General features: G+C 38.2%; 5 protein-coding genes across 7 annotated transcripts; 2 read left to right on the forward strand and 3 right to left on the reverse strand.

The window, feature by feature from the left end:
- Window positions 1-16,552: 16,552 nt before the first annotated feature.
- Window positions 16,553-68,154, reverse strand: LOC129722552 (uncharacterized). 2 transcript variants are annotated; one of them, XM_055676078.1, is made up of 6 exons: window positions 67,339-68,154; window positions 20,757-21,989; window positions 20,483-20,688; window positions 19,929-20,339; window positions 18,356-19,868; window positions 16,553-18,001 (listed from the first exon to the last, which is right to left on the reverse strand). In XM_055676078.1, exons 2-6 carry the CDS (start codon window positions 21,969-21,971, stop codon window positions 17,168-17,170), a joined length of 4,179 nt encoding a protein of 1,392 aa, XP_055532053.1. In that variant the 5' UTR covers window positions 21,972-21,989; window positions 67,339-68,154; the 3' UTR covers window positions 16,553-17,167. The 2 variants fall into 2 exon arrangements, with proteins under 2 accessions (XP_055532053.1, XP_055532052.1); XM_055676077.1 differs by lacking the exon at window positions 67,339-68,154 and adding an exon at window positions 32,242-32,391.
- Window positions 54,421-55,247, forward strand: LOC129722553 (uncharacterized). Its single transcript, XM_055676079.1, has one exon. It carries the CDS (start codon window positions 54,690-54,692, stop codon window positions 55,224-55,226), a length of 537 nt encoding a protein of 178 aa, XP_055532054.1. The 5' UTR covers window positions 54,421-54,689; the 3' UTR covers window positions 55,227-55,247.
- A 20,132-nt stretch (window positions 68,155-88,286) lies between the features above and the next one.
- On the reverse strand, window positions 88,287-89,565 carry LOC129722264 (larval/pupal cuticle protein H1C-like). 2 transcript variants are annotated; one of them, XM_055675586.1, is made up of 3 exons: window positions 89,462-89,565; window positions 88,748-89,343; window positions 88,287-88,717 (listed from the first exon to the last, which is right to left on the reverse strand). In XM_055675586.1, the coding sequence occupies exons 1-3, from the start codon at window positions 89,471-89,473 to the stop codon at window positions 88,510-88,512; spliced, it is 816 nt and encodes a 271-aa protein (XP_055531561.1). In that variant the 5' UTR covers window positions 89,474-89,565; the 3' UTR covers window positions 88,287-88,509. The 2 variants fall into 2 exon arrangements, with proteins under 2 accessions (XP_055531561.1, XP_055531560.1); XM_055675585.1 differs by having other exon boundaries at window positions 88,287-89,343.
- Window positions 89,566-127,521: 37,956 nt separating this feature from the next.
- Window positions 127,522-128,444, forward strand: LOC129724801 (larval/pupal cuticle protein H1C-like). Its single transcript, XM_055679971.1, has 2 exons — window positions 127,522-127,655; window positions 127,719-128,444. Exons 1-2 carry the CDS (start codon window positions 127,644-127,646, stop codon window positions 128,295-128,297), a joined length of 591 nt encoding a protein of 196 aa, XP_055535946.1. The 5' UTR covers window positions 127,522-127,643; the 3' UTR covers window positions 128,298-128,444.
- A 10,649-nt stretch (window positions 128,445-139,093) lies between these two features.
- Window positions 139,094-140,237, reverse strand: LOC129724800 (cuticle protein-like). Its single transcript, XM_055679970.1, has 2 exons — window positions 140,146-140,237; window positions 139,094-139,953 (listed from the first exon to the last, which is right to left on the reverse strand). The coding sequence occupies exons 1-2, from the start codon at window positions 140,155-140,157 to the stop codon at window positions 139,228-139,230; spliced, it is 738 nt and encodes a 245-aa protein (XP_055535945.1). The 5' UTR covers window positions 140,158-140,237; the 3' UTR covers window positions 139,094-139,227.
- Window positions 140,238-144,179: the final 3,942 nt, after the last annotated feature.

Here is a 144,179-nt window from a genome sequence, read left to right on the forward strand (position 1 = left end):
GTCTGATCCTTTTAAGTTTTAAGATTTAGAATGGCCATTCTGTTTCGGACGAAATTTCAACACGGTATAAATCAGCCTTAAAGATCGATTTTGGGAAATTTTCTTTATTTCCCAATTTAAGCTTTTTGAATAGATGCGGTTTATGCAAAAAATTCATTTTTGAAAAAAATGGTCTTTAGTTCACTCTGTTCCGCATCGGGTCATATGATAGTCGTAACTTAAATCAGTTCAAAATAAACTTGAATAGTCACCCTGAGTTTTTTTTATTCCTGCATGGACCACTCACTGTGACCAGAAACATTGATCTTTTGTGGTATCGCCCGGGTGTCTGCTGTTTTCCGTACTTCTTATTTACGTTTGCTTACTTTTGCGATGACAGATCGATTATCGATCGCATGAAAATAGAAATCCCCATCCACATCAGCATCCGTAATCACATAACCGCATCCGCATCTCATCCGTAACATCTCTGATAAACCATCGTTCTCATTACTGGTTATTCCAGATATCTCCTTCCTCTATGAATTGGGTTGTTTGGTTATTCACGGATTTCTGATTTTCATATGTTAGCTAAAAGAGTGTAATTTCCTGAGTGAAACGTGATTTTTTAAAATTTTATATCATTTAAAAATTTTTTAAATTTTACATCATTGCACAGTGGGGAATCGCTGGCCATCAGCCAAATTTTTTTTTTCGTTAGCTGTTTCATAATATTTTTCGTTTATTGCTATAACATTCAAGTGTCTTAATTCAAAATTTGTGTGCAATATCATAAAATCTGAATTTTTTATGACTTTTCAAAGCTTGTCGAACTGACGTTTTGCCTTTCTCCTAGAAAGGTATAGCAATCACTTGCAAAACCGAAATGAGGATGGCATATATCACTCGACTCAGCTCGACGAGCTGAGCATTTTCTGTATGTGTGTGTGTGTGTATGTGTGTGTGTGTGTGTGTGTGTGTGTGTATGTGCAGATTTTTATTCTCACTCACTTTTCTCAGAGATGGCTGGACCGATTTTCATGAAATTAATTGCAAATGAAAGGTCTCGTTGTCCCATAAGACACTATTAAAATTCTTTGTCATCGGATTTTTAGTTTAGAGGTTATGTATCGAAATGTAAAAATCATAAAACATCATTATCTCGAAAACTACACAACCGATTTGAGCAAAATTAGATTCAAATGAACGGGCTACCTGAAATACCCTAACTTTTGAATTTCATAAAGATTGGACTTGTGGTTCAAAAGTTATGACAAGAAACGTGTTTTGAAGACTACTTAATCTCACTCATGTTTCTCAGAGATGGCTGAACCGATTTTAATAAAATCAGTGTCAAATGGAAGGTCTAGTTGCCCTATAAGACCCTATTGATTTGTTTTGCGATCAGACTATTACTTTGCCTGTTATGTTTAAAAGTGTGAAACCCAGCTATAAAAAGGAACATATTCCGAAGACTACTTGAACTCACTCACTTTTCTCAGAGATGGCTGACCCGATTTCCACAAAATTAGTGTCAACTAATAAGTCTAGCTGCCTCGTAATACCCTATTGAATTTTAGTGTAATCGATATGTAACTTCGTCTGTAAAGTACCGAAATGTGAAAATCACGAAACTTCATTATCTCAGTAGCTACACAACCGATTTGATCAATATTATTATGAGATGAGTGGGCTAGTTAAGGGTTAACTAATGAATTATGATTGAACACGTGGTTTCAAAGTTTGGCTGCCCTATACGTTCCCATTTCATTTGATTGTAATCAAACTTAAGCAACCGTTATGTATTACATTGTTAATAAAACAACGAAAGTCTATTATCACAAAGATAACATGGCTTATTTATACATAACTAGTGTCATACAAACGAGTCATCTCTCGAACTTACAAATAACAAACTTCATAACAATTTGATATGTGGCTCAAAAGTTATGGAAAGAAAAGAAATTCAAAGACTATTTAAAACTATACCTGCTTTGATCGATATATGTGGCCTCAACATAAATTAAATGTGGTATCGTACTATTTGAATGTTCCAAATTCATTGATTCCTTGCGATGTGTTTAAAGTCTGAAAATGCACGACGAATCGGCCATAGGATATGATCAAAGACTAATAACAAAGCGTTTGAAATGATTGGTTTTATCGAAATGACAACATTCTCGACTTTTGAATTCTGTACATCACCTTAATTCTGAATATATTCATATTGGGTGGTATTCGGTCATTTTCAGCAGATTTTCTGGCATCAATCTGACACCGGAAATACTCATTTTGGGAGGTATTTAGTTATTTTGGGTGTTTTCCAGAAACTAAAAGTGGTCGTCTTTAAATTCAAAATGGTGTCAAGGGTCAATGTTTGGCTTCTATGCATCATCTCGATTACGGAAATATCCATATTGAGTATTATTTGGTCATTTTCGACTGTTTCCTATAAGTTGCCATTCAGCGATTCAAAATGGTGCCTGAGGTCAATTGTTAGCTCATTGCATCATTCTGGTTCCAGAGATACTCATATTGGATGGTATTTGGTTATTTTAGACTGTTTTTCACAAACCGGAAGTCGCCATCTTGGATTCAAACTGGTATTTAAGATAATTTCTGGCCTCTGAGCGTCATTCTGACTGAAGAAACACCCATATTGGGTGTAATTCGATTATTTTCGGCTATTTCCCAGGAACCGGAAGTCGCCAACCTAGAATCTAAAATGAGGTCTGCGGTCGATTTCAGCTGCTATGTATCATTCTAGATCCGGAGATACTTATGTTAGACGGAAATCGGCCATTTTTGGCTGTTTTCCAGAAACCATAAGTTGCCATCCTACAATTCATAATGGTATTCATAATCATTACGATTCCAGAAATACCCATATTGGATGGTATTTGGTCGTTTGCCGCTGTTTTTCCGAAATCGAAAGTAGCCATCTTAGAATTCAAAATGGTATCTGTGGTCCATTTTAGCTCCTGTGTATCATTCTTTATCCGAATATTATTACATTGGGTGGAAATCGTTCATTTTTGGCTTTTTCCAGAAACCGGAAGTTGCCATCTTACAATGCAAAGTGTTGGCTGAGGTCGATTATGGAACATATTTGTTAACACTAAAATCATTCACCTGCCAAATATGGTCTCATTTAGTTGACTAGTTCGCGAGATGTGCAAAAATTTGTGCAGAAACATGTGCTTACAGAAGAGGAAGGGGCATCGAACCAGTGTGGACATATTTGTTACCCTTTAAAACATCCACATGCCAAATTCGGTTTCATTTGTTTGGTTTGTCCTTGAGTTGTGCAGAAATTTATGTTTCATTTGTATTGGACCCCTCCTTTCCCGAAGAGGGAGGGGCCTCAAACTGTTTACCTTTATCGGGATCAAAAACCCCTACATACAAATTTTCACGTCGATCGGTTCGGTAGTTTTCGAGCCTATATGGATCAAACAGACAGACCGAACTACATTTTTTTATATGTATAGATTACAACATCAATATTTTAGAACCTAAAGAGTGAATATACATTTATTGGATTTAAGCGTTCAGGTAAATCTATTTTTACAAATAAAAGTTTGAATGAGAAAGGCTGGGTCTGACCGCTAGGTGGATAAATTTAGGTTTTTTGTCTTTTTTTTGAAAAAAGTACATTACTTTGAAACGCTCTGTAGCTTCAATGATAGCTTGGATTTTTTTGACGTCAGAGGAAAAGTTGTTGTGAATATTGTGCAAAACAAACCCTTTTCATTAGATATTGTAAAATTTGGTCATAGTAGGCCTGACACTAGAAAAAAATTGAAAAAACGTGATTTTTTGTAGAAAAGTAGCTTAAAAGTTTAGTTTCCGCAGTTTGCCACGGTTGTGACTACATTCAAAATTTAGGTAAAACCTAAATAAATCCACCTAGCGGTCAGACCCAGCCTTTCTCATTCAAACTTATTATTTGTAAAAGTAGATTTACATGGACGCTTCAATCCAATAAAAGTATATTCACTCTTTGGGTTCTAAAATATTGATGTTGTAATTGAAGCATAAAATATGAAATTTGACGTAATGTTAGTGCTAGTGTATAGCGAAAGAAAAGAAATGACTTTTAATTTCGAACAATTTAATCACGAGCGATACCGGTAACGTTCAAATAGTACAAAACCGCATTTAAATTATGTTGAGTCCACGTATATTGATCAAAGCTGGTATAGTTTTAAATAGTCTTTGAATTTCTTTTCGTTCCATAAATTTTGAACCACATATCAAGTTGTTATGAAGTTAGTAGTTTGTAAGTTTAAGAGATAACTCGTTCGAATGACGCTAGTTATGTTGAATAAGTCGTGTATTCTTTGAGATAATAGACTCGTTGTTTTAACAATTTAATATATAACGGTTGCTTAAGTTCGATTATAATCGAATGAAATGGGAACGTATAGAGTAGCCGGATTATGAAACCACTTGTTCAATCATAGTTCATAAGTTAACCTTTAACTAGCCCGTTCATCTGATATCTATATTGTTCAAATCGGTTGTGTAGTTTCTGAGATAATGAAGTTTCGTGATTTTCACATGACAGACGAAGTTACAGTCCGATTACAGTTAAATTCAATAGGGTGTTATGAGGCAGCTGGACCTCTCATTTGACACTAATTTAGTGAAAATCAGTCCAGCCATCTCTGAGATGTTTCTTTCCATAACGTTTCTTTCCATAACTTCTGAACCACATGTTCAATCTTAAGGAAATTCAAAAGTTAAGGGGTTTTTAGGTAGCCCGTTCATTTGAAATTAATTTTGTTCAAATGGGTTGCGTAGTTTCTGAGATAATGATGTTTCGTGACTTTTACATTTTGATACATAACCTCTACACTAGAAATCCGATTACAATAAAAATCAATAGGGTCTTATGGGGCAAATTGACCTTTCATTTGCAATTAATTTCATTGAAATCGGCCCAGCCATCTCTGAGAAAATCGAGTGAGATTGGGAGAGCATTACACACACACATACACACACATACACACACATACACACACATACACACACACATACACACACATACACACACACATACAGAAAATGCTCAGCTCGTCGAAGTCGAGTGATATACGACATTCGGCCCTTTGGAGCACTTTTATACCTATAGTTTTTTCAGTGATTGCTATACCTTTCTAGGAGAAAGGCAAAAAGGTGCACGTATACCCGTACACACCCACACACAAACATATACACCTATACATGCATACATGCAGAAAATGCTCGATTCGTCGAACTGAGTCGAGTAGTATATGACATTCGGCCATTTGGATCACTTTTCTACCTTTTAATTAGCCAGTGATCGTTGGGAGAAAGTCAATATATTTACTTTCAATATATTATATTCATTATAAACAACGGACAAAGTTACAATCCATATGTATTTTTAAATTGTATTTATAAAAGAGAAAAGAAGAGAGGGTTTTTATGCCTGTTTGAGGAGGAGCAGTCGGGATACAGGCTCTACTCAAGCTGGCTTTTCCCTACTCCAAATGATATTCGGCCCCGTTATGCTTTGCGGTTGGGCCTAAATAAATATTAGAGTTTAAAAAAAAAAAGTTACAATCCGATTAATTTTTTTTTTTTTTTAAGGGGGGATTTGTTAGTAGCTTAAGTATTTATGATAAATATTAGTAAATAATGAGTATGTGTGCCCAATCACAAATGGTGACTTCTCAACACTGTTAGAAATTTGTAATATTAATTGTTAGGATTTGTTTGCTTTCGCAATTAGGACTTATCATTCGTAGGGATTTGAACCTACTTGTCAGAAAAGGGGAAGTAAACTTACAACTAACTTAATTGCTAACTTATTGGCTATAAAGAGAGCTTATCGTAGCAATTGAGGATTGCAACGATTTTTGTCGAAAATTGTTAATAATTTTATTTGACATAGCTTCTAATGGTTCAACACCAGTAAGTCTATGTAATTCGAGTGTACCAAACCAAGGAGGACGCTTCAAAATCATTTTCAGAATTTTATTCTGAATCCTTTGGAGCGTTTTCTTCCTTGTTGAACAGCAACTTGACCAGATCGGTACAGCATAAAGCATTGCTGGTCTAAAAATTTGTTTGTAAATCAAAAGTTTGTTCTTTAAACAAAGTTTAGAATTCCTGTTAATGAGAGGATATAAACATCTCGTATATTTGATGCACTTGGCTTGTATACTCTCAATGTGCTCTTTGAAAATAAGTTTTTTATCATAAATTAGTCCCAAGTACTTAACCTTGTCGGACCAACTTAAAATAACCCCATTCATCTTGACAACGTGATTATTGTTTGGCTTGAGGAAAGAAGCCCTAGGCTTATGCGGAAAAATTATCATTTGAGTTTTAGAAGCATTGGGAGAGATTTTCCACTTTTGCAAGTAGGAAGAAAAAATATCTAAACTTTTCTGCAATCGACTGCATATGACACGAAGACTTTTTCCTTTTACGGAAATGCTTGTGTCATCGCAGAACAATGACTTTGTGCATCCTGGAGGCAAATCAGGAAGATCTGAAGTGAATATGTTCTACAGGACTGGACCCAAGACTGAACCTTGAGGTACACCTGCTCTGACAGGAAATCTATCAGATTTTGAATTCTGATAGACAACCTGCAGAGTTCGATCAGTAAGATAATTTTTTAAAATTTTGATTAGGAAAATTGGAAAATTAAAAGTTTGCAATTTCGCAATCAAACCTTTATGCCAAACACTGTCGAATGCTTTTTCTATATCTAAAAGAGCAGCTCAGGTGGAATAACCTTCAGATTTGTTAGCTCGTATCATATTAGTAACTCTGAGCAATTGATGAGTTGTGGAATGCCCATGGCGAAATCCAAACTGTTCATTTGCAAAAACTGAATTTTCGTTGATGTGTGACATCATTCTGTTAAGAATAATTCTCTCAAACAGTTTACTTAATGAAGAAAGCAAACTGATTGGTCGATAACTTGAAACTTCAACTGGGTTCTTATCCGGTTTTAAAATGGGAGTAATTTTTGCATTTTTCCATAATTTGGGAAAATATGCAATTTTGAAGCAGCAATTGAAAATTTTCACTAAAAATTCCATTGTGCTCTCAGGGAGATGTTTGATTAGTATATTAAAGATTCCATCGTCACCAGGTGCTTTAATATTTTTGAAATTTTTAATAATTGATTTAATCTCATTCAAGTTAGTTTCAATTATTTCTGCAGGTAAAAAATTCTGGGAAGAAATTAAATCAAATTGACGTGTGACTTCATTTTCAATTGGACTCACAAAATTCAAATTTGAGTTATGAACACTCTCAAACTGCTGAGCAAGTCTTTGAGCCTTTTGTTCATTGGATACAAGAAAACGTTCACCATCTTTTAAAACTGGAATAGGCTTTGAAGGTTTCTTAAGAATCTTCGACAGCTTCCAAAATGGTTTTGAATATGGTTTCAATTTTTCCACTTAAGTCTCAAAATTTTGATTTCTCAGAAGAGTGAATTTATGTTTAATCTCTTTCTGTAAATATTTATAAATAGTTTTAAAAACAGGGTCACGAGAACGTTGATATTGACGTCTGCGGGCATTTTTCAAACGAATTAGAAGTTGAAGATTTTCGTCAATTATTGGTGAATCAAATTTCACTTGAGCCTTTGGAACAGAATAATACCTGGCATCAACAATTGCACATTTTAATGCTTCCAAAGCGGAATCAATATTCACTTCGTTTTGCAAATCAAGCTCATTATTGAAATTTCTCTCAATATGAGTTTTGTATCTTTCCCAATTAGCCTTGTTATAATTAAAAACAGAGCTCATAGGGTTTAAAACTGATTCATGTGATAAAGAAAAAGTTATTGGAAGATGGTCAGAATCAAAGTCAGCATGTGTGATCAATTCACTACATACATGACTTTGATCTGTTAGCACCAAATCAATTGTTGAAGGGTTTCTTACAGAAGAAAAGCATGTAGGACCATTCGGAGACAAAATAGAATAGTATCCTGAAGAACAATCATTGAATAAAATTTTGCCATTAGAATTACTTTGAGAATTATTCCATGAACGATGTTTAGCGTTAAAATCGCCGATTATGAAAAATTTCGAACGATTTCTAGTGACATGTGTCCTTTTTGTGAGAAGAGTCTCCACAATTAAGACATTTTTGGTCCATGTTACAGAATTTGGAACCATGGCCATAACGTTGGCAAGTACGGCATTGGGTGATATGCTTTTCACCTCCGCCATACTTCCTATAAATTTCCCACTTTACACGCACATTATACAAAGAATGTGCTTTTTCAAAAAAATTTAAGTTGTTAACCTCATTGCGGTTAAAATGAATTAAATAATTAACAAGGGAAATCCCAGTTCTCTGACTGTTTTCGCCTCGTGATTTTTGTTTCATTAGAATTACTTGGGTAGGGGCTATGCCAAGTAATTCTGTTAAAATAAGTTTGATCTCATCAACGGTTTGATCGTTGGTGAGACCTTTCAAGACAACCTTGAACGGCTTGGCGTTCTTGGTGTCATATGTAAAAAATTTGTACATCTTGTCAGTTAAATACTGAACAAGACGATCACGACCCTTTACTGAATCGGCTAATAAGCGGCATTCACCTCTACGGCCAATCTGATAGGTAACTTTAACGTCAGAAACAAACGTTGAAAGTTCCTTTTTGAATATATTAAATTCAGAAGAAATAGTTACCACAATAGGTGGAACTTTCTCCTTTTTTAAAGATTTTATATTTTGTATAGTTTCATTAATAATAACTTCCATTTCACCAGCTTCTTGCTCAGGCAAAATATCAAAAGGATTGTCACTACAGACACTCGATGTGTCAGAAAGAGATGCCTCTCTTTTCCTCCCCGCAGCGATGCGAGGTTTCTTTTTCCGTCCAGCCATTTCAGGTGATACGAAAAAAGTTAAAACAAATGTTAAATTCAAAAGTAGGTAGTCTTGAGAAAGACTGATGGGAAATAACTTTCAGGTAATCTTTAAAAGACACACTGACAAAACACAAACTTTGAAGCTATAGGCAGTCAAAGACCAGTCCACAAGCAACCGAAAACACGTCTGATCTGTAGGACAGTTCAAGACGCACTGATCCGATTACCTATGAAATTCAATAGCAACCTATGGGGCAACTAGACCTTTCATTTGACACTAATTTTGTGAAAATCGGTTCAGCCATCTCTGAGAAAAATGAGTGAGTTTAAACAACCTCAGGATAACTTTTCTTTACATAACTTTTGAACCATATGTTCAATCATAACGAAATTTAAAAGTTAAGGGTTTTGGAGACAGCCCGATCATTTGCAACCAGTTTTATTGAAATCGGTTATGAGGTTTCTGAGAATAATGTTTCGTGATTTTTACATTTTGATACATAACCTCTAAACTAAAAATCCGATTACAATGAAATTCAATAGCAACCTATGGCGCAACTAGACCTTTCATTTGCAATTAATTTTATGAAAATTGGTCCAGCCATCTCTAAGAAAAGTGAGTGAGAAAAAAAAGTTGCACATACATACATACACACACACACACACACACACACACACACATACACACATACATACAGAAAATGCTCAGTTCGTCGAAAGGAGTCCAGTGGTATATGACATTCGGCCATTGGGACCACTTTTATACCTTCGGTTTTTCCAGTGATTGCTATACCTTTCTAGGAGAAAGCAAAACGTTAGCTTTCAAATGCATATTGTCCGCTGTAGCGCAAAACTGCGCAAACTGTCATTTTAGTGAAGGAAGCGATAGCAGATTTTTTTAGTTTTTATTTTTGAAGTTGAAATTTCATCCAGGATTAATTTTAATCATAATCATGATACCCCATTAATGAAGATTTTTGATATCGTACTCAATCCGTAAGGATAAAATATAAATTTGGGCAAAAATCACAAAATGTATCAATGAAAAATTTATAAAATAAGTGTTAAGCGAGAAAACAGTAAATCTTTATGCAATTTTCATTAAGTCAAACTTTTTCACTTTCTGCAAATTTAAAACAATATTAAAAACATTCAGCCCTTTTCAATTTATGATCATGAAATTCGCTAAACTGATTGAAGTGTCAAATACTAGCAGCAAATTCATACCATCAAACTCCGGCTAACAATAGCCCGTTTGCTTTTGCTTCGCACTCGTTTGCATACAAAAGTAAAGCACATATTTTGCTTTATGAGAAAACAAACAAAGAACAGTCGTCGCCCTCCGCATCTTTTCGTATTCATTAACAACGTTTTGTGATTTCAGTATCTTGGTCTCAAATTCATAAATTCGTCGAATTTTATTATTGAGCCTTCAACCTCAGCGGCACCACCTAATTCAATGTCTAGTAAGTCGCCAATTCATGGTGTTATACATGTATTTAAATGTCCTCTTTCAATCATAGAAACCGGATTAGGAAGATAACATATATATGAAACAATGAAACATCGAAAATTACTAGAAGAAATGAAAATTGCAGCGAAAGACATTTTTCCTGCTAATAAGTGTAATGAACTTTAAATTTTCTGGAAACAATTTCACACGAGATTTTAGCGATCACAGCGAAAGATGATGATGTTGATGATGATTTTTTTCAATTAAAAAAAAAAAAAAAAAAAATATATATATATATATATATATATATATATATATATATATATATATATATATATATATATATATATATATATATATATATATATATATATATATATATATATATATATATATATATATATATATATATATATATATATTTTTTTTTTTTTTGTTTCAGGTGGAGGGGAAATTTGCATCCAAACCCCTGGGGTGACCAACCTCAGGGAGTGTGGGGTTGGTTTGAATCAGTGACCGGACCCACTAAAACCCCTCCAGTCTCCAGCCCATAATACTCCCCGGGACCACCGCTAGGTATTGCTTCGGGGAGCGGCTTTTGTGCTCTGTGCACCCTCTTGGTTCTATAGATCTCTTTGCTAACTTAGCTAACTAACCTGGAGACTGGCCGTTAGCTAACACTGGCGTGTCGGTGGTCAACCTGTCGCCTGTTTTGCAATTCTAAAACTATTTGAGAGGCGGCTGTACAAACCGCCCTCCAAATGTTTGGGTCTTTACACATCCTCCGAACTAGGTTGTCCGGAGTGGTGTCTGGCCCGCTCACTACCATCATGTCGCTCCGCGCATGCACAAAACGAGGGCACACGAAGAAGACATGCTCAGCAGTTTCTTCCGCATCCGCGCACTCGGGACACATGGGGGACCCCGCATGCCCGAATCTGTGTAGATACTGCCTGAAGCAACCATGACCTGACAGAATCTGTGTCAAGTGGAAGTTAACTTCTCCATGGCGCCTCCCGACCCATCCGGATACGTCCGGAATAAGTCGATGCGTCCATCTACCCTTTGCGGAATTGGACCATTCCTGCTGCCATCCGATCATCGAGAATGACCTTCTGGTGCCTCGTATACCCCTTGTGTCACGTTGATCGAAGCATTCTACGTCCTCCTTAATGGCTATGCTGATAGGCATCATGCCGGACAGGACGCAGATTGCGTCGTATGACACTGTACGGTACGCGCTCACAACCCTCAGGCACATGAGCCTGTAGGTACTTTCCAGTTTTCGACGATGACTGTTGGTACCTAACGCTTTGGACCACGCTGGCCCACCATACCTAAGTATGGACGAAACCACGCTGACAAGAAGTTTACGCTTGCTGCCATATACCGCTGAGCTATTGGACATCATTCGAGATAGTCCTGCAGCGGCCGTTGAAGCCCTCTTACAGGCATAGTCGACGTGACTCTTAAATGTGAGCTTATCGTCAACCATAACCCCCAAGAGCTTCAAGGAACGCCTTGAGGTAATGGTGCAGTCACCGACTCTGACCACCGCCTGTTGCTCTAATTTGCGGTTGTTCACAACCGTAACCTCCGTTTTATGGTGCGCTAACTCCAGTTTCCTAGAGTGCATCCAGTCTTCGACCTTGCGTATGCAGTGCGCGGCCGTCAACTCGACCTCTTCGATCGACTCGCCGTAGACCTCTAGCGTGATGTCGTCTGCGAAACCGACGATCACAACCCCTACAGGGAACTTTAGTTTCAACACCCCGTCATACATGACATTCCACAACACCGGGCCCAGGATGGAACCTTGCGGTACCCCTGCGGTGATTGGGACGCACTTCTGACCCTCCTCCGTGTTGTAAACTAGTACCCGATTCTGGAAATAATTTTCCAAAATCTTGTACAACGACACCGGTACGTGGATGCTCCTAAGCGCGAGCGCTATGGAGTCCCAACTGGCGCTATTGAATGCATTCTTCACGTCAAGCGTGACGATTGCGCAATAGCGAATGCCCCAACTCTTACGCTGGAGTGCTACCTCTGCCGTCTTGGTGACAGAGAGAATAGCATCCAGCGTGGATCTACCTTTCCGGAAGCCGAACTGGTTACTTGCCAGACCGTTTACACCCTCTGTGTACTTCACCAGTCTGTTGAGGATAATCCTCTCAAGCACCTTGCCCGTAGTGTCCAGCAGACAGATAGGTCTGTATGCCGATGGGTCCCCTGGCGGTTTCCCAGCCTTCGGCAACAGCACCAATCTCTGTCGCTTCCACCTGTCCGGAAAGAGGCAGTCATCCAGGCACTTCTGCATGACTGCTCGAAATAGATCGGGGGCCACTTTCATGGCCGTCCTGATGGCCAAGTTCGGGATTCCATCCGGTCCCGGTGCCTTGCTCACCTTTAGGGAGTTGGCGATCACGATGAGTTCCTCATTCGTATCCCTTACCTCCTCCACAACCTCTGCACGGCTGCCGTCTCTCACGGATTGGATGCCCGGCAGGTTGGCCGACCATCCCTGGTCTGTGTCTGAGATACTGGAACGTCGGACGTGAGACTCAGCAACCGGAGGCCAAGGATTTGGCTCGTGTCGTGGAAAGAGTCCCTCGATGATACGCTCCAGCATCGCTGGTGATCGCTCTGCAGGCGCCAACACGCCTTTGGTCTTCGCCATTACGACTCTGTAGGCGTTGCCCCACGGATTCGTATTGGCACTCGCGCATAGCCTATCGAAGCAGGCCCTTTTGCTCGCCTTTATCGCACTTTTAAGCGCCGATCTTGCAGATCCGAATACTACACGGCGCTCTACCCTCTGTGCATCGGTACGTGCACGTTGCAAAATCCGTCTTGCACGGAGGCACGCGCTACGGAGGTCCGCTATCGCGTCGGTCCACCAGTATACCGGTGACTTACCATTCCTAGGTTGGCGGGTCCTAGGCATGGTGGCGTCGCACGCCCGCGATAATGTGGCAACTAATTGGTCAGCACTCGGGCGGAGCCAACTGCCCCCCTCGCGCTCTCTTCTCATTGCTTCTGCAAATACCTCGGCATCGAAATGCGATGTCTTCCACCCGCGGACGGTCGGAGTATTGGCTCTACCCGTCGCCTGCCGCCTCACGTTCTGGACTACGCTATAGCAGACCGACTGGTGGTCACTATAGGTGTAGCCATCGTTTACCCTCCAGTTCACGATCAGTCCTGGGCTGGAGAACGTCACGTCGATGATCGACTCTGCACCATTTCTGCTGAATACTGAATACACTTGGTTCCAACGTTGGCCAGATCTAGGTTGAGCTTTGTCAAAGCTTCCAACAAGATCTGACCCCTCCGGTTCGTGCGGCGGCTTCCCCACTCAACAGCCCAAGCGTTGAAGTCGCCCGCCACTACTAAGGGTGTTAGTCCCGTCAGCTCCATAGATAACAAATCGACCATCTGGGTGAACCTTTCGATAGACCAACGCGGCGGAGCATAACAACTGCAGTAGAACACTCCGTCCACCTTGGCAACCGCGTATCCTTCATTTGAGGTTGACACAACCTCCTGAACCGGGAACTTGCTGGTCGTGCATATGGCCGCCGTACTGGACTTATCTGCAACCCAATTACCGTTTCCGGGAGGAATGCAGTAGGGGTCCGATACGATTGCGATGTCCGACCGCGACTCAGACGCTGCTTGGTATAGCAGCTGCTGTGCCGCATAGCAATGGTTCAGGTTCAATTGTGTCACCCTCACGCCCGTGGTTTCGTGGCCGCCTTACCGGCTGGGCACCGTGGGCCTCCCATAAAGTGCTTGGCGTCCCGTTTTCCAGTACATACCAAGCACTTGGGAGGCTCCCCGCAGTCTTTAGCTTTATGGCCAGCACCACCACAACGCCTACATAACTGGCTCCTATCGGGCCCCTTGCAGGTCCAGGACTTGTGTCCTCCCTCGAAACACCTGAAGCAAACGTCCGGCTGCTGGATATGCTCAGGGGACATACTGACCAGCAAACCTTAAGTTTGGCTGTCTTCAGGGCCAGAGTTGCATCGGCCGATGCAAGCCGGAAAGTGGCCACCTGGGTCCCCGCTGGACCCTTACGGAGGCGAATTACCTCAGTGGCTACTTCCACTCCGCACTTCTCCTTGAGGGCCTGTGCAATATCGCATCTCTCGGTGATTTCATCCAGGTTTTTGAGCTGGAGAGTCACCTCTGAGGTGAGTGCCCGAATTTGCACATCTTTCCCGAGGACCTGCTCGGCTACCGTCTTGTAGGCAGCGCCCTTGCTTTTAGCATCCTTACGGAGCTCAAGGATCATCTCGCCGGTGCGAGAACGACGGATGGTCCGCACATCCGCTCCCAGATCCTTGAGCTGGGTTTCGCCTCTCATTTTCTTCAAGACTTCGGAGTACTTGGACCCATCCGTCTTGAGTATGAGGGCGTCGCCCCTGCTTCGCGCCTTCTTTCCCATTTTTGGACGATTTGTCGCCTTCTCGTCGTTGCGCTTGCTGTCTTTTTGGCGCTTCCTTCCTCCCACGGTAACCCAAGGGTTTCCCGTAGCTGCCACTTCGGCAGACTTTTTGGCGGACTTGGAGGCCGTTGGTGTGCTGTCTCGCGGGCTTAGCACAACCAACCGTTTCTTGCTGTTCTCGGGGGCTTCCCCCGGAGACTGCCTTGCTCTTTTTGCGGCTGACCCGGAGGCGCAAACCGCTGCAAACGTGCAGGTGTCCGTTTGGACCGACTTCGTCGCCCTTCCGGTCGCCTCCGTTGCATTCTTCTCTGCAGCCACCGCTCTTGCCTTGAGCTCGGCGTGCTCCTTCTTCGCAGCATCGACGGAGGACCGAAGCATGTAGAGAGCCTGCTTCAGGTACTTCGTCGTGTTGGTGCGTCTTTTCGCAAACTCGATTACGGCATCGAGCTGTTCCGACAGCGCTACTATCTTCGGTAGCGTGTCTCGCTGTCTTCCGACCACCTTTATCAACAGTGGACCAGCCACTGCGATGTCTTGCGTCGATCCGGTAGGCGTACTGCCTTTGCCGTCTTCGTAGGCGTCCTTTACTGCATCCATCTCCGCCTTTCTCGGTGGAGACCTCTGGATGCCTCCTCGTGCAAACGGGTTTTTCAACCCATCTGCGCCCATTTGTTGATTATTTTCAGTTGAATCCATTTTTGTTTAGTGGGTCCCCCTTCCAGCCGCTATCCTTATCCATACTGGAGTGGTCGCCTATCTGGTTCCATGGTAGTCTATGCCGAAGCAGTGAGGCCATGGCTAGAGGCGGCTGCCACAGCGCCTTATGAGCAACTATAACATCCCCGACCGGCGCAAGTCAGGAAAAGACATCTGATCCTACTCCTGCCTGGTTCCCACCAGGCAATGGACTCGGAACGTACTGGAAGGCCTGCCAGGTTTTACGGGACGGAGACCCCTGCACCGGTTGTTGTCTCGCCGTTTCAAGCCGTTGTCACACGACCTTACTAAGGGAGCTCGGCGCAGGTGCCAGCCCAGAATCGTGGTACGAAAACAAAATCCGACTCTTATCATATGAAGTTGCGACCAGTTGCCGTAATTGGGAACTTACTGGCATCAATCCCAATGGGTGAATTAGTGCATTTGGGTGGTGGGAGCGGCACTATTCGCTCCGTCAGAGCTGCTTCCGGATAATGTGGCTTTTGCGAGAATTCGGCGGCCCAATGCCTGAGTCTCACCACAACCTAGGCTAGCTCTCGCTGATGGTCCGGGACTGCGTTCTTGCAGTGAGCACTTCCGTGGCCTACGGTAATCGCCAAATACCGACCCGTGGTGGCATGCAGCTCTGCTATATATATTTGTTTAGTTCGAGGGTCGTTCATAAATTACGTTTTTTTGTTTTTTCAATGAGGCGGACGCCCGGTGGCACTACTTGTGGTCAAAGATCATATAATTCTATAAAAAAGGAAAAAAAACTGTCAAAAAATAATAAGAATTGGATTTCGTGCTTTATGGACGGCCCCAAACAAAAAATGGATGCCAATTTCGTGTTCAGCGCCCCAAAATCATGTAAATACCAAGTTTTTGTCGCAATTTTCGCACTTTTTTTGCTTGGCCAGCCTTTGTATGGAGTCGCCCCACTGTGCATTGTCTTTCGGTTTTTAAATAAAGAATAAAAATCGTTCTAAATCGCTTGAATGACAGTTGGTACAGGTCGGACCCGATTATATATAGTCTTCGATTTTTTTTAGCAGGCTGTGATGAATTCACCTTCACAAGCTACACACCAAATTACTTGATCAAATAAGTTTATTCTAAATCAATTCTATTAACCTGTAACAATCAATAAACATAAGAGATAATTTTCGGTTGTATAGAAATAGAGTAAGTAAAGTAAAGTAAAAAAAAATAACTGCAGCTGTTGCACTAATTTGAGCAAAACTAAATGCATTTCAATGTGATTGAACGTTAACGATACTGAAAAGTTCTAATTTTAGTCTTATAATCGAATTGCTTTTTTTCTGTCCCGAATGATTAAAATTTTGAGTTAAAAATTTTGTTCACTATTTATCTTTTTTCTAATGCGTTCGCCTAAAATTTGATTAAAAATTGTTCCGCCTAATAGACTAACGATTTTGACAATTTATCCCTTTAAATTTTCTCACTTTCAAAAAAAAGTTTATCACACTTTGTTGTTGCGTGTCTTTTTACATGCTACATACTCTCACTTAAGTCATGCCAACTCTCGAGCGAACTAAAATGCCGTTTTGATTTGTTTTCTACATCGAATGAAGTCTATAAAAATTGGCACGTTCGGATTTATCTTAACATGGCAGTGTAGAAAATATACACTAGAATATAGTAAACTGAGGTTAGCACTATTCGAGCAGCCCATCGGGTCGGTAGTCAGATGTGGAACAAACCGTTCGGTGGAGCTAGGTTGGAACGTTCGCGTCCTGGTTCGTATAGTCGTAGATAATAGAGGTAACCTTCGTCGTCGATGGTGAAAAATTTGCTGAAATCTTTATCGTAGGTCAGTTTTTGTGCCGAACCAATCAGTTTGATGGAGCTCAGCAGGTGAGGTTTGTCGGATGGTCCGATTTTGCTTATCCATTGGCGGCCGGCTTCATTGAAATCGAAGATTAGAGACCCGTTTCGGGCGGGGCTCGCTGCCAGTGGGGATGCAATTCCGGAACTGCCATGCGATGACCGGTGAATTTCGATTGCGGGTGAGGTAAGCGAGCTTCGACTCCTGTAGCGATTGGAGCGTCGCTTGAAGTCAGTTGGATCCAGTCGAGGGTTATTGATTACGTAATCCAAATTCCAAAAGACAATCTGCTCGCCTACACTGACCAAAATATGCGGACAATTGGGATCCTGCCAAGGGCTAAAATAAAGCGAAGCGACGGCGAACTTATGAGACTCCAACGTCGTGATGAGTTTACGTTCTTCTGTGTTATAAATCTCGATGGCTCCTCGCTTGTAGCCAACGGCTAGTAGCTCGCCATGGGCAGACAGGGAACAGCTAGAAATTCTTCTTGGTCGACCATCTTCCGGTTGCCCGTAGACATGTTGCTTCTGGGGGTTTAGCTTATGGTTTCCATCTATGTGGCATCCTAGTTGATAAATAGCACCATTGGTCGTACAGATGATCAAGTATTGCTCGTTGCAAACTGATGCTCCGTATGTAAGGCTTTGAGCGAGTTGGAACTCAATCTCCTTGGTTTGTACATTGAGGATCTGAAATAAGATTCCGGCATTAGCATGTTTCCAGTGCGCTTTCCACATCCAGTGTGTGACGATCGTGAACGGATGTTATGTCACAAGAAATGTTTTTTTTTCATGCAAGTTTGAAGTTTGCCAAGAAGTTTGCATTTCAAGTAACAGCACCCGAAATTGGTTGGAAATGATAATGCAATACGTAATGTATGTACATCAATCTGTAAACTCGTCATAATACGACTACCTCTAGCTTACAGTACCTGATTTTTGGCGCTGGATCAGCTGCATTAAGGCTTAAGTCGTTAGTTTTTACAAACAAAGTTTACCCCAGAATGTGAGAGCGCTTACCAACCGCTCCACCCCACTACATACCTCTATAGAACAATTTTCGTACACCAGCACCAAATAGTGATCATTCGACAGATAACACTCGCAGACCTCTCCTTTGATCTCCAGATCAGACTCCTCTTCGTAATGAATGATACAGTTGTCCTCCGAAGCTGCCACCAAGACTTGCAGTTTTTCGTAGTACTTAAGTACGTTGATGGTTTTACCTAGATTTAGAACAAGTTCCGGTTGTGGTCCTTCGACAGGATTGGCCCACTCGTTGAGCCGTAATACTTCACCATTTTTAAGACCGAGGTAATAGCACGATCGGCTTCGTACAGAGTGCTTCACCTCGCTGTTTAGAGGTGTATTTTCCACAAGTTGCGTCGTGTAGAAGTCGTCCTTATCCCTGTACTGTAACTCTTGGATGATACGTTTACGATCTACAGTCTTTATCGTGACTGGAGAATGATCGAGATCCGCTAAAAAACTGGTACTTCCCTGCAGTTGAAACTGGTTGCTAATCAGCTGGTTGGAAGGAGTTACCATCAACGAATACATGTTGATGACACTTCCGCTGTCTTCGGACGACGAGATCAGTATGTAGCGATACTGATCATCATCCAGTGAGTAGATATCAACGTCGAGAATACTGTGGCTAATGCTAGTTCGCAGTACCTCATATTGACCTTGAATACTGAATATCGAGATACCCTGGGTGGTACCTAGGACGAGATACTGGTAATCATCGGAGATGGCACTACAGGTTATACGATATTGGGATGGCGTCTCGGTGATGACCTCTGGGTTGTCGGCTTCAAGACGATAGCGATTATTGCGCTTGAGCTCACGCAGTCGGATTTGGTTGGACGAAACAAAAACCAGTGCATTTTTTGTATAGTGAACATCGATCACCCGAGGTTCTTCGAAGCTGTGCTCGATGCTGGTCGAGTTAAGGTTGAAAATGATACCGACGTTAGTTTCCGTGAGCAGTAGAATTTTTGGTATTCGGGACGGATCGTCTATCAATGGTTTGACGATGTACGTATTACTTATTTTGGTCTCGAATTTCGTGTTTTCTCTGAACATATTCAGGCCGCTGTAGATGTACAGAAAACCGCTTTCGGTTATCGCAAACATTTCGCATACGTTGCCAGCGGCGGCGGTAGATGATGGATTCTTCATCGACACTAGACAGAAACTCGAAAATCGATCACTTGCATTTTGTGGTCGCAGGCTCTGATTATTGGTTCGAATGATTCCGCTGCCCAAATCATGTTGTCTAGCGTTTCGATCCGACGGAACATTTTTCATGGACCACACGTTCAACGATCCAGCTTCATCTAAAGCAATCAGCATCTGATTTGCGATATGCATTTCTTTCACGCTGCCCTGATTTCCTCGGAAATTGATTGCCGGTGCTGAGTACCACGGTGATAAATCAACCAGCGAGATTTGGTTGTCATCCAGGCTCACCAATGCGGAACTCGAATCTTGGAATCGAACCTTGATCGGTGGTTTGCGGATTAGTACCAACTGGTGCTGATGAGTGTGATCGCTGAAAAAATAGTTGATCGTTAGTAAAAGTGAGCTCCATACGATCGGATCAGATACTTACATATCACGAAACCAAACACGATTGTTAAACTGAAGTGCTTGTAGTTCCGCCTTCTCAGCGATCAAACCGGGTGTGTTGAGCGCCAACTGCAGCAAACACGTGTCTGCAGATTTCGAGAGAAGAACTTCGGCACCCATAAGAAACTCGTTCAACACCTCAGCGTACGCTTCTGGATCACGCTCGTCGTTGAAAATGTACTGCTGATACAGCCGCAGGTCACCGACTGTGTTGGGCAGACCAGTGTAGCGAACCTTCTGCTCCAGGAAGCCGAAATCCAAAAATAAGTTCGAAAAGAATGTAAACATTTCTGATTTTTCTAGATGATTTGCGATATAAAAGTGAAAGTAGTTGTCGTTTGGGAAAAACTGTAGTAAATCAAGCTCTTTGCGATTGTTGAGTGCATCGTCAATCCTGTAATGGTGAGAAACAGTAAAACATGGTATGATGCATTGGTTAGTTTTTAGTCAAGTTAAAAGATTATGGCGTGTGCTGGTGTGCTCGAGAAGTGATTCGATGGTTTGATGAATGGTGTAAATTTTGCTGAGGTGCATTACCTATAACTTTCGACCAATCGGCGATGGAGGTTAGCATGTTTCTCACCGGAGTTTTCTTTTAGTAGAAAGTTATAACACACATAGTGCAAGACGTAAACAATCTGCTGATCTTTCCAGTACCGCTTGTCCAGAAGTCCTTTATTGATCAACTTAGTGGTTAGGGCTTCTGTCTTCTCTGCCGTCAGTTTCCAGTAGCGTTGTAGGACCTGGCAAATGGAACGAAATAGTATGATGATCGATGGTTTCTAGCAGTTCTCATCTGATTGATACTTACAATCTGAGGAATCTTAACGTTATCCCTGAAGATGACTAAACTTTTAAAGGCCTCCTGTTCTTCGGGGCTTAGGTTTTCCAGTATGGATTTGATTGTCATGTTTTCGATAGTTAGCGACCCCTGCTTTAAATCAAGCGCCAGCTTACGCCAAATATTCACCACCGGAACATTATTGGAGACGTTATTGTAGGCGCTACCATACTCTGACATCTTGCGAGCGATCAATTTTATGACGAATGGATTCCCCTTACACGTGTGATGAATATCATGGGCTTCCGCTGGCAAGTGGTCAGATTTCAAACGGAGGGCTTTTCCGAATAGTTCCATGCTCTCGTTTTCTGTAAAACCGTCACGCAATTGGTACACGAATCGTTCATTTTCGTTGACGCTTTTGATCACTTCCTGGTTGCTGGTGATGACCAAGGTTTTGCATTTCAGATCGAACGAGTTTATCAGTCTGGGATCGCGTACATGCGATAGAATCAACAGACTGTTGCGGAAGCGATCCTCGAACAGCTGAAGCAAGCGACGTTTCCGCAACTGAATCTCGTTGGTGGGATATTTACCGTTGTAGGTTATATCATCCGACTTGTAATCCGTTTCCATTTGGATGCTCAGATTTTCGAGCAACTCAAGAATCTGTTCTGGCGCCTTGCAGTTTGCAAGGTTTAGATAGAAAATGTTGAAATCCATTCGCTCGACGATCGAATAGTTTTCGCATGCCTGTTTGACTAGAGTCCATTTTCCAGTGCCAAAGCCTCCGCATACAAACAGATACCGCTGGCCATTAACACCGTGTTTCAACTGTTTGAGATGTTTCTGAATTTGCCATAGATCCTGCCGTCGGTAAACATTCAACTCATCTATATTCGGCAGTGTGGCGCTATTTCGGTAGGAGAGATAGCGACTGATCGGTCCGGTTACTCCATTCTTTACGTCTTCCTCGTGCTGGTCGACGATCCACTTGTAGAAGGGTTCCAGTGTCGCTAGAAAGTCCTTCACAATCATGATTTTACCGCTGTGCAACTTATGCTCCAAGATGGTGAACATCAAGTCCAGCCGATGGTCTTCATTCTTTTCCGCCAGGAGTTCGGCGCAATCTGCACCGGTGAAGATGGCCCGATTGATCAGATCGTCCTGGATGTCTTCGATGTCAAGATCGGCGAGCTCATCCCGCAAAAGGCGCAGGTGCAGCAGCTCGTTCGAATCAGTCATTGTGGAAGTGGGAGTATTCTGGAATTGTAGAAGGAAAGGACAAAAATTTATATTATATTCATGAAACATATTTTTTTGTATTTAGTATACCATTAATGGTTTGTTAATATTTGAATAAATCTTGAACCTCAAAGTTCCAGTCAAACTCCCGAAAGACTATGGAATCTGATGGACTTGGAATTGATTTATAAAAATCTTTTTGAGTAATGCCAATTGCAATCGATATCTTTCCATTTTCATGCATGGATTGCAGAGAACTTTCAGATATTTTAAAAGAGTTTCCAAAATATTCTTGCTTTGTCCTAACTTGTAGCTGCACCACTTGTGATACAGATTTTTGAGAAAGTGTGAAAACAACATTTTTTGAGTTTAAAGTGTAGTCATTATGAACTATTCTCTGCGAATTAACTTAACTGGTTTTCAGTTTTTTGCATTAACTAATTTTGTTCAACAATTCTCATTCATCAGGCGCAATGAATATTTGTTTCTAAACGAAAACTGAGTTAGTTCTTTAAGTAGTGAACATTTCAGCAGGTTCTAAAAAACATTTTTGCAATTATTGTATGTACTGAAAACTGAATTGATGCAGTTTGTAATTTTTTTTTCGACAAATAATTTCTGGAATTTTACTCCGGGTCAAATGGCCCTCTTCGAATTTTTACCTGTGAAAAGACTACCTCTTGTTTGCTGTGGGTTTTGAAAATTCGAAGTCGGTCATTTGTGGCTCCCTCACAGTTTCTCCTCAAACAGCAGTATGATCGGTACAGCAGAAAGTACTACTGGTTAAAAATTTTGTTTGTTTATAGTTTAAACGTGTTGATGAGAGGATATAGACATCGCATATATTAAATGCACTTTGCTTGTATACTTTCAATGTGCTTTTTATTAATAAGTTTTGTTTTATCGTAGATTAGCCATTAGGTAAAGGGATCGATTTTTCAGAACCAAGTTATTTTGGTTCTTTTTAGGGCCCCAAATAATCCAATTTACCGGAAGTCGGTTGATTTTGTCATTGCATTTCAAATTTGCATAAAAAATTCATAAGAAAATATACTTTTTTGCATTTCCCTATCTAGAGAACTCAGTAATGCTTTATTCATGCGCTAAATTACGTTGAAGTGTAGTATTTTGGATGCTTAACAACTTTGCCGAAGACACTAAAGAGCTAGGCTGTCCCAAAAAAAATGTAGCTGTTCAAAGTTGAATATGTGTTTCCTGCCAACACTACCAATGTTCCGCTGTCAGTCAGATTTCTATCAGGAGTAACCTGTGCAACATGTTGTAGATCCTACATATGCCTAGAATATTGACCTAAATTTGTTTGCTTAGTCCAGCTGAGTGTATAAACTCGATACGATAGGTTACTTCTGAAAGAAATCCTTATGACTCACGTACACTGGTAGTGTTGGCAGAAAAACAGATTTTGAGCATTTAATTCGACATACTCAACTTTGAACAACAATAGCATTTTTTGAAACATTCTAGCACATTAGTATCTTCGGCTTAGTTATTAAGCATTAAAAACCTATCGTTTGAGGTCATAACACGTTTGATTTTAGCTATTTTGAGCTCTCTAGAGTGTAAAATGCCAAAAAATAGGTTTTCTCTTCAAATTTTATTTTTTCTACATAGCGCGAGCCACTTTAATGTGTATGTGTATGCTGAAGTGCATCGAGAGTTAAAAAAAGTTTACGGAAATGTTGCTTTATGTAAAACAATGTTCTGTTTCGTCGCTTAAACGTTGATAATTGCGATGATGACTATTATCCGCGTGAAGGAAGGCCGTAAACCTTGGAAGGCGCTGAATTGAAGGAATTGGTATATGATGATGATGATGATGCTAAACACAGGAACAGCTTGCATTGGTATTAGAAGACTAGGTAGCCATTTCCCAGCAGGCTTCGTTTTACTTATCTCGATCTTAAAGTTCTCCCCTCTCAACAACTGTGGGCATACATTCTAGGGGCATCATACCATCTGCTGTTGAGAGAGTGAATGAAATAAACGCTCCTAATTTGACAGAGCATAGGCCCAGTGAAACTTTTGTGATTAGCTCATCCGCACACGCAAGATAAGTGAAAAACTAAAAATTGCGTTACCGTTCTCATCACCCATGGTGAATTCTGACTCTTCCAATAATATTGAATTCAAAATCTGCTAGGATGTGGCTTCAATGTAAACCTACGTGTTTTGTTCTTCGGTCAACTTTTTCACTTAGTATCTGAGAAGCTTTATTACTAACTGGGAAAATATTTGTTTAGCCCTCGTACATTGTGATTGGGAGTGGAAATGAACTCTGCAAATGCTCTACGACTGTGTAAGAAAAAGTCTAGTTCTCCTAGGAGTTGACAGGTAGAGAAAGAAATGTGCGCAAAAATCAAGAGAATGGATAAAGCCTGTTTCCTAGCGATCACATCCTTTTTGCAATTTTATTAAAAAAAGCGAGAACTTAGTTGCACGCCTTAAATTTTACCTTGTCAGCCTAATATGAAATCATCTTAATAACGTGATTATTTTCTGGCATGAAAAGAAAAATGATTCAAAAAAATGATCATTCAAGTTTTAGAAACATTGGGAGAAATTTTCCATTTTTGTATATAGGAACAGAAAACTATTCGAGTTTTTTTTGCAATCGACTGCATGTAACCTGAAGCTTTTTTCCTTCTACGAAAATGCTTGTGTTATCGCAGAACAATGACCTTTTGTATCCTGGAGATGAATCGGGAAGATCTGTAATGAAAAGCAAGTCCAGATACCGTCTAGGCGTTGGTTGAAAAATGATGTTCACAGGGCAAAATTTTAATAAAATCAATCATCTGTGTGTAGCAGATTAATTAAAAACATGTGGAAGCGTAAAGAAAATAGCTTAAATTTGTTCGAAATATTTTCACAAAATGTGCTGGTGGTTTTATTTCATCATTTAAACGTGTCAGAATTTAAAATAATTCCACGCTTTACACGGATGCAAACTGATGCTTTGACTTCACCAGTGAATAAAAATATCTTTGGAGACGGTTGTACTCGGTCGGTCCATTGTTTCGATTATTCTTTTCTCAATATGGCGGGTGAGGTAAGTTTCAACCATTTTAATAGTATGAGGCCAAGCGTTGTCGTGCTATAGAAACACTTTTTGGGGCCTATGCTCGTATTGTGGTTGTTTCAATAGCTCGTATTTAGAGATGGTCGGGTTTGATATTTTATAAACCCTTACCCGACTCGAATCCTTTTGTTCGGTTAAAACTCGAACCCGACCGGAAGCCGAAACTTTTTTTTATCAAACCCCGAGCCCGAAAATTTTATTTTTATGAAAACCGAACCCGAAAATTTTGTGGAGGTCGATTTGTATACCAATTTGAGCCTGCTCTAAAGCTTTGAACCTCGAAAACTAAGGCCGCTTTTTTACGCGGGTTCCGGAATTTAAGCGTTTTTTTTTACACGGATTCCGGAATTTACGCGGTTTCCCGCGTAAAAAGCGACTTTAGTGTATTTTTTTCCTGTATAGACTTTCTCACTGTGTCCAGAATCGTTGATCTATTGTGAGATATGCTCGGGTGTATGCTGTATCCTGCATTTCTATTAATAGCAATACCGCTATTGAGAAGGGGCATGCTTATTGTTATTATATCCGTGTTTATGTGTGATGTGATTTAACCCTTCTTTCTACATGCTTGTCGCTATATTATATCGAGCTTCGTTTCTGCTGCCAAATATCGCCAATTATAATTCCGTGGAGAAGGTCCGTTTTGCGTTCCTCTTGCCAGTTTAATGATAAGAGGAATTTATTTGTTGAGAGGAAGTCACGCAAAGGTATTATAGATTTCAGCGTAGAGGAAGGGGGTGTGCACAGTGTTTTATTTTGCCGTTTTCGTGCGATTAATTGAATAGCATTTCAAATGTTGATTATACCCATAATGTATGTTCGGAGAAGTTTCAAGATATTCAAAAATACATCTTTATATGTAGGAATATGAGTGATCAATCCACCTAAAAGTGAGATAGAAAATTTATTTTTTTAACAGATTGAGATAGACGCATGGTGTCTTCGGCAAAATTTTAGGTGATCTCAAAACAATAAACTTTGTCGAAGACACCATGCGTCTATCTCTTATATGTTACAAGCAACATAAAGTTTTCTATGAAGAGGTCCTGAAAATCACAATTTTCTTTATAACTTTTTTCTCAGATTTTTCCGAATTTTCAAACCTTCTACGAAGTTTTCAGTCATCCCAATATGCATGTTAATGCTAAACATTGTTATTTTTTATCTCCCAAAATAAAAAAGTTATTTGACATATTTCGATATTTTTGGGGATACTTTCACCTCAAACATCTCAAAATTACGCAATTTTTCGCACGTGGCAGTTTCATACGATGAAATAACTATCCTTAGACTTTCAATTAAAGGTACACACTTTGGTATGTAAGAGTATGTAAGCAGCCTTTCGCCTGTTTTTTCAAAGCTATTCGGTTCCGATTTTTGTATACAAAAAGTTAAAAATAAAGCAGTTTTGACTTTCGAAAGTGGCCCCAAACGATCCTGAGCTAAACATGCATGCATGCTTTAATAGGGTTACAAAAAATGGAGAAAATGTTAGAAATAGATTAACTAAAAATTGAGTTTTCTCTTATATCCAGTTATATATTCAGTATTGTAAGCGTGGATGCAAATAGTAGCTTTTTTCAAATTCAATTCATTCTTCTTCCCCGATTTCAAAAGGAGCGAGCAGAGATTTCGCGTCTTCTGAAAATGTTTTAATGTAGATGATGAACGTGGATTTTGGAATAGAACGTGATGATTGTGGTTTCAGGACCTCTTTATAGAAAACTTTATGTTGCTCGTAATATATAAGAGATAGAAACATGATGTCTTCGGCAAAGTTTATTGTTTTGAGATCACCTAAAATCTTGCCGAAGACACCATGCGTCTATCTCAATCTGATAAAAAAATAAATTTTCTATCCCACTTTTAGGTGGATTGATCACTCATCTTCTTACATCTAAAGATGTATTTTTCAATATCTTGAAACTTCTCCGAACATTTATTATGGGTATAATCAACATTTGAAACGCTATTTAATTAATCGCACGAAAACGGCAAAATAAAACACTGTGGAGTGGTGGGAAAGCCTGAGAATTAACCCGTGCTTAAGTCATTTTTGGCATCGAATGGCCTGATTCTACAAAGGTTCTAACGCTTGATAAAGCAGATTCTGTAGCCTTTCAGCTACGCAGCTTGATGATATTAGACATTATTATATTATAATTATGCTTATTTGTTATAGTCGGGTATCGGGTTTTCAAAAGCAAACTCGACTTGAACCCGACATTTTCAAACCCGATCCCGACTCGAAACCGATTTTTTTTCTCCAAACCTAACTGATACTGATTTCTCCCATCTGGTCTCGAGGTACGATGCTGGCCTTACAAGCCAGTCGTCATAGGTTCGAGTCCCGGCTCGGGAGAGACTGTTAGTGTCAACAGGATCATAGCACTAGCCCCGCAATTGTCCTGTACACTTAACAGTCGTCTGCGAAGTCTGTGTACAGTAAACAGAAGGTCGAGTTCCGAATGTAGCACCAAGGCTTTGTTTTTTTTTTTCAACTAACGCTGTCCTTGTCCTACCCAATACACTGCATAACCCTCGCAGCGTACATGCTCGGCCGAGCCGACGACGTAGAAGCATGACCGGGCAATCCCCTTGACTTTTTTTTCTTTGGATTACTGTAATGAATCTGTTTTGTACTACTCGCCACGATACGATGGAGAAAATCCTTCCTTTTTTCCCGCTGAAGCAATTGTTCATAAGCGAAAAAACGACGCTCAACGTCCCTTGGCTTTAAATTACAAGGAACCCGTTTCTTTGTTTTTGCATCATTCCCAAAGCTAGCAATCGCTTGAAGATGGTTTAGGGGTAGTCCCTAATACCGAAGCAAGCTGTTCCTGGGTTTGGCTTAGATTCCCATTGAACAATTCCTTTACGCAGACAGTCGTCATCATCAAAATTGACGGCTTTACAGTGATCGACCCATTCACGGCATGTTATTGCACTTAGAGTAGCATTTGTATAAACTTTTTTCAGCTCTCGATGCGTTTTAACCGTTGTGTGAAATTGAAAGAGTAACACTTCATGTGAATGACGAATTTTCGGCACAAAATAGGAAATTCGGCCAGTAGTTACCAATAAAGGGTCCATATGGCCGAATACACTTGACGTGATCATTAATGGTCTTGTTTTAGAGTGTGGTTTGTCGCCAGCCTGTATTCTGATCCATTGTAAGTACGGTAAGATACACCAGCGCATCCTATTCGGTCAGGAATGACCATTAGACGTCCAAGTAATCAAATACCGATCGCCAATAGTGTTGCTTAACAAAAACTTAAAGCTTAAAGCGGTACCGTTCGAAATCTAGCCTGTGTTATTCTCAATAAATCCGGAACAACGGAAAATTTCGAGATTTCTCGTTCTGTCCCAAAAACTATGATAAATTTGTGATCTTTCAAAAAAGGTTGAATCAAATTCGGTCAAGCTATTGGTCAAGGTGAAAGAATTTTGAATTTTTTGATTCTGTAGGGGTACGCAAGTGTTAAAACGGATTTATTTCAGACATTTTTAAATTGCCCAATATCTGCAAAAAAAAAAAACATGAAAAATATGAATATGCAGTATAAATTCGGTAATGATTCTTTTTTTTTCAATAAGTGCATAAACTTTGCGGTGTGTCTGCAACTTTTTCTGATTTTATTGTATGAATAGGGACGAGAGAGATAAGACGGAGTGATAAAAAAACAGAAGATAGAAATACAGGTATTCCTCGTTATAACGTATGAACTTTTTATTGAGTGTTTTTTTTTCTAGCTACACATAACAATGTTGAAAGTTTATCACTAAGAGAATTATACCAATCCAACGCGCTGTTTTTGTACCATAATCGAACATTTTTATACAGGCCCTGTTGAAATTGAAACTGTGGTCGGCCATGAATCTTCTTAATATTTAACTAACTCTCCTTATACTGAATTCGAATCTTCAGGTTTAATACAGGGCTAGTAGTGAGTCAACTACAAATCTTTGTCACGAGAACGTCATCATTTTACGACAAAATGGTTACTAAAGCCACTATTTTAGCTTCAAATGAGTAAAAATAACTATTGCTGTATTAAAATATATTTTGAAAAAGTGTTAAACCTTTCCGTTGACTTTTCCTTCACGGAATATCCATGCTGCGCAATGTTCTCGTAAACATCTCTCCGTGAAGTGTACAATGCAGAAAGGCCACGAACGAACTGTCTAAGAGCCGCAAGATAATTTAAAAGCTTATTCTATAGGCTGTTCGCGTCGTTGATCAGTGTTGTGCGTCTTAAATTGACTGTACTCTCCTGGTTCGAGGTTATGTTATGCATCAACGTGTTTGGGCCTCAATTTGTTGGTTACTGCACTAGTACAACTTCAAAATCTACTCAATGTGAAACCACGAAATATAACACTGGTCGACAAAAGCGAAAAAAAGATGCCCTAGAAGAGTTATAGCTTAATACCAATTCCTGTGAATTTGAGAGCAGAAGTGCGTCAAAAGGCCGCCCAGTAAGTGCTCGCTTGGTTCGTCGCTTCTAGGTTGGCTTACGGGAAAACTCGTTTGAGTCTTTTAAAAAGTTAGCTTTCCTAGCAGTGCCAAAATTCTAAGCTATAATCTTTCATTTTTTCCAGTAAGGGGTCTAGCGCTAAACTTGTATTTACAAGTGTAATCCATTTAAGGTTATAGCTGGAGTTTTAAAGCCCTTTAGTATTAACATTTTAGCCCTTTATTATTAATATTTTAGTTAGAATGAAAAAAGTTACTATTGTTTTACTCCGAGTCCGCTTCTAGACCTGCGTATATTATCAAATCATCTGAAGTTTGATAACTGACGTTCGGTGATTGTGAGATTAGCGTAATCACAATATCAGCTGGTCTGAGCTCAATCCCAGCCCTGTGAAAATTAATTCTAGTGGAAGTTTCAAGCAGCTTCAAATGCAGAATAAATAATAATCTCTCGTGAAGTTGTATTCAAATCTTCCCATTTCAATAGAGAGATATCGGATAGGCTAAACCTCTTCCCCATTAGGCGCGATCATTAGCTTCCAAAGCAGCAGAGGAAGAATGATCGGAATTAAGAGGGATAATTGTATTGTAGGCATGAAATGATTACGAACATTTTTGATCGATAGTTTTTACTTAAAATAATGACTCATACAGAGATTATTATAGGGCTTTGAGAGTCTGTAATAACGTACAAATTTTCAAGCCTATTTAATCTGCACTACGAAGGTAAAGACGATCAGTTTTATGTTGTGCCGGTTCTACTAGCTGACTGGCTAACGGCAAGTGGTTGATGATTCATAAAGTCATACGCCGAGCACTAAATAACTGTGCAGCAGTCCACGCGGAACGTAGAGGCACGTAGTTCAGCTGCAAGTTTGAGATGGTTAATCCGTTTTCAATGCAAACTGATACCTACATACTTTATGTCCGTTTCTCGACGGGAATCAAAACAACAGTGTTGCAGTGGTGCGACTGTCCGACAATTCGACCGATAAATTGCTGTATACAGTCTCATGTACCTATGCACGAAGTCACTGTGCTCACTAAACGCGTTCGGATATTCTCACTCGGAACCTGGATCGGGTGTCTCATAGTGCAACTATTTCTTTGTTTGGTGTTTACCGCTCGTAACTACCATATAGTTATGGGCTTTGTTGTCACGCAGGGGCCCTACCTGCATGCCTGCCTCACTGCAATCGACATGCTTAAATGTTTGGGCTTACTAATATGTATTAATAATTGTATAGGTATTAAAGTGTGTTTTCCACAAAAAAGTGGACTTTTTTTGCTGATTTGTCAGCGAAGCGGTGGAGTGCGAAAAAAACCGAAAGTGATAATCATGTGAGAACAACTAAATTACAAGTAGCGTTGGTCGCGGCTAGGAGTGTGGGAAATCAGATATCGCACGATAATTTAAATCGTTGTAATTATTGTAACATGATATTATTCAACAGGCGGGCAGCGGCAGGTTGCGGTTAACGTACAGTGATTTGGTTTTGTTTTTGCGGTTTGTAATTGCAACTAAACGGTTAATCCGAGTTGTTGCGATTAAAGCTTGAGGTGGTTAACGTTCGGTTATTGTTAAGAGCATGTTGCTAGGACAAGAGTTATTATGACTTTTTCGTTTATCAGTTCGATCACTAAATCAATCAATCAAAATTCGAAACCTTCATCACAAAACTACTAAATTCATCTCGTCCTTGAATTCAAAAATAAAATGCATTTCTTTTGAAGAGTCCATGAAACGTAAGATCAGCTGCGTATCAAAATTGAATTGGAACCTTTATGTTCTCAAGTCTAGATTAATTTCGCAACAAACTTAAGTGCCTTGCACTTGCATCTGATCGACTATCGGTATAGAATCTACCAGAAATTGACATCTGATTTCATCATCCCTCGAGGCTGCCCCAAAGCCCGTTGCTTATCAGCTGCATTCGGTTTTGGGTAGTAAGCGGTAACCGGTTTAGCGGTAGTGAAGAAATAGGACGTGTCTTAGGCATTGACCTACATATTTACTACAACAAGCGTTGATTTTTTAATCACTGAAGTGGAGAATCTGACAATCTACAAAAGCCCGCATGACTCATTCAGGTGTGAAATTCAAAGTTTGTTGGCTTCCTTTCATATTAGCATAAAAGCACTATTCATTTTTTGTCAGATAAAAAACGAACGCGATCCGGTTTAGTATTCACTTTTTGCTGGCCGGGAAGGCGCATCAGCTGGCTAAACCTAACACAGACATACGATCAGCGCTTTTTTTAAAAACCATTTAAGAAGCTTGAAATTATTTATTTTTTCGATCCCAAATTACCAAACTAACAACCACCACTAACTCACAGCACACCACTTGAGCTTGTTATGTGAATGTTACAACACACCCACTTCTGAAACACTGAAACCGTCGTTGTTCGTCATTGACATCAGCTGTACGTTTTGGGAATTCGTAAGTTACCATCGACAGAAAAATCACGGCCCTGTCTTGCTTATTTGCAAAAGATGTTCGCGGCTGTATTCGAAAGTCATTAAACTTTTCGAAGGCCACCAGCAGCATTTTTGTTTTTTTTTCTCGGTCAGCTATTTTTCGTCATATCGACAGACGGCGGCCGGTAACGTCTTGGCAGATTTGTTTATCCATCTAAATTCGCAACCTATAGGTACTTTTTGAATTGATTTCATAAGTTCAAACTTACTTGTAAGTTCGAGGCCAATTTATCCAGTATATTCATCTGTTTTTTTTACATCAACACACTTCAAAGTATTTCTCAGAGACTCAGCCTATTTGGTAATCATTCACTTCGCACGGCTATCTACTCTGTATAGATGCGCAAATTTCAAAGAACTTTGTAAAGTCGCTTTTCTTTCTTCTGTTTAAATTCGCTTGACCACATAAATTAAAATTTAATTTGCAGTAATTAATATAATTCATTCCCGAATTCTTGACTGTTTGATCTTCGGTAAGAGACACAAATTTCTTGTTTTTTCTTTCAATCACAATTTTATGTTAAAGTCACTATGTTCTTCTCCTCGTGGCTTGGAGATCGCTCCGTGAAATCCTTCCGTACTCCTCGAGTGTAAAACGCGAAATGCGGTATCGCCGTGGTTAAGCTTCGCGTATAGGTGGCTTAACAGAATGATATTTTCATAAGCATGTGTGTGCATTTATTTCCCGTTCTTCGCTTTGTGACGTGAGCGATGAACGATGACCACTGGTGGAGGTGTGGAGCCTTCTTGCGTTTTACTAGCGACTGCAGCGAAGCTAGGAGCGACTGTGTAACAGTGAGCGGTTTGTTGTGACGCGCATCTTGAGAGATTTTAAGGGTTATTAACCGATCGGATGTTGCGACTACGGCGATAAAATGCTGAAAAAGGCCATTGCCAAAAAAGGATTTGTTTCCAAACCTGATGGATTTTGGAGTTTTAGGTTGTTATTTTATGTTTAATCGTTTTCGGCCATTTCATTTTCGTTTGTCTGCTGCTCTCGCGATGGACACTTGTTGATTCCTTGCACGTCATAGACTTAGCGGTTAGTGTGCGTTAATAAATTTCTTATCCAATCAAATCATTGGAAAGTATGATGATATCATCCGTACGGACAGCTTAAAATAGATGTCGTTCGACAAGAATCATATCGACGGGCAATAACATTTGATAGTGGAAACAAGAGGAACCGTGAGTTAGTACGCTTATCATTGCGAATCATGGGGAAAAATCCCCTTTTACCGGCTGGTAAGACCGGCGAATACGAGTTTGTTGTGATCAAACCACACTAGGTAAACGAAACTAGAACCGATGACGGCACCGATATACTTGACTTATCTAGTGACTATGGAACAGTCTGGTAACAGTAAGCTATTTGTTTCAAAATCAATTAAATTTCACACTTTAATTAATTTCTTATCATCCATCCTTAGTATTTAAACAATTATGGTGGGTTTAAGAAATGAAGTTATGAGAAAATAGCATTTTTATTATTTTCAAAGCATTAGAAGAAATTTTTTCCTTTACGGAAATGCTTGCGATGGAGACGGAAACAGCATCAGCAGAAAAAACAGCCTTGAAGCTTGCAACACTATACCAGATTGACGGGTCATCGAGTCAGCTGATCATGCGAGATTTAAGCTGTGATTCGGGTCGCACACGTCGGCGAAACGATATCAATTTAATTTATTGTGACTTTATGTAGATTCTTGTGTTTTAAGGAAACAAAAACAGGAATAATCATTTTTTATTCACCATCTATTAGAAGCAAGTCGGAAGATTTGCTCACCGAACGTTCCTGGTTTTCAGACAAGCCTGGGAAATGGAATCAGACTTACGTTAATGCCTTTAGAAGATAACCAACACATCATTTTTGTATGTGGAATTTCGAATGACCATGTTAATTAATATGTTCGTTTATCATACGATAGCGAATTTATTTCGTAATGCATTATAGAGATGGAAGGGCATGGGAAATTTGTTACCCGTACCCGACTCATCGAGAATTTTCAAACCCGTACCCGTCCACAACCCGAAGTCTGGTTTGTTTAAAATACCCGTACCTGACCCGAACCCGAAAAATAGTTGTTCCAATTACCCGTACCCGACCCGTACCCGAAAGAAAAAAACGTCGAAATTGCCGGTACCCGACCCGTCCTGGATTTTGTTTTTTTTTTTTGTTTAATTAAATTAAATTAAATTAAATTTTATTTTTTTTTCAATATATCCGAGTACTTCGTACATTTTATGCACTGATTGTCATAGGTGGTTTCTCGAGATGTTAGAACTTAGAACGAGTTAGGTTAGAACCGGGTGTTCATGTGAACGAATATTATTGAGCCCGGAGTTCCAGGCGATATTTTAGTTCTCCTAGAATCCAGTGTAGCACCTGTCCGCTCATCTGATCTGATGATGAAAAATTTGACCATTTTTATTGCTCTGCAAAGTATCTATCCATAACTGTGTACGGAGCATTTGGGATTCATTTTTCGTGTGTGTTACCTCATATTAAAATTGATCAGGGATTTCAATTATTTATTTTGAATGCATACGTATGTTTCATATAAATTGCTGAAAATTTTTATTTTGTTTTCTAGAGAATAATCAAAATTCAATAGATTTTTTTTGAAAGATTTATAATAGCTTCCTAATGAACCAGATCAAAACAACAAGAAGAATAAGGTAAATTAACTTTTGGTGGATCTCTTTATTTTATTAACCTTATGATGCAGACTGGCTGGACAAATGTTTCCCGATGGAAGATTTTTGAAAATGACTCGAGTTTTCACATAAAATGAAATAATCTGGCGAGTGGGCCACTATAGGGAGGGGGTCCACTATATGTTAATTTACCCTACTAGAACAACACGGAGAATGGTGAAAAGTGCATGTCTGATAGAGTTTAAGACAAGTTTTATGTGAACATCGCAGCAACCTGAAATCTAAATCGGAATATATATAGTTTGCTTGTCTTTCAGTCACGCGCACGACAAACGAAAGTTACTCAAATTGCCTTTTTCCCAAGCAAACTCTGAAGCTGAGGTACACTAAAGTTTGTTATTTTTTTGTGGGTAGCAACACAAACACTCCTGTTCTGACTACAAGTTACCTTTGCTTTTAGTCCTCCACTCACCTCCTCTCGCCTGGTATGGAGCCAGTCGTAAGGAAATCAAAGCTAACTGCGTCTTAACTAATATTCGGCACACGTGTTAAATTAGCACATGGTTATAGGTTCTGATGCAGGTGCATCGGCAAAAACCGCCAAAAAACGTAATAAAGGGCGGAAAGCAATTTTGAGGTGTAAGAAAGACATAGCATCAAAGATATCAAGCATGTAAATGAAATCTAAAGTTAGCCAAACCGCTGTCAGTTGATTATGAACGTTACTTTATAGTTACATGTCCAATAATTTCTGTAATGTCATGGCATTACCATCAAAATTAGGTTGTCAAGTGATGGAATAAGGCAGTACCTGTTGAAATTCATTGAGGATAAACTATGAAAAAGTCAAGAACATGATGGGGATTATAAACTTTTTTGCTCGAGAAAATAAGCAGTTTGCATTGAAATTGTAATTTTTCAATAGTACAGTTCGATAGCAAAAAGTTGTTTGTTTATTACGACCGAAGACGTTAATAACGAACATTTATAAAAAATTTAAGAAAACCGGCTGTAATTCGGTAAAGCCATTTTGTGCAAAACACCATATCGAGTTTCAAGTTTAGCTTATAACGTGTGACAAGCCGCCCTTGAAATCTATCCAACTTTCTCCCTATTACTCAAAGCTCTAACAAAATTTACAAAAATGCTACAAAAAGAAGTTGTACTTAAAGATAGAGCAATATAATTTTTTTTTTCGATATTCTTAAAAATAGAAAAGACATTCAACCTACACAAAATTAATTCTTTAACTATACTACGACGTTCAAGATGTACGGAGAATGGGATAATTATTTTGCTGATACGTGAAAATTTTAGCTGATTCAACAAAAATTTAGAGTATAAGATAAACTCATTCCCGACGGGTGACATTCAAACTTTGACTCAAGTTCAACAATTATACTTGAAAATTTTTACGATGAAATTATTTAGTAAGGTTAGAGAATAGATTGATCTTCAATATGCAATACAGTTTGTGTTAATTGTGTATATAGTAGATGAGTAATAAGAGTTTGAAGTTCAATTTTCGAGGTAAAAACTGATTTCTCTCCGCCGGGATCGGGTTAAGCTATTGGTCATTATTTTTAAACATTATGTAAAATCTGATCGAACCCGATATCACAACCGTGTGGGTGAGCTTGCCAACCGACATCGCTAACCACAGAGCCACGGGGATCACAATGCGCTACAGTAAGCCCAGACGTTTTTTCGGTTGCTTGTGGACTGGTCTTTGACTGCCTATAGCTTCAAAGTTTGTGTTTTGTCAGTGTGTCTTTTAAAGACTACCTGAAAGTTATTTCCCATCAGTCTTTCTCAAGACTACCTACTTTGAATTAACATTTGTTTTAACTTTTTTCGTATCACCTGAAATGGCTGGACGGAAAAAGAAACCTCTCATCGCTGCGGGGAGGAAAAGAGAGGCATCTCTTTCTGACACATCGAGTGTCTGTAGTGACAATCCTTTTGATATTTTGCCTGAGCAAGAAGCTGGTGAAATGGAAGTTATTAATAATGAAACTATACAAAATATAAAATCTTTAAAAAAGGAGAAATTTCCACCTATTGTGGTAACTATTTCTTCTGAATTTGATATATTCAAAAAGGAACTTTCAACGTTTGTTTCTGACGATCAGATTGGCCGTAGAGGTGAATGCCGCTTATTAGCCGACTCAGTAAAGGGTCGTGATCGTCTTGTTCAGTATTTAACTGACAAGATGTACAAATTTTTTACATACGACACCAAGAACGCCAAGCCGTTCAAGGTTGTCTTGAAAGGTCTCACCAACGATCAAACCGTTGATGAGATCAAACTTACTTTAACAGAATTACTTGGCATAGCCCCTACCCAAGTAATTCTAATGAAACAAAAATCACGAGGCGAAAACAGTCAGAGAACTGGAATTTCCCTTGTTAATTATTTAATTCATTTTAACCGCAATGAGGTTAACAACTTAAAATTTTTTGAAAAGGCACATGCTTTGTATAATGTGCGTGTAAAGTGGGAAATTTATAGGAAGTATGGCGGAGGGGAAAAGCATATCACCCAATGCCGTACTTGCCAACGTTATGGCCATGGTTCCAAATTCTGTAACATGGACCAAAAATGTCTTAATTGTGGAGACTCTTCTCACAAAAAGGACACATGTTCTGTGAAAGAGAGTAAAAATTTTCGCTGTGCGAATTGTAACGGCAACCATATGTCAAATTTTTATCAATGCCCAGTTCGTTTAGCAATTGTTAAGGCAAGGCAAGGTAAACAAAATTCAAAACAAACTTCTAAACAAAATTCTCCAAGCGTACCAGTGACGCATAGTTTACCTACTCCTTTGCATACCCGTTTAACATATGCACAGGTTACAGGTAGTTCGAACATTCTACCGCCTAACGCTGGTAGTTCGAAAATGACCACTAATATGGGTAAGCAAAACACGCTAGAAAATAATTGTAAACCTATTACCCCAGCTAATATTGCTACCGAAAATATTTTTTCTAATGTCAACTGCCTGGGGCCTATTACGGCAGGTAAACTTTCTTTTTTGCAACAGGCAATGTTCGATGTTATGAACGCCATTTGCAGGCAAAATCAATGTTTGAAGCCATTCAAATAGGCACAAATTTTACTATTAAAATTGTTTCTAATTTAAAATTTAGCAATGATTTTAAATAAAACAATTAAAATATTAAATTGGAATGCTCGCTCATTGAAGGCCAATGAGAATGAGCTTTTTAATTTTTTAACAGTAAATAATGTGCATATTGCAATTATTACTGAAACATTTTTGAAACCTAACATAAAATTAAAATATGATCCCAATTACGTGGTTCATAGATATGATAGGATTCAGGGTTCCGGCGGTGGAGTTGCAATTGTTATTCATCGCCGAATCAAACATCGTGCTCTTCCCCATCTTGAGACGAAAGTTATTGAAACTTTGGGAATTGAAGTTCAAACTGAACTTGGGATTTTATTCATTGCCGCAGCATATTTACCATTTCAATGCACACGCGAGCTCAAAAATTATTTTAAAGGTGATTTACAAAAACTCACCAGAAATCGTTCGAAATTTTTCATAATCGGCGATTTTAACGCTAAACATCGTTCATGGAATAATTCTCAAAGTAATTTCAATGGCAAAATTTTATTCAATGATTGTTCTTCAGGATACTATTCTATTTTGTCTCCGAATAGTCCTATATGCTTTTCTTCTGTAAGAAACCCTTCAACAATTGATTTGGTGCTAACAGATCAAAGTCAGGTATGTAGTGATTTGATCACACATGCTGACTTTGATTCTGACCATCTTCCAATAACTTTTTCTTTATCACATGAATCAGTTTTAAACCCTATGAGCTCTGTTTTCAATTATAACAAAGCTAATTGGGAGAGATACAAAAATTATATTGAGAGAAATTTCAATAATGAGCTTGATTTGCAAAACGAAGTGAATATTGATTCCGCTTTGGAAGCATTAAAATGTGCAATTGTTGATGCCAGGAATTATTCTGTTCCAAAGGCTCAAGTGAAATTTGATTCACCAATAATTGACGAAAATCTTCAACTTCTAATTCGTTTGAAAAATGTCCGCAGACGTCAATATCAACGTTCTCGTGACCCTGTTTTTAAAACTATTTATAAACATTTACAGAAAGAGATTAAACATTGATTTACTCTTCTGAGAAATCAAAATTTTGAGACTAAAGTTGAAAAATTGAAACCACATTCAAAACCTTTTTGGAAGCTGTCGAAGATTCTTAAGAAACCTTCAAAGCCTATTCCAGTTTTAAAAGATGGTGAACGTTTTCTTGTATCCAATGAACAAAAGGCTCAAAGACTTGCTCAGCAGTTTGAGAGTGTTCATAACTCAAATTTGAATTTTGTGAGTCCAATTGAAAATGAAGTCACACGTCAATTTGATTTAATTTCTTCCCAGAATTTTTTACCTGCAGAAATATTTGAACTAACTTGAATGAGATTAAATCAATTATTAAAAATTTCAAAAATATGAGAGCACCTGGTGACGATGGAATCTTTAATATACTAATCAAACATCTCCCTGAGAGCACAATGGAATTTTTAGTAAAAATTTTCAATTGCTGCTTCAAAACTGCATATTTTCCCAAATTATGGAAAAATGCAAAAATTACTCCAATTTTAAAACCGGATAAGAACCCAGCAGAAGTTTCAAGTTATCGACCAATCAGTTTGCTTTCTTCAATAAGTAAACTGTTCGAGAGAATTATTCTTAACAGAATGATGTCACACATCAACGAAAATTCAATTTTTGCAAATGAACAGTTTGGATTTCGCCATGGGCATTCCACAACTCATCAATTGCTCCGAGTTACTAATATGATACGAGCTAACAAATCTGAAGGTTATTCCACTGGAGCTGCTCTTTTAGATATAGAAAAAGCATTCGACAGTGTTTGGCATAAAGGTTTGATTGCGAAATTGCAAACTTTTAATTTTCCAATTTTCCTAATCAAAATTTTAAAAAATTATCTTACTGACCGAACTCTGCAGGTTGTCTATCAGAATTCCAAATCTGATAGATTTCCTGTCAGAGCAGGTGTACCTCAAGGTTCAGTCTTGGGTCCAGTCCTGTACAACATATTCACTTCAGATCTTCCTGATTTGCCTCCAGGATGCACAAAGTCATTGTTCTGCGATGACACAAGCATTTCCGTAAAAGGAAAAAGTCTTCGTGTCATATGCAGTCGATTGCAGAAAAGTTTAGATATTTTTTCTTCCTACTTGCAAAAGTGGAAAATCTCTCCCAATGCTTCTAAAACTAAAATGATAATTTTTCCGCATAAGCCTAGGGCTTCTTTTCTCATGCCAAACAATAATCACGTTGTCAAGATGAATGGGGTTATTTTAGGTTGGTCCGACAAGGTTAAGTACTTGGGACTAATTTATGATAAAAAACTTATTTTCAAAGAGCACATTGAGAGTATACAAGCCAAGTGCATCAAATATACGAGATGTTTATATCCTCTCATTAACAGGAATTCTAAACTTTGTTTAAAGAACAAATTTTTGATTTACAAACAAATTTTTAGACCAGCAATGCTTTATGCTGTACCGATCTGGTCAAGTTGCTGTTCAACAAGGAAGAAAATGCTCCAAAGGATTCAGAATAAAATTCTGAAAATGATTTTGAAGCGTCCTCCTTGGTTTGGTACACTCGAATTACATAGACTTACTGGTGTTGTACCATTAGAAGCTATGTCAAATAAAATTATTAACAATTTTCGACAAAAATCGTTGCAATCCTCAATTGCTACGATAAGCTCTCTTTATAGCCAATAAGTTAGCAATTAAGTTAGTTGTAAGTTTACTTCCCCTTTTCTGACAAGTAGGTTTAAATCCCTACGAACGATAAGTCCTAATTGCGAAAGCAAACAAATCCTAATAAAGAAAATTACAAATTTCTAACACTGTTGAGAAGTCACCATTTGTGATTGGACACACAAACTCATTATTTACTAATATTTATCATAAATACTTAAGCTACTAACAAATCCCCCCATTAAAAAAAAAAATACAGTAAGCCAGCTTATTTAATTTTTTATCAAATAATATTTGTTTGTTCATGTAGAAGAAGAAAGGGTGGTGGTGATAGGATGAGGATTGTTATGTTGTTACGCAACACTAGAAAAGGTTTCTGTGATGGAACACAGATGATAGATGTTTCATGCGCGTCATTTATCATGTGTGAAGTTATATCGAAGTATTAAAGAGGAGTTTGAACTACCCATCAGTGATTAAAAGAGGACAGTATTTCGTTATTCCAAGCGTTGCTATTGTTAATATTGTTTTGAGCAATCCAGTATTTTTTCATGAGTAATGGTTTTTGTAAATTGTTTTTTTTTTAATCACATTCATTTTTAGTTCTACTGTAAGTTTAGTTTGAATATAACATATGTAACATCAAACAATTGAGAAAATCAACTATTATTCATTTTATGAAATTATATTGAAGAAAACAGCTCCGTATAAGAAGCGAGATGCAGATTCGTTATCGAGTAAGCAATGTAACATCGAGCAGCATAGTTACATCTTGAACTTCAACTGGATATTAAAAAAAAAAATATCATTTTAGATTAAATACCAACTTTAAATAGCCCATTTGAAAGTGGCTAGCCACTACGGGCCAACTAGTATTATAATAAGGTCAAAGTTAATATTGTTTATAACTTAAGAAAAGTTTGATAATTCACTACATCCACAAAAAAATGTAATTTTGGAGTGCAAACCAAGACTATGCTATCGCTGTCAAATCTCATTTATTTGCTTCGTACCAAACATCTCAATTGTCTGCGGTTTACCTGGCAGATATGAAAAAAAATCGGCAAAAATGTCATTTAACTCAAAACGCTTGCAGGAAAAATTATTCACTTTCACATTAGAGAGAGATAGCATGATTGCATTCTTTTGGTGCAAACACTGCCGGCAACTGTCAGAATAGGTATTTGGCGATCTCTCGTTGAGTGAGAATGGGCGATTTCTTCTCCCATCTTTCCGATTATGGACATTGAGGAAACACATAGACTTGTAATGTTAAAAATTAAATTCTCATAATGCACGAAATTCGCATTACCCGTACCCGACCCGTACCCGGACCAATTAAGAATTTTTCAAACCCCTACCCGACCCGAACCCGAAGCCTTGTTTTTTAAATTACCCGTACCCGACCCGAACCCGTAAAATATTTTTTGGCGTTACCCGAAATCCGACCCGAACCCGTCGGGTACCCGTATCCGACCATCTCTAATGCATTAGATGATAAAAGTTATTACCTTACATGTCAACTCAACCATCTATCCATCAATATCCGAGTCCGAGAGGTAACACGGGTTGAAAAATGTAAAATAAGACACGCTTTTTGATTTTTGTTTATATATTTCATAGAGATTCTTAATTAGAGTATTAGTTAAATATCACAAAGTAATTTGGGTTTACTATTGAATGATTTCTTGGGCCCCAGAACACTTTCTTGGGGTACATTAGCTCTAATAGCTCTGATATTAGTAATTTATGACCAATTGACTGAACTGATAATTTTCTAATATTAAACTGGCTAATTATTAGGTGTCATTTGTAAGTTAAATTAGCTTATAGATCGTAGTGAACTGATTAGCAGCTAATTTAATGCTTCAACTGGTTGCTTTTCGGGTTTTAAAATCGCATTGATTTGAGCATCTTTGACGTAGAACCACGCCTCACTTGAGTGAGGCGGCATACTGCCAAAAGTGTACGAAAAATGTACTCTTCAAAATGTATGTTATATTACTACCACTGAACTGAATTGAACGGATTTTAAACGCCAATGCACTATAGGATTTCAGCACAAAATCAGAAAAGTGTTTTTTAAAGAAAGTAGACACTTCCACTAAGAAAAGTTCCAAATTTCGGGACTGTTGCAGGTACTATCCTGAGATAACAAAATATAAAGATGAAAAATGGTGAGAATGGACTTGTTTTTGAGAAAAAGTAAAACCTATAAAAAAATTTCATCATGATAACATAATAACTATTAAATGTATCATATTTTTATAAGCGTTATTGATTGAGATTTCAAAAAACATGTGGTTATGTGGTGGAAAAAAGATGATAAAGCAAGATAAAAAGAAGAAAATGAGAAAAATCATTGTTCTTAACTTTGCTGGACGGCATCTTGTTACTCCCAGGAGTTCCCAGGCTGGATCCCTGTTTTTTTCAAGTTTCGGGTGTCTACATACAATTTCAAAAAAAAAAAAAAAACAAGCTGCGTTCACCTGTGATCAAGCGTATAAGACCGTTTCAAAAAGTTTGGTTTTCATTAAAAATTAACAAAATCTAAAAAACATATTTTGATCAGAACAGAGAAACTTTTAAGTGTATTATATTCTTATAAACGTTATTGATTAGGCTTTTCGGCTTTATAATTGAAAATAAGATATGCCATAAGGAGAAATATAAAATGCGAATAAAACATCATTTTCGACTTTGCTGGGCGACATTTTTCAACTCCCAGAAGCTCCCGGATTTGGTCTTTGAGCGATCACCTGTAACCAAGCGATTTGACACATTTTAAAAATTTTTGGTTTGGTCAACTGAGGGTGTTCAGGGGGGTAAGTGACAATATTTTTGAATAGACAAATGAAAAAATACGAATCTATTTTTTGGCTAGTGGCCAATCTCTAATATTTTGAGTAAAACTCAAGCACCTGAAAAATTTGTTTTTGTCTCAGAATCGCTGTGTATACATCTTCGGCCACATCTCCGGAACTTCTTGACCGATATTCACCACAGTGTACATGTTTCTTACATATTAGCGGTACTCAAAAGCGTATGAGAAATGGGAGGGGAAAGCCATTGAAAGAAGGGAGGAGATTAATTCCGAACAAACCCATATAAAATATCCGCTTTTCATAGAAAAAATCCACATCTCTATCAAAATTTGACCGTAATACAGTCACAAACGATCTCAAACAACTTGTTTTGATCATAACAAGTAAAAAATACCAAAACTGTTGAAAAAATGATGAAAAAATATTGTTATCCGCTTGTTTATATGAAAATGTCTCATATTACTATGCCTTGATAGGAAGGTGGTATAATACAAACCTGTTGTATAATAGTTGACGGATCTTTTCTATCGACTAATCGACAGATAAAATTTCCCCCAATCTTTTGATGTAATAATTTGCATACCCATTCCATTACCGGTGAAAAATTAATTTAAAAATTAGCGGCCAACTAATCACAAACTCGCTTTCTGCTTGCGATGCGTTTTTTAAGATTAGTGTTGTATGTGGCTCCGCCTTTTTCTTTAGTTATGTCATTTCCCCAGTTTCGTGTTTCGACTTAGAAGTAAAACAATCAAATTCTTCTCATATCGAATGGAAGTAGATAGCAAAAGGTGCAGCGTTTTTTCATCCAGTGTTGCCAATTTTCATCTGTATTTTGCAGCTCAGAAAATTGTGCCACCTTGGCCAGTGGGGGATAATGACATAATTTGAAAAAAAAAAGACGGAGCCACTTACAAAATTAATCTGAAATATTCATAAAAAAGTGTATGCAATACACAGTCGTCCCAGTATTATGGTCCAACCAGTAGTATGGGCCAGTCTACACTTTGTATTGGTTTCTAACATATTTCGATAACTTTAAATAGTCAAATATAAGTTTGGTGAACGTGAACAACTTTTTTGCAACTTTTACAAGTTATTGACATACGTTAGAAACCAATACAAAGTGTATTGGCCCATTATACTGTGTTGACTGTACAACGTAGAAGCATACTTTTTAGGACAAAAACAATGTGGGTTGAACTGTGATTTCGGTGATATAGTCATCTTCAAACCGCGTGAATCGCTGAATCCGCGTTAAAAAAACTTCATTTGCTTAAGTTTTTAATAATTTCTGCTAGAAACTTTCCAAAAAAAACCAATAGCAGTGCTATTTCCACCAGTAAATCGAGCTAAATATTAAAGAAGTATATGAAAGGCGATTTGAACACGAAAAAAAATTAGAACATAAAAAACGGCTTTTCTGAAAAAATCTGCGTAAAAAAACACGTAAATTCAGAAGTCCGCGTAAAAAAAGATTTTAGTGTATATACCGACCTCGAACACTCTCAACACTTTGATCCGCGACCTCATGAAAAGCAAAACATCAGTATGAATCAGTATTATTTTCAGAAATCTGCAATCTGTCTATACAGTCATACCTCGATATAAGGCAACTTCGATATAACGTAACTCGATATAACGTAACTTTTTAAGTTGTATTCAAATTGAAAATAAATGATACAGCCAAGCATGGAAAACTTCACTCATTAGCAATATTTCAGGCAAATGTGTTCTTTGATTCATCAGTTATCGTTCAACTATTTCCACTCGCGTACAAGTTTTCCATAGAAACGCTGCTGATTGTTTTTCGCTTCTAAGAGTTCCGAATACCATAGAAGGAGACTGAACGATTCAAACACGATAGTATTTATTGTATCCAAGTTCACTTGCATTCAACATTATCCCGAGAATCTTTGAAATATTATCGCCAGTGATACAAAATTCTGATTCCAAATGAACGTCAGATTGCGTTCAATTGTTTGCTAACCGGAGCAAGCAGGTATCATCAATGCTAACAGAAATTGTAGCATGGTGCATTAGCATGTGATACTTGAAATCATCAAGAATCATCGTGGTATATCACGGTGAAAGCACGGCGTGGAGTAACCGAATTTCGCCTACAAGCAACCAACATTTGAAAGAATCATTGCGATCGCTTGAGTGCAATCGTTTACGATTCTTTCGTGAAACACTCGCTGTATGTTGCTCGCTCCGCCTAAAGCAGGCAATACTGAAACAAAATCATCAAAGAAAGCTACCATATATTTCTTTGCTCTAAGTTGTCTCTTGCAAGCTTGAGAATGTGTAACTTTTAATAGCGATGGTTTGCTAGGATTGAAAGCTTATAAATAGCACGTTCAGAAATGATACCCGAATGATTGTTATGCGACACGAGTTTTTCCATTCTTGGATACAGCTACTGTTTTTGGGGTGCTTCAGAAAAATGTTTATAGTAAGTTTTGAAACCAATGAAACCAATGCGAATTTTTTTTTTTTTGTTTGTTTAAAGTTTTTCTAAAGAAAGGCATAGGTGCTTATTACGGGAGTCACTTCACGGTGAAATCAGAGTGAAGTGAACAAAATCCTATTACGGGACTCACGTAAGTGAGAAAAACGTCGCGAAGTGACATCTGCCGTGGAATCTGGGTTATTATGAGTGTCATATCAGTGAAGTGAGAACGGAAAAAGCGACGTTTCGCATGGAATTATTTCACGACCATTTTGAACGGTGAAATGATTCCACGAAGCTGCCATAAGTCTTAAAGTTGATTGATTTGTGATCTAATGGTAAATATTGGATTTATTCTTCAGTAACGAAGCGAATCAGAGTTTGATCCCTGCCTTAAAGCGGTCAATTTTCCATTTTTTAGCCCGATGAAAAAAATGCAAACTAGTTCAGGAAATTTTCGATACCGAAAAAAACATTTTTTTGATGCCGAATGTCTTAGAAATGCAGAACAAGTCGAGATCTGGTGTTATCTAAAAAAAACGGGAAAAAACGACTTTCTGGGATTTAGACATTTTTGAGCTGGGAAACAATCTCATTTCACTTGTCCTATTCTCAATTTCACTTCACTGTCAATCTCACTCCACGGAGGTGATTTTTGTCATCTCACTTCAGGTGGAATCGGGAATAGGTCTAATAAAGTGAAGTGAGCGTGAGAGTGAAATATATTGACCGTGAAGTGACTCCCGTAATAAGCACCATAATAAAGGTTCAAAAATACTGATAGATTATGGTGAATGAGTTTTCGCGCATCTTTGAGTAACATTCTTGCATAAATAAAAATAAAAATTTTTTTTTGCTTCGATATAACGTAACTCGATATAACGTAACGAAAATAAAAATAAGATATCTGTATAAAAAATATGTCAAAAATCTGTATAAATAAAGATATATTTATGTATGTGGCATCATTGCTCTCAGTCACGCAACAGTAAATTACGCTATTGTGTGTTGCATATTCCAGTTGTGCGGTTGGTAAACAACAAATTTCTGTTCATGCTGATATTGATTGGTGGTAGACATTAGCTGTTGTGTCGAATTAACCGTCTTTCTCAAGGCGTTCCAACATTTTGAATGGAATTCAATGAGTTTTCAGCAAAACACGGCGAACTTTAATTCGAAATCGGATTAGTTTTGTATATACTGGTTATGCACAGTAGGACGAGGCACTCTCAAACCATGTTCGATTGAGTTGAAATTTTGCACAGGCCTTTTTTTGGGCCAGTAATCAAAATGTACAAGGTCGGTTCTTTGAATTCGAATTCTAGGAGAAAGGCAAAAACAATACTTCAGAATCCATAGAATAAAATTTATCCCAGTTTACCAACATAGAAATAAAAATGTAGATTTTTCGCTATCGATCTACGCACTGAAGAAGATTCCATGTCGGAATTGAAATTCGCATCTGGGTGAAATGAAAAATGATAGAATTAAAAAGTGTAGAAAGTTGAAAGTGTATTATAATAACAAGCAGAATGTCAAGTCAAGCGGAATGTAGCGTTAGGAAAGCTAAGTGGTCAGTGTTGATGTGAATATTTTTAGAGCATGATTTGAAAAATTCAGCATTGAAATAATGTTTTTCGCAGCATTAAATAGTGTCTTCATGTTGCGACTACGATGATTAAAAAGCCATGCGTCGAAGAGTATTCGGTCCTCAAGATTTCAGAACTTCGTTTTAGGTTTTTTCATTTTCGATTATTTCGTTTTTCCGTTGTTTTCGTTTTTAACATGGTAAGAGCGTCATAAGCTGATGTTGATGCTACTATGTTTCTTATCTAATTATTACAAAAATAGATATCGTTGACGATTCATAACATTTGAGAGTGAATAAGAGAAATGCTTATCATCACGAGTACGAATGGTTAGCGAATGGGCATAGTTAACCCCTTTCTACCGGTCGGTTTAATTGTATAATTGTATAACCGAGTGCGCGGATTGAATTTGATTCGTGTTTCGATGTTATCTTTGTGCGAAGCAAATACGATTGTCTCACTTTTCTTGAGAATGAATCATCGATCAAGTTGCGGCCGAGTGTATTAAGAAAGAAATAGGTAAAAGCTAATGACAGCAAAGATTATTTTGACAGTCAAATGGCCAAAAACAGATAATAACATCAGTCAACACATCAAGCGTCATTCCATTTTTTTACGTATAGGACACGTTAAACATGAATGATGATCCAGTTAGGGCCAGTTTCAGTCCATGAAGAAAGCTATTTTAAAACAGCGTGACTGCCAAAAACAAAGTCCCAAGACTGTGTATGGTGTAGCCAAAATGGTCATCTCGAATTTCAGAAAAAACCTATACAAAATGTTCACCTGCTCGAAAAAACATCCTGTGCAAAATTTCAGCTCAATCGGACTTAAAATGGGGTGGCGCAAAGCGATTGAAGTTTGGCTTTCTTGAAAACCGAAAAATCACCCAAGGGGAGGGGTACGTGAAATTTCGGTTTTCGAAAAAAATTTTTTGATGCCAAATGACTTAAAAACGCATGAAACGTCGAGAATTGGTGTCATCTGAAATTTTTTTCTTTGCAAAAATTTACTCTCTGGGACTTAGTCGTTTTTTCAATTGTGGAAGGCGGAGTTCAAAATGTTTAGAATTTATCTTTTGAAATTGATCACTAGTCTCTCGAAATAGCTTGTATAATGATATACACTATAACTAGCATCGAATACATTATGTTTCATTAGGGTGGTTCATTTATTCGACATAGCGTGGATTTTCTGGTCACTTTTTTTCCATACGATGATTGGCGCCCTACTGTGTATGTATGCTTGTGCGGGGTTCGTTATCAAAAACTGTGTGTTGGCAACGATAACGTTCCGCCGGTTTTGTCGTGTAACAGAGAGTTTTTTTTTTATTGGAATTGTAAACTTTATAAAATTTATTTTCATTGAACGTTGTAAAGTGCATTTTCAGAAAAGATGTGCTTCTATAGGGAAAAATGTGATGCTCGGTTTTCCATTGTAGAAATGTCAATTTTGATAAGCATATTTATTTAATCTAAACATCTAAAGTAATCCTGTTACACTTTCGATCAATATTCATTAACGAGATAGCGAATTCTTACGTCTTCAGTTATTTTTACATTACATCATTCTATGCAATTTAAATTTCGGCGATGCCATTTAACACTCACGGTGACCCGACCCACCCCAAGTCGGTCTCGGTTGGTTGCCAAAAAGTGAAGCACGCGACTATCATCGCGCTTGGGTGGCACCGACAGAGCGGAAAACTGATGAATAATCGTAAACGACCACAGCTATTAAAGCCGGTTAGCAAGCAGCTCCCAGACGAAATACGTTTCGATTTATCAACTGGCTGGCGTCGTCATCGCCGTCGGTACACGCGCTGTAAAGGTGAACGTCCGCCATCCGAATGGAGTGGTAGACTACATCACCTACTTTTTAGCGATGCAGCAATCAGCTGACCTAAGGCTCTGAATTTCAGAGATCATCGACCGATGCACTGGCCAGGGTCACGATGCTCAGACTTTTTCCATTAGTCGGTAAATCTTCCGAAAGGCATCGACCTGCCCCAAACTACTGTGCGATGTATCCGTTTCGCAATTATACAATCGGACGGAATTCATACTTCCTCTTAGGAGGAGGAGGGATTGTGTTGGGTTGACCTCGCTCAGTGTCAGCCAGTTCCCAGACGGTACCGCACACAAAGCAAGGCAGTAGTTTTTCCCACTTTCCCAGCTGCATCACACCCACAGCACAGCAGCAAAGTGCTACTCTGTATGGTGGCATGATCCAGTCAATGGATATTAGCTGCGCTCTTTGTTTCCTCATTTTTGTCGTTAGTCATGGCACGGGCGGTATTTTCCGCCAGTGCTCGAGGGGCTGCAGTTCGGTCAGGTGGAGTTTCAACTCTAAAACTTTTTGTTTTTTTTTAGATCAAAATATTTAGTTTATTCAAAATACGACTTTAATTCATTATGTACATTTTACACTGAGTTTTCATTAACATTGAGCATCCCCTTGTTTAACAACAACAAACAACTTTTTACCAAGCATAACTTTCCACGGGTTTGTGTGGATATACAGCAAACCAAGTATGGAGGGACGATTCCTATCTACTAAAGTAGGTAGGTAACTCGGGAGCTTCTGCGCATAAGCTTGGCCTTGACAGTGAGGAATAATTGTGTCGTTTGTCGGTCGACGGCGAGGTCAAACAGTATCGTAACGTTACGGTTTTCAGACGTGCTTTTCTCCGGAATGCAATATTTCTATAGCCGTTGCTGCTACTAGATGATTTCTTTGTTGAAGAAGTTGTTATTTGGGCAGATGGAGTACGTTAACCGTTGTGATTTGGTAAAAGATATGGTTAGATCTGTTTGGGGGTAAATAAATCAAAACAAAGATAAGTTATATGTTGCCGTTTCTACCAGTCAGTACTGCAAATAATGGTACCCTTGACAGGTACGGATATGCCCTTCAGCACTGCAAAGAAAGATTTGTATAATCTAATAGGTATACAAATTTAGTTTAAATCTCGATCAAACTCTGTTACTTTTTGCGAATCATATTATTACAATAGTCTTGCGCTTCTTGGCAATGAACCATCGATTAATTTTGATATTGCATCAATGAAATAAGCGATTGGTAAACGGTGTGATAACAACAATTCATACATCAAGCGGAATTCCAAATTTTTCGCGTGGCGATCACGTTAAACAGCAATGAAAAATGATGCCAAAATGATCTAATTTTGGTCGGCTTAACACCATAGTGACAGCTGTTTTAAAATAGCTCGACGATCCTTAGACTTTGTGTGGAATGCATTATCAAAAAAACTGGCAATAATAACGTTCGTTGCCGGTCGTATCGTAAAACAGAGACTCTTACCATGGGAATTGCAAACTTAAAAAAAATTAATATCAGTCTATGCAAATCGAATTTATACGATGCCATTCAACACTCACGGAGACCCGACCTACCCCAAGTCAGTTTCGGTTGGTTGCCAAAAAATGGAATCACGCGACTATCGTCACGCCCGTGTAAATCCTCTAGCGGCACCGACAGAGCGGAAAACTGATGAATAATCGTAATCACTATTAAAGTCGGCTAGCAGACAAAATACATTGCCATTTATCCAGCGACTGGCGTCGTCATCGCAGTTGGTACACGCGTTGTAAAGGTGAACGTCCGCCATCCGCGGGCGGAGTGGTAGACTACATTACCTACTTTTCAACGATGCAGCAATCAGCTGACCTGAGGCTCTGAATTTCAGAGATCATCGACCAATGCACTGGCCAGGGTCGCGATGCTGAGACATTTCCCATTACTCGGTAAATCTTCTGAAAGGCGTCGACCTGCCCCAAACTACTGTGCGATGTATCCATTTCCCAGTTATACAATCGAACGGAATTCATACTTCCTTTCAGGAGAAGGATGGACTTTGTTGGGTGGAAATCCACACCAGAATTGGTGATCTCGCCCCCAGACGACACCGCACACAAAGCAAGGCAGTAGTTTTTCCCACTTTCCCAACTGTATCACACCCACAGCCGTATATGGTGGCATGATCCAGTCAATGGAGATTAGCTGCACTCTTTGTTTCCTCATTTTTTGTCGTTAGTCATGATACTGGCGGTATTTTCCGCTAGTGGTCGAGGGGCTGCATTTGGTCGAGGTCTAGTTTGAACTCTCTGTAATTTGAATTTGAATTTTTAGTTTTCATTCAGAACATTTTTTTTATTTCGAGTAAAATGGGTCTTTAAATTATGTTGTACATTTAACACTAAACTTTTTATTGAGTATCCCCTTGTTTAACAACAACAAACAACTTTTTCCCAAGTATAACTTTCCATGGGATTGTGTGGATACGTAGCAAACCAAGCATGGAGAGACGATCCCCTGTGTAGATATATCTACTCAAGTAACTCGGGAGCTTTTGCGCATAAGATTGGCCTTGACAGTGAGGAATAATTGTGTCGTTCGTTGGTCGGCGGCGAGGTCAAACAGTGTCTCGTAACGATACGAATTTTGCAGTCGTGCTTTCCTCCGGTTTTGTTATTTCTTTGTTGAAAAAGTTGCCATTTGGGCGGGCGGAGAACGTTAACCGTTGAGATTTAGTAGAAGACATGGTTATGGCAATACTTAGATAGATTCCCTCCAATACTGTGGATAAAGATTTGTCACTGTGCGGCAACGAATTTAAGTTCTAAATGAGTTATTCACATTCCTGATCTTGCTCTTTTAAACCTAACACCAAATCCAGTATTAATTGCTACTTGATTCTGATTCCCAATACCAATCTCGAAAAGATTTTATTTTCATTTTATTATTCAGCACAGCACAGTCTTGTAGTGAAGCTTATCCTAAATTCCACTTTGAAGAATTCAATTTGAATTTCAATTTAAATATTAGCCTATTCTTGACTCCAATTCCAGTCCCAGGGTGGCCATTCAGCTCAAATTTTCGAGTTCCCGCATTTTTCCCGACTTTTCCCCGCATGATCTTGAGCATGATCTTTTTTGACAAAAAAAAAAAAAAAAAATTAAAAATAAACAATAAATTTCAATTTAAAAAAAAGAGTTGATTTTTTTTAATTTTTGTTTAAATAAACTTGACGTTAAAACGCAACTTTTAAAAAGAGTCCAGGATGGAGAAATGAATAATATTTTTTTATGGTAGTTTGATTTTTTTATAAAAATTCTAATTCAAACATTCTTCAAAATATTTATATTCTGATGATTTTAAAAGATGCAGTGAGTCATTTTGAATCAAATGTAGTTAACATTCTAAAGGCATTGGTTTTCGAGTTATTTCTAATTTAGGCTCGAAAAATTATTAAAATTTAGGAAAATTAACGTTTTGCCTTTCTCCTAGAAAGGTATAGCAATCACTGGAAAAACCAAAGGTCTAAAAGTGCTCCAAAGAGTCGAATCTTGTATATCAATCGACTAAGTTTGACGAGCTGAGCATTTTCTGTATGTGTGTGTGCCCAAGTAACATTAAAAGTTTTTTTATACTCTCGACATCGTTGTAATGGCTGTATTCTTAAATCTGCTTTTAAGCAGGATAAATCTTAATGGCTATGATAAAACTATGAAAGAACTTTGTTACAGCTACAAGGGCCCACGCTACAAGAGGGTGTTCAGCATATGTTTTAAAACCATTTATATGAGTATACGTTTTAGTCGGAAACTCTTAACACAGCTTTAAGAGTGTCTGTACAGCTTAATTGAGAACTTAAATGACATAAAAGTGAACTCAAGACGTCATTCAAAGGATCGCTTGGGATTATGAAAAACCTGCGTTTGTAGACAATGACGAACACAAAAACAAAAAATGTAAATATAAATTATATCAACTGAATCTTTGAAACAACTTAAAACCATCATGAAACCGTTTGAGTTCAACTCATGTACATACAATATTCTCTTACTACCATGAATAACTATATTTTTTTTTGTAATATTGAGCTTAAATGGGCATGCCAAGATAATTTTTTGGTGAATTTTACTATTAAACTACTAAATAAAGCAAGCCCCTTGATAACATTGTGAAATTACATTTAAATTTTTCTGAAGAAAAATGACCAAGCACCAAGCGATATGTCATTGCATCTTTCAAATTAGTACTAAGTTTGAATATCATCTACCACAATCAGCATTACGCCTCTTACATTACGAATTTCTGAATATCAGGTGAATTTTATGTAACATTTCGATTTTAGAATATATCATGGCGTACCGAGCAGCAACTCGGCGACTTACACATTTACTGATAGTAATGGATTCTGCTGTGGTAAGTTCTCTAGGTCTTGCCTAAACTCTTTAAGCTCAAAAAGCTTTGCACTGGTTTTATTACGGCCTCTTTAGAACTCTTTTCCCATCACGATACCTTAACAAAACTGAAACCAGAAATACTACTCTTAATCTGCGCTATATGTCTCTGCTAGAAAATTAATAAATTTTATGGCAGCACGGCACCAGATCAAATACACTCAACAGCTTTTTTATCTGATGCTACTGTCACAACCGTAAACAAAAGTGTTCCGTCTGCAACTTAACGTGTTGATTGTGCTTTCTAAGTGACAAAATTAAAGGTGATTAGTGAAAAGTGTTAATCTATTAGTTGTTTTGAATGTTTTTTTAGAATAATTTTTAGATGCCGTACAAGATTGTGCAGACCATCGAAGCTGGAGAGGCTTGCCTGAGTGTTGTTCCCAGTAAGTGGGAAGCAGACGGTATACTATACTGGCCGAAAAAACATCTCGTAGCAAAGTTATCACTGGAAGAGGAATCTGCACCAACCGACAAGTGGGAAACATTCAACAGCATTAAGAAGCAGAATTTACAAGTCATGCCGAAGCCTGCAATGACATGCAAAAGATGGAAGAAAAATCGGATACTGAAATGGAAACGGAGAGTTTGCCAGTGCAAAAGGTACGCCGTCGTGCGGATAAAAACATATATTTTAATAAACTAGATTTCAATGCCGTCGCCGAACAGCAAAGTGTCAAACAGATAGCAGTGAACTCCTCTGAACCAGAAGTGTACCTGGACACTGAGCATGAGGTTAGTAGAATTGATTATGAAAATTATACATACCTTACAGTTTTCGTTGTTTAAAATTTTAGTTGTTTATTAATACAAACCAAGAGCAAATGCAATTGACGAGAGAGAGCCAAAGTAATGACTCAACATCTCATACAATTTACGTCGAGCCTAGTAATATTATTGGCAGTATGGAACCAACCGATTTGATGGCAACTGTTATCGCAAATCAGAATTTACTTCTTGGGAATCAAAATAGAATTATGCAATCATTGGCAAAAGTGATTACACAGGTGTAGTATCTTTTGCAAGCATCCAATGAAAGAGAATTTCGTCATGATGAACACATACAAATTAACATGGAAAAAGGATTCGATCCTGTTAATTCGCTAGATGATTTGGACAAGCTGGAGGATTCTCTCAAAGACGACAACATCATTGAGAAGTATATTCGCAGCATGAGTTTCGTTTGTGGAACGAGCGGAAAGTGCAATGGGTTAGACTGTTGCTATAAATTGGTGGATTACTTCTTCACTCGCCAATTATTGATTTTATGTTCCTGGACTGGAAGTTCCAGGAAACCAGTAAAGAAGAATAACTCCGATCTAGCCAGGTCTTCGTTTGAGGATAATGATAAGATTGCGTTAAAATTTTACAAGAAAATTCGTGCTCTTTTTCTCAAATTGATCGTATTAGCAGACAGAGATTTTTCGGAAATCAACTGCGACATGTTCTTCAAACGAATAATGAAAAACAGCAAGCAAAGAGTTGTAGCCAAACAAGCTACCTCCAAACACAGAAATCGGCCGCAAAATTCACATTATAAAGTCAAGAAACCAGGTCAGAGTTTAGGAAAAGCCTCTGAAGTAACAAATACCATCACCGAACAAATTTGAACCGTATTATTCTGTTTTTTAAATACTGACTGACCTATTTACTTAAATACTTAATCCTTAAATGAATAGCAATGAGATTTAAATAGGAACTAAACTCAGGTTTCGTTAACATCAGTTAAATAAAACTAAATTGAAGTCAAGAGATTATTAGTTTAATTAGTAAAAATAAATCATAAAGTATGAAGCAAAGGTATAAATACTGTTTCTCTTTTTCCATTGATTGGAACAGCTACCATTTTACACTTGACATCAGTTATTTTATACAAACTATCACTATTCTTCTCGAGAGATGAAACATAAATATTCAAAAAAGATGATTTTATAGGTGTTGTAAAAAATAAGCTTAACTCTTGTAGTGAGCTGCCATTAATCAAAATAATTCCATTGCTTTCGAACGCATACTTCATTTGAACTATTTCGTTTTTGTTAGTTAAAAACCACATATTGACATCTTCGTTTTTCAAACAGTATTCACCTAATTCTACGTGAGCATATTTTATGTTATCAGTATTATTTTCATCTTCGAAAATTGGCTTTTTTAAATAAGGATTCGAAGTTTTATCTTTTTGCAGTTTTTGATTTACAAATGAATCAATTTTACCGGCTCGTTTCGCTACTTGAGTTAAAGGGTTGTTACCCGTTCGAATCAATTTTTTTATTTGATACAGTTTGCTCTCGAAAGGATATGCATTGAAATTTGATAGAACTCCGAAGCGTTTCACGTCGTCTATTAAATGACTTAAGTTGTGAATATTGCTAGTTATGAAATCCTTACCATAAATATCTTCATAATTTTTTATATAATGTATCAGTAACATTTCAGCTAAATCTAGTAAATGACATGTTTGTTAGAAGAACAAATAGTAACAGCAACAAATAGTGCCAAAAAGTGCTCATACACATCAGACGGTAAATAAGACTTAAGAATCACTATCGATACGTAATGTAAAAATGTTCTAAACTCCAAAGCTTTCCAATGTGAGAGACAATCCAGCCCTCGCACTGATCTATGTATTTCTGCAGGTAGTCTGGTTTGTAGAACCTGCTTAGATATTTCTGTAACTTCTCTAGCACACCATTTTGTTCTATAATTACCGAAACTACCATCACGCCATCCTAACAAGCACTTTTTCATCAAACCCAAATCAATTAAGTGCAATGAATCACCGACGGGAAAATCATTGATCGTCCATTGGAAGGCGAAGAAGAGGGGAGTCTTGCTTATGGTGAGATCCATATATTTTGTCACGAAACCCAATATTGGTTCTTTTTTGACCACATGTTCGAGGAAAGTAGTTGCAGTGCGAAAGATACGAATATTCACCAACGGTAGCGCATTTTTGGCAGCCATTCTGAGAATTGAAGTTAGCAACCCCTGTAAAGGAACGACAAAACATTATCAAGTATATATAATAATGATCGGTCTTAAAGTCAAATTTTACCTTTGATAAATGCTCTAGCGGGTGAATCGCAAATGAAACACCTAATTTAAACGCGAAATGTAGTTCCATTGATCTGAATTCCATTTCTAATAGCAATTTCCATTTCATCCACAAAAGGTGTTAGAAATAAATTAATAGAGTATCGGCCAAAACTCATCTTTCGAGCTTTTATATACCGGTAGACCATCAATATTTATCTTAATCGATATTTTGTTCAATTTTTGAATCAATGGATACGCTTGCTCCAAACATTCTCGAAATCCATTGTGCCAATACTGTCCATTTCCCATGGACTGAATTTGAACGGAACGGTTATTTTTAAGAAAAGTTCGAGGATCCTTGGGAAAAACACCCGGTAGTCGCTTATCAAAAATGTTTAGCAATTCTTTTAGAGCATTTTGTCGTATATTGAACGTTACAGCCCAATTCTGCAAGTCAGTATATAGCATTTCATTTTCAAATATTTCGGATTTAGGGGGTTGTGGTATGCTGACTGGCTGTTGAGTTTTAACTGCAACGGGAAACACTCCAAAACTCTTAGCGGCTTGAGGGGATTGATAATAGGTGTTTGATTTTCCAGACTGCGAAACCGCTCTCAGTTCTAAAGTATCTTCAAAGGCAATTGTATTGTTTTCGTGCCGTTGTTGAAAATTGACAGGAGTAGAATTTAGAATTTTAAGATAATTTGTCCTATTTTTACTTTTGAAGTTACCACTATTTTTAATTCTTTTCCACTTATCGGCCATGATTGGAGCCATCTGCGATTTTATGAATGACCTCACGAAAACTAACAATGGACCAAACAGTTTTAATGATGATTCTACATGTCCTCTTTAAAAACTTGATAGTCTCTCGGTACTATCTTAAGACAAATAGAAACCTTTATCACAAGTTTTAATGTAGTTCTAAGTATTAGTTTTATCGTGCATTCATATCCCCATTTATAAACAGTAAATAACGCATTGAAGAAAAACATGAATCTTAGGGGGCATCTGAAAGCCTTTCCAGACGTCCTGATTGTGATTTTTTTTAAGGCAATATGTTGCTGTGTAAAAACTTATAGACTTGGGTACGACTATAACAAAACTTTATTAAAATATGTTAACGGCTTTGAAGTAACAATTTCTTACTTGGGTGTGTATGTGTGTGTGTATGTAACGCCCTCCCAATCTCACTCGATTTTCTCAGAGATGGCTGGACCGATCTTCATGAAATTAATTGCAAATGAGAGGTCTAGTTGCCCCATAAGACCCTATTGAATTTCATTGCAATCGGATTTTTAGTTTAGAGGTTATGTTCAAAAATGTGAAAATCACCAAACATCATTATCTCAGAAACTAAACAACCGATTTTAACAAAATTGGTTTTAAATGAACGAGCTATTCAAAAAACCCTTAACTTTTGAGTTTCATGAAGATTGAACGTGTGGTTCGAAAGTTATTTAAAGAAACGTGTTCTGCAGAGTGTTTAATCTCACTCATGTTTCTCAGAGATGGTCCAAAAATGGCTGGACTAAATTCAACAATCTTACGATCAAATGAAAAGTATGGCTTTTTATTCCAACCGTTATATATTAAATTATAAAAACAACGAAAGTCTATTATCTCAAATATCACACGACTTATTTGAACATATCTAGTGTCATTTTAACGGGTTGTCTCTCAAACTCACAAGTAAGAAATTTAGTTATGAAAAGAAACGAAATTCAAAGACTATTTTTTTTTTATTCTCGCTTATTTTCCGTCGGTCTAGTTCCGCCACTGTTGTGGCCAATCACCGACGCCCAGGGAGACGACTCCACACCCAGGACCCTAACTCACGACCCGTTTATTAACGGACCGGCGCAAACGGCTTTACTTCCTCATGCGATGGAAGGCGTGATCCCAGAGATTATTCGCCTCAGAAAATCTCCCGGTGTCGGCTAGGATTGAATCTAGACCAGTTGGGTTGTTTGTGAGTGGATCACGCCACCTCACAACCATCGACACCTATGTCGGCGGTGGGATTCGAACCCAGGCGTCGAGCGTGGTTGGCGGAGACGTTACCAACCACACTAGGCCCCCGCTACAAAGACTATTTAAAACTGTAACTGCTTTAAATTTGGTATTGTGCTATTCGTACGTTCCCGGTATTGCTCGTGATTGAAGTGTACGAAATTCAAAGTCATTTCTTTTATTTCGCTATTTTTCAGCACAAATATTTTACTCCTAATTAATATTTTTATCACTTGCATTTATTTTAATCACCTGCATAATCGAAGATATGAAAGTGCTCCAAAGGGCCGAATAGCATATATCACTCGACTCAGTTCGACGAGCTGAGCATTTTCTGTATGTGTGTGTGTGTGTGTGTGTGTGTGTGTATGTGCAGATTTTTGTTTTCACATACTTTTCTCAGAAATAGCTGGACCGATTTCAATGAAATTATATGCAAATGAAAGTTCTAGTTGCCCCATAAGACTCTATAAAATTTCATTCTAATTGAATTTTTATTTTAGAGGTTATGTTTAAAAATGTGAAAATCACGAAACATTAATATCTCAGACACCACACAATCGATTTCAATAAAATTAGTATCAAATGAACGGGTTATCTTAAAAACCCTTAACTTTTGAATTTTATATAGATTGAACATGTGGTTCACAAGTTATGAAAAGAAACGTCTTCTGAAAACCGTTTAATTTCACTCATGTTTCTCAGAGATGGCTGGACCGATTTCCACAAAATTAGTGTCATATGAAAGGTCTAGTAACCCCATTAGACCCTATTGATTTTTTTTGCAATCGGACTATTACTTTGCCTGTTATGTTTAAAAATGTGAAATCCAGCTTTGAAAAGAAACATATTCCGAAGACTACTTAAACTCACTAACTTTTCTCAGAGATGGCTGAACCGATTTTCACGAAATTAGTGTCAAATGAAAGGTCTAGCTGACTCATAACACCCTATTGAATTTTACTGTAATCGAACTGTAACTTCGTCTGTAATGTACCAAATTGTGAAAATCACGAAAGTTCATTATCTCAGAAAGTACACAACCGATTTGATCAATAGTATTATCAGATGAACGGGCTAGTTAAAGGTTAACTGATGAATCATGATTGACCACGTGGTTTCAAAGTTTGACTGCCCTATACGTTCCCATTTCATTTGATCATAATCGAACTAAGCAACCGTTATATATTAAATTGTTAATAAAACAACGAAAGTCTATTATCTCAAAGATTACACGACTTATTTGAACATAACGAGTGTCATACGAACGAGTCATCTATCAAACTTACAAATAACAAACTGCATAACAATTTGATATGTGGTCCAAAAGTTATGGAAAGAAAAGAAATTCAAAGGCTTTTTAAAACTATACCTGCTTTGATCAATATATTTGGCCTCAATATAATTTAAATGTGGTATCGTACCATTTGAGTGTTCCCGGTATCGCTCGTGATTGAATTGTTCGAAATTAAGAGTCATTTCTTTTATTTCGCTATTTCTTGAGCATTTAAATTATGTTAAATTCCATATTTTATACTTCAATTACAACATCATTATTTTAGAGCCCAAAAAGTGAATACACATTTATTGGATTGAAGCGTTCTGGTAAATCTACTTTTACAAATAATAAGTTTGAATGAGAAAGGCTGGGTCTGTCCGCTAGGTGGATTAATTAAGGTTTTCTTAATTTGTCCATGGTTCTCCAGCAAAAACCATACGTTCATTGGAATGCTTGATCAAAAATATACAATTCATTCTTTGACAACAAGACGATTGGGCGAACGGTTCTCAAGAAAAGAGTTCTGAGAAATTACACACTATAACAACTTCACCATCTTTCAAATTATTTTTTGCTTCTCTCATGTGAGTCGACTGTTGAGTTTTTATGTGATCGTGGGATATCAACTTTCCCAAGTTTTCACAAAAAAAGATACAAATTCATCAATTGGTTTCACAAGTGTCTCTATATTACATCGATCTGTTGCAATCAACTGTTCGAAAGGTATTTCTCTCACACAACGTTCCTCAAGTTCATTGAAAAAACTGTTTTCAAAATCCAAACGGCTTGGGCAACGTTCACATTTGCGGAGATAATAATATTTGGATCGTGTAGTTGAGCTACATAATAGTTGTTCAAAGTAAAATTTAGAATCATTTCCTTCCAGATATTTTACAATGCTTAGGTTTCAAAGCTCTAAAGGAAGTCAACCCAATATCATTTTTGCTGCTATCTTTAAAATAAACGTAAGCCTCACGAATTGAATTCATTGAGAGTCGCTTTTGCACATGCTGTCGATTACCATCTTTTTTCACTGAAACGTAGTCCCTGTGCCCTGGCATGGCTCTACTGACCTGGTCACTGTCATAAAACTGCAATACCTCGTTTTTTACTTCCAGGGGCAATCCATGTCCAAGCCCCACGTCAGGAATAGCCAATATTCCACTAACCTCTGATATGCGCCAATCCTGTTTCACAATGTATTCCGTTCCGTTTTTCTTATACCGTCAGTAATGTTCAGATACTTTTTTAGGATATTTTCCCTGATTGAGCTTTGCCAGTGATATCGGTGAAACGTTGATTCCAGCTAGGTCTTTGTTGAATAACTCAATTTTCTGTGTTCTGGAGTAATCTTTTTGAATGCTTTCTTGAGAATATGACGATGCGATTGATGGTATCTCCGCCAATTCGTATACAGATGCAGATGGTTGCAACTCCGTTGGTAGAATGTTTCTTCCACATCCTGATGTTGATGGTTCCATGAATGAATTGTGTGGATGCTCTTCGAGATGAAATTCATCTTTCACTTCGATACAATATAATCTACACGAATCACAAATCGACAAAGACGTATTAAAATGAGCTTGACAGTTCAATATTTTTAATTTTGCACTAACGTTTTCGTTTAATTTGCGTAAGCTTGATGAGCACCGATGATCAGGAAAGGGTTTACAGCACTTGGGTTTAGTATACACTAAAGTCGCTTTTAACGCGGGGGATATGTGCCGCGTGAAAAAAAACCGCGTAGAAAAAAACGCGTAAAAAGCGACCTTAGTGTATTCCATTTTCACTTTATTCATCTCCACAAAATGCAAACTGTTACTAACACTTCTAGAGAAGTGCAATCGTATTTATATACGAAAACAGATATTATAGGATGTTGGCAGCGTACTTTACAAACAGTTATTATTACTAAACAAGTAGGTAGTGTTGCACGACAAACATACATTTTTATGAAACATTCGGCAAAGGGGAACGTGTAGGTAGGCTAAGGTACAGCGCCTGAGTTATTTGTCCAATCGTTTTGTTGTCAAAGAATGCATTGTATATTTTTGATCAAGTATTCCACTGAACGTAAGGTTTTTGCTGGAGAACCACGAACAAATTAAGAAAAACGTGTATTTCCCTAAATTTTTATAATTTTTCGAACTTGAATTCAAAATAACTCGAAAACCAATGCCTTTAGAATGTTGACTACCAAGAGCTTTGTGATTCAAAATGACTCTCTGCATCTTTTAAAATCATCAGATTATAAATATTTTGAAATATGTTTGAATTAGAATTTGTATAAAAAAATCAAAGTACCATAAAAAAAATTATTCATTTCTCCATCCTGGACTTTTTTTCAAAAGTTGCGTTTTAACGTCAAGTTTATTTAAACAAAAATTAAAAAAAATTCAACTCTTTTTTTAAAATTGAAATTTATTGTTTATTTTTAATTTTTTTTTGGTCAAAAGAATTTTTTTTGTACATTGTATAATTTTTTATGATGCATTTTTAATTCCCTACAACTCATTCTCAGACAGTTTTTCTATACAATCAACGGTTTCTGGACTACAATGCTTCGAATAAAACTTATGCCAAAAGACATACGCCCTTTTAGAATATAACTCATGGGTGTAAAAAATCTCTCCATCTGTGGAAAATACTCAGTTTGCTAAGCCAAATACGTGTGCAAAGTTTCATTCAAATCAAAAATGGTCGACCATCGGTCATTGGCGCGATTTTTCTCTAATACAAAAATTGTAACCTTTTCCTTTCCATAGTAGCACAGGTCAAACACAACTTTTGTGATTTTTTTAAAATTTGAAAATCTTCTATTAAGCAAACAAGAATTGTGTAAGCTATTTCGTACACCTATTTTGTTTATCTATTTGTCACCTTGAAATTCCGAGTAAGTAAGAAAGTAACTTTTCAAACAAGTAAACTTTTTTTTTTCAACGTGTAACAACTTATCAATAGAAGAAAAAAAAAACACATTTCAAACAAAAGTGTTTTTGTTGTTCAAATCATCGAAAAAAGTCACGGGAAATTAAGAATGAACAATAAACTACTTTGGATGCACGAAGCCTGTCAGTTTTGTGCATTTGGTTGGTCAATGAGGTAAATGTATAGTTTGGAGTATGTTACATACTTTAAATACCCAACGCTGTAAGTTGGCCGTTTTATAACCAATTGGTATGTTTTTGGTAGATGCGTATTCAGTAGTTGGTTTTCTAGAGATTTGTATCGCTATCTTGTTCTTTAGACTGACTATACTGGAGTAGATAAAATTGTACTGTTTGCTCTAATAAGTTGGGAGTTATTAATTTTCAAACACGCTTACTCTTACAAGACAGAATTGGCAGTTTTATAAAATAGGTAGTTTAAAAACAACTTGGAAATTTAATATTCGCGCACGACAAGTACTTGATCGTATGGTAGCATGCCCTAACTGGTCGGTTACGGACATTTTACCCAGTTAATGCTTTTATTTTATGATTTTCCTAGCTTTTGGATAATTGTAATACACATAAACAATTTTTATTTAATTACACTTTAACCGTGGTGCTGACGTCCACGACTAAATTTTTATTGCGATTGTTTTGGCGTTTTGTGAATGAATTTAGCACTCTGTTTTGTTCTATATGCATACTTACATTTTTCCTAGTTTTTAGATTTTGAAGGCATGAAACTTTACCAGTTGCTATACTCAGTATGAATCTTAGTTTATTTATTAAACTCAGAGAGGATTGCTAGCGCGTTGCTTTTATATAAGCGTACCGTAAATCGTAGTAGGTTTCGTTCGGTCGATAATTATCGTGATTCATCTAATGATTACGCGATGTATACCTTTCCAAGAACCGCGTCTTCGTTGGCTTTCTCAAAGGTATTCAGGATTGGTAATAGATGACTATTTGAATGTACTTAGATGCTTCGAATGATGGATAATTTTCACCTGCGTCTTTCGCATAGGTTCGCGTTGTTTGACAAGAATACTACTCAATGTTCGTTTTCGTAATGAGTAGGCATCGCGACAACATCTCTCGATTCCATAACATAACACGGAGAAATTAACACAAACCTTTCTTTCCGCCGTAGTCGTGGAATTGCAGAGATAAACTGGATCTCGGTTTAACTTTTTAGCCGGAGCTAACTCGCGAATAATCTAAACTATTGTTATCAAACAAAAAGAGGATCACGTAAAGACTTTCGCGGCGGATATAATAAACTTGTGAGTGCAACATTTGTTAATATGATCTGATATCCGAAATCAGTAATCGTTTACCAAAACGAATCCTACTGTATACCTTGCCCTTTCTCTAACATCCCAGTGATCTCTCGTGGAAGTGCAGAGGTGTTCTCGGCTTCCAATAAAGCGAGTATCACGTCAACATATTCCTATACATACTCCTTCATTGACCAGCATTCGGATGCGGCTGGCGCCGGTATTGCCTAAAATAAAGATTAGGGTCACCAGTATTTCCACATTGAGGATGATGTTAGTCCCAAGCATCATCTGTTGGTTCTTTGCGTAATTAAAGCTGATCTGGCAATAACGGAGTAGCAAACGCGAGCGGTCAATCATGCTCATGCTCATGCTCATGCAATAAGACCTTAATAAAATTTAATGGAACAATGTTTCAGTACTGTTTAGTGTCGGTTTTATTTGAATTTGAGCCTGCTAAAATTGGAAATTTTAAAATTCTGGGCTTTGTCTCTATTTTTTTCTTCTTCTTTGCTGTCCACTTATTTCACTGCCATGCGGCCGTAGTTGTTTTCTATGGGAAACAAGGTTTCTAGAATCAGCACTTCATTCCGGCGAAGTAATGTCGGAAAAATAAATTATTACACTCTGCAATGAAAGGTTGCATGTTTGTCTGTCTGTGGAAATGGAGTTTTGTGACTATAGCTGCTTCTGGGCAAGAGGCTGCTGCACGTTTAAAGCAGGTATTAGATGAAGCAAATATTTGCTATTTTTGGCACGAATTTTATTTGAACAAAATAAAATCCGTACCAAAAATAGCATATATTTGATTCGTGTAATATCTGCTTAAGCTTTTTACGAGACGACGAAACTTTTGAGCCCTGCAGTTGAAAGAAGTTCGAAAAGTCGATTCTCATTAGCTCCTCCCTCTGATTTATGTTATCCGATGAACAACTATCCGAATGTTGGTCTCGAATGGACTATTGATTGAACTACGCAGTGGTTTATTCAAACAGCACGTGCGTTGCACGGTAAGCGGTATTACTGTTGATGAAAGGGAAACACTTATTTTTTTTATGTTGTTTTCTTCTATTCGCTTTCTTTAATAGATTGTAAATACTGTAAACAAAACATAAAAAAGTATAGGGCTATCCGCATTCCACGTGGACAGATTTTTAGCGATTATTAACAAAAACAACCAATTCGCTGTATTTTTTCTATGTGTTTTCAAAGTAGATGATGAATTTTTATTTAGGTTTTGCCATGGAAAAATAGGCAAATCATTTTTTTTTATAAATTTTATCATCGTTTACTGATCAACAGGTGCAGTAAAATATAATACGGTGTTGAGCAGGCTCCGAGCTTTTGGCACGTGATGTAACTAGAACCGACTGTTGTTCAATACAATGTATTATTGATTTTGAAATCAATATGTCGTTCGACACCATCGTGCGCATTAATAATAGTTTGTATTAATATCACGTCGAAGCAATTATTGGTGGCGTGACACGTCCAACAGGCTCCTAGTTAGTATGCATTTATCATAAGTAGTCAGCAAGTAAACACGGATTCGGATGAGGATTACGTAAAAGGAAAGGTATTAGTTTTATGGAGCTCTAACAAATGTTCTGTCAGGTGTAAAGATAAGAATACATCATCCAAGATTCTCGCTTACTTTAGACTGAGATTGAAAACATACTCGAACTGTTTTTTATTCGTGCTGAACTTGCGCACTTTTTCAATCTGCAATTCTGCCGACTACAATCGGTATAGCACACACCTTCTCGCGTATAACCGTCATAAGCTCTTGTCGGAAGCAATCAGAACATGGTTTATCGTTTGCAGCTCCACCACAGTACGCAAACAAAGAACCGAACGATGCTTACCTCCTTCTCGCGTGACTCCTGTGCTGCGGCTACCCCACAAAAGAGCTTCGCGTCATTATCGTTTCGTGCGTCGCTGTCTTTCAACAGCAGCCTGATGCAATCGTAAGGAAGCATCGTTCTGCTTCCTTCTTGTATGCAGGCACTTATATACCAGACAATCCAGCAGTTTCCAGTTTGATTGTATTGAACTGAACACTGCAACTGCATGTCACGTTTTATAAACGTTAGCGATGTGTACGAAAAAGTTTTACTATACATTAAATAACTTGTTCTCGTCGTATTATTACACTTGTAGTCTGCAATGTGATTCATTAGCGTAAAATCTGTACTGTTTCTATGTTTATTTTAAAACATTGATAGTTGCAAACAACTTGCAAGAGTCATGACGCGAAAGTGTGCCCTCGTGTTTGGCTTACGTAGACTCGAACGTAATCAGCCAGCAACGAATCAAGGCCACTGGCAGTCTGCTGAAGCTGTCCTTGATCGGAAGCACACTCAGTCTGTGTCTACTAAAGTGGAATCGTAGAAACGACAGAGAGAGTTATTTTCGAGTCAGCTTTGGGTTGCTTTTAATTCAAGCTTCAAACGCCCCTACTGATTTGGAATCTTTCGGCTGTATCAGAAGCGTAAAGATGTACTACCCTGTGGCACTTGACGACGAGAAAACAGATTGCAATGTACGGTCTGCTATGAAACAGCAGCGTAATTTATGCAAGACCTTGACAGTGTATCGCATTAATGTTGCTATTGCAGCCGTAAATAGCAGACGACCATCCAGTGAATGTAGTTGTTGTAAAATTATTGCAGCAATTGCAATAGATTAAAGCAAGTGTGTGATTGGCTTTTAGTGTTTTTTTTAGATAAGATTCATACGTAAGTGAACGGGTTTTGTGTCAGGAATACGTGAGCTGATTATTTTACATCAGTACAGAGTTGTCGACTCTTATGAAAATTTTACAAAAAAGAATATTTTTTCCACTGTTTGCTTTCAATAATATCGATTACACAACACAACTTTAGAATAATGCGAATGAATATGACAGAAAACATTCGGACCATTGCGAAACCAGCGTTAATCGTGATCACCCAAAACGTCAATCTTTACACTCCTCATAATTTTACTTGAAATGCGAGCAAAGGATTAGAATATTTTGCTCTAGCGTTGTATGCTGTTATATTGTAATATTGAGAGTTAACAAAATTTCAACCAACGATTTTTGTGATTTGCACAAAAAAGATGGTGTCGTAAGTGCTATATTAAAAAAAAAACTTGTGTGAATAAAAAAACAATTTTAAATAAATTTTGAATTTTGAAAAATACTCACGTTTTACGTTGTGCGTTACGTTGCAATCTCAGAATGTTGTTTTGGCTTTTTGCGTTTTTGCTATTTTATCAGCACTGCTGAACGTTGTGGGTTTTGCTTTCGATGACGTTGTTGTGGTTATTGTTGTACGTTTTTTTTCTTCACAAATTTTGCTGCTCACGAGACTTCCAGTATGCTTCTTACTACACTACTTAGAATCTACATTGCGACCGAGCGACCAACCCTAAATGGTTTGAATAAACGCTTCGGTTTTGTTTAACACTAGAAAACACCGTTGGAAATGCACCTTCCGTTATCGTGCTGTATATTTACTAGCCGTGTTTTGTTTTTGTTGAGCATCAGGACATTACAAAACACAGAATACACACATACACACCCGCGCCGATTGCATCCCGTGCGTAAACGCGACGCTATATATAACAGTAACAGTACTGCAGCAACAGTACTTACTCACACACTCTGGCCCTCGTGCGATACCCGTGAACTCACTCAACCAATCACAACGGCGCGCGCTTCACTTGAACGGATCGTAATCAAGGAAGAAAAAACTGCTAAGAAAATGTCCCATCTATTTATAGTCACCCACGAAATCACAATTTAAACAGTCTTTTTGCACTAATTATCACTAAATTTCGACTTCTTACGGCTAGTTTGTGCGTTTGGGATGGCTTTCGGTTGCCTTTAATGCTATTATTCACACTAAAATCGTCATTATCTATTGCTAGCGAACGAATTTGGGTGTGTTTACGGTCAACACATCCTGCTCTCTGCTATGGCGAACGGTTTCCCACTTCGAGTTGATCCGTTGAAGGCGAGAGCGAGTGATGCTGAAGTTGGTGGTACCTATTAAAGTTTGCTCGCTCGCTCCATTCGACCAAGAGAGGAGAACTGAAAAGCATTAGTCGTCGGGGTCGGTTATTCCTGTATACGGTATTTTTTGTGGTATGGGAGGGAAACGTTGAAAACATTACCCTCTGGTGTGCGTAAAATAGCTGCCTGAGTTTTGCTTCCCAGCGCTCTTGTGTACATTTCAGGTAGACAACAAATCTGCTTGGCACGAAAACTTGTTCTGATCGGTACGGCACACAAACTTGTTAAAGGGTGATAAAATGTTCGCTACTTGTTTATATATTTTTGTTTGGGGTCTATTAAGTGCGAATGATGGAGCTGCAACTTCTCTTTTTGTTTGATTGCTCCTTTTCATGCAAGTAAACACAACAAGTTAGACGCTTTTCATTAGTAAACAGTAATCGAACATCCTGAATCTTCACTTATCGAATTGTGATTATTATGTGAAAGTTACATTTAAAATTTATTAATAGTATTGATATTAAAGCAAATATTTTTCAGCGATAGAATCATGTTAGAAAAATTATAAATTCAATTAATTTTGTGCTTCAAGTTAGATCTTTATCGTATTAGATCACAGGAAAAAGATTTTTAAGCAAAGCCGAACAAGGCAAGGCAAAAACTTGAAGTTATGAATCAGTTGCATTCGCTCAAACTCAGATGGCGTTCACAGAAACTTCCGTAAAGCTTCAAAAGCTTTGCCTTTGAGTTACAGCGGCACATTGGAAATGACCCGAGTGCCTAGCGATACCGTTCCATTGACCAATGTTGGTTAATTGCATAGTTCTTCTTTGAATTGTGTATGGTTTGTTTAAAAATTTACTTCAAAAATACAGTTTCGATATGCTTTGAAATAATCATGTCCCGTTACGAGAATTTTTTGCTGAGAAAATGTAATACAGTGAGGTTTATAATAATACGGTAATAACAGCATAACCACATGATGGATAACAATAACTAATATGTTGTTGGATAGATTAAATGTTGAACAATTTTGTAACACGCTAGTTATCAATATTTTTTTCTTGCAAAGCGGTGAAAATCGATGTCAATGACAAATTTACGTGAACAATGAACCATTAACATGCGAGCATTCCTAGCACAGACGACATGAATAGACACCAACCATTCCGTTATATTCTCTGTATCAATATCCAGAAAAAAAAATTGACAGAGTACCAATAGGTCAATTTATGTTTGCTTCCATGAACCTAGACTAATTTGATGTCTCGAAGGTAAAGGGTATTCGAAAACTTTGAAAACTTGAACAATTTCTAAACCTGCTGTTGGAGCGTTATGAAAACTGATGTCTTGAAAGAAAACATGCTGGTAAAAGCAACAGTACCGTAAGTAGAGTATATGTGGAGCAGTGCGCAGCTAGTTTCTCGTCCTCTATCATTGCAGCGGGCACGACTTCTATTCGCGTGCAATCAAAACTTGTTGTTAGCAAATGAAACAAACTTGTGAAGCAAAATTTTAACTTCGTTGTAATTGTTAAATGTTTTTTTTTCTTCATCTATAATTTATTTGACACGGCACAAATACAATTTAATGTTTTACGGCGCCAATTATATCTGGTAGCTTACTTTCTAAAGTATCTTAATAACTAAAAGCAAATTTTTTATCCTCGCTGCCGACTACGAGCTGAAACTAAATCTAACTTAAAGCTAGAATGTTTTGCATTAAAAGCACTGATTTGTTGTTTGATGGTTTTCCATCGCCATAGGTAAGCAGCATATTGAATATGTTCCGCTGCTGGGCCAAGATATTACGGACTGGCATATTGGGTTGTCTCCCTCGGGACCTGAGAGTATCGTGTGGGTCTAGTTGCTGTTTCCGGATCCGGGGTCTTAACGTGTTCTTGTCGTTTGGTTGGATGTAGGCGGAAGGGAATAGGATTAAACTGGGGCGTGGATGGATTTCAGGAAAACGTATATAAGGGACATGTAGGATAAGTCACGGCTCGCCAAGACATCACGAACAGGAACAGCTTGCTGCCTACTTTCGGCCTGCAGGGAAGCTATTAATTTAGACCTGGCGTCACGGTGTACAGGGCATGACCAAACCACATGCTCTATGTCGTGATAACCTCCACCACAGGCACAGATACCACTTTCCCCGAGCCCAACACGACGGAGATGCGCGTCAAATCTATAGTGATTGGACATAAGCCGGGACATCACGCAAATGAAATCCCGACCTACATCCAACCCCTTGAACCACGGGTTCGTCGATACTTTGGGGATTATGGAATGTAACCACCTTCCCAATTCCCCTCTGGTCCAAGCATTTTGCCAACTGATGATCGTATTCTGACGTACAAGTGCGAAAAGTTCATTAAAAGCAATTGGTCTTTCATAAATATCACCGTTTGTTGCGCCCACCTTAGCCAAAGAGTCCGCTTTCTCATTGCCCGGTATCGAGCAGTGAGAAGGGACCCACGCTAAGGTAATCTGAAAAGATTTTTCGGATAAAGCACTCAGATGTTCCCGTATTTTCTCCAGAAAATACGGAGAGTGCTTAACATCTTTCATCGATCGGAGAGCCTCAATGGAACTGAGACTGTCCGTAAAGATGAAATAATGGTCCGTGGGCATTTTTTCGATAATCCCTAGGGTGTACTTAATTGCAGCCAATTCTGCGACGTAAACAGAAGCAGGATTATCGAGCTTATGGGAGACGGTTAAATTGTTATTGAAAATACCGAAGCCAGTGGATCCATCAAGAAGTGATCCGTCAGCGTAGAACATATTGTTGCAGTTGATGTTTCGATATTTATTGGAAAAAATTTTGGGGATCTGCTGCACGCGTAAATGATCCGGGATTCCACGAGTTTCTTCTATCATGGATGTATCGAAAAACACAGTAGAATCAGAAGTATTTGATAAGTCGACACGATTTGGAATATTCGAAGAAGGGTTAATATTTTGGGACATGTGATTGAAATACAATGTCATAAAACGGGTTTGAGAATTAAGTTCGATTAACCTTTCAAAATTTTCAATCACGGGACGGTTCAAGACCTCACATTTGATAAGAATACGAGAAGACAGGCTCCAAAAGCGGTTTTTCAATGGTAGTACTCCAGCTAAGACCTCCAAACTTATCGTATGGGTCGATTGCATGCAACCTAAGGCGATACGCAAACAACGATATTGTATTCGCTCCAGTTTGATCAGATGTGTGTTTGCTGCGGAGCGGAAGCAGAAACACCCGTATTCAATAACAGACAATATCGTTGTTTGGTAAAGCCTTATAAGGTCTCCTGGGTGGGCTCCCCTCCGTTGTCCGGTTATTGTACGAAGAAAATTCACTCTTTGTTGACATTTTTTCATCAGATACCTCACGTGACAACCCCAGGTGCCTTTAGAGTCGAACCAGATACCAAGATATTTGTGTAGCAAAACCTGAGAAATCGTTTTACCCATTAATTGTGTTTGAAGCTGAGCAGGTTGATGCTTCCTAGAAAAAACTACTATCTCAGTCTTCTCCGGAGAGAATTCGATACCTAGCTGTAAAGCCCAAGCAGACAAATTGTCCAAGGTATCTTGCAATGGTCCTTGCAAATCGGCAGCTTTGGCTCCTGTAACAGAGATTACACTGTCGTCTGCGAGTTGTCTTATCGTGCATGAATTTGCCAGACATTCGTCGATGTCATTTACATAAAAGTTGTAAAGAAGGGGGCTTAAACATGAGCCCTGGGGAAGACCCATGTAGCTAATGCGAAAAGTTGCCAAATCGCCGTGCGTAAAATGCATGTGCTTTTCGGACAACAAATTGTGCAAAAAATTGTTCAAAATTGGAGAAAATCCTTGTCGGTGAAGTTTACCCGAAAGAATGTCAATAGAAACGGAATCAAAAGCCCCCTTAATGTCCAAGAACGCAGACGCCATTTGTTCTTTGCGAGCATACGCCAGCTGAATATCTGTTGAAAGCAGCGCAAGACAATCATTCGTCCCTTTGGCACGGCGGAAGCCAAATTGAGTATCCGATAGTAGGCCATTTGATTCGACCCAATGGTCTAAACGACGGAGTATCATTTTTTCCATCAATTTCCGGATACAGGATAGCATTGCAATCGGCCTATAAGAGTTGTGATCAGAATCTGGTTTCCCTGGTTTTTGGATGGCGATCACCTTCACTTGCCTCCAATCCTGCGGTACAATGTTTTGCTCCAAGAACTTATTGAACAAGTTCAACAAGCGCCTCTTGGCATTGCCGGGTAGATTCTTCAACAAGTTGAATTTGATTCTATTTAACCCAGGCGCGTTATTGTTACAGGACAGGAGGGCAATTGAAAATTCTGCCATCGTAAAAGGTGATTCTATCGCGTCGTGGCCCGGAGACGCATCACGAACAATATTTTGCTCAGGAACAGAGTCCGGACATACTTTCCTGGCAAAATCAAATATCCACCTACTTGAAGACTCCTCGCTTTCGTTGACCGTTACGCGATTCCGCATTCTTCGGGCTGTGTTCCAAAGAATGCTCATCGATGTCTCCCTCGACGTCTCGTTCACGAACCGACGCCAATATCCGCGTTTCTTTGCTTTAGCCAAGCTTTTAAGCTTGGTATCAAGCTCCGTATACCGTAAATAGTCGCCAGGTATACCTCCCTTCTGGTAGGCCAAAAACGCGTCGGATCTTTGCGTGTAGACATCGGAGCACTCTTGGTCCCACCACGGAGTGGGAGGCCGTTCTTTAATCGTTACGCCGGCGGCGTCGAGAATCAAGCCCGCGAGGAGGTTGTATTCTTCAAGTGGTGGATGATGTTGAATCGAATCGACCGCTTTTGAAATCATTTCCTCGTCTAACTTCCAATCGACATTCCGTGTGAGGTCATACGGAATGTCAACTGGTCGCATGCGAGTTGACCCGTTATTAATTGATATAAGAATAGGCAAATGGTCGCTACCGTGAGGATCGAGAATTACCTTCCATGTGCAATCCAACCGTAGCGACGTCGAACATAAGGATAGATCCAAAGCGCTTGGGCGCGCTGGAGGTTTCGAGATACGTGTCATTTCGCCGTTGTTTAAAATAGTCATGTCGGAGTCATCGCAAAGGTTATAGATTAAAGAGGAGCGGTTATCATTGTAAGGGGAACCCCAAGCCACGCCATGAGAGTTGAAGTCTCCCAAAATCAAACGTGGCGAGGGAAGAAGCTCTATTAAATCAAAGAGCAGCCGCTGCCCAACCTGTGCTCTGGGAGGAATATATATTGAGGCAATACAAAGCTCTTTACCTTGTATTGTCATTTGACATGCGACAACTTCGATGCCTGGAATCGAGGGGAGGTTAATACGATAGAAAGAATAGCACTTTTTAATCCCTAAAAGTACTCCTCCATATGGGGTGTCTCGATCAAGGCGAATAATATTAAAATCATGGAAGTTGAGATCAATATTTGAAGTAAGCCAAGTTTCACAAAGGGAAAATGCATCGCATTTGTTTTTATTAATCAAAACTTTAAACGAATCAATTTTTGGTAAAATACTTCTACAATTCCACTGTAAGACAGAGATAGAATCCTTCATATACGCAGTTGAATTGGGCATCGAAGGATACAATCGCTGCAAGGAGGGGCCATTGGGCAGTCACCTGCTTCAAAAATGATCTAACTGTTGGGAGAAATGCTGTAAGAAAAATTCTAATTGGATCGGGTACATTGAAAGTTTCAAAAATCCAGTCCACAATGTCAGAAAATTTCACTAATCCAGAGTTTGTTTCATCAACTGGATGTGCAAAAGGAACAACTGGGGTTTTAGATGTTCCTGGCAGTGCTGGGAACTCCTTCTGGGACTTTAAATTTGCAAGCCCAGGAGGAGTTTGCTTCGGTTTTTCCGCAGCACTGTTTGGTTTGCTTGTAACTTTCATTTCACTTTGAGAAATCTTAGGACCTTTTCTGGGAAGTTTAGGAGAGGAAATATTTTTCCTCTTTCTAGACTCCCCAGGATTGGCGTAAGATGTTCCCGCTGGTGAATCGTCAGAATCGGTTTCATCAGAGGACAACAGATCATAAGGGTTTGATGTAATGGGAGAAGTGGTAACGGTCTTCTTCAGCATATCAGCGTAAGAACGCTTCGAACGCTCTTTGAGAGATCTTTATTTTATCCCTGCGCTGCATGTACACCGCACATGCCGAGAGCTCATGCTGACTCTCCCCACAGTGAATGCATTTTTCAGTATTTTTACTGCAGGAATCATCCGCATGATTTTCCCCACACTTGCCACAACGTGCCTTATTGCAGCAGTAGGCGGCGGTGTGGCCTAACTGCTTACAATTCAGGCAGTTCATGACGCGAGGCACATATAATCGCACAGGGGGACGAACCCGGTGGATCGAGACGTGGCTTGGTAGCGCTGACCCGGCGAACGTAACTCGAAACGAGTCTGACGGGGTGTATACTGTTTTGCCACCGATGATCGATGCTGACCGCAATTGCTTGCAGTCGAGCACCTTTACATCGGGACAGGTTTTGTTTTTAAAGCACCCTTTGGCACTTGCCAGTATACACTCAGACAGACAGACTCGAATCGGTTATGACACCGTCGATCTCCACGTCTCGTGCGGGTATGTAAACGCGATACTCGCGTGTGAAGAGCTCAGAGCAAGCTATATCGTTGGCCTCTTTCAGGTTACTGACCACGACACGGAGCTTGTTAGGCCGGACCTTGGAAATTTCGGTCACGCCCTTGTACTCCTTCGTCAGGTCTTTAGAAATCTGCAAGAGGTTCAACTGTTTCGATTTCGGTCCCGCCTTTGGCCGAAAATAGACAGTATAGCTGCCCTGGGCTCCGTCTGGGTAAAGCCTGGGGCGAGGGGGGACTGAAGAATGAACAGGGGAGGGGGTAACAGAAGGGTCAGGGTCAGAGGGGTTCGGGGATGGTGGCGCGGGAGGCGAGGGATCTACATCCATCCCGCTAAGTCTAGCGCACTAGCGCCGACAAGAGCACGTACCTTTTTACTTCTCCCTTCCAGTAAGGTTGGTTGTCCGATCGTTCGAAGTTGCAGCCGTTACAGCCAGCAGCACCAATACAGCAGCACCAAACAGCCACCAGCAGCGAGCCAGGTGTGAGATCACTCCACACAGCGATACAACTCACTGTCAACTGATGGCTTCTTCTTTTTCCTCTTTTGTGTCTCGTCCACTGCTGTAGCACAATTCAGCCAGCAGCCAAATCGGCTTACGCACCAGCTGGTAGTCACGATGCGAAACAGTTGCACAAAGGCGCGACCTTGAACCCGGATTTATTTCACTCGACCAGGCAAACAATGCCAACACTTGTTCACACGTCTTTTGTTTTATATTCTATCGGAGCGATCACCGATCACACGTCCGATACTGATGCGTGTTCAGCACAGAATGAATTGTTAAATGTTGTTTGTACACAAAATAAACATTACAGGCACAATATCACCAAGTGTGAATAAAGTTCTTTCGAGCGTTATTAAATATATTTCAAAAAAAAAAAAATGAAGGGGAGGCTGAGAATTGAAATACGTAAATCACTAAACAAACGATTTAATTCTATATGTAATTACAGTAAATACAGTGTTTAGTCCCACGTCACCATTTCATATAACCCTAGGGCTGTATACCTTGTAGTATTACGCGAGAGAAGCGTTCCAAATTTGTATGGAACCGCGGAACAAAAAACTAAATTGAGTGGAAAAAATAACGTTAAATACTGTCCCAAATCGATTAAACTTTTACAGAATAGGATGATGGTCAGTCTAAAGGTAAAAATGCAGCATTATAAATTTTCAGTAAGAAAGAAAGCCTTGGTGCTACATTCCGATTTGGAATTTGACCTTCTGTTTGTTATACACAGACTTCGCAGCCAACTGTTTAGTGTGCAGGACAATTGCCGGGCTAGCGCTACGATCTTTATGACACTAACAGTCTCTCCCGAGCCGAGACTCGAACCTACGACGACTGGCTCGAGATCATCTGGGAATATGATAAATTTTCAGTATTTACACCAAAAATTGTGATTTTTTATTATATGATTACTTTTCTTCTATAACGGAAAACGTGATTGGAATGAAGTCGATATTTTGAGCCGTTTTTCAATAGGTAGGGGAAAGTAGGTAAAGACGGACACTGCGGGTAAGATGGACACTTTTAATATTTCACAAACTAGAATGTATTATGATAGTTGAGTGATGCGAATACCTTCTTTATAGTGTGTTAATGCTTTTGAGTTGCATTATCGGTTTTCAGCAAGCAAACTGTCAAATTTGTAGGTAAAACAAAGAATATTTTTGTGAACGCGCTATTTGATGTAATTTTTATTCCACGGAAAATAGTGAAAAACTCGTGAAACTTACGTGTTTTCATTTGTTCACAATAGTAAAGTGATTAATTAGTCTTTCCTCGGTTTTCTAGTGAAAATCCAGCAGATTTTCGATGTTCCGATGAGGAGCTACGATCGTTTGAAAAATTTACAACCAGGTCGGGCAAGACGGATACACTAAGGTAGGGAAAGATGGACACACGGATTTACCAAGAATTTTCACATGTAGCATCTGTTGTGTACTACAGATGTTCACAAAGTACACCCGCGAGAGAAACCAGCAGATATTAATCATTTAGCAGTTAGAACAGGCCATATAGGCGGAGAATTTTCGCCTTCATCGAAACCCATCCTCTCAAACTGTTCACGTGATGTATAGATGGACTCTTATAACGTAGAGTAATGTATGGCCATCACTTAACACATAAATCAAAATAATACTTAACGTACTACATCTTTTTTGTGAGCGTCCACCTCAACCTTCGTAGTGTCCATCTTACCCACCCCAAGTGTCCGTCTTTCCCAACCATGTCAAAAAACAGCAATTTGTAGTCTTATTTTTGAAGCCCCAAAACACATAAAACTTGGAGGAAGTTCACTAATACCAAAAATGGTTATGAAAACAAATGACCTTAAGTTTCAATTTGTATGACTACTGCGATCTAAATAGCAATACCTAAGTAATTATTTAGATTAAACCTTAGGGTGTCCGTCTTTACCTACTTTCCCCTAATTGATAAAAGCAACCTGCAAAAAAAAACCTGTTTGTATTTGCAGCTGAAAACATATTATGGTATATTTCTGATTCTTCTTTCAGTTTCTGCCTAAACTGAGTTAATCTGACAAATTTTAGTTCTAATCGAAAAAAGGTGCTAGAAACTATTTAGAGTTATACTATACACTTGGAGCACGTACAAACCAAAGTACGAAAGAATAATAGAGAAATGACAAAGTTTTGAATCAAAGATGTTGACATTGTTAAAATTTTCGACAATATTTTAGGCATTTTTGAAATTTTTCACTTATTACTTTTCACAATTATAACATTCAAAACATTTATAAAATTTACGACATGTATAACATTTACAGCTGTGAGGGTAACAGCACACATCTAATTGTTTTTGTAACAAAACTATTCCAATAAAACTGTCATGAAATATAATATTTCGGATTTTGTTTGTAGCATTTAAATTGTACATTTTAGGAAAAAAATACTCAAATGCAAACTTTTACTACGCACGCGTAGCAAAAGTTTGCACTGTATGAACTATGTATTTATTACAACCCTCAAAAAAGTAAACCGTTTTCATTGACTCTGCACCATTGCTTTTTAACTTTGAATGAGAGCTATTGTGGCGGTTTTTTACACTGTTTGCATTATTGATTCGAGAATGATCGCAAGGGATAAGATTGAAGGAAATCTCTCATTTTTAATAATTCCTTGAATTTATCTGGTATCAATATCAATATCAACAACTTTCATTGATCATTTTTCGTTGTTTTCCTGAAACCAGAAGTCACCATTTTGGATTTCAAAATGGTGTTTGGGGTCGATTTCCGACCGCTGGGTATCATTTTTGTTCCGAAACCGAACGGGATCTGTGGCCGATTTTTGGCCTGTGTGTATCATTCCGATCACGGAAATAACCACTTTAGGTATCTTAACCCTCTAGTTCCCAAATTAATTTGTAAACGGACTTCGGTAAAATCATTTTAAACCATTATAACCTCTTTTTAAATATTCATGGAAGCTTTTCGGAACTTCGACTGAAGCCCGCCAAATGGCGGCATTGGGCACTAGAGGGTTAAGCTATTTTTTGGAAACCGCAAGTCACAATCTTGAATCGAAAATCGGAGGATATTGGGCCTTGTTTTTAGTTCTGATTGGTCGAAATCTGGGGTCAAAACATGTCTCGACATTTTTCATTAGTTCAATAGCCACGCCACTCCTTGATCCTCACGGTAGCGACCATTTGCCTATTCTTATTTCAATTAATAACGGGTCAACTCGCATGCGACCAATTGACATTCCGTATGACCTCACACGGAATGTCGATTGGAAGTTATACGAGGAAATGATTTCAAAAGCGGTCGAGTCGATTCAACATCATCCACCACTTGAAGAATACAACCTCCTCGCGGGCTTGATTCTCGACGCCGCGTTTCAAGCCCAAACGAAGAAATATCCCGGCGTAACGATCAAAGAACGGCCTCCCACTCCGTGGTGGGACCAAGAGTGCTCCGATGTCTACACGCAAAGATCCGACGCGTTTTTGGCCTTCCAGAAGGGAGGTATACCTGGCGACTATATACAGTATTCGGAGCTTGATACCAAACTTAAAAGTTTGGCTAAAGCAAAGAAACGCGGATATTGGCGTCGGTTCGTGAACGAGACGTCGAGGGAGACATCGATGAGTACTCTTTGGAACACAGCCCGAAGAATGCGGAATTGCATAACGGTCAACGAAAGCGAGGAGTCATCAAGTAGGTGGATATTTGATTTTGCCAGGAAAGTATGTCCGGACTCTGTTCCTGAGCAAAACTTTGTTCGCGATACGTCTCCGGGTCACGACGCGATAGAATCACCTTTTACGATGGCAGAATTTTCAGTTGCCCTCCTGTCCTGTAACAATAACGCGCCTGGGTTAGATAGAATCAAATTCAACTTGTTGAAGAATCTACCCGGCAATGCCAAGAGGCGCTTGTTGAACTTGTTCAATAAGTTCCTGGAGCAAAACATTGTACCGCAGGATTGGAGGCAAGTGAAGGTGATCGCCATCCAAAAACCAGGGAAACCAGCTTCTGATCACAACTCTTATAGGCCGATTGCAATGCTATCCTGTATCCGGAAATGATGGAAAAAATGATACTCCGTCGTTTAGACCATTGGGTCGAATCAAATGGTCTACTATCAGAAACTCAATTTGGCTTCCGCCGTGCCAAAGGGACGAATGATTGTCTTGCGTTGCTTTCAACAGATATTCAGCTGGCGTATGCTCGCAAAAAACAAATGACGTCTGCGTTCTTGGACATTAAGGGGGCTTTTGATTCCGTTTCTGTTGACATTCTTTCGGGTAAACTTCACCGACAAGGATTTTCTCCAATTTTGAAAAATTTTTTGCACAATTTGTTGTCCGAAAAGCACATGCATTTGACGCACGGCGATTTGGCAACTTTTCGCATTAGCTACATGACTCTTCCCCAGGGCTCATGTTTAAGCCACCTTCTTTACAACTTTTATGTAAATGACATCGACGAATGTCTGGCAAATTCATGCACGATAAGACAACTTGCAGACGACAGTGTAATCTCTGTTATAGGAGCCAAAGCTGCCGATTTGCAAGGACCATTGCAAGATACCTTGGACAATTTGTCTGCTTGGGCTCTACAGCTAGGTATCGAATTCTCTCCGGAGAAGACTGAGATAGTAGTTTTTTCTAGGAAGCATGAACCTGCTCAGCTTCAAACACAATTAATGGGTAAAACGATTTCTCAGGTTTTGGTACACAAATATCTTGGTGTCTGGTTCGACTCTAAAAGCACCTGGGGTTGTCACGTGAGGTATCGGATGAAAAAATGTCAACAAAGAGTGAATTTTCTTCGTACAATAACCGGACAATGGTGGGGAGCCCACCCAGGAGACCTTATAAGGCTTTACCAAACAACGATACTGTCTGTTATTGAGTACGGGTGTTTCTGCTTCCGCTCCGCAGCAAACACACATTTGATCAAACTGGAGCGAATACAATATCGTTGTTTGCGTATCGCCTTGGGTTGCATGCAATCGACCCATACGATGAGTTCGGAGATCTTAGCTGGAGTACTACCATTGAAAAACCGCTTCTTGAGCCTGTCTTCTCGTATTCTAATCAAATGTGAGGTCTTGAACCGTCCCGTGATTGAAAATTTTGAAAGGTTAATCGAACTTAATTCTCAAACCCGTTTTATGACATTGTATTTCAATCACATGTCCCAAAATATTAACCCTTCTTCGAATATTCCAAATCGTGTCGACTTATTAAATACTTCTGATTCTACGGTGTTTTTCGATACATCCATGATAGAAGAAACTCGTGGAATCCCGGATCATTTACGCGTGCAGCAGATCCCTAAAATTTTTTCCAATAAATATCGAAACATCAACTGCGACAATATGTACTACACTAACGGATCACTTCTTGATGGGTCCACTGGCTTCGGTATCTTCAATAACAATTTAACCGTCTCCCATAAGCTCGATAATCCTGCTTCTGTTTACGTCGCAGAATTAGCTGCAATTCAGTACACCCTAGGGATTATCGAAAAAATGCCCACGGACCATTATTTCATCTTTACGGACAGTCTCAGTTCCATTGAGGCTCTCCGATCGATGAAAGATGTTAAGCACTCTTCGTATTTCCTGGGGAAAATACGGGAACATCTGAGTGCTTTATCCGAAAAATCTACTCAGATTACCTTAGCGTGGGTCCCTTCTCACTGCTCGATACCGGGTAATGAGAAAGCGGACTCTTTGGCTAAGGTGGGCGCAACAAACGGTGATATTTATGAAAGACCAATTGCCTTTAATGAATTTTTCGCATTTGTACGTCAGAATACGATCATCAGTTGGCAAAATTCTTGGACCAAGGGGGAACTGGGAAGGTGGTTACATTCCATAATCCCCAAGGTATCGACGAACCCGTGGTTCAAGGGGTTGGATGTAGGTCGGGATTTCATTTGCGTGATGTCCCGGCTTATGTCCAATCACTATAGATTTGACGCGCATCTCCGTCGTGTTGGGCTCGGGGAGAGTGGTATCTGTGCCTGTGGTGAAGGTTATCACGACATAGAGCACGTTGTTTGGTCATGCCCTGTACACCGTGACGCCAGGTCTAGATTAATAGCTTCCCTGCAGGCCGAAGGTAGGCAGCCGGCTGTTCCTGTTCGTGATGTCTTGGCGAGCCGTGACCTATCCTACTTGTCCCTTATATACGTTTTCCTGAAATCCATCCACGCCCCAGTTTAGTCCTATCCCCTTCCGCCCACATCCAACCAAACGACAAGAACACGTTAAGACCCCGGATCCGGAAACAGCAATCAGACCCGCAAGATACTCTCAAGGCCCGATGGAAACAACCCAATATGCCAGTCCGTAATATCTTAGCCCAGCAGCGGAACAAATTTAATATGCTGCTTACCTATGGCAATGAAAACCATCAAACAGCAAACCTGTGCTTTTAATGCAAAATATTCTAGCTTTAAGTTAGATTTAGTTTCAGCTCGTAGTCGGCAGCGAGGATAAAAAATTTGCTTTTAGTTATTAAGATACTTTAGAAAGTAAGCTACCAGATATAATTGGCGCCGTTAAACATTGAATTGTATTTGTGCCGTGTCAAATAAACTATAGATGAAGAAAAAAAATTAGCCACGTCATAACATTGCAATTTCGCCGCATGTTGATGGACACCTAACTAATTTTCCAATCGATTATTGCAGAAATCTGTAGTAAACCAATGTCATAATAACCCGCCGCAGGCTCCAAAACCGTTGCGATTGAATTTCTAGGATGTCCGTGATTGAAGATTTCAACTTTAAAATACGAAAAACTTACCTTCCTTGCCTAGGCTTATGGAATTAAGCGATACAAATATCTTAAGCAGGTATTAGACAATTCAAATATTTGCTATTTTTCAATACAGATTTTATTTTGTGCAAATAAAAATCGTACCAAAAATAGCAAATATTTGCGTCGTCTAATACCTGCTTTAGAGATATGTCCGATACGCGGAAATCCCAAGATACAAATTTTCAAGATAAACTATTTAACGGGTCAGAAAAAATTAAAGGACGGTTGATGTGATTTCCCCCTCTTTTAACTACGCCACTGAAATACAGAAAAATCAATACCACGGAAAATACCTCGTATTTGAGAACCCACGTATACAGTATAACACGGTGATCATGTTCATTGTTCAGGTGTTTACTACGAACAAAATTGGTGTTGCTGGCCCTCTTCGTTTCTTGATTGTCGGTAAGGTGATTTTAAAATTAATAAAGGTTGACAACACTTATCAAAGTCTCAAATAACAAAATACTGTCGCAAATCACAGTCCGAAACACTTGTAAATTAATCTTTATGATAAACTTTTCAAAATTCAAAAATAATAAAATTTAATATACCTCTGAGATACGGAAATTTCAATGTTGTAGAAACATACTTGAGAGCCCACGTGTACAAATTAGTAAGTGATCATGTTATGTGCTAGGGAGTTCAAAAATAACAAATTTACCTTTCTTTCCTTGCTACGCTAATGGAATATATTAAGTTTGAAGCCGTTGAAATACATTAGGTTTTATAAATTCTAAATAACGATGATCGGTTCAGCAGTTTGGAAATCAATTCGCATTCGTACGCATTCGTAGATATAGATAGATTGACATGTTTGACATTTTTATCAGTTTGGTATCATTCGGTTCATTGTTCGGTTTGCAATTTTTGTGTATTTTTCATTTTTTATAATTTTTTATTACTGCAACTTTTGTAGTTAATTTTGTCTTCGCAATTCATTTTTATTCTGATCCTTATTTTTACTTGTTGGATCTGGCTTTACCGTCATTTTTGTCAGTTTTTTTTTGGCGTTTTTGTCATTTTTGTTTTTTTTTTAATTTTTGCAAATGTTTTCCTTGCTTTATTTTTGTTAGTGTCAATTTTGTGATCTTGTTCATTTTCAAAACTTCTGTTATTTTTCTTTTTTTTTTAATAGTTTAAAATCTGTCCACGTGGTATGTGGATGGCTCCATATTGATTTTGACATTTTGTCATTCCGAATATTTTTGAAATTTCTGACATTTTAGTCATTTTTGGGATTTTGATCATAGTTACTATTTTTTTATGATCAGGCTTGTTAAAATGCTTGGTTAAAATGCTTCTGAGACAACGTCGCTCTTGCATCGATTGAAAAGCGATACACATACCTTTCGAATCGCTTCGCAAGACATTTGTATATCTCTGAGGTTGAGTAGAGATGGACGCGCGGCGTCGCTCTCGCAACCGATAGAATAGCATCGCCTATAAGGCAATCCACGTCACCACGTTTCATTGCTTGTACGTTTGTTATTGTTGCTGTTTTTCAAGCTGCAAAACCAAAACACGACCATAATCGAAATCTTTTAATGTCGGCAATAATATCAAAGTGATTTTTTTATTGTTGTATTTGAGAGTGGCACACGCGATACTAGAGCTACCGATCGGATAGCATTTGTTTTCCACGCTTCTGGATCCGGATCGCATCCAAGTTGCGACGCGATCGAACATACATAAAGTTGTCAATGTGTGCAGTAGGGAAAGCGTAAAATAAGCGAACTGGAAATATGATACAGAAATGGAAAAATATACCGCTCTCCGGGATTGCGGATTTGCGGGTTCAAGTTGGGAGATTGCGGGCTCAAGTCCCATCGGGGTGCGATATATTTTTCCAAATCTGTGTCATTTTTCCAGTTCTCTTATTTTTCGCTTTCCCTACTGCACACATTGTCTGATTAATAAACTTGAATGTTAACGGGTTAAAGCGTTGTTAAAAATAGAAATTTAGTTCGAATAATAAGTTAAACTTTTGCGTGTAGTTATAGCAGCTAGTTGGCTGGGAAATAATAAAGGTAGGTATGATAGCATGGCAGGTATAATCGATTAAATAGTTAATTTTACCACAAAAACAGCGCGTTGGATTTGTATCATGCTCTTAACGATAATTTATAACAACAATAGAAAAAAATCCTCAAAAATAAGTTCTGAGTGAAAATGATAAAATATTCAAACGTTCATAACTTTTTTGTTTTTTATTTTACCATCACCAAATTTTGACAGATAGTACATATTGTCGTCTTCAAGGCGTAAAAAATTAGATTTTTAAAAAAGGTACTTTTTTAGGATATTTTAAATTTTGTGGCAATTTGAAATGTTTGGCCCAGAAAAAAATTATTTTTACGGTATAGGGTAACCGCTCCTATATTCATCTCAGTACCTATATTCATCTCATCACGCCTTTTGGATCAATTTATCGTAAAATTTTACCATATTTTCAACGTACAACGCTCAACCACTTGACAAAATCGAGAAGCAAATAGATTTACTTTCAAAAATTTGTAGAAATTTGACGATAAATTGGACAAATGAGAGAAATAAGATAAATATAGGTGCAGCTGGCCGTTGCGATGAATAATGGAGCAGTTACCCTATGTATTTTTTAGAATTGCAATTTTATAACCTACAACTTTGCTGAAGACACCATTTCAATCAAACAAGTCGTTTTTCTGATACAAAATATTTTATTCATCAGTCACATTTTTGGATAGGCTCTTCTGAAACAGCAGTCGTGAGTCTACATGAAGAACTGATAGTGTTGAATGACCACTTTATCAACTGGGACTAACTGTGCAAAGTTTCAGTGAAATCGGAAAATATATCCTAAAAATAAGATTTATTTTTATTTATTTTCCATGGAATGCCTCATTACTTCAATGTGTTGACATTGTTATTTTCGCAATTTTGATCGTTATTTTATTGTCACTTCTGTTGCTTTTGTCTTTTTTTGTCGATTTCATCATTTATATAAATTTTGTGATTTCGGTAATATTAAAAAGCTTTGTCTCATTGCTGTTATTTTTATTTGTTTGTTTTAGTTATTTGTGGCAATTTAATTATTTTTTATTTTATTTTGCAATTTGGTTATTGCTGTAATTTTCGGTATTATCAATTTTGAAATAATTCTTGTCATATTTGTCACTTTTACCATTTTTGCGGATATTGTCATTTTTGTATTTTTTGGTAATTCTGTCATTACTGTAATTTATGACATTGATATTTTTATGAATGTATTTTGCTGTCATTTATGTGCATTTACGGCTGATCATAAGACCACGTAGGGGGGTATAATTGATCCAAATATGACCACGTGGCTTAGAAACGACCCCTTGGATTCTTCTCTTTAGTTCCGGCTTGTATATGTTTATTTTCGTATAAACCTGCTGCTACAGATCTTCGATGAGATTCGAACTTGTAATCGACAAATCATTTTTTCACTGTTTGGGATCGTTGTCTTGGATGAATTGCCATTTTACCAGCATTTCTTCCGGTCCATTTCAATTTCGATCCAGTACGGGAAACCAACTCCGTACCAGGAGAAGCAACCCTAGATCGTGATGTTGCATCCTCCGTGTTTCATCGTTTTTGTCATGTACTGTGTGTATAGCCACAGAGAGCAGCACATTTCACCATTCCGTGCTGTTTTCTGTGCCTACCCAATCGAAATGGTCCTTAGCACCCTTTAACCTCACCAGAAGATGCTTCTGTGTGAAAATAGGATCTTTTCTGGGGCTTTTACCACCGAGTCCTGTTCGGAAACTCACACTCGTTTCTGATTTTTTTTTTGCTGGCTTGAAAGGATCTTTTATAGAAACACGATTGATTTGAGCATGACCCTTTGCTGTCGTTTTGCGGGTGCATCCAGTCGACGCCTGTTTTTTTTTCGATCATAAAGCGAATTGTAAAAAAATGTTCTTGATCATTCCAGAAATTCTGCAATCACTCCGTGACTTTCCCCTTTTTACCCATTTTACGGATAACAATCTGTTGTGGTTTCGTGCAGTGACAGAAGCTGCCCATGTTTGGATGTTTTGACTAAAATTCACGAATAAAAATCTTGTAAGTTTATTGTTAAAACATGTTAAATACTTACTAGCATCTGTATCAAACAAAGTATCTTCATAAAACAGATAGTTTTCTTCAAAAAACGGTCAAAATATACAACTGGCCTTGTTTGTTAACTTTCCGGAGGAATCAGTGCGTCTTGCTAGAACTGTTTATTTCTGGTGCGTCAAACTTGGTGTGAGTCATACTAGTACAAGTGCTCGCCGTGGAGTGTCGCATATGCCTTATTTTAATTGACGATTACTAGCTCACTTCAATATGTTGCATTGGAGTGGTTTTAATATTTTATTTGGCATGCAATTTTTGTTATTTATGAATGTGCCATCATTCAAAGGTGTATTTTTCGTGATTTTGAGCATTTTACTAACTTTTGTTATTTCTTGTACCGGACAACTTTTGTATTTTTTATCACTTTTGAATTTTTTTGACAAATCTAACAATGTTAAATTTAGCACATTTTCAAGACCCATATATTTTTAACATTTTTACCGTTTGATAGTTGACATTGTTTCAATGTAAGGTTTACTTAACCTTAATTTAGTCAGCAAAAATGGTAAATGTGTCATAAATGTCGAGAGTTTTCAATGTATCATTTGAAAAAAATCAAAAATATTAAAGAGGTGAAATATACTACAATGGTCACAAACGTCAATAATGTCAAATCGGATTGCTGTTTTGGTCTGGCTGTGATATAGCTGTATTTTCTCAATTTTATCAGGCTTTAGTTCAATTCGAGCTAATTTAAATATGCTCTCTGTTTGTCTGTATGTTGATAAAATTTGAGCAATTTTTCATCTGTTCATATTTTCTTTTCAATTTTCTCCCAAGTCTCAATATATTTTGATTTGGTAGACTACGCTCATTTTCTTTTATTGATTGGGTTGCGCATTTTGTACCATTTTTTTTCTCTTTCGAATTCATACTAGTCATAAACGATAATACAGTTTCCTGAGAGTAATTTATTTCTCCATGTGACTGTTTAAGGGGTTATATACCTTTTTAGTTTTCAAAAAACATTTTCAAAAATTTCATAAAGATCTGAGCAATAGGAAGAAAGTTAGAGCGATTTGCTGCGCGCCTCGCCACGGCCGCATAAGCTAAACTTGAAACTTTACACGCGATTATCTCGGAATAGTGATTTCCGAAAAATGACTTTGCCGTGATCCTGATTGCGGCAAAAAAATTTTTAATGCAATTTTTGGCGCTCAAAACGTGCATTTTTTGGGAAAAACGTTCCCGTTTGCACTGAAAACAAAATACTCATAAAAGCGATCGTTCAAGGACCCGGCACACTTCCAAACTAATGAAATAATATGAGTTTTCTGATTTCGGTTGACCCGCTGAGTCTCTATCAGGATCACCGCAAGCCTCTGTAAAAAATAGCGTTTCGGGGAAACGGCCATTACTCCAGTAATAATTGGTATATCTCAAAATCAAACATATTTTTTTGTTGTTGATAAACTGCATTTTCAGAAAAATATCACTTTGATGTAATGAAAATGGTGCTATGCACTTAAAAATAAATTCAAACGTCCCTCATTTTTTTCGACCAAAAAGGTATATAACCCCTTAATCAGCGTTACATGTTTTCTTTTCACAGTTCGGTAATTGGGTTTTCAAGGTTCTTACGGATATCCAATCTTTGTCGTTCCAATCACACTTATTTTTATTTCTTCCGCAAAAATCAGGTGGAATTACCACAACCTTCTCGTTCAAAGTAAAACAAGACAACAAAATGGCCAGTCAACCTTTAGCATGACATTTCTTATTTCTGCCTCTCTGCATGACACCGCATTGCCCTGGTGGAAATGGAAATTGGGGCAAGGTCGAACGCGCTATTATGGGTGTACAAATCTAGTATAAGCCGACCGTAACTTGTCCGCTGGGCTACATTTATTTCAATAGCAGTCGATCATGACAATTATCAGCTAGAGCAAAAAAAAACGTACAACGCAGGACAATTAAACCAGTTCACCGCAGGGATTGGAACGTCCGTCGTTTAACAGACCAACAACAACTTCGAGGCGTTTAGATGAATCGACATTTTCGATTTTTCGCCGCTGTTGTGCGCAGGGTGTTGTGTGATATTACTCTGCAAGTGATAAACGGGGAGTTCGTTCTGTTTTAGTTTATTGGTCTTTTTACACAGGTATTGGCACTCAGCATGGCCATTTCTTCCCGTAGAAGGGAAGAAACAACGTGAGTGCTAATTGTTGCAGTTTCAACTCGGCTAACAACATAACAGTTTAATAAATAAAGTTCCTCGGGGAGGTTTGCTTTTTGAGAGTTAAGGAAGGGGATGTTTTTTCAGGATCATTGGATCAGTGATCAGCGAATTACCAGCCGTAGTGGGCGTGGGTTCCATCGTAGGACACATGGGCAACTTCAACAGCTGGCGAGTAAGTCAAAGTCTTGGTGGCGTGGGCAGCGACGACTGGGGCAGCATGGGCGTAGGTAGCGACAGCTGGGGCAGCATGGGCGTAGCTAGTGTACGCTGGGGCGGCATGAGCATAGGTGGCAACAGCTGGGGCAGCATGAGCATAAGTAGCAACGGCTGGGGCAGCATGAGCATAGGTGGCAACAGCTGGGGCAGCATAGCTAAGTTGCTTGGTGACTACCGGGGCAGCATGGGCGTAGGTGGCAACAGCTGGGGCAGCATGAGCATAGGTGAGAGCTGGGGCAGCATAGCTCACCTGCTTGGCAACAGCAACTGGGGCGGCATGAGCATAAGTGGCAACCGATGGGGCGTGCGAGTAGGTAGCGTATGCTGGGGCAGCAGCATAGGTGGCAGCATAAGCCAGTTTAGGGGCTTCGTTGGTGATACGGGTATCGGATTTGCGCACGCTGGAGTACGGGGTATCGACGGCCTTGGAGTAGTGGGAGACGGTAGCATCATGGGAGCGGACAGTGCTCTCATGGGTGGCTCCATAAGCTGGGGCAGAGTAGGCGTAGGTCTTGGCAACTGGGGCGGCATAGCTGTAGGTTGGAGCGGCATAGCTGGCCACGGCTGGGGCGGCGTAGGTCAGGGTCTTGGCCAAAGGAGCAGCCTGCGACAGAGTGCTGTAGCTCACAGCCGATGCTGGCGAGTAGTGAGCTGGGGCAGCATACGACACTGGAGCCTCCAGATATCCAGCGCTGGCGACTGCCAACGAAGCCAGGAAAACGACGAACTATAATCACAAACAAAATAGTTTCAAATTAGTATCACTAAAAACAACATCACTATTATCACAAAATATTCCACTAAAGTTCTTGAACGTTTGCAGCACTCTCGGGCGATCACCGTACCTTGAAAGCCATTGTGTTGATGCTGGAAAGTATGTTCCTACCGAAGTCACTGTGATCAATGATACCGTTTCATTGGCCGCGTCCAATATTTATATCAAAACGAGAACACCGAGCGCCGCCATAGAGTCAGCCAAAATAATAACCTCGCACTGCTCGGATTTTTTTCTCCATGCGGAGGAAACGGGGTGGCGAAAAGAATATCAAGAGGGCGCGACGACAATTCGCGAAGCCTACCAGAAGGAAGCGTACGAAGCCAAACAAAATAAAAGTTATATTGTCGTATATGAACACCCCGTGAGCGAGCGGGTGAGAGCGAGAGACCCTGTCCGGTATCCGCACGCTCCTGAGATAAAAGCTCCACGGTACTTTCGCTTTCGTTTACGTGCGGAGAACAAGTTGGGATCAGGCATCGGTGTTGAACTCCCCGAACGAGTGAGTGAGTAACCTCCCTGGGCTCTGTAGGTTGGCGTGCGAGGAGGATCGTAACAAACGAGCCAAGTATAGATGACAGTTCTAAAAGGTATGCTATTCACGTCGATGCATAAGTATTAGTGATCGTTATGAACTTTTTCCAATTTTGTATGAAATTTGAAATGATTTTGCATTTTAAACTAAACTTATAAAACATACTTTCCTGAAAAGTTATAGAAATGATGTTGAAACCTGTTTTATTTGTGGGAAATACATAAACATGCTGCGATTTAGGTAAAATATGCTGTTTTTCATCAATTTGCTGATAACCTTTTTGCACTTTTCGTTTTTTATTGTAGTCTAATAGCGCTTCTAAATAGAGTCGCTTATGTTTCATACAGTAACAAAAGTCATTAGCTATGAAAATGACTAAGATTATGCTCCAACTATTAGAAATATAGCATTTTTATATATTTTATTTCGACATATTGTCGCAATTTTTCACACTAAATCTAAATTAATATCAATTTCTAGTGTGTTTCAACTGGAGATTCACTCTCCAACCAAAAAAATCAGATATAAAACAATATAAAACGAGAAATTTCCAAAAATGTTCTGAATTCCAAACAAAACGCGAAATTTTTCATAACGAGATTTGTTTGTGTGCGTGGATAGACAAAAATGTAGCATACCTTGTAGAACTGTCATCATACTTGGACAAACGAGAGCAAGGGGGATCGTATTGACCAGTTTACTAGCAGTCCTTTTGACAAGAACAAGTACCCATACAGATGTACGGAAATGGTCTAACTGATTAAGTTTCTCCTTAGCGGCCTCTGGGGTTTTAACAATCGGAACCTGATTTAATTTTATTGCACCTTTGAAAGCGGCCGCAGTTTGAGACTTAGTTTTTGAATCCAAAATTGGTTCTCTCCGTTTCGCGGTGGAAGGGAGTGACCTAACGTTTCAACGGACGCGTGTCTTTGGGGGGCTGGCGTGTGGTTGATTGATTGCAGCAAATTGTTCGTAACGCGGACTGTTGTGGTGTTTTTTACGACGTCGATTGTGATAGCGATGCAGACAACGGTTAATCATCATAACTGATCCAATTGCTGCCGTGTCTGTGCTCCGATCGGTGTTTGGGAGATTTTGGTTGACTAGGGAAAAGTTGCTGTTTGTTTCTTCGACTCGATGCTGGATGGTGAAGTGTTGTTTTTATTTTGTTCTAGAGGTAGATTGCCGGTGAAAGTTCGGTAATCAAGAGCAATGATTGCGTTTTTAGAGCATTTGTATGTACTGCTGCAAGTGATTTTTTTATTTGAAGAATTTCTTTTTCAACAAAATTACGTACTTATGATTGATTCACTTAAAATATATTGAAAAAATCGAAGAAAAGTTTCGGAAGTTAAATTTATGATTTGTTTTATACCACTGAAAGTGGTCGGAATATTCAGTTCGGTTTCCGGTTTGGTCTGGTCTATATCTATATATATAGTGTATAGATTAAATAAATGTTTGAAAAAGTTCAATTTAATTTTTTTCCAGTTTGAGCTTTCGGTTGAATTTTTCGATCGGACTACACTGAGGAAGATTCGTTGGGTTGCAATTTTTAGTACTAATGGAGTCGAGGATTGTTTAAGTTTTTTCTGCGTACTGCGATGATATTTTATCTGGCCCAAACAAATACCTTCTATCGACATGGTGTTTAAAAAAAGGAATCAAAACTTTCTTCAAACAATCGGTTAGATATCTCTGTATCGATGTAGATTACATTGTAACAAAGTTAGAGCCATGAAAGTAGTGTTCGATAGATTTTTTACTATTTTGGCGTACCTATTTTAGCAAATAAAATAGTAAAAAAAAATATGATAGAGACGTATTTTCGTAAATAGTATTGGTCGAAAAAAGTGAAATAAAAAATCATCCTTATGTTAAAAAAGTTACCAAAAAGGGATTATAGCTTTTAAACCATTGCACAGTGGTCTAAACTCGAAAAACACGTGATCGTTTCAGATTTGACTGTGAAATATTGATTTTATGTACCCAGTGTCTTCAGCAAGTTTATTCCATATAACAAGGCCTTTCTTTTGGCGTTTTCGGTTTTTTGATCAATCCCCCTAGTATTTAGGTATAAAAACCATTTTTCTGATTTTCAAAATACCAGATTGCTTTTTTCAGCTAAGTTGTAGGAAAATCTTTAAGAAAAAGAATTGCTGAACAATGTTATCTTCTATCTGTACGTCTGATATGACGAAATAGAGTTTTACGAGGAACACTCCTCAATATTAGTTTTTCGTCCATAACTTTTTCTGTAATTTTCGAAATAATTCAAGATGTTCTAAGATTTTGTTCATTCTACTAAACCTCTCATTTTTGTAGAATATATTGGTTTGATATTTTTATTTGTTGTTAAGATATTTCTAGTTTTTTGCTGAAAATAGCCATATTTTGAATGTATATTTCTCCGAAAGTTGCAGATAGTAGCAAACCAGACTGCATTTGAAAGTTTGTCAAAAAAACTGCATTACTCAAAAGAGTTAAACTGTTTCTAGTAGTATTCAACCGAGTACTGAATGAAAGGAAAACACCCCTCAAAATAAGTTTTTTGTCCATAACTTTTTCTGTAATCGTCGAAACAATTCAAGATATTATAAGATTTTGTTCATTTTGCTAAACCTCGCATTTTTGTAAAATATATTGGTTTGATATTTTCATTTGTTGTAAAGATATTTCTAGTTTTTTGCATTGTTGTGCATTGGTGTAAATTTTAGCACCCCTAGTGGATGCAGAAGTGCATCAAACGTGTTGTGTATGTAACTTTTTAGAACAAGTAAATTTAAATTTAAAGTCAAGTTCTAACTAAGACTGTAACTGGGTTTGAAATTGAGATCTTAAGTCCAAGATCTCAAATACACAATAAAACGGTCGTAGAGTAATTGCTCGCCTGGTTCGTCGCTTTTACATTTGCTTACGGGAAAACTCATTTAGGGCTCTAAAAAAGTTATCTCTCCCAGGGGCACCAAAATTGATTTTTTTCCAGTTCGACAAAACTTGTAATTACCATTGTAATCCAAATTTAAAATTAAAATACACCAAGGTCGCTTTTTACGCGGTTTTATTTACGCGAATTCCGGAATTTACGCGGTATTACATTACACGGATTTCGGTTTCTCTTCACTCGGATTGCAGAATTTCCCCCTTTTTTTACCGAATTCGGAAGTTTATGCGTATTTTTGCGCGGATTCAGAAATTTACGCGGATTTTTACGCGGCACGTCTCCCCCGCGTGAGAAGCGACTTTGGTATATCTCGAAATAAAAGTTGATCATTCTCATCTTTATGGAATGAAATGACAGCAAGAATCCCATTGCATCATCGAATAGATTTATTCTTTGAAAAATTTGGAATTCAAAATAATGCTTTCAAACTTCATCCTTGAAAATACCAAAAATGTTCACCATAATTGATGTTATTACTTTGAGTTTTAACACATGAAAGTATAAGGAAGATTCAACTAAATTTCAAAGTTATTTACATTCTGTGTTTATTGTTATTTGTCTCATTGTATATTTTTTACCAAGCATTCTTCCCTGCTCGTTTTTGACTCAAACGTTGCCAAATCAGTTGTTATCAAAACCAGAAAAACTATGTTGAAAGAAATGAATTAGTTTGGCTTTATTGACACAAACCGAATGCTTAAGTTGCAGCACATAATTCCGCTCTTCCTATAAATTCCTATAAATCCTATAACAAGATCGATCGGAGTAACTTTTTCTCTGCGCTCGATTTATAAAGTTACAATTTTTCATGGGAAAATCCACTTTTTTAAAACTTGTTCTCTAGAGATGTCCAGTTAACTCTCAAGAATTTAACGATACCTGATATTTGTAGTAAATTTTCCTGGAAAGACTCTTCTGGAGACCACTAGGCGCTACACGGCATTTGTACTGAAAGTTTTTAGACTCAAACTGATTGAATATCTGACGAACGGCTCAACATTATTTCATTTACCGACACTGCTGTAGCATGCAAACTTACCCACGTGACTTAAGCGAGAATTAAGCTTAATATATCATGAGCAAAATTCACGCTTTCAAGCTGGATTCTACGCGTGATTGTTTCTCGTCACATGGGTGAGTAAATTTTCCAATATAAAATCACATGGAACCCTTAAAAATAATTAATTCTTTACTGTAACTTGAGACCCCTGTGGTCACTTACCTCTGTCCAGCAGCTCCTATCTCAACCACCATGAGGTGCCGACCGGGATAAACGAGTAACCTTAGCAAGGATCGGGTAACCAACCCCCGCACACTGTTTCCAAAGCTGCAAAAAGGTGATCGAAATCATTTAGACCCAAAAAAAATATTTTAGAGGCGTAGTACAAGCAAAAGTTGGATGGTGCGAAACCAGGACAAAATTGTGCGTTTTTAGCGCAATTGTTGATGTACACACCTAAAATTTATTGCCAGGTCTCGGTATTTTTTGCCGAGAACGGCACCACTGAGTGCTCGGTTTAAAAAATAATGACAGCTGTCACATTTTTTCGTAAATCTCGGTTCAACCTAACTGAAATTTCAGCACAAAATATCCGTAATCTCGGCAGTAGTAGCTCGGTATTATTTTATGCCGAGATTTCAGTAAGGTTGAACCGAGATTTACGAAAAAATATGACAGCTGTCATTATTTTTTTAACCGAGCACTCAGTGGTGCCGTTCTCGGCAAAAATTACCGAGACCCGGCAATAAATTTTAACTGTGTAATTTGAAACCAGTACAATGATTGCGTGTTGGGCATAACGCAATTAATGCTCTAGCGTTTCTCCAATGTATTTGGCAGCTCCAAACTACTACACCTAAACAGTTTCAACTGGTATCAAGCAGCATTGCAAAGCGAGCGAGAAGTAAAACCTTTCTCCTCCTTTCTGCTTGAGGACGAGACATATGCTACGCTTTTCAAGTCTTTTGCACACACGCTTTCGAGATACTTTTTCTTCTTCATGCATTCCTTGTACAATACGGATGTCTCGCTCATTTCGTGAAGCAACGAGATATCGCCTTGCGCGTCGCAATCCGACAGTACACAGAATGACAAATAATAATTATTCACAATTTACAAGTGTTGCCATAAAAAATCAGCAACGCCTTTGTGGCTTTGTGGAATGGAGGGTTTTCGGTAAAGCTAGCGTTGATTACAAAATGTTGTTAACATAATTTTGTTTCGTTATTTTTTGCAAATCATTCAATGGTACTTCTAAATGATCAAATCCATCGAGATAAATATATCGAGTATTATGTCTATATAAATCTAGTGAGTTCACAAGTTGTTGTTTACTGCTTGCACTGCTCCATGAGTAGCAGTCACTAATACAGTCGATGTGAGAAATAAAGTATCAATATATGATACATATTCTGATTTCAATCTGTGTCAATGTATTCGCAGTACAACTGTTGCGTTATCCTTTCCACACATTTATTGTACGATTTTAGTGCAAAATTTGTGCGAATAGGGAAGTACAATGATTGTACAAGACTTGAACTTTTGCGTGTACTTTCTGCAAAGTTGATCCAATCATTATTCTCCATGTTATAGAAGTTGAAATTTTGTGATTAATCCACATAAATATGAGAAACGAAACTTACGTTTTTCCATTATCGCATGTAAAAATTACCTTCGTTCAGTAAACTTTAGATGAAACAACTTTGTTGAAGACACCATACTTTTATCTACCTATTTTAACAGAGTGTGGAGTTTTTCTATAGATCACCTATATATTATAGATTGCGGAGTTCTCCAAAATGAGAATAGTAAAACTCGTTTCTCGCCGTTATATAGACTAATCACAAAATTGCAACTTCTATAACATGAAGAATAATTAATGGAACAATTCTACTGAAAACACTACGGCTCTAAAATCATTTTCTTGGGTACAAATAATTTCGATCACCTTTTCGCAGCTTTGAAAAAAGATTTGGTCGTATGCTAGCTGGGAAGGGGGATCCCCATGTTAGGGGGCGGCGTACAACAGCGTCTGACCCGGACCGGGCGGCTGAATCATGAAATGCTGTATTCCGCCAGCTACACCTAAGAGGTCAGCCCCATTCGCAGGATGTAGGTATCGCGACCCTGGCAAGGTAGCATACCGAAACCTATCTTTCAACCACGAACAACTATATTGGACATACGGAACGACACACTTGGCGAAGACCTAGGCTATGATCACGGGAACAAACTAGAAAGGCAAAAAAAAAGGTAAACGATTAAATATGGGTACTTGAAACGTCCTTCAATGAACTAGTGCGAGCTGGTTTGCTTACTTGAAAACTACAGCGACAGGGAAGTCGAAATCGCAGCGGTTCAGGAGGTTCGGTAGCCAAATTCTGGAGAAAGGGAATTTCGTGCAGTAGAATAGTAACACTTCTTTCAATTACCACATCTACAACAATGGCGGCGAAGCAACGGAACCGGGTATCGGTTTCCTAGTGTTGGAAAATCAGACAACAAGAGTCATCCAGTGGAAGCTCGTAAATTACCGTATATGCGTGTTGAGGATTAGGGGCAAATTCTTCAACTACAGCCTAAACCTGCGCCCCAACAAATCAGATGATGTCACAGATCAGTTCTATGAAAAGCTTGAGTGAACCTATGACGAGTGCCCAAAACACGACGTCAAAGTCGTCGTCGGAGATGCAAACGCACAGGTTGAGAGGGAGGAATTTTTTTCTTCCGGTCAGTAGAAGGCATAGCCTTCATTCGTCAATTAATGAAAACGACCTGAGGCTGATAAGCTTTACCGCGGCTAGAGGAATGACCATGTTTAGCTCCTATTTACTACGTTTGAATATTCGGAAACACACCTGAAGGTATCCAAATGGAGCAGCCGGCTACGTACTGATTGACTGATGTTGCTTATGCTAGGTCTTTTCGGGACCAAATATTGACTTTCGTCGTTTGTAAGATTCGTGCACGGTTGTCTGACGTGCAGAAATCTCGCAAAGAGAGGATGATGTGTTTCAACATACAGCGTTTGAAGGCTGATGGCGTGGTAGAAGAAGACGCCAGAGAGTTGGATCAAGAGATCGCAGAACAGCAGGATGAACAAGTGGAAGATATAAATGGGCTGTGGAGTAGTATTCACGGTGCAATTGAAACGACTGTGAGAGAGGTGGTAGGTAAACGACACTGAGTACGAGAGGGTGACGGACGAGAAGAACCGTACCAGGATCCGCATGATCACTGTGGCTACACGTCAGGACAGAGAGATATACAGAGAAGCAAGAGCTGCCGGAAATAGGGTCCATCGTCGGAACAAGCGCGAGCACGAGGAGCGGGTGCTCGCCGGCGCATAATACTCTGTTAGAAACGACCGTCAACTGAGTCAGAAGCAAGAATTTCCCTGTGTCGGCCATGTGTAATGACAAGAACGGCAATCCGCTTACGAATGAACCGACAATTGCAGCCAGTTGCAAGAGGCGCTTTTGAACGGTGAAGAGCGGTGCAAAACAGAATGAGGATTCTGAGCGACGAACAAGCTGTGAAGCCAGCTTAGTGCGATTAGTGAGCTTAGAAAACTATCGAGAACTATTTTAATGAGACCGTTAACGGAATCCTTCGTTGGTGAATACCAGGCTGGTTTTCGACAGGGGCGTTTTACGATGGGTCAAATTTTCACCCTGCGACAGATCCTAAATAAGTTCCGGGAGTATTCCTTGCCGATACACCATCTGTCTGCAGATTTTTATCCGAATCAACCCAATGACGCAATATGGCAGCTAAGGTCCCGTAGTTTGTAAACTCGCACAAAATGAGTGCTGTATAGGACACTGATTCTCTCGGTTACCCTTAACGGTCATGAAGCATGGACGCTAAAGGAAGCTGATCGACGAGGGATCGGAGTATTTGAGTGTAAAGTTCTGCAATGCAGACGCATGAATCACGACAAGGTATATGTATGTACAAGGTATAAAAATATGCGGATATAGTGAAGGTAGAAGTATGGGAAGGCATCTGTGGGTTGGACATGTAGCCAGAATGCCGGACAAGACAGTCGTCAAAACCATATGCAGCATATTCCGTGGAAGGCCTCGAACTCGGAGGATTTGTGCGGTGGAAGAAGATGCACGATCTGCTGATGTACGAGGTGATTAGAGAACGGCTGCCCAAGACGGGAGTAGCTGGACAATTCCGGTAAACGGTCCGTCGGCCAACAAAGTAAGGTGAGTAAGCTAAGTATCTACTCATTCAACGTCATAATAAAGCTGTTCTCATTCCAGCGGTTTCATGAAACGATTTGATAAAGGTAGCAATATGTGGTCGAGCTTTGCCGTGTAAAAGGATAACTTTTTCGTGTAATGTGATTTTTGCATGCATCATTTGTCGTCAGCAGAGAATTCCTGCTATGGTTTCTCCACCAATCCAGCGTCCATGACTTTTTATAGCTCCAGGGGAAAATCGCAATTTTCATAGCGTTAAAACCATTCGCGACGAGCTCTTTCACTTATGAAGCCCAGAAATTTCAACAATCATTCGATGTGTCCTGGCTGCAAATTTTTTCTAATAAAAAGTGAAAATTAAAACTTACCGCAAATGACGCTTAGGCGGCTTTAATTCCGACATTTTCTCACAACCGAACAAAAAATAGTAGGAGGGAGGACGATAATTATATAATTGTGTACTTTTCAAGGTTATCTCATTTGTTTTTTAAAATGCATAATGGTTTCAAGATGTGGTTTCTATTGAACCGCAACTGTTATTAAAAGTCGTTGCAAATGCGATAATGCGCAGTAATGTGATGTTCACCACAATTTAATGGTACTGTGCATGTTAATCAGTGGTATATACGAAACTAACCCTGTACCAAAAAGAAAAGTTCGGCACGTTCTGCTAACAATGTTGAATCCGTTTTAGAAACTTCACAACACTTTATTAAAAAGGATGTTTAATGCATCTTATAACTCAATGAAAGATGTAATGAGAAAACGTAACTTCGACATAACTTGCATTCATGGAAGCTCAACAGTCACAGTAAAGGCTGCGAAGGGATGCCTACAGGGAGGGGTTCTCTCACTCCTATTGTGGTCATTAGTAGTTGATGAGCTGTTGACGCAACTAGAATCACAAGGTTTTGAAGTAATTGGTTTTGCGGACGATATAGTAGTTATAGTTCGTGGAAAATATGCGCACGTAATCAGAGATAGACTCCAACATGCTCTTAATCTAACCACAATGTGGTGTGAAAAAGAGGGACTATCGATAAATCCGAAGAAAACTAATATTATTCCATTCACACGCAGGACACGATCTGTATCTCAATGGAACGAAATTAGAATTTTCTCTAGAGGTCAAGTACTTAGGAGTAACTCAAATAACTGGTCGCAGTGGAAAATGTACCCAACAGGAAAAAAAAGGATGTTCAGTTGCAGTTCAGATTTTTTCTCTAATCGCACATTGGCAATATGTAACACGCAACAGTTGCACTCTTGGTATTTGCTTTTATTCGACACGAGTATAATTTATTGTCTTCCAAGCCACAACACGAAACCATACGTGTTTTATTAGATATGTATGAGAACTCTATCGGCCCGACTTCACTGTATATCACCTCGAAATGAGATTCATTTTTCCTACATACGTATTGTGAAACTGGATCTAACTGTGAGAACTTAAAATAAAGGCGAAGCTAGCTAGAAGATAGCTCGGAAACAAACATCAGGGATAGAAAGCGAGTTCGTGATTGGATAGCCGCTGCTTTTCCAAATGATTTCTAGTTAATTTTACACTGGTTTGCAATTCGAAAGATATGCCAATTATGAGTGTTCAAGATATAAATATCATTCTGTTCTCAGCTTCAAAAGCGAGTACTTAGTAGAATGCTGCGAAACCAAACCAAATGATTAATTTTCAACTCAACTTTCCACCAATCTACTATTGAAAAGATACGCTAATCATTAAACTACAAGTTTGGGGCAATTTTCACCGTTCGATCAAGACATTGGTGCTTAAAATCCGTTCAATGGTAATAACATAATATGCACTTCTGGAGGGCACCTATCCGCTACACTTTCCACAGCATGTCTGTCACCCTACTAAAGTAACACGTAGTCCCACGTCAATCTAAAATTGGCAAGTGTGATGATTTACAGTTGTTGAATAATGTCTCAGCTTAAGATAAGACGTTTCTGATGTAAACTTTTTAAAGCAATGCTGGGGCCAATGTCGGCGGTTTCCAGTTTGTTTGCTTTTTTCGAACGAGTACTAGATATTAGAAAGCCAACCAAAAAGGTCATCCTGAGAAACCCTATACAAAATGTTCACCTGCCCGAAAAAACACCTTGTGCGAAATTTCAACTCGATTGGACCTAAAATGGCTAAAATGGGGCGGGGCGGCTCACCTCGTTTATGTTCGATCAAGCTAAAATTTTGCACAGGAGCAGAATCATTTCAAATCGCCTGGAAATACGCGAAAATTTAATCGACCATTTTTGATTTGAATGAAACTTTGCACACGTATTTGGCTTAGCAAACTGAGCATTTTTCACAAGTGGAGAGATTTTTTACACCCATGAGTTACATTCTAAAAGGGCGTAAGCCTTTTGGCATAGGTTTTATTCCAAGTATTGTAGCCCAGAAACCGTTGGTTGTATAGAAAAACTGTCTGAGAATGAGTTGTAGGGAATTAAAAATGCACCATAAAAAAAATATACACTGTACAAAAAAAATTTTTTTTTGACCAAAAAAAATTAAAAATAAGCATTAAATTTCATTTAAAAAAAAAAGAGTTGAATTTTTTTTTTATTTTTTTTAAAGAAACTTGACGTTAACACGCAACTTTTAAAAAAAAGTCCAGGATGGAGAAATGAAAAATATTTTTTTTATGGTAGATTAATTTTTTTATGAAAATTCTAATTCAAACATTTTTCAAAATATTTGTATTCTGATGATTTTTAAAGATGCAGAGAGTCATTTTGAATCAAAAAGCTCTTGGTAGTAAACATTCTAAAGGCATTGGTTTTCGAGTTATTTCTCATTTAAGCTCGGAAAATTATAATTATTTAGGGAAATACACGTTTTTCTTAATTTGTCCATGGTTCTCCAGTTAAAACCATACGTTTGTTGGAATGCTTGATCAAAAATATACAATTCATTCTCTGACAACAAAACGATTGGTTGAACGGTTCTCAAGAAAAGAGTTAAATGTTCTAAGTGATATAAATATATATAAGAATCAAATATTTATTTTCGAGTTTTATTATCTTAGGAACATATTTTTGCCTTTCTCCTAGAAAGGTATAGCAATCACTGGGAAAACCAAAGGTATAAAAGTGCTCCAAAGGGTCGAATCTCGTATATCAATCGACTTAGTTTGACGAGCTGAGCATTTTCTGTATGTGTGTGTGCGTATGTGTGTATGTATGTGTGTGTGTATGTGTGTGTGTGTGACGCTCTCCCAATCTCACTCGTTTTTCTCAGAGATGGCTGGACCGATCTTCATGAAATTAATTGCAAATGAGAGGTCTAGTTGCCCCATAAAACCCTATTGAATTTAATTGCAATCGGATTTTTAGTTTAGAGGTTATGGTTAAAAAATGTGAAAATCACGAAACATCATTATCTCAGAAACTACTCAACCGATTTTAACAAAATTGGTTTTAAATGAACGAGCTACTCAAAAAACCCTTAACTATTGAGTTTCATGAAGATTGAACGTGTGGTTCAGAAGTTATTCAAAGAAAGAGTGTTTAATCTCACTCATGTTTCTCAGAGATGGCTGAACTGATTTTCACAAAATCAGTGTCATTTGGAAGGTCTAATTACCCCATAAGACCCTATTGATTTTTTTGCAATCGGACTACTACTTTGCCTGTTATGTTTAAAAATCCAGCTTTGAAAAGAAACATATTCCGAAGACTACTTGAACTCACTCACTTTTCTCAGAGATGGCTGAACCGATTTCCACGAAATTAGTGTCAAATGAAAGGTCTAGCCGCCTCATAACACCCTATTGAGTTTCAATGTAATCGGTCTGTTACTTTGTCTGTAATGTACCGAATTGTGAAAATCCCGAAACTTCATTATCTCAGAATGTACACAACCGATTTGATCAATAGTATTATCAGATGAACGGGCTAGTTAAGGGTTACCTGATGAATTTTGATTTAAAACGTTTCAAAGTTTGGCTGCCCTATATGTTCCCATTTCATTTGATTAAAATCGAACTAAGCAACCGTTATGTATTAAATTGTTAATAAAACAACGAAATTCTATTATCTCAAAGACTACACGACTTATTTGAACATAACTAGTGTCATACGAACGAGTGATCTCTCAAACTTACAAATAACAAACTTCATAACAATTTGATATGTGGTTCAAAAGTTATGGAAAGAAAAGAAATTCAAAGGCTATTTAAAACTATACCTGCTTTGATCAATATATGTGACCACAATATAATTTAAATGTGGTATCGTACCATTTGAATGTTCCCGGTATCGCTCATGATTGTATTGTTCGAAATTAAAAGTATTTTCTTTTATTTCGCTATTTCTTGAGCATTTACATTACGTCAAAAATCATATTTTATACTTCTATTACATCATCATTATTTTACAACCCAAAAAGTGAATACACATTTATTAGATTGAAGCGTTCATGTAAATCTATTTCACAAATAATAAGTTTGAATGAGAAAGGCTGGGTCTGACCGCTAGGTGGATTAATTTAGGTTTTTTATGACATAGATACTTTACAGAACTAGTTTCACCTTATATTTTATATACATCATAAGTAAATGATTCGTCATTTTTTGGAAACAGTTTCGTTTGTATCTTATTTTCTGAAATCGGAACAAAAGAGTAATACTTTTGTGTGGCAGCTATTATTATAGATTTTTTGAAAATATTGCTCCATTCTGTTACTCCTTGTTCATATTTTTCATATGATACCCAACTAAATGACATTTTTGATGAATTTTTATTACTTTTCTGATTAGACCAATCATACGATTCTTTTGCGCTTTTATTGGAATGTTCATGTTTTTTAGCTAAACTTGCATTTCCTGCCATTCGTTTTAATATGCCACCAATTGCATCGCATGGGCCTTTACCATGAGAAGTTGCAAAAAATGCCACTTCGCATCGACGTTACATTTTGTTTTGAACTTGCAAAGACTTGCAAAGTTTTTTCTATTTTTATATTGTGAGGCAGCTCCATCAGACATTAATATCGCTTTTTTCAACTGTATTTTTGTTTTCAAAAAACTCATTAATTTGGCAATGAACACCTGAACCGCAACAGTATCATGATGGAGTACTTCCGATATTATGATGAAGCTGATATTGTTAAGTGTTCCAGATTCTGAATAGTAAACAACGAAGGGATGAATGGTGGCTTGACTATCATTAACTACCAATAACTACACGAATCACAAATTGTTAAAGACGTATTAAAACGAGCTTGACTGTTCAATATTTTTAATTTTGCAATAACGTTTTCGTTCAATTTGCGTAAGCTTGATGAGCACCGATGATCAGGAAAGGGTTTACAGCATTTGGACTTGGTGTATTCCATTTTCACTTTATTCATCTTCACAAAATGCAAACTGTTACTAACACATTTGGGGTAGTGCAATCGTATTTATATACGAAAACAGATATTATAGGTAACCCAGTAGTTATTGGTTGCGTACTTTACAAACAGTTATTATTAGTAAACAAGTAGGTAGTGTTGCACGACAAACATATTTTTTTAAAAAACATTCAGCAAGGGGGAACGTGTAGGTAGGCTAAGGTTTAGCGCTTGAGTTATTTATCCAATCGTTTTGTTGTCAAAGAATTAATTGTATATTTTTGATCAAGCATTCCAATGAACGAATGGTTTTTGCTGGAGAACCACGGACAAATTAAGAAAAACGTGTATTTTCCAAAATATTAATAATTTTTCGAGCTTAAATTAAAAATAAATCGAAAACTGATGCCTTTAGAATGTTTACTACCAAGAGCTTTTTGATTCAAAATGACTCTCTGCATCTTTTAAAATCATCAGAATACAAATATTTTGAAAAGTGTTTAAATTAGAATTTTTATAAAAAAATTAATCTTCCATAAAAAAATTATTTTTCATTTCTCCATCCTGGACTTTTTTTCAAAAGTTGCGTGTTAACGTCAAGTTTCTTAAAAAAAAATCAACTCTTATTTTTCATATTCAATGTTTATTTTTAATTTCTTTTGGTCAAAAAAAATTTTTTTTGTACAGTGTATATTTTTTATATGGTGCATTTTTAATTTCCTACAACTCATTCTCAGACAGTTTTTCTATACAACCAACGGTTTCTGGGCTACAATGCTTCGAATAAAACCTATGCCAAAAGGCTTACGCCCTTTTAGAATGTAACTCATGGGTGTAAAAAATCTCTCCATCTGTGAAAAATGCTCAGTTTGCTAAGCCAAATACTTGTGCAAAGTTTCATTCAAATCAAAAATGGTCGATATTCGACCAAAGGTCATTCAGATCTTGCTCACAGGGTGTTTTTTCGGGTAGGTGAACATTTTGTGTACGTTATTTTTCAATTTTCTGGTAATTTTTTTGCCATATAAGTGATTAGATATACTAGACTGCATGTACAACAACAAAATTCATCAGCATGGATTCAACTATGTGATTGATCTTTTCTGTAACCAGTGACTAGTTTTTCGTTTGCGGATAATTTTGATAACACTGAAATAATGAAGGAAAATGTAAGAAAGGTTTTAGTCTGTATGTTTTTGAAAAGTAATGAAAACTAACATTCTTTCAAAAAGCTATCCTGAAGCCACGGAGACACATTTCGGATTATTTCTAGCCTGTCTTCCCTCAGACTTTAGTCCTTATAAGTTTTAAGTACAGATTTTCCCAGAGCTCATTTACATTTTTTGTTGTTGATCGCAAGGTGGGCTATCCGCATTTTTCATTGATGTAAGTTTAAGGTGATTATTGTCTGACAGTTACAAGTGGAGCAAACTATATGGTCAGATTCTGAAAATTTTGGATATTACTTCGTAAAGTGCAAGTTAGAGTTGTTGTTGTGTCTGAATTTTTAAATTATTGCTCCTTGGGTCAGTTATATGTGAAATATGTGATTGTTTGATTGCTGATGTTTCTTCTTTAGGAAATTAAATAATAGGATGAATATTGAAGCATTGATAGCACGAAAATTGCGGCAGTAATTGAGGTAGTGAGACGAATATAGGAGCGTTGGTGTTTATTTTCCTGTATAGTTTTCATTGCTGATTTGGAATCGATCGAGAGTGGGTTAGCGTTATTTTTTTGATAATATCATGGGAGTTTATGAGCTGCAAGCGTCGGCTCAATTAGATGATTTTCATCAAGACTAGTTTTAAGATCAAAATTGCACAGAACTCTTCCGGACACAGGAAGCATCACCCGTTCTGAAACACTTCGTTCCGCTCCGTAATAAAATCGAAATTTATGAGATTCCATTCCGATCGGACTTCGGACCCCACTTTCCGGATTCTGCGCGTTCCGATGTAGATTACTAACCACGTTTATTCAGAGGTGTTTTAAAACCAGTATCAAAATGAATAAAAAAACCTTCAAAAGAAACCGGAGTGTTACTTTTATTACGACGATTGGTTGACCCGTCACTCGGAAATAAAACCGAGTCAACCTTCGTACGCCAATCGAGATTGAAAGAGGTAAGGTGTCCTGAAGATAAATTGAAGATATTCCACTAGTTCCGTCTTACGGCTTGTTTAGCATTATATTCACAAATCATGGCCATAATTCGTCAGCGAATGTCAGAAGTCTAAACATGTTTATTCGGTTTGGAGTCGAGCGGTAGCTGAGTTGAAGAATAGGCCCTACACAGCCGCACAACATGCCAACCCAGGCACCAGACACACGCAATCTCTCGAGACTCGCTGGCGTCGATTTTGTGTGGAGAGCAAATCACGAGCTCAAACATGGTTAATTTCATCATATCAGAAGTGGGTACCGCCCGGCCGAGTTTCTCATACATGCCATCGATTGTTCTCGCTTTCGTTCCGCACCGCCCGCCCGACTTTTGAATAATATGTCATGCATGCTTTACTGATACTACTGAACTCTTTATACACTACTGCTGACCTTCGCCACCATAAAGTGGTTCGAACCAAAAAACCGGGTCCAATTTAAAGCCACGCTCTACAGAAATTGAAACTGAACCGGTAAACAAGCACCCAACATTTCCCTGTCACGTTTTCTTGGCGCTTGCCTAATTAACAACTAGATGATATGTCACTTGCTAGCTACCGCCTTTGTGAACGATGATGTAAAGCACAAATTGGGCTTCGAGACGAAGAAAAAACGATTACTTATATGTCGTTCCCTTTGATCTGATGTCAAAATGTTTTGGTCACATGGTAAACTCCTTGATTTAAACAGTGAAAAAAATCGAAAGCTGCTAAATTTACTTAGTTCAAGTAGAGTACTCACTCTTCCAACAGTTCTGACTGCATTATTTCGTCATTATCGAAATTACAGATAATTATTGTTTTGAGTTTAGACCTAGAAGCGATTGCAAAATTCGGCAGAAAGGCAGTTAAACCGGTTCAAGGCAATCCTGACACCAATCAGCCCAACCGGCGGCGACTTAATGCTTATCTCGTTTGCTCCCACAGTTTGCCCCAGTGACCACCCGTTGTGTGTGCTCCAAGTTTGGGCATGGGGACCTGTATTTATCGTTTATGTTTTTGCATTCCGTTAATTTACAGTTTAACAAGCGAAAAAAAAAAAATATAATAATACATCAACATTCAAGGTTAAAAATCTCATATCTACAGCTGTGGTTGTTCTGTTTGGTGGCTGAGACAGATGATAAAGCTACTGTTAGTGGTTTACTGACTCTGAAACGCTGAATTTTGAAACATTACAAATTTTAACTGAGTAGTAAGATTTCTAGTTCTTCAAGGATTTTTCAGAATAAGCTTTCAAATCAGAATGTAAAAACGTACTAATAATTTTTGACAACGAATAATAGTACACTTTTTTCACATCCTAATAACTATTTTTCATTACATACGTATTTTTACAATGTTATTTGGCTTTAGATTTTTTTTAGTCGAGCGAGTAAGTTGAATACATATTATAAATTTAACACAACTACAAAATATATTTTTGCCGTAATCATGATGTTTTATTTTCTTGAAATATAAAATGTACAAGTCATAACTGTAAGCCGATATATCCCACAAAACAAAAGGAAGCTTAGATCAAATTGCATAAATAGCAGCAGCAGCAGCAACAATTTAGCGGGAATCGCCCGAAGTTGAATATCGATCGACACACGCCAATACCTAATTATAATGTGAAAGAAAATGCCGACTTACAACAGGCCGTTAAAAAAAAAGGGTGAGTCACCGGTTTGTTCACTGGCTGGAGGTGGTGACGATCGAGCACGACTGTTGTCTCAACTATGAAGGCACAATACATGCAGATAGTGTAAATGTTTTACCACCTAGTGTTCCCACGATCCTTAAATGGTGATATGGTTTTGATTTTTATTTCAGGCGCATTTTTACTTTTGATTTGTTTTCGGTACCGGCAAAATGCTTGATTGCTACTTTATGTAGTGAGCGAGATCGTGTGTCCACCATCGATCTGCACCGTTTCTTCTGCGAATGCAATTATACCGGTGAGGGTCAATACAGCTTCATACCGGCCCCTCCTTTAGTCAATAGCGAGTCGATAGTTTCGTTCGTTCAGGAAGTGGTTGATTGTTTCCTCATAAGATTATTCAACTGGGCGAATGCAATGATGTAAAGATACGTTTTAGCTGAATTTGGGTGCACATGGCATCTCCATCGTAGATTGTGTATGTATGCGTGACCTTGCTATTTTACAGTGCAGTTTCAAACCACACTGACGACTTTTACCCCAATAATGGTGGTGGATAATGGTGGACCAGTTTACGCGTGTGTCTCCAGTGACTTGCGAGATGGTGCAAGAGGTGAACCTGCTACCCACTGAATCTGTATGTTCATGTAGTCTACCGATATTGTTGGTGCACATTACCAATTTTTGCGCTTTAAATGTCATTTTGAATATTATTTATTGCTGGGTTTGTGAAAAAACGTTTTGAGCAGTATGATTTTGCCGAACCAAGGTTTGCGAGATATCGCTGTTTTATTGTTTGTTTGCAGTAATTTTCGGGTAATGCCTGACCGTCGTCAAGCAGTTGGGCAGTTTTTGGGTGAACTTAATACGCTTTGAGTCTGTTGAAATTGTTTTACATAAAGAGATTAAAATTCCTCGATTAATAAATTGTGCGGCACTTGTGATATTCCTTATTATAGATGGATTTATATTGAGGGGTTTTACGTAAACTTTTTTACGCCGTTTCTAGGGAAACTTTTTAAGCTTGGTAAATAGGTAATTTAAGCACTTTTCACGGTCATTTGTCAGCTGAATATCAGATTTATTTTTCATTAAGGCCAAATTTTAAAGTAATTTTTAAATGTCAACTTGTTAACAGAATAGGATATACCGATGATGTTACATGGCTCTAGTGGTTATTTCAGTGCATAATACAGGTATACCTCGATTTTATGCACCCTCGATTATAGGCACCCTCGATTTTACGTACTTCGATTTTACGCACATTTTACCTCGATTTTACGCACACTTTTTTAAAAACCTAAATTAATCCACCTAGCGGTCAGACCCAGCCTTTCTCATTCAATCTTATTATTTGTGAAAATAGATTTACTTGAACTCTTCAATCCAATAAATGTATATTCACTCTTCAGGTTCTAGAACATGGATGTTGTAATCTATACATATAAAAATGCAGTCCGGTCTGTCTGTTTGTCTGTCTGATCCATATAGGCTCAAAAACTACCGAACCGATCGACGTGAAAATTTGAATGTAGGGGTTTTTAATGCCGATAAAGGTTCCTATGATAGTTTGAGACCCCTCCCACTCCTGGAAGGGAGGGGTCCCATACAAATGAAACATAAATTTCAGCACAACTTAAGAACAAACCAAGCAAATGAAACCGAATTTGGCATGTGGATGTTTTAAGGGGTAACAAATATGTCCATTATAGTTGGACGCCCCTCCTTTTTCTGGAAGTGGAAATGAAACACAAATTTCTGCACATCTCGAGAGCTAACCAACTCAATGGAACCATATTTGGCAGGTGAATGTTTTTAGTGGTAATAAATTTGTTCCATAATCGACCTCAGGCGACATTTTGGATTGTAAGATGGCGACTTCCGGTTTTAGGGAAACAGCCAAAAATGGCCTATTTCCACCCAATATAATAATATCCGAATCTAAAATGATACTCAGGAGCTAAAATCGATCGAAATTGTCTTCAAATGCCATCATGAAATCCAAAATGGAGTCAAAATCATGAAATCCAAACTTCCGGTTTCTGAAAAACAGCGGCAAACGACCAAATAGCACCCAATATGGATATTTCCGGAACCGTATAAATTCACTAGAGCCACAAATCGACTTCAGATAACATTTTGAATTGTAAGATGGCAACTTCCGGTTTCTGGAAAACGGCCTGAAATGGACGATTCCCATTAAAGATGGACAGAAGCTAAAAATTTATCACAGACACAATCTTGAATTTTAAGATGGTGACTTCCGGTGTCTGGCAAACAGCCGGAAATGACCAAATACCATTTAATATGAATGTTTTCGGAACCAGAATTACGCCCAGATGACAGAAATTGATTTCACAGGCAATTTTAAAGTCCAAAATGACAACTTTCGGTTTCTGAAAAACAGCCCAAAGTGACCAAATACCACCCAATATGAGTATCTCCGGAGCCAGAATGTTGCAAGAAGCTAAAAATTGACCTCAGGCACCATTATGAATTGCAGGATGGCAACTTCTGGTTTCTGGAAAACAGCCAAAAATGGCCGATTTCCGTCTAACATGAGTATCTCCCTCCGGATCTAGAATGATACACAGTAGCTTAAATCGACCACAGACCCCATTTTGGATTCTAGGTTGGCGACTTCAGGTTTCTGGGAAACAGCCGAAAATAATCGAATAACACCCAATATGGGTGTTTCTTCAACCCGAATGACGCTCAGAGGTCAGAAAATATCTTAAATACCATTTTGAAATCCAAGATGGCGACTACCGGTTTGTGAAAAACAGCCTAAAATAAACAAATACTATCCATTATGAGTATCTCTGGAACCAGAATGATGCAAGGAGCTAACAATTGACCTCAGGCGCCATTTTAAATTGCTAAATGGCAACTTCTAGGAAACAGTTGAAAATAACCGAATAATACTCAATATGGATATTTACGTAATCGAGATGATGCATAGAAACCAAACATTGCCCCTGGACACCATTTTGAACTTAAAGACGACCATACAACACTGATAGAACGGACACGTAAACGGGACCAGACAACAACACTTATTGCTCTTACTTACTAGTGTAAAGACGACCACTTTTAGTTTCTGGAAAACAACCAAAATAACTAAATACCTCCCAATATGGGCATTTTCGGTGTTAGATTGATGCCAGAAAATCTGCAGAAAATGACCGAATACCACCCAATATGAATATATTCGGAATTAAAACGATGCACAGAAGCCAAAAGTCGGGGATGTTGTCATTTCGATAAAACCAATCATTTTAAACGATTTGTTATTTGTCTTTGATCATATCCTATGGCCGATTCGTCGTGCATTTGCAGATTTTAAACACGCAAAGAATCAATGAATTTGGAACGTTCAAATAGTATGATACCACATTTAAATTATGTTGAGGCCTCTATATCGATCAAAGCAGGTGTAGTTTTCAATGATCTTTGAATTTCTCTTCTTTCCATAACTTTTGAGCCACATAACAAATTGTTATGAAGTTTGTTATTTGTAAGTTTGAGAGTTGACTCGTTCGTATGACACTAGTTATCTTTGAGATAATAGACTTTCGTTGTTTTGTAAATAATTTAATACATAACGGTTGCTTAACTTCGATTATAATCAAATGAAATAGGAACGTACACCAAAATTTTATGAAACCACGTGTTCAATCATAATTCATCAGTTAACTCTTAACTAGCCCGCTCATCTGATAATAATATTGATCAAATCGGTTGTGTAGTTTCAGAGATAATGAAGTTTCGTGATTTTCACATTTCGGTACATTACAGACGAAGTTACAGTTCGATTACAGTAAAATTCAATAGGGTGTTATGAGACAGCTAGACTTATCAATTAACACTAATTTTGTGGAATTCGGGTCAGCCATCTCTGAGAAAAGTGAGTGAGTCTAAGTAGTCTTCGGAATATGTTCCTTTTCATAGCTGGATTCCACATTTTTAAACATAACAGGCAAAGTAATAGTCCGATTGCAAAACAAATCAATGGGGTCTTATGGGGCACCTAGACCTTCCATTTGACACTAATTTAGTGAAAATCGGTTTAGCCATCTCTGAGAAACATGAGTGAGATTAAACAGTCTTCAGAACACGTTTCTTTTCGTAACTTTTGAACCACAAGTTCAATCTCTATTAAATTCAAAAGTTAAGGGTTTTTCAGGTAGCCCGTTCATTTGGAACCAATTTTGTTCAAATCGGATGTGTAGTTTTAGAGATAATGATGTTTCATGATTTTTACATTTTGATACATAACCTCTAAACTAAAAATCCGATTACAATAAAATTTAATAGGGTCTTATGAGACAACAAGACCTTTCATTTGCAATTAATTTCATGAAAATCGGTCCAGCCATCTCTGAGAAAAGTGGTGAGAATAAAAATCTGCACATACACACACACACACACATACAGAAAATGCTCAGCTCGTCGAGCTGAGTCGAATGATATATGCCATTCGGCCCTTTGGAGCACTTTTATATCTTCGGTTTTGCAAGTGATTGCTATACCTTTCTAGGAGAAAGGCAAAAAACATTTCGAATTCGAATGTTTTGGTTAAATAATGCGTAATACAGGATTATATATACAGGCCCTGTCCGGTTTTGGCAACACTTCCAAATTGAAATTTTTTATGATGCCTACCGGACTAAAGAGAAAATTCAAGAGCCAATTATATAGCCAATCCGAACAGTGTTGTCCAATGCCTACCGGACTGAAGCGAAAATACAATTCAACGCTTGGATGGTTGCTGGTGGCAACACGTCCAAAGTTTTTATGTTGCCAAAATTGAGCCGTGCCAAAAACGAAACGTGCCAAAATCGAACAGGGCCTGTATTAGACATCGTTCAAAAATAACAGGCTGTCCATATGGACTGGGGAATCTGCCGAAAACTTTTGGGAGACAGTAACAACAACATCTCGAAAAAGCAAACTTTTGAAAGATAGTGTACGTGGCTAACGTTGACAATGTTTGATGTCGTACGCACACTACCTTTTTTGAGTAATTTACATACACATTCATATTAAACATCTACTGTTGCAAGATAGACAAACTATTTTCAACGGAAGTCGGGAGTATTATGGGCTGGAGACAGGAGGGGTTTTAGTGGGTTCGGTCACTGATTCAAACCAACTCCACACTCCCTCAGGGGTTTGGTTGCAAATTTCCCCTCCACCTGAAATAAACACACATACACACATACATACATACAATCATACACACATAGCCTCACCCACGTATACGTACGCATTCACACACATACACAAGCATTTACACGTACATAAACACACTTACATACACATACACACATACGCTCATATTCATTGTTTTCAATAATTCCTTGCAAGCATTTTACAGATGTTATGGGTAAGTTCCCTGCCATACCCGGCCCATTAGAGAATGTCTATTTATTGCGTAACGCAAGTAATTACATTCTTCGAACCCCCTCCCCCCTCCTATGTTACTCTATTTTTCTGACTTTGAAATTTTTTTGTATGTTTTGTTAAATTTTTCAACCCCTTTTCCAAGCGTTACGTTACGTTATTTAATATTACCTCAGATGTATTTGCAAATTGCTGATTACAGAAATTAATGTTGAGTTATAAAATACATTAAAAATCTGGCTTCGATTTTACGCACAATTCGATTTTACGCACATTTCAAAAACGAGAATGTGCGTAAAATCGAGGTATAACTGTACTTATGGTGATGAACTTTTTGAAAGCATCCATTTTAGGGATAAACCAAGCTTAACTTATAAAAAGTCGAATTATGAGCACTGGAGACTTGGCCCTGCAGCCCCCTTCTGTACCCGAAAATGAAAATGAAATGAAATGGTCTTCTATGCCACTTTATCATTTTGTTTATACGACTATCTCAAACAACAAACAATTTGAAAGATTTCGAAGTCAGCTCATGCGACTTATTTCTAAATAGAATTCTTCGAACTGTATTTGAAATGTGTTTTTGTCTGAAAGTGTAAAACTATGAAGAGATACATAGTAAGAAAAAACACGTGAAAAAGGTGACATGATATTCGAATGAAAAATGCAAAAATAAAAAAAAAAATGTTGTGTTCTAATCGTAAGTGTTTGTAATCTTTTTTCTCTGTGTGGACTCATCATTATCATATTATTGACAGTATCACTATTCGAATAAAAGGTACGCTTTTTCATTTTTATCCGTGCTTGTGTGTTAGAGTTTAACCTCTCGTTTCAAGCTTACTGCTTTACTATACCGAGCCTCTTTCTATCCTACCAATATCGCCAAATTACAATCGTTACCTAAGCCTCCTCTCTGGCCAGGTGGTTTCTAACAGGGACTTATTATGTAAAGAGGAAGGAATCTTATCGAAACCTCGTTCCCCGTGCCAAAATTCAATTAAAAATTCCTGGAGAGAATAAATATTTCTGAGATCAGCTTTATTATACAAAAGGACTTATTTTGTCAATAGAAAGGAGTCTTATCGAAACCTCGTTCCTCCAGCCGAGACCGCGCCATAATTACAATTTTCTGAAGAAAATTACTCGACGTTACTCAGACCACTTTTATTATGAGAGGTACTTATTTTTGTTAGGATGAAAGTGAGCAGGAGTACTACAGAATTCAGCTCGAAGGAAGGCTATGTAATGGAGAGTCTGAGAATAACCCCATGTTAAAGTCATTTGACAACCAAATGGCTTAATTCTACTAAGATTCGAACCCACGACCACCCGCTTATTAAAACGGACTCTGTAACCTTGCGGCTACGAAGCTCAACTAGGTATTTGTGATAATAATAGTCAGCATTTTCTCTACTAGTATATTTTTTTCAATTTTTATTCATGGTTTTTTGTACTTATGGTGCGGTTTCCGTCATTATTGATGATGCATCTTTACCTGTACGCAAGCTTGTCTCTTCTCCTCAGAGAAACATTACCGTGCTGGGGATTATCTTTCACTGCGAAAAAAAAACGTTCTCACACTGATGGACAAAGCGACGCACTTGCTTGGAAAGAGCAGTGAATCGAGTGTATCTGAGGAACATGAAAAAAGCCGCGGTGGAATCTGAAATATTTCTCCTGAGAGATAATAAACTGGTGTGATCTTTCGCACACGAAAGGACAATACGCTCAATAACTACACACCAGAGCTCACTGCAGTGCTTTTACTGTGTGTCTCTTCAGAAAACATCAAATGAGGGGAAAATCTAGGTAGGAAAGTATATTGCGTTGTTTGTTTTGCATCTCGAAACTGAAAAAAAATTCAAGCCGCCCGTCACGCATGTTTGCTTTTCGAATGCTATCGAATTTTTGTCAGCAGTGCGCACTGCCGCGTATTTCTGTGCATCTTCACTAGCTAGAGTGATTTACCACTCTTGTTTCACTCAGCTGTGGTGTAACCAGCAAGTGTGTTAGTTTTTCTGTGAGCAGCAGAAACACAGCACAAAACAGAATAGAAAGTGTAGTGCAAAATTCACAAGAATTGTTAAAAAGCTATAATCTTTTAGTTCTCCAGTTTGAGCTTAAGAGCAATTTATTCTTCGCATTTCTCGACCACTGATATCCACCAAGCACCAAGCAAAGCTTGTGTTATTTTTGCTGCATGTGAAGGCGATTTTCCCTCCTGGTAAGCAAACTGTTATTTGCTAAAAGGAGTTTTAGAAAGATATGATTATTTGATGTGCTCACCGATTATTTTTTCCAATGTTTTGAGAACGACTGACGAAAAGCTGATTGGCCTTAAGCATTTTGGCAGAGATTTGTTCCTTTTATTGGCCTTAGTTAGGGATAAAAATAACCCGTACTTGTCGCCACGCTCCCGGAATATAGCCTAGAAATTAACTAGATTGAAAGAGTTGGGTTAGAATTAGAACTGTTTTACCCTTCTGTAGTAGTACCGAATAGATTCCGTCCCTACCAGGTGACTTGAAGGGTTTAAAGGAGTCTATTGCCCATTCAACTCTACTTTCGGTAAAAATTTGCTTGGCCAAAGTAACCTCTAATTCTTTCTAGTAGAGATGCACCGAATAATAGGGCTAGAAAAAAGGCCGTCCGTCCGGCCGAATATTCGGCTAAACAGGCGGCCGAATATTCAACAAAACATGATGATAAGATGAGAAAAATTAAAAACCAAATTAATATTTTTTTTTTTTTTAATAGGGGGGGTGGGAATGTTTGTAATGATTTATTTATGTACTAATATCTATTCAGAATTATTATTGTGTGTTCTGCCACAAATGGTGACATTTCAACACTATTATGTATTTGTACTCTTTTTTATATTATTGAATGTTATTAGCTTTCGCAGTTAAGTTAATGTAATTGTAGGAAAATTGTCAAACCTACTTGTCAAGGAGAAAAAAAAGGAATAAAACAAAACTTAAAATAAACTTAAAACTATCTTACTGACTATAAAGTGAGCTAATCGTTGCAATTGAGGATTACAACGGTTTTTGTCGGAATTTGTTGATAATTTGGCTTGACATATTTTCTAACGTTTCTACATTAGTGAGCCTATGTAGCTCGTTCGTGCTAAACCAGGGAGGACGCTTCAAAATCATTTTCAAAAGTTTATTCTGAATCCTTTAAAGTGTCTTCTTCCTGGTTTTACAACAACTTGTCTAGATAGGAACTGCATATAACATTGCTGGCCTAAAAATTTGTTTGTAAATTAACAGTTTATTCTTGAGACAAAGTCTAGAATTCCTGTTGATAAGTGGATATAAACATTTGATATACTTATTGCACTTTGACTGGATATTTTCAATGTGCTCCTTGAAAGTAAGATTCTTATCATAAATTAGCCCTAAGTATTTAACTTGATCAGACCAATTTAAGACCACACCGTTCATCTTAATAACGTGGTTATGGGTGGGTTTGAGAAATGAAACTCTTGGCTTATGAGGAAAAATAATTAACTGTGTTTTAGAAGCATTAGGGGAAATCTTCCATTTCTGCAAGTATGAAGAAAATATATCTAAACTTTTTTGTAGCCGACTGCATATAACACGAAGGCTTTTTCCTTTTGCGGAAATGCTTGTGTCGTCACAAAACAGAGATTTCTCACAACCTGGTGGTAAATCAGGAAGATCAGAAGTAAAAATGTTATATAAGATTGGGCCCAAGATACTCCCCTGAGGCACACCAGCTCTAACAGGCAATCTATTAGATTTACCATTTAGATAGTTAACCTGAAGAGTGCGTTCAGTTAAATAACTTTGAATCATTTTTGTAAGGTAAAGCGGAAAACTGAAATTTGACATTTTCGCTATTAAACCTTTATGCCAAACACTGTCGAATGCCTTTTCTATATCTAGTAGAGCTGCTCCAGTCGAATAGCCTTCAGATTTATTAGTTCGAATCATATTTGCAACTCTAAGTAACTGATGTGTAGTGGACTGCCCATGGCGAAAACCAAACTGCTCATTTGCAAAAATTGAGTTCTCATTAATATGTGTTATCATTCTATTGAGAATTATTCTTTCAAAAAGTTTGCTAATAGAGGAAAGAAAACTAATTGGTCGATAACTTGATGCCTCAGCTGGATTCTTTTCGGGTTTTAAAATTGGAGTGACTTTGGCATTTTTCCATTTCGTAGGAAAATGTGCTAGTGCAAAGCATCTGTTAAAAATTTTTACCAAAAAACTTAAAGAGTTTTCGGGAAGTTTTTTAATAAGGATATATAAAATCCCATCATCTCCTGGTGCTTTCATGTTTTTGAATTTTTTGAGAATAGTTCGCACCTCAGTCAAGTTTGTTTCCAATACCTCTTCAGAAAGAAATTCTTGGGTGGTGATCTGATCATACTTTTGGTTTACTTCATTTTCAATAGGACTAACTACGTTCAAATTGGAGTTATGAACGCTCTCAAACTGCTGAACAAGTTTCTGAGATTTTTGTTCATTCGTTAGAAAAATGCAATCACCATCTTTAAGGACTGGAATGGGCTTCGAAGGTTTCGTAAGAACCTTCGAAAGCTTCCAGAAAGGTTTTGAATAAGGTTTTAGTTGTTCAACTTCTCTCATGAAATTCTCATTTCGCAAAAGAGTGAATCTATGTTTAATTTCCTTTTGCAATTCTTGAAAAATAATTTTCAAAGCAAGGTCACGAGATCTTTGGTATTGACGTCTCCGTATGTTCTTCAAACGTATAAGAAGTTGAAGTTCACTGTCAATAATTGGTGCATTAAATTTCACTCGAGCCTTAGGTCTTGTGATAATTTAACACAGATCTAGTGGGATTTAAAAAAGTTTCATGGGAAATAGAAAATGTTATGGGAAGATGATCAGAATCAAAATCGGCATGAGTTAATAAATCACTGCATGAATGACTTTGATTTGTTAGTACCAAATCAATTGTAGATGGATTCCTAATAGAAGAATAACATGTAGGACCATTTGGAAATAAAACTGAATAAAATCCAGCCGAGCAATCATTAAACAATATTTTTCCTTTGGAATTGCTTTGAGCATTATTCCAAGATCGATGTTTCGCATTAAAATCACCGATGATTAAAAATTTAGATTTATTTCTTGTGAGTTTTTGCAAATCTCCCTTGAAATAATTTTTTCGCTCACCAGTGCATTGAAAAGGCAAATACACTGCGGCTATAAATAAAATGCCAATACTTGTTTCAATTTCAATTCCCAAACTCTCGATAACTTTGGTTTCAAGATGGGGTAAAACACGATGTTTTATTCGACGGTGGATAACTATTGCAACTCCACCAACGGCAACATCAATTCTATCAAACCTATGAACTATATAACTTGGGTTCTTTTTTAGTTTGATATTTGGCTTTAAAAGCGTTTCAGTCACAACTGCAATATGCACATCGTGGACTGTTAAAAAATTGAAAAATTCATCTTCTTTCGCGAGCATTCCAATTTAGAACATTTGCAGCATTATTTAAAATCATTGCTGAATTTCAATTTCATAACAACATTAGTTGTAAATTTTATACCTTCTTGAGCAGCCTCGTACATCGAGTTACAGTTCAACAACACGGACATTAGCTGCAGCATAGATTGTTGTAGGTATTCAATCTTTTCTGGAGTTGGACTACCTAAATCAATACTGGCTGACTTTTCAGCACCAAACACGAATGTTTTGTTACTGTTTGAATTTGAAATATTACTTGTAAGGACACTGGCATATGAACAGCCTGGTGTTGCCTGAACAGGATTTTTTGTCTGTAATTTGTTATCTGACTTTAAATTATTACCTACAGACACACCTGCTAATGAAAGTGCTGGTGATGCCTGAACAGTATCGAAAGTCTTTTGTATACCCACATTGACAACAGGTTGCTTAGAATTCCTACGTTGTCTGGAAGCAATAATTTTTGACCTTACAGGTCAATTAAAGAAATTAGATTTGTGATTTCCCCCACAATTTACACATTTGAAACTATTAGTGGTCTCTTTCACGGGGCAGATATCTTTCGTGTGACCAGTGTCACCACAAATCATACATTTTGCTGTCATATGGCAGTTTCGAGTTCCATGACCATAGGCTTGACAATTCCGACATTGAGTAAGATTATGGATTTCTTCATGTCTTTTGAAATATTCCCACTTTATTCGCACGTTAAATAAAACACGTGCTTTTTCCAAACATTTCAAATTATTTACTTTGGTACGATCAAAATGTACTAAGTAATTTTCCTGGTGTATTCCAGTTTGATTAATTTTGGCATTTGCCTTTCGTTTCATCAAAATTACTTGGTTGGGAGCAAAACCAAGTGATTCTGACAAACATTCTTTAATTTCCTCAATAGTTTGGTCATTTGAAAGACCTTTCAAAACAGCCTTAAACGGTCTCTCGTTTTTGGCATCAAAAGAATAAAATTTATGCATCTTTTCAGTCAAATACTGTAAAAGATGTTTATGGCCATCAAGAGATTCGGCCAAAATACGAATTTAGCCTTGGCGGCCAATTTGAAAATTAACTTTCACATCCGACAGAAACGATGAAAGCTCTGATCGAAATGCTTTAAAATTGGCTACAAATACCACAATAGGTGGAACTTTAACCTTCCTCATAACGGCTTTATGCTCAGTATGAGAAGTTTGAATTTCTTGATCCCCAACGGAAGAAAGAATATCATACCTGTTAGTCGAAGTTTCAGTGTCACTAGGAGGAGATGCCTCACGTTTCCTTGAAGCCGCATCAAAGCGAGCTTTTTTATTTTTTCCAGGCATAACTGGAAAACTTCACTACACTATAGAATTTAAGTTAACGTTAAAAACAAATTTATTACTTTGCGTTTCAACAGGTAGTCTTTCAAGAAGATTGCCTGTTGAAAGCGAAAAACAAAATTTTAATATCTCTCGGTAGTCTAAGACTCAGCCTCGAGCTGTTGGTAAAATGCGACCGTACTGTAGGACAGTTCAAGTCGATCTGTGAAAAATCGAATTATTCTTGACTTAATGTGACTTACCCTAGACAAGCTCAACTTAAAACCATTATTCTGTAAACTGAAAATTCGGTACTTTCCACAACAAATCTTTTTCCCAGCCCTATTATTCGGTGCAACGCTACTTTCTAGCCCAGTCATCGTATTCACTGTTTCGTGAATTTCTGTCCTGGGTAAAAGAATTCCAGTACTTGATACAGATGTACTTTGGTCTTTCCTTGAGTTAATGATCAACCCGGGAAAGTGTATTTTCATCATTAACTCTAATATTTCGCTAGCAGAGCTAGTACAAGAACCTTATTCTTTTCTTAGAGTACTCAACTCATTTGAGTGATTTTTCGCAAGAATTCTTTGCAGCCTGGCGGCTGTTGGAGTATTTTCGATGTTTTCACATGTATGCCTCCAATGATTTTGATCTTCTTATTTCTTTATATAGGCGGTGAGGGATTGTTTGTATTCGTCCCACTGTTGGGTTCGCTTAGCCCGGTTGAAGAGTTTCCCAGTTTGTTTTCCTGAGGTCCCTTATGAACTCAGTGCGTTCTTGATTTGCTTCATCTAAACATATAAAAATGCAGCTCTGTCTGTCTGTCTGATTCATATAGGCTTGGAAACTACCGAACCGATCGGCGTGAAATTTTGTATATAAGGGTTTTAGGGGCCGGGAAAGGCCCCTAATATACCCTGCCTCTTCTGCAAGGGAGGGGTCCCATACAAATGAAACATAAATTTCTGCACATCTCGAAAACTAACCAAGCAAATGGAACCTAATTCGGCATGTGGATGTTTTTAGGAATAAAAAATATGTCCATGTTGATTCGACACCCTTCCCTCTTCTGGAAGGGAGGGGTCCCATAGAAATGAAACACAAATTTCTGCACATCTCGAGAACTAACCAAGTAAATGGAACCAAATTCGGTAGGTGGATGTTTTTAGGGGTAACAAATATATCCTAATGGTTTGACACCCCTCCCTCTTCTACAAGGGAGGGGTCCCATACAAATGAAACACGAATTTCGCACAGCTCGAGAACCAATCAACCAAATACAACCAAATTTGGTATGTGAATGTTTTTAGAGGTAACAAATATGTCCATAGTGGTTAGACTCCCCTCCATCTTCTTTGAGGGAGGGGTTCTTAACAAATGAAGCACAAATTTCTGCTTATCTCAAGAACCAACCAACTAAATGGAACCAAATTTGGCAGGTGATTGTTTTTAGGGGTAAAAAATATATCCAAAATGGTCTTCTATAAGGGAGGGGTCCCATACAAATGAAACTCAAATTTCGCACAGCAAAGCAAATATAACCAAATTTGGCAGGTGTAACAAACATGTCCATAATGTTTCGACACCCTTCCTTCTTCTGGCATGCCTCCAAATACCATTTCGAAATCCAAGATGGCGACCTCCCGTTTCTGAGAAACAGTAACCTCAGACAACATTTTGAATTGTAAGATGGCAACTTCCGGTGTTTGGAAAACAGCCGAAACTGATCAAATACCACTCAATATGAGCGTTTCTTAATCAGATTGACGCTCAAAGGCCAAAAATTGACTCTTAATGCCATTTTGAAATCCAAGATGGCGACTTCCGGTTTCTGAATAACAGCGGCAAATGACCAAATACCACCCAATGTGGGTATTTCCGGAATTGCTATGATGCACTGAAGCCACAAATCGACCTCAGACAACATTTTGAATTGTAAGATGGCAACTTCCGGTTTCTAAAAAACGGCCAGAAAAGGCCGATTTCCATACAATATGAGTATCTTTGGAACCAGAATTATACACAGGAGCTAGATTCGACCACAGACACCATTTTGAATCCGAAGATGGTGACATCCGGTTTCTGGGAAACAGCCGAAAATGACCAAATAACACCCAATATGGGTGTTTCTTATACAGAATGACGCTCAGGGGCCAGAAATTATCTCCAAATGCCATTTTAAAATCCAAGATGGCGACTAACGGTTCCTGAAAAATAGCCCAAAGTGACCAAATACCTCCCAATATGAGTATCACCGGATCCAAAAAGATGCAAGGAGCTAGAAATTGACCTCAGACACCAGTTTGAATTGAAAAATGGCAACTTCTGGGAAACAGCCGAAAATAACCGAATACTACTACATATGGATATGTCATACACATTTTGAATTAGAAGATGACCACTTTCAGTTTCTGGATAACTACGAAAATAACTGAAACGTACCCAATATATATCCGGAATAGAGGTCATGTACAAAAGCCAAAAGTCGAGGATGTTGTCATTTCGATTAAAACCAATCATTTCAAACGGTATAGACCAATCGCAAGGAAACAATGAGTTTGAAATGTTCAAAATTATTAAATTAAACACTAAAATAGGCGGGACGAAGTTTGCCGGGTCAGCTAGTAATCAAATAAGATTTGCTTTTGGTCAGATAAAGATTCTTTATCTGATACGTGCCAATTTTTTATTCTGCCGGAGATCACCGGACTACATAGTGTAAGATCAAGAACTGCTTGTCTTAATACATTCACAAAAGTTGGTTTATCCCCCTTATTACATATATCTATCCCTTGTGAAAGTCTTAGAGGTACTCACCTCTGTTGTTGATGTCTGTGCTGGCCTAAATCGTGTGATGGGCGTTTGCATCACATTCAATTATAAAAGCTTTGTTTTGTTCCTTACAGTAAGAAACCAATCTTGCGAAGTCTGGTGGAGGAGTTATATTCGTACTCATACGAATCATGAATAAGATTTTTGTCAGAAAAATAAAGAAAATGACAGGGTATGCTCTCCTACTCTCGCTCAACTCAACCGCTGTCGAAGTAGTCCCTACCACCACACTTCCCCTCTCATCGCCCCACACCTCTGCTGCTACTCAGGCAAATTGATACTCTCCTGTTGCGGCGTATGGAGAGACAACCAAACGAGCGAATCGCTTCTCAGAGCTGATGTAGTCTCATCATGTGTCTGTTTTTTCCCAAAAACCAACGTACCATATCACCATTTCATTATGTGTTGAGAGGATTCAAGTTAAGTCACGGTCTGTAACACGTCAGGATCTGTGCAGATCGAGATTAAACGACGATCGCATCATATTCCTTTCATTTTCATCACTGGTTGCATCTAGGTTAGCTAAACAGCTGAAATCGCCCAAAAATTCCGTATAACACGTTATCAAACGATATTAGAAAACATTGACGACGATTCAGAAGCCTCAAGTCAATCATTGGAGTGGAAAAGCGTGGTAAGATTTTGGGAAAGAATCAAGTCGTTTCGAGCTAGCAAACAGCCAAACCGAAACATAAAACAGTATATTGTGGCCAAAATCCGTGCTCGGAAGCTATACGACCAGGTGCTTATCAAGTCCGACGGGTGATTTCTGACAGACGATGAAACCTGTGTCAAGGCTGACTTCGGGCGAATCGCAGGTCAAAAATTTTACTTGGCAACGACTCGGGGGGATATGTTTCAGCCGAATTTAAATTTGTTTTTGTCAACAAATTTGCACAAAAATTTATGATTTGGCAGGACATTTGCAGCTGTGGCAGAAAAACGAAAGTTTTCGTTACAAAAAGGATAATTACGTCGGAACTGTACCAAAAGAGTATCTCCAAAAACGTTCATTCGATTCCACGACCATCCCGTGGTGTTTTGGCCAGATTTAATGAGCTGTCATTACAATAAAGTCGTTCAAAAATGGAAGGCAGAGAAAAAGGTCCAGTTTGTTCCGAGAGACCTTAACCCACCCATTTGCCCCCAGTTCTGCCTTATTGAGAAATACTGGACAATAATGACGAGTAGACTGAAAGAAAATAGTTGTCAAAGACATCAATCAGATGAAGACCTGGTGGAATAAGGTACACACAACGCAAACGGGGAACATTTTATTACTGTAACGCAATTTTTTATTACTTTTTGTGTCTTATGACTGCGCATTATACACAAAAAGTAATAAACAAAAAGTAATGAAAATTATGACGCTCACACGCTTGTATGTGTTTCTGCAGGAGAACATACAGCCAAGCACCGCAATGCATGTGTTAGCAAGACTTCACTCGCTGCATTTGTATTGATGCAACGATCTGGTTCATTCTTGTCCCCTTCATCCACACATAATCAGAATCTCAACCGTCAACCTCAAATGTCTAATTAGAAACGCTTTCGTTTCGTCCCCCAGTTTTTACTTGAAATGGAAATATGTAGTACTGTCTGACCAGAGTTGCCGATGTTGCGAATGTTGTTCTGGATGGACACAAGTTTTGTACCTTCAAACAGTTCCAAATGAGTTTCCATGAACCAATGATTATGTGCTGTAGATAGCTTGCAAGAAAGTGAATGTTTTTGTTTTTCTCTAACGCAGTTTACAGATCGTGATGTCATTTTAAGGCTCATTTCAAGTCGTTTGCATACTCTTTGACGAGGAAAATGCTGCTTGGCAGCTCTTGTTATATTTTTTCGCTACTCCGTATGCATACAACGAGCGAACTAATACACGCACACCGGATGAATTGGAGATTGAAGAAACTTTTAAGGCCTCTACCAGGCTGAGCGCCAACACGAGCGATGGGGCAAGATTTTTGCCGTAGGTTAATGAACAGCTCTACTTACGGCTGTTTATTTACCTACGGCAAGAATCTCGCCCGATCGCTCGCGTTGGCATTCAGCCTAGCAGAGGCCTGACATGTGAAACATATGCGACTGTGTGTGATTTATTTTTTGACTTGAGACGGAAAAGGAGCATTTTTCAACAGAAAAAATTTTGCATGTGGTTGAAACGACCATTACTAGATAGTCGTACTCCCGTAACACGTGCTGATACTGTCATATAGTATGTGTTGTTCCTTGACTGTGGAAGAATTTTATTGCCTTTTAAGTAATGGATTTGTTACCTAAAAGGTAATTTTGCGCTATTGCTTCTAAAGTAATAAGGAAAAGTTTTGCGTGTAGGTAAAACGATGGACGAAGAAGGTATGCTAATGAGCCATATTGCAGGAAAAGTTCAAGAATCCCTTCGAAACCGTAACGTATTTTTTTTTCTAAAAAGTATGAAGAAAATGCTACATTTGTGTTAGAATAGATCTAGAATTCAATAATAGGGTAAACTTACCTGAAAGACCCCTTTATTTTATTAACCTGTTGTAAACCACCTGTCAGATTTACTCAGTTTTTCTTAGCATAAATCAGAATTTGAAAGATGTTTTGTGCTGCATATTGGCTGAATAAGATGTTTTACGATGGAAGTTTTGTGAAAATCCCTCGAATTTTTGAACAAATTGGGTTAATCTGGCGAGTGGTCCACTACAGGAAAGGAGTCCACTATAGGTTAATTTACCCTAGATAACTGAAATACACACAATTGTTTTTGTTCCAATGCTATCTGAAGCAAGCATTAAGAAAAGAAAGAACGTTCTTGATTCGAATTATGAAACGAAAACGTGAATACAAACGAAATACAGGGGTTTTGATCCAATGCAGCGAAAGTTTGAGGGGAGGTCCAAATTGTGGATTCGAAAATGACATAGAACATTAATTTTCATATTAAACCCATTAGAGTTGATAATAAAAAAATCGTTGAAGTAAAGCTTGCTTTATTTAGAATTCGGAAATATTGTTAGTTGTAGAGCAGTTGTCGGATTAAAAATGTTAGGACAGTTTTTTGCTGGGAAATTACTCGTCTTTCCGTGCTGAACTTTTTATCTTGATATGTTTGAAGAAAGGCACAATGATACCAACGGTGAGATCTAAAGGCGTTATATTAGCAGTCGTACCTACTGTGGGCTCCACAAGCACTTGCGATCGAACAGACTAAGCCCTCGTACAAAGTGTAACCTGTACAAAACGCTCATAAGATCGGTTGTTCTCTACGGGCATGACACGTGGACAATGCTCGAGGAGGACCTGCGAGTGGTTAGAGTTTTCGAACGATGGGTACTAAGGACGACCTTCGGCGTCGTGCAAGCAAACGGAATATGGGGGCGAAGGATGAACCATGAGCTCGCGCAACTCTACGACGAACCCAGTATTCCAAAGGTGACTAAAGCTGGACGAATATGCTCATATCCGTAACATCCCTGGTCTAGACGGTTGTTATAATACAAATGCTAAGTTAGAAGTTTTCATCACCCTTGATAAGCATGGAAATGGGACGTTAGACCTCCGGAGATCGTCCATTTGTGTTTGGTTTCTAAGTCGAAACCACAAGACTGTGGTCCATTTAAAGGGGAAACTACGTTCGATCCAACAAAAGGTTCCTAACAATTTTACTCTACCGTTAATGGTTAGGTTGTTCAGTAGTTAATATGCGTCGTCCTTGGGGGCCCACTCACTTCCCTTATAGTTATTGCCAGTGCACTAGACTGGAAAGGGCCGTTTAGATGGATGATAGGGAGGAGTGTGCGCCCTAATTCATCCGAACTTACCGTACCCTGGTTTCACGATTTCGTCGATTGTAAGGATTACTGTTGAAATAATAACGGTTGCTGTTCTTTCCTTTCGCTCAATCCAAGTTCCTTGGCTCCTTGGTCATCCAGCTCTCTGAGCAGCTACTAATTCGAGTACACCGTGATACAAATGCTGCGATGGGCAGAAACATTCTAGGAAATTATTAACTGTTTAAAGATGATTAATCAATGAAAATCAAACGGCTCTTGCTCTCAAACCCGTTCCGTGTGAAAGTACCCATGTGGCTTCCTGCTGACAACTTTGAAGGTATTATATGGACTATTCACTGGAGATTTTTCGTAACATTTATCTTTATTTAGACACTTTTTAAAAGAAATTTGAATGATTTTCCACACATTATAATTTGCACATTGCATTCTGGGCCAAATTTGCAGATCTATACGAGATCTGCTCAACCGGTAAAAGTACTCGAATTCGATAGAAAATTTAATTTACGGCCAGCAACGCATGTGTAATCGGCATGCAGATTGCAACCTTCGCTTAGCGCGATTAATCTGATTTAGAGTTATCCCCTATTCGTTATATTAATTTAGTTGACCCTCAACTGTCGGATCTTTTTTTTAGCTGCTTTGCAAAAACCGCTCCGCGATCGTCCGAATATTCGAATCACCAAAATCGAACACCTCCAAGTCACCGAATCCAGTTTGGCGGAGGAGATTGATTTCTATACAGTAATTTATTGGCCAACTTAAAAATCTACGGTACAACAGGTTGTGTGTATGCACTCACCTGACGCTTTTGGTAACCTTTCTCTTTCCGATATGTGTTGTTGTACTACTCGCGTGATTCTTGCGAGGTTGACCGGCCGGCTTGCAGCTCCTGTGTGTAACGTGGTGAAGAGATCCTGTGCGAACAACAAAAGTAGCAATAGCAAGACGAAGAACAACACTCGATGGTATTATAAAACCTTAACCTTGGACAACAAAACCGCTTCGTCTGTGGGGAGTTGTAAAACCACCATCACGGTTTAAATGTACCGACATTGAGGACAGGAAAAAAAGAGATCACTTTGGATTTCGTTTTGCTCTTATCGTTCGCGGCTGTTGGTGCCCTGGTATTCCGTTGGTTGAGAATAAAAATAATCTAGTTTTTTTAAAGAACCTCTCAACCACGTTCTATTCTGTTGACTAAAATAGATGGTTAATTAAATGCTACACGTTAAATTTGAACGTGCAAAGGTCCACTTTAGTACATAGAAGCAGGAACATGTTCTATGTTAACCGATGTTGGTGGGTTACAGTATTTGATTCTACTTTCACACAAGTGCTTCTGTTGTACTCCTTTTGGGGGCTGCTTTATTTACCATTTTTTCATGCTGTCCTTTTGACCGATCGTTTCGCTGTTGTTCGTGCAAATATAGTTGCAGTTGGGAGACTAGGGCGTGTGTCTTGTACTGTTTATTTTGCCTGTTTCACTGTCTTCTTTTCATCCTGTGAGATTAAATTTTGCTATAAATTCGCGTCTTGATCGAAGTAGGGTATCATTGATTACTGTGACTTCAACTGAAACGCACAACAACTTTACTTTTGCATTAAAATGGCTTTTAAGGTAAGAAATGAAGAACTTTCCGTGGATTGTCCAAAACTTTATCTTGACATTTGTTCTCTTTAGTTTGTCGTGTTCCTCGCTTCGTTGGCGGTCGCCAGCGCTGGATACCTGGAAGCTCCAGTTGCCCACTACTCCCCGGCATCTTCTGTCAGCTATAGCAGCCTGTCGCATGCGGCTCCTCTTGCGTACGCTGCCCCACTTACCAAGCACGTGGCCTATGCTTCACCTGCCATCGGAGCTACCCATGAGAGCACAATTCGTGGACACGATGCCACCATTTCGCATCAATCCAAGGCCATCGATACCGCTTTTTCCAGCGTTCGCAAATCCGACACCCGTATCACCAACGAAGGACATAAACTGGCCTATGCCGCCCCCGCTCTGACCACCTACTCTCATGCTCCAGCCTATACCACCTACGCAAGCGCTCCTGTGGCCGTTGCTAAACAGGTCAGCTATGCTGCTCCAGCTTATCATGCTCCAGCTTATACTAGCTACGCCCACGCTGCCCCAGCTGTCGCTACCTACTCCCACGCCGCTCCAGTTGTTGCTGCCCACGCCACCAAGACCTTGACCTACTCGCCAGCCGTCGAAGTTGCACATGTTTCGTACGATGGAACTCATGCCCACTATGGCTGGTAAGACGTTCCAGGTCTTCCAGGAATCCGGATCCAATGATCAGTCGTGTTGTGTCTATGTTTTATTAAAATTCTCTGTCGTTGTTCTGTTTTGACAGCATACCCCAATTGTGATCGTGGGGGGTGTGTTTTAATAAAATAGAGACAATCACTGAAATGTTTTTCTCTTCTCGAGAATATTTTCTTAGTCTTTAAAACATTTTGCTTTATTTTTTATGAACGAATGGGTTTGCCGAAAACCGCTTTCGGGGAAAAAGGTTTTATAACTTAATGCAGTAATCGTTAAAAAGCGATTAATGAGTTCTGCGAACTTGCGATTTAAAGGCATGCAATCTGGATTTGTCTTTATTAATTACTAGTTTTACTAGTTTTTCAATTTGTTTTCGACTTTTGCTTTTGTTATTTTAGTTATTCTATGTTTTTTATTTCTCTTTTTTTGATCTTAACCTTTCACATAAAACTTTTTTTTTACTTTTCACATTCTATTTGTTCACATTACGCGACGCGACGCGAGACCAGAAAAACAACACTTATTGTTCTTACAACATAAAAAACGCATTAAAATTTATTTTTTAGTCGACCGGCTTCGGACTGCTACCACCCATCTTTGGGACTTTGTCCAGACTCTGTTACTGTTCAGCTTGAACTTTTTACTGTATAAGACCGATTTTACCAAAGTTTCTTGCAAAGGGCACAGTAGTCCCGCATATGACGCTTGAATACGTCGTTAGATCTTCTTATTTAGCGGTTACCGTGAATACCAAGTATACGAGTGTCATTTTAATTTCATCGCCGTTTATGATCACCGCCCGTGAAAACGGTGGTCGTACATCATTTGCCAGAGTTACTCTCGACCGACTGTATTATACGTTGCCTTGAAATCCACAAAAACGTGATACGTGATCACGTTGTGTTTAAGAAATTTCACGAGGACTCCGGCAGATTTGATCCGAAGTCTGCTTGATACTGCCCTCTAAACCCTTTTGCTTAAGGAGATAGACGATGGAGCATAACCTGGGATAGAAGTTTGTTGGTGGCGTTGACACTTGGACTCGGTGTGTAGCCTCTGTGGGATCATTGATTCAAAACAGTTGCTCCAGTTCTTCACGATCTCTGTCCCCTTGCTGGTGCCTCATTTTGCCCAGGATCGTGCTTAACTCATTTCTGGTGACGATACTTATATATAGGTTTTCCAGGCTCATTTTTTCTCTCAAACGCTTACAGACATTCCTCGTCAAACTAGTCATTTTGTCGGTTCGAGATTACTTCACCTAGTGCCGCGGTTACGATCTTTCCGATGGCGAAACGAAGCTTACCCTATCCATCGTCAAGAGTCGAAGCACTCCGGTTATCGATGAGACCGTGGTCAATTTGGTTCATTAATCGGTGATCAGGTGATCTCCAGGTGGTTTTGAGGATATCTTTGCGCGAGAAAAAAGTCGACCTTTTATCCTTAACAAACATATTCTGTCGTCGATTCGATCCTGTATTCTGCTCGTCGCACAAAAACTGATTGCTCCACCGCTTTGGTAAAACTCTGGCTTAGACGCCGTCGTTAGCCGCCGCCAGCCTGAGAAACGGACGCTCAGAAAAGCTAGATTTTTTCTCTTGCTTTTCTCTCAGCATACGAACGAGGTCCTACCACAAGTTGGTTAGCATGATCTTCGCTTGGTTACTCGTATTCTGGCTAGTTCCACTAGAAGATAAGGATAGCTGTTGCTGAAATTCCTATTTACGAATTTTGAATTTTCGTCTTCCAATTTTCGATTTGTATTTTCAGTTTTAAAATTTAAACTTTTAACCAAATTTTGAAAAGTTTTTATTCGGAAATCATAATTTAGATTTTTAATCATATCATTGATTCATGATTTTCTGTTTTTAGTGTTTGCTTCTTATTTTTCATTTTTACTTATTAGTTTTAGTTTTTACAGTACACTTGTTTTATTCATCATTTTACTTTTATATCCATTACTTTTTACTTTGAACTTTCTTTTTGACTGCATACTTTTAATTTTTTTTTGTTTTGCTCTTCACTGTTATCATTTTATTCGCTGTATTTTACTTTTTACTTTTCATTTATAAACTATCATAACCAAGCATGGAAATTTTCACTCACTAGCAATATTTCATGCAAATGTGTTCTTTGATTCATCAGGTATCGTTCAACTATTTTTACTCGCGTACAAGTTTTCTATAGAAACGCTGCTGATTGTTTTTCGCTTCTAAGAGTTTCAAATACCATAGAAGGAGACTGAATGATTCAAACACGATAGTATTTATTGTATCCAAGTTCACTTGCATTCAACAGTATCGCGAGAATCTTTGAGATATTATCGCCAATGATACAAAATTATGAATCCAAATGAACGTTAAATTGCGTTCAACTGTTTGCTTACCAGAGCAAGTAGGTATCATCAATGCTAACGGAAATTGTAGCATGGTGCATTAGCATGTGATATTTGAAATCACCAAGAATCATCGTGGTATATCACGGTGAAAGCACGACGTGGAGTAGCCGAATTCCACCTACAAGCAACCAACATTTGAAAGAATCGTTGCGATCGCTTGAGTGCAATCGTTAACGATTCTTTCGTGAAATACTCGCTATATGTTGCTCGCTCCGCCTAAAGCAGGCAATACTGAAACAAAATCATCAAAGAAAGCTACTATATATATTTTTTGCTCTAAGTTGTCTCTTGCATGCGTGAGAATGTGTTACTTTTAATAACGACGGTTTGCTGGGATTGAAAGCTTATGGATAGCACGTTCAGAAATGATACCCGAATGATTGTTATGCGATACGATTTTTTCCATCCTAGCTCATAACTCATATATACTTTCCACCCTTTCATTTATTTTTTGCTCTTTATATTTTTTTATAATTTTTTGCTTTATTTGTTTCTTTTTTATTTTTGTTTTTTTCGAATGCGAATTCTGATGAGAGGTTTCATTGTTAAGAAACACAGATTTTTTTTTCTGTTTTTTACCTTCTACTTCTCGTTTTTTTTTTACTTTTTACTATCTAATTTTGGCTTTTATCATTTTCTTTTTTATTTATCGCTCACTAGTTCTTACCTCTCCTTCTGCTGCTTGCTGAAGGGCACTGGGTACTGAAATGCAGCTGCGACATTGTTGCTGACTGTCTTTTGTGGCGGGCCCCGATTGCTATACACAGGTTAGGGATTGCTCGTACTCATTAATGGAGTAGAACTGTTTTGTTGTAAACTTGTATCCCAATTAGGCTCAACATAGTTGGTTAAACTAATTACCTGTTTGGGATTAGAGCTCCACACTTGGTATGGAGTTAAAAGGTAGCTTCCTAAGAAGTTGTACCTAGAGGAAGCAAGAGCTTCGCAAGAGCAAAGCAAATGCTCTGAACTCTCTTGCACAGATGGGCAGAATCGGCGGGTGTCGTTCAACACTACACCGATTTTCTTTAAATAATAAAAAGCGGGACAGTGTCCGGTAAGGAGTCCCGTGATTATTCGTAGGTCACTACGATTTAGACTAAGTAGCTTTCTGTCGGTTCCAGGGTCCGGAAAGATAAACTGTTTAGCTTGTCTACAACCCTGTGCCTGTTGCCATTGGGATATTATTTCTAGCCTTTCCCAAGCTAGTAGTTCGCTTTTGATAGTGGAAATGGACGTACCCAGAAACGGCTCGGGGCCAATAAACCGCTGAGCTGATCCCTGTCTTGCTAGGTAGTCAGCGTGTTCATTACCCTCAACTCCGCCTGTTACGGTTCTCCTTGGTTCAGTCTAGCCTTTACGAATAGACTTGAATTATTGAGAACTGGAACAGAGGGTCCAAAGCCCCTGAGAAGGAGGATGGTTGTAATAGCTCCTAACCATGGCTGTTACGTAAAATCCAATGGTTAAAAACCCCTAAGCTAAGGTGTTATGCGACCCGTGCCGATGGATGACGTGGTGGGGAGGGTTTAATAAATACCCAGCCTTTAACGGAGCCTGTGGAGTACCAGGGCACCCTTCACAGTAATTAGCTGTGCAGCGGACTCTTTTTTACCCAGCGACTCGTGGGAATTTTATGAACGACTTCAATTCAGAATATTCGGCCACCGGCAGCCTTTCTTTGCCGGTACCCATGGACTTATCGGAGCGCAGTCCTATAAAAACAAACGCACCGGGCGGAACGGAGGAGATGGAGCACGAGGACGACTTCAACCTCGACAGCGCATCGCTGGACGAAGGACCCTCTGCTTCATCCCTAATCCTACGTTCTCCACAAGGGAATGACGAAAGTCAAATGGACTTACTTCCCGGTCCAGACACAAGCCCCGATGACGAAGGGAAACCCGAATCATCGGCACCCCTTGTCCAGCGACTTTCTAACGCACAAAGGCGGTGACTGAGCAAAAATCTTCGCTCCGGTCTCTCGTACGAAGAAGCCAGGAAGCTGGTCCTCCTTCCGACAGAGCAGCTTGCTCAATCGAACCAAATCGCCGTCGTGCGACAGCGGTCGGACGACTTGGTGTCCCCAAACACCAGTACTAAGTGTCCAGCTATAAGCCTTGCGGTTACTTCTGCTACCCGCCCCAGCTCCCTACTCACAACGGACCAGCTTCAGGCTGTCCGGACCTCCATCCTCGATCACATTGCGGACCAGGAAAATCCAACCACCAAGCCCAAGTTTAACGGTTGCCATCTAAAAAATGACTTCCTGCAACTTGCCTGTGCCGACACCGACACAGTGCAGTGGTTGGAAAGGGAGGTACCTTCTCTCGTACCGTGGGAGGGAGCACAGCTTCGTGTATACCACATGAAGGATCTGCCGAAGGCCAGACGGTATGTCGGTTACTTCGCGGACAGTGCGAACTCTCCGGACGAGAAGATTCTTCGTTCACTCCAGAATCAGAACGACCATCTCTCTACCAAAATGTGGCGAGTCTGTAACCGCAAATTGGTAAAGACCTCGGTCGAACTAGTTCTGGATATTGACGAAGAATCGGCCAAACTCGTTGAGAGTAGAAATAATGAACTGCACTACGGTTTCGGCAAAGCACGCATCCGAAAGGTAAGCGGAAGGCCGAACGTCACAGGCAGGAAAGACTCCGTCGCAATGTCAGGGAAGGTACGTGCGGGTAACTCCTCCGGGAGTACTCTGCCACCACCCAGGCAAAGCGATCCTGCGAATGGGCTAAAGGTTCGCGTGGGAAACTCCTCCGGGAGTGCCCCACAACCACCCAAACGCAACCCTGCGGTTGGGAAGGTACGCGCAGGATGCTCCCCCGAGAGTGCCCTTCACCACCCAAATAACGCAACCCCGCGGCTGCTCGGACGGTTCCGCCGAAGACTCGCAAGAGTGTGAAGCATCAATCACCGAAGAGTCGCACCCCCCGAAGTCAAAAACCGCCACAGTGAGGAAGAGCAACTTCCATCAACCAGCCAAACCGTTGTTGGCAGCCGTCAGCCAATACCCGGATCATCTTCCGATCCGGACAAAGACGGCAGCTTCATTGCAAAGTAAGTGTCCTTCGCTGCGTTCAAGCGAATCTCCATCACGCAAAAGGTGCCTCGGGTGTTCTTTGCAGGAGATTCGCCAAAGAGCAGCTAGCGGCTGCATTCATCCAGGAGCCGTGAATCAACGAATCCAAAGTTGCTGTTTAGTTTAAACTTTTTATTTTTAACATTTTCCATTTGATCTACTTGTTTCATTTATTTTTTACATTTTTTTCGTCACCTTTAACTTTTTTCTTTTTTCTATTAACTGTTAACTGTTCACTTTTTACTTTTTACTTCTTTCTATTTTTTACCTGTTACTTTTTATTTTTTACTTTTAACTTTTTTTTACTTTCAATTTTTTTTATTACTTTTTTGTTACTTATTACTTATTACTTTTCACTTTTTAATGTTTCCTTTTTACCTTTAAATTTTCCTTTTTACAAATTACTCCTAACTTTCTACTTGTTATTTTTTACTTTCTATTTTCTTCGTTCTGTTTTGATTTTCACTTCTACTCTTTACTCTTAATTACTACATATTACTATTATATATATTACTTCTGGCTTTTTACATTTTACTTTATTCGTCTCTCATTTCACCTTCAACATTTACCCGTTATTTTTACCTTTTACCGTTTATCTTTGTCTTATATCTGAAACATTTACCTTTCATTTGTTACCTTTTACCTTTTATTTGTTTTTTTTTTCATTTTTTTTATTATACCTTTTATCTTTCACCGTTTAATTTGTTAGCTCTATCCTTTTATAATTTTACATTCACCTTTTACTGTTCACTTTTTGTCTTTGACCTGCTACTTTTAATCTCTTAATCTTTTTACTTTGTACATACTTTTTACTCTTAATTTTTTCTTTTTACTTATTTTCGCCTTTAATTTTTTGCTTATTTCTTTTAACTCTTTTTTTTCTGTTACTTTTTTACTTTTTACTTTTCACCTTCTACATTTTACTTTGTATTATTCATTCTTTACTTAGTTCTTGATGGTTACTCAAAAGTGCACAAAAACTTTTATCCCTTCACCTAAAAGTATTTATAAACCTGTCTTATGTTTCTTTAGGACAATTTTCGTAGACAAACATAACCAGTCACAAAACATTGAAAAAAAGTGTCAATTTTACCCCATTTTACGGTACTTCTTGGTTTCAAAACTTATTCAAAACTTTTATTCGGAACATTATACATCTCAAAAATAATTGTTGAACTTTAATTTTAAGAAATTGAAAAAAGTTACGTTATATCGAGGTAAAAGTTACGTTATATCGAGTAACGTTATATCATGTTGCCTTATATCGAGGTTGTCTTATATCGAGGTATGACTGTTCTTTTTACTTTTTATTTAGTACTTCTTAAATTTTTCTCTTTGCTGTTTGTTTTTTACTTTCAACTATAAACTTTTTTCACTCTACTTTTTACCCTATAGTGTTTACTTTTCTCATTTTTTATTTGTTACTTTTCATTTTTTACCTATTAGTTTTTTACTTTTTATGTTTGACTTTTTACATTTTACTTCTTATATTTTACTTTTTTAAAACGTCTCACTTTTTGATTTTCGAAAATGTAAATAATAATTAAATTGTTGAATGTAAAATGTAAAAATTCATTTTACTGGTTTCTTCTCGTTTTTATTGTTTGTCTTCTACATGTTTACTTGTTTACTCTTTATTTTTTTTACTTTCTCTGTACTTATTTCGTTTTATTTTTACTTCTCACTGGTTAATGATGGAATGTTGATTTCTCACTTGTTAATGTTAAAATGTTGAAACAACAGTTTAAATCGTTGATATGGCGGTGTCTTTTGTTTTCTGTTTTAAACTGTTTATCTTGTAATTTTTCCATTTTTGATTTTCACTTTTTCTTTTTATTATTGCTTTCTACTTTTAAGCTCACAAATTTTACTTCTTATTATTTTAAGTTTGAATTTTTTAATTTTAACGTTTTTGTTTTACCTTTTACTTCTTACTTTTCACTACATACCTTTTACTTTTTATATTATTTATTTTCACTCAATTCCTTACTTTTAATATTTTTTCTTCTACTTTTTCTTCTTACTTTTACTGTTTTGTTTTCATCTTTTTTCTATTTTCTAATATTTACTTAAATATTTTATATTTTATTTTTTCTTTCCTTATATCTTCTATTTTTTTCCTTTTTATTATTGCTCTTTACTTTTTACTCATTTATTTTGATCTTTGTTGTTTTTTTTTTAATAGGGGGGGAATGTTTGTAATGATTTATTTATGTACTAATATCTATTCAGAATTAGTATTGTGTGTTCTGCCACAAATGGTGACATTTCAACACTATTATGTATTTGTACTCTTTTTTATATTATTGAATGTTATTAGCTTTCGCAGTTAAGTTAATGTAATTGTAGGAAAATTATTAAACCTATTTGTCAAGGAAAAAAGAAAGGAATAAAACAAAACTTAAAATAAACTTAGAACTATCTTACTGTCTATAAAGTGAGCTAATCGTTGCAATTGAGGATTGCAACGATTTTTGTCGGAATTTGTTGATAATTTGGCTTGACATATTTTCTAATGTTTCTACATTAGTGAGCCTATGTAGCTCGTTCGTACTAAACCAGGGAGGACGCTTCAAAATCATTTTCAAAAGTTTATTCTGAATCCTTTGAAGTGTCTTCTTCCTGGTTGTACAACAACTTGTCCAGATGGGAACTGCATATAACATTGCTGGCCTAAAAATTTGTTTGTAAATTAACAGTTTATTCTTGAGACAAAGTCTAGAATTCCTGTTGATAAGAGGATATAAACATTTGATATACTTATTGCACTTTGACTGGATATTTTCAATGTGCTCCTTGAAAGTAAGATTCTTATCATAAATTAGCCCTAAGTATTTAACTTGATCAGACCGATTTAAGACCACACCGTTCATCTTAATAACATGGTTATGGGTGGGTTTGAGGAATGAAACTCTTGGCTTATGAGGAAAAATAATTAACTGTGTTTTAGAAGCATTAGGGGAAATCTTCCATTTCTGCAAGTATGAAGAAAATATATCTAAACTTTTTTGTAGCCGACTGCATATAACACGAAGGCTTTTTCCTTTTGCGGAAATGCTTGTATCGTCACAAAACAGAGATTCCTCACAACCTGGTGGTAAATCAGGAAGATCAGAAGTAAAAATGTTGTATAAGATTGGGCCCAAGATACTCCCCTGAGGCACACTAGCTCTAACAGGCAATCTATTAGATTTACCATTTAGATAGTTAACCTGAAGAGTGCGGTCAGTTAAATAACTTTGTATCATTTTTGTAAGGTAAAGCGGAAAACTGAAATTTGACATTTTCGCTATTAAACCTTTATGCCAAACACTGTCGAATGCCTTTTCTATATCTAATAGAGCTGCTCCAGTCGAATAGCCTTCAGATTTATTAGTTCGAATCATATTTGTTACTCTAAGTAACTGATGAGTAGTGGACTGCCCATGGCGAAAACCAAACTGCTCATTTGCAAAAATTGAGTTCTCATTAATATGTGTTATCATTCTATTAAGAATTTTTCTTTCAAAAAGTTTGTCAATTGAGGAAAGTAAACTAATTGGTCGATAACTTGATGCCTCAGCTGGATTCTTTTCGGGTTTTAAAATTGGAGCGACTTTGGCATTTTTCCATTTCGTAGGAAAATGTGCTAGTGCAAAGCATCTGTTAAAAATTTTTACCAAGAAACTTAAAGAGTTTTCGGGAAGTCTTTTAATAAGGATATAGAAAATCCCATCATCTCCTGGTGCTTTCATGTTTTTGAATTTTTTGAGAATAGTTCGCACCTCATTCAAGTTAGTTTCCAATACCTCTTCAGAAAGAAATTCTTGGGTGGTGATCTGATTGTACTTTAGGTTTACTTCATTTTCAATAGGACTTACTACGTTCAAATTGGAGTTATGAACGCTCTCAAACTGCTGAGCTAGTTTTTGAGATTTTTGTTCATTCGTTAGAAAAATGCAATCACCATCTTTAAGGACTAGAATGGGCTTCGATGGTTTCTTAAGAACTTTCGAAAGTTTCCAGAAAGGTTTTGAATAAGGTTTTAGTTGTTCAACTTCTTTCATGAAATTCTCATTTCGCAAGAGAGTGAATCTATGTTTAATTTCCTTTTGCAATTCTTGAAAAATAATTTTCAAAGCAGGATCACGAGATCTTTGGTATTGACGTCTCCGTATGTTCTTCAAACGTATAAGAAGTTGAAGTTCACTGTCAATAATTGGTGCATTAAATTTTACTCGAGCCTTAGGAACTGATAAATTCCGAGCATTGAGTATTGACTGTTAAAATTATCTAATGCTCTGTCAATGTCAGCACTATTTTGTAAAATAATACCATCATTCAAATTTTCTTCGATCGTAGAACGATATCTATCCCAATTAGTTTGATCTTTGTTGTTAGTTTTTGATTTGAACTATATAATTTTTGCGCTCTTGTTTTTACTTTTAGCTTTTCACTTTTACTTTTTATACTCTATACCTTTAAATGTTTATTCAGTACTTTTTTCTTTTCACTCTTCACTTTCAACTTTCAATTTTTTGCTCTCCACCCCTAACTTTAAACTCTCAATTTTCAATTTTTTTTCCAACTTTTATTTTTTTAATATTAATTGTTTGTTATTTTACATGTTGTTTATTAGAATTTATTTTTACTACATTTTTTTTGCTTTTTAGTATTTATTTATTATTTAGAAAATTTCACTTTTTACTTTGCAGTTGATGATGGTTAATTTTTCTCTTTTCTTGTTATTTTTAATATTGTACCCTCCACTCATAACTTGTATTGCTTACTTTTTACTGTTACACTGTTACACTGGTTACTATTTGTTTTTTACTCTTTACTTTTCTTCTTCTTATTTTGTATTTTGCTCATTGCTTATCACTTCTTATTATTGCCTTTTCAATATTTACTCTTTACTGTTTATTTATTTTTATTCTCACTCTCCACTTTGTGTCCATTGTTTCTAATTTTTCACTTTCAACTCTTCAATTTTTATTTCATTTTTGCCCTTGTTTTTTTTAGGTTTTGCGCTCTGTATATTTCATATTTTATAAGGTTCAGTTTAGTTTTCTGCTAAGTGCTTGCAAATATGTTATAAATAGTTTAATACCGCTCCAAAAATGAGGTAATTTTTTCATCACGATATTTTTAGGCAGAGTTGTTTCTTTTTATACTTAGGTAATTTTATGTAACAGCTTTTGTCAAAATTCGTAAATCGAATTTTGTAATATAGAATTTTTCAAATCTTTTCATTTGGCAAATGATAACGGACACTCAGTGAGCTTTTTCGGATTTGTTTCATTCCAAATGGAAACACAGTTCTGTCAGATTTAGTTCAAGATTTAATAAATATACTCAACAAAATCGTTCAACATATTCGGCATTGGTTTTGATCGTGTTTGCTAGTGCATGATGGCATCCTTCCGCTAGTGTGGACCTCGCAGGTTCTCCGTTTACCAGCCATAGTGGGCACTGCCGTCTTCGTAGCTAACGTGCGAAACCTGGGCGGCAGGCGAGTAGCTCAAAGTCTTGGCGGCCAGAACTGGGGCGGCGCTAGCGTAGACGGGCTGCTGAACAAGGGTCTTCGCGTAGACGGGTTGTTGAACGAGGGTCTTGGTGTAGGCTGGCTCCGAAACGTAGGATTTAGTGTAGACTGGTTCCGACACATAGGACTTGGTGTAGGCGGGCTCCGAGACGTAGGTCTTGGCATAAGCTGGCTCAGCGACAAAAGCCTTGGTGTACTGGGGATGAGACACGAAGGTCTTGGCAACTGGAGCGTATTCTACGTTTTTAACCAACGGAGCACTGTAAGCAACCTGGCTTGGGTAGGCTACGGATTTGGCAGCATATACGGGAGCAGCGTGGGCGTAGACGGGTTCCGATACCAGAGTCTTGGCGTAGACTGGCTGTTGAACTAAGGTTTTGGTGTACGCTGGTTGAGCCACAACGGTTTTCAAGAGTTGTGGTTCATGAACGGCGTAGCTCTTGGCAACAGGGGCGGCATAGTGGACAGCTGGTTCGGCGTAGGCAACAGTCTTGGCTACGGCCACACTTGGGGCATGATGTTCCCGGGTAAACGAACTGTAGCTTACGGCTGGAGCTGCTGAATAGGCTTGGTGGGGATCAGCATGCAGGTATCCCGCGCTGGCATAGGCCACCGTGGCCAACAGTACGATTATCTGCACGGAAATGGGATGAAACAACACGGTTAGGTTAGTACACTAACTATAACGCAACATCGCACTATAATAACACAAATAGCTCAAACAGTCCATTTTTAAAGTTTTTTTTTCGGTGTCGCTAAATCACAAACGGTCGGTTTTTCGTTTCCAAAAACTACACCCAAAAACACAAGCGATCACTGCGCTTACCTTAAACGCCATTATGCTGTACAGACGCGAATTTTTCAGAGAACCGATTTAGCCGAATTAAAGTTAGTCGAAGCAATGATACACTTCTGTCGGTGGAGCCCAATATTTATATGAAAAATCTAAACACTACCCGAGATGTACCCATCGTGATCCTCCGTCGGACCGAAGAACAAGAGAAGATGACCTTCCCCGATTGGGGAGGTTGTGCAGGGGGAGGGAAAAAGACTATCACATAAAGTTATAATATATCGCACCCCGAAGTCCGTCGGAAAGCTCTCTGCCGCGACTCGACGACGCAGCAACGAACGACAGCGCGATGAAGCCACTGATGGTGACTTCGATTTGTTGCGACGAGGGTTGATGAGCGAGGAAGAAACCCTCGAGATTCGTGCGAGTGCTTTCAGTCGTAATGGGCATTGATTCATTCCGATTCGCATTTGGCTGCGAGCGCGTGTGCGGGCTCGGAGGTACCGACGCCAGTGCTACCAATTACTGGACCGTAACGAATAGTAATTGTTTCCATCAAAGTCTGGCGAAGTTGTAACTGGACTGTTGAATGGAGCTAAATTTGCATGGCAACACTTCCAGAGGACTCCCATTCAGTCATAGTCACATTGTGATTTGGAGGGTAAGCACCCTCAAGCACTCCGTCAACCAAACGCAGTAGAATATCTGAATCGGGTTTTTTGTTACTTCTGTTAGTTTCTAATTTTAACGACACTTCGGCTGAGAGCGTTCCATGCGATAAAGAACGCCTACCTTTCAACTGATTTTATTGGCAACCGACCGTGTAAGGCGTCATGTACATGCAACAACAATAGTCATGAGAAAATGATTCTAGTTTATGATCCCTCCTCTTACAGGCGGAAAGATAGCTTTGCGGTGTTAATGTGAGTATATTTAAATGAAAAATAAGGTCACAGAAATGACCCACACGGTTGCTCAGGATTCTAACGTTTCCAACTCATAAAGGCGTTGTTGCTAACTCTGACAGGGCAGCAAACGTGCAGTTTACCAGAAATGACGTCATTCCAACGTCGCTGCCGGCTGTCTGTAACCTTGCCCAATTCCACACCGTCCGAGCGGTGGAACGCAGCGCTTGAAACGATAGGTCCGGCCGGCGGGAGGTTAATTACCTTCCGAGTGTAGAGAAGACGAGAAAAAAACTAAAAAACATCTGACCGACCGGAGCGTTTGTAAAGAAACAAAAAAAAAAAAAACAAACCAAGATATCTGATTCACATCAATACTAGACACTTCAGTTAATTTTATGGGGGCACCTTAAACTAGTGACTGACTAGTGCCTGTGGTGTCGGGAAGAGATTGATGACAGGCGTAAAACTAAACATGACGGTTCGGTTCTCGTTCGTCCTTGACCAAGGGAGTTGCTCGATCTCGGCCCCGCCGGTAGTGGTGAATTATTGAGACAATTAGTCCGTATTGGCTGTAGCTCGCAGCCTCATAATGGGATCATTAGTTTGCTCGGAAATTCACTTTAATTTGATAGTTTTTGCCAGTCCAGTATGGAACGCTCGTGCCGTGGGGTTTGAAGTACGGTACGTTTTTTCATTGTTTTGGATGCGGCCTTTAATTTGACTTAATTACAAGACTAAAGCAGGTATTAGACGAAGCAAATATTTGCGATTTTTGATACGATTTTTATTTGAACAAAATAAAATCCGTACCAAAAAAAGCAAATATTTGCTTCGTGTAATACCTGCTTAACAGTTACGAATCGAAAATATAATTAATTTGATTGGGAAACAGTGTTTGTCTTTTTACCCAAGAGTTAGGGTTTTAAAGCTTTAAAGGCCGAGTTAATGTGTGGATGTATATTTAGAACCAGGAAATCATTAACAGTAAAATATTGTGCCGCAAAAAAGATCAAGATTATTTGCAAAGATTCTTTTTCAACAGTGAGTAAAAGGAAACACGTTGCTCTTTAGGTTCCATAGGACTCGACTTCTCGCCACTTGAAAGTGAGAAGCCTGCTGTGACTGTAACAGTAAAAAAATAAGAAACTTTTTTTGGTTAACATTTAGCAAAATCGGATTCTATGTTGTCATACTCAAGTTACTATAAATTTGCAAACCAAATTTAAGTATAAAGCTTAGGCGAGGAAATTTGTTGGAAATGACTGTGTGTAAACAATAACATTGTGTAAGAGAAAAAATCCGTTTTATGATTTTCATTATGATTTTGTTCAGTTTTTTTTTGAGAACATTATAGTGAACGTGATTGACATAAGGATTTTTTGTACCGTTTTCGAGCAATGGAGAAAATAGAATCACAAAAAGATTTACAAAGAGTGAAATTCAGAAAATTTGTTCTCAGAATTAGTATGAGTATCCAAAATATTAAACGCTTTTCGAATTAAAACGTTTAACAGCTTTTCTACCTGCTAAATCGTTATCTATCTTCCGTTTTTTGGTTTCATACTCCAAAAAAAAAAAAAAACATAATTTTAGTGGTTATTATTTAAATTACCCGAGTTACTCCTGGCTCTTCTTGGTTATAGAAGGATAGCTTAAGGTGAATCGGGATTGTGTTTTGCCGTACAATTTCGGGGTGAGGTTTCTTATCACTTCATGATGTCCAGCGTAAAAATCGCAGCTTCCGTTGAATAAAAAGCGCTCAAATTGCTACTAATAGATAAGCTCCAACGGTACAAATAATCGATTAAAGTTTTACGTACGTCAAGGAAAAATTAGCCTGTAAAATTAGAGGTGATTCCTAAGTCACCTTAAACTACCTACGAAATCCTTCTTGTAAAAAGATCTTTTGACATATTCGAAGCCACCTTTTCTTCAAGCAATTGATGAAATTTGACTTTGTAAAATTGAAAATTTTGTAAATTCAAGAGTAATTCTCTAAAAGAACGTATGTACTTTACCAAACACATTATTCACATTTTTCTCTGGGAAAAAATGAATTGAAAAAATACAGCAAGCTATACACAGGGGTTGTATAAAATGGTGATGTAGGACTGATCGGTAGACTTACCGGTAATCTCCAGGTTTATGAACGAACGCGGAGTTCTTCGGGCCAGCGGTATTATTTTCAACCCGCCCTAAAAGCAATCAATTTGGCCGATTCGTTTTCAAATCCAACGCAACTTTGTTGACGTTTCAGGACAGCGAATTTTAACTAGTTTCGGAAGTAATTTTGAGAATTTCACCAAAGGATACCTCGATGCTTCCGGATTTACTCAAAATTTGTATATTTATCAAATTTCATCAAAATACTTTACTGACATTATTACAAAAAAACTCTAACTCGATCGGCTGTTTGGAATTGCTGACATAAATTAGGAACATAGCAATAAAAATATTGTAGAATAATCCTGAATGTAAAATTTCTCTATTTTTTACTTTTTTTCGGGCAAAGAAATGTTCTAGTTTTATTCGGATTACTACAATGATATAGCTGAATTGTAAATGTAGTATGATAAAAATTTCAATAAATTAGTCCAATTTTGAATTGGCTTAAAGGATACAGGAATTGTCTTAAAGGATACTAGGACAGTAAACGTCTACTCTCCAACGTCTGTGCAAGGTGTCATCGTAATGACAACTCACGTATATCGAAATTGTCCAACATTGTTCTGCATTAAAAAATAGGAGTTAGAAATTTTCTTCCCATGGTAAAACTTGAAGTTACTGCAAAACTTTTGGTAAAACATGCCGTATGGAGAGATGTTTTCAGGTGCGCAATTAAGTTCTCGCTGAGCAAAATCATCTCAACTGACCTACAAATACGCAAAAATTTAATCGTCCATTTTTGATTTGAATGGATCTTTGTACACGTGTTTTGCTGATACCTCATCATTTTAAAATAGCTTCGCTTATATCTTATTTTCTGCAATCGTTGCAAAAGAGTGATACTTTCGTGTACCGGTTATTATTTTTGATTGTTTGAAAATATTGCTTGCTCCATTCTGTTACTCCTTGTTCATATTCTTCATATGATACTCAACAAAATGGCATTTTTTTAAATGATCATTTCTTTTCTGCTTAGCTCAATCATACATTTCT

This window comes from Wyeomyia smithii, chromosome 2, assembly GCF_029784165.1.
Source record: "Wyeomyia smithii strain HCP4-BCI-WySm-NY-G18 chromosome 2, ASM2978416v1, whole genome shotgun sequence".
Lineage (NCBI taxonomy): Eukaryota > Metazoa > Arthropoda > Insecta > Diptera > Culicidae > Wyeomyia > Wyeomyia smithii.

Excerpts from the sequence above, each read along its gene's own strand:
- LOC129722552 (XM_055676077.1), bottom strand. The coding sequence starts at position 32,277 with ATGAATATACTGGATAAATTGGCCTCGAACTTACAA. Across the intron at positions 21,990-32,241 it reads AATTGGCCTCGAACTTACAA|AATACTCCCACTTCCACAAT; the intron begins GTAAGTTTGAAC and ends CTACAATTCCAG. Across the intron at positions 19,869-19,928 it reads CGTGTTTGGTTTCGTGATAT|CGATCACACTCATCAGCACC; the intron begins GTAAGTATCTGA and ends CTATTTTTTCAG.
- LOC129722553 (XM_055676079.1), top strand. The coding sequence starts at position 54,690 with ATGGAAAAAGGATTCGATCCTGTTAATTCGCTAGATGATTTGGACAAG.